Here is a 102,980-nt window from a genome sequence, read left to right as displayed (position 1 = left end):
TTAATTTCTAACTGAGGGTTTGCTCCTGAGAGACCAAGTCAATCTTATAACTGTAACTCAAATGTGTTTTCATTTAAAGGTGGCATGACTGAGTCTCTATCCTGCCTAATTCAGTACAACCAGCCTTTCATCGTCTTTTCAAACAATAAAATAGGAGTGTAGGAGGTTAATAGATTTTAATCCAAACAAGTTTCAATCCTCCCACAGACTGCTTTTTACTGGCTGCAGATCTCATGGTATAAGTAGGATTAAAGATGGATGCCGAGCTGTCGATAGGGGGCGAATCCCTGAAAAATGGTAAAAGTTCTGTAGTTCATCTTTAAAACTATCTTCAGATATTTAATGTTGCCTGCACTGGCTGAACGCTAGAGGGCAGAACAAGGAAGAAATCTTCTCCAGTTGGACAAGTTGTCCTTTTATTTGTTTGCTTCAGAGCGAGTGTTTTGTTTAAAAATGATAACTAACTTTTTTTTAAATAATTGCATAATAGATCAGTGACTTAGAATATTAATATATCTCATGTTAAGTACATACATTTGACACAAACATGACAATAATGTAATGGCTGTTCATTTGTTTTCTAAACTAACAATAGAATAATCACACTAGCAGTAAAAATGTGTTTTACTTTTTATTTTCTTAAGCATTACTTTTGCATTTACTTGACAGAATGGGTAATCTAAAACAGCAAAATAAAATTTAAAAATGGAGTAAATATTTATTTTTGAACTTTCAAGTTGTTCAGAGCCACACAACTGTAATACTGTACAGGTAAAACACCAGGGTACAAGGGTGCAGCACAGCAAAGACAGTGGCAAATATTAACAACACTGAATACAACAGTGCATCTAATTATACCTTTAGAAGTACAAAGGATTGGATATTGGTGTGACACCCTCAGTGGTACTGCAGATATACCAGTATTGTACCTGTGGGGGTTGTCTTGTACCATAATTCAGGGATCTCCAACTCCAGTCCTCAAGGCCCACTGTCCTGCAGACTTTCAATGTTTCCCTGCATCAGCACACCTGACTCACATTAATGGCTCAGTAACAGACTTGTGCAGAGGTTGTTAGAAATCCATTTAATTCGAATCAAGTGTGTTGCAGCAGGAAATAATCTATTACCTGCAGAATAGTGGGCTTTGAGGACCACGGCTGGAGATAACTGCACCTAATTTAACAAACCTGTTTTTATAAAGTACAAACTGCAAGGATTGAAATAATTGTCCACTGTTGAGGACACAACAGCAGTACCGTTGAGGGTACCAACCCAGAAACCATCCATTGTTCCTCTAAAGGTACAGTTAGGTACTTGAGTGTATACACACAATACACAAATATGAAATATAACTAAATAGAAACTGTTGACCACAAGCAGTATAACATATGAAAATCAAGTTAAATGTATTATTACAATCTGAAATTATATACAAAATCAAGTTCTACTTTTAGATAGATGTGCTAATGAATACTAAGTTTAAGAAATTATAGTTCCCATTGTAAAAAAAAGAAAAAAAAAAAGAAAAAAAAAAAACATATCAGACACACAAACATACAGTTAAAGATTATTTAAGCTTTGTTTACTCTCATACACACAGCAATGAATGTGATACTTTTACAAATAGTATGGTAAGTATTTCTCTGCATACTGTAGCTTAAATCATATAATTGTTTTCACATCATTACACTTGTATAAAACACCTTTATTTAAACAGAACTTTTACTGCACTGCTTGGGGAGCAGAAACAGTCTATTGGAGTGGATCAAAATAAGATTTCCTGAAACTACTCAGCTCATAATTAGACTTATTCCTGTCTGGCAAGACCTGTTTTCCAAAATAAAGTTTACCCCCAACTTTAGCCAAGATTTCCTGTGTATCTTTGTGTATCACAAGATTTCTTTTCTATCAGTGGATTGGATTCTCCGGCTTTGGTACAATCTCGTCCGGCTTTGGTACAATCTCGTCCGGCTTTGGTACAATCTCGTCCGGCTTTGGTACAATCTCGTCCGGCTTTGGTACAATCTCGTCCGGCTTTGGTACAATCTCGTCCGGCTTTGGTACAATCTCGTCCGGCTTTGGTACAATCTCGTCCGGCTTTGGTACAATCCCGTCCAGCTTTGGTGAAAACATTTCCAGCTCGTTAACATTGGTGGTCTCATTTGTATTCTTCTGATCTTTGCAGATGATGCACAGGTAGCCAAAATAGACAACAGCCAGTCCTAATGCTGCCATGATTCCTGCGTACTGGGCCAACAAATAAAGAAATAAATGTGAACCATTTCTGTTATAAGCTCTGCTCTACAACATCATTTCTGATCAACCAAATCATTGATTAGTGTAGAAATTCTGAAGTTTTAAATCATTGTTTACCTGAGAATAAGCGTAATATGCCTGGGTGTCGGTCAGTGAGCCTTCAGTTGAGTTTGATGGATTACACCATCTATTCAATGAAGCGTTGTCAATTTCATATTTTCCTGACCAGGATGTGTGTGCACAGGCAACATATCGACCATCAAGAAACAGCAAAATCAGCCACAATATGGTAGGAACTAAACTTTTCATGAAAGCTTCACAGGAGTATTGCTTAAACCCACAGCTTTGAATGTAACTTATAAGCACGAAGACTATCACTGCTGGAACAACAAAAAATGCTGAAACATGCCAAGGATTCCATGTAGGTTTGCAAGGACATACAAATTCAATCTCCACGATTTTCTCCAGAACAAAGAGGATTAATCCAAAACAAGAATTTGCTGCCAGAGGGCTTTGTTTCAGTAGTTCCTTCACTTTAGAAATCCATTCAATAATCGGGGCCATTTTTAATTCTGTATAGAGAGAAAGACATTAAAAAGAAAGTTAAGGTGACATAATGAATGTAAAATCTTGAGAGATATACTTAAAAAAATGGAAATGGTTTAATAAACCTGGTTCCTATGTTTCTTATAATGACTCTATAGATGCACATCATGGGAACATTTCAGTAAATTCAGCAACGTACATTAAATAATGGGTAGGAATTTAATAGGAATGAGTATCTAATTGGCACAGAGTTACAGAGCTCTCCTCTTTGTGGGTTCTTCCATTGTAACAATTAAATGCATATACCCTAAATTTATCATCAGAATCAGACTCCTATTGTTACACTTATGTTATCCTTTAAAGAACAAACTATCTCAAAGTAATATTTTTAAAAAGAAGACAAAGAAAAAATCTTACCTGAGGGGAAGACTCTTTGGGCTTTTGACAATAAGAGAAAATAAAGATCTGCTGCTTTTCAGTGACTCAAATAATCCTACTTGAGCTTTATTCAATAAGTAAAGATTAAAGAAAAACAGTCATATATGAAAAGGGGTAAAAACATCAATGCATCTATCTCAAACACTGTGAAGTTTCTTTTTCTTCTTCACTCGTTTTACAGTAAATACACAGGAAACTTCTGGGGGAGTTCTCTAACCAACCTATCCAAGGCTTCTTTTTGCCACACAATACCAAATTAAGAAACTACTCATATGCTGCCTATAGCATGTATTATGCATATTTAGCTTTGGAAACACACAGTTGCTTGTATGATGTTCATATAATGAATAATTAGATTTCAAACACTTAAAAGTTGGCAAGTATCAAACGCTCTATGTTTATGCAGCATGGGATGTTACTTGCAGTCACTTTGCAAGGTAGCCTTTAAAAGTGACTGCAAAACAACATAAATAGAATACAAACATTTCCTGTTTCTCAGGTGAGTGGTAAGCTGTAAGAGATGTTAGGCTGAAGCTTCTTGGTCCACCCAGCCAAGATTCAAGTCCTGACACATGTCTGCCCTCTTTTCTCCCATGCAATTTACAAATAAAGGACACAAGTAATCCCCCCAAAAAACTTTTTTTTTTAAAAAGTTGTGCACTTACCTATTACTATTAAAAAGTTATTGAACCTATGGTGTAGAAAAGATTTTTAAAAAGAAATGTGTAAACAGTTAAACTATTTTTGCTCAAACACTCAACAGGTTAAACTGAGGATTGTTGTTTGGATCTTAAAATATCAGGTGCTGAGTCCAGACACAAAAGCTTAGGTGTTTAATAAACATTTATACATTTTTCAAGTTAAAGTTAAGACAAATATGATGTGCTGTGCTAGTAATTTGAATATGCTTGATTTTAGAACTTGAAATCAAAACAAAGTGACTACAGTCTGAAATTTGCCATCACTGTTTTTGTAAGCAGCACAAAGGAAACACAATAATAATTTAGAGCCTTGATGACTCCATGACTGATGACAATCATATGCTAAGTGTATGCTGATGAAACCTTGTTGTTTTCTACACTGAAAGCTCTGAGTTTCTGCTCCTATCAGGTAATAAGAGTTGCTTTTGATCTGTGACAAACTTTAAACTTATCTATCTGATATCTTCCTCCTCTTTAGATGTCCAGATTTTATGGTTTCCCATCTGTCGGTTGTATTATTTTCCCTCTCTAATCCATGTCTTCTTACTTTAAGCCCTGTTTAATAAAAAGGCAACCAGTGTCTCATAAAATTTTTAATGTTTTTCACTATTTATCAGCGGATTCTAAAAATTACGTTGCTTGTGAATGTATTTGATATGTACACAGACTTAAACAAGGGTATCTTAAAATATATTTTATTTATGATAGGTTCTCTCCTTCCCTTGTGGTATGTCCTGCACATTGAATGTGAGCAGGAATGGACTTTGAACTTTACTATCTTCCAGTATTTTGTAGAAATTTTTATTATTCTAATATTTGGAAAAGAGAGCAAAGAGGAGAAGAGAGAAAGCTCCAGCAGAACAATGAACAGGGTGTGAAGTCAGTGTTGAAAGGATCATGTGTTTCAAGATGAAGACACATGGAAGCTTGGACTGAGCAGAATATCATCATGCTCACTGAGAAGAATCAGTGAGGAAAACAGCTACATGAACACATTTTAATCTGGAAATACTTTCATTTTTGTGGGACAAATAATTGTAATTCCCTAAACTATAGTCCACTGTCCCATGCATGAATTTGTGCTTTACTTAGCTAGTTAATGTAAACTAAGGTTTAGCTAGAAACCACCTCTGCCAGCTAATCCATGAAATCATAGAAAACACAGAGTTCTAATCACCAAAGTTCAGGTTATGTCCCGGCTACTTCACTGAGATTGGTCTTCAATTAAAAACCTGTTAGTACTGACCACTTACTAATATATAACTATTGTTATTTCAGAAATAAAGTATAAAAGATTTTTAATATCCTCCAATATTATAATAAATCTCTTTTCTGTGATTTAAAATTCAATTTCCAATTATTTCAATGAGTGCCCGATAAATGGTTAATTAGCATAATGTAGAAAACTATAATAGTTGTAGAATTCCTACACAATACAAGGTAATACTTTAACTCATTGTGATTTGTTACATGACTTAATGCAGGATGTTTGTGAATTTCTGCTTATCTGCTTTTCAAGATTTCAAATAGCGAGTTTTGCACATAGGCTGCATGTGGTTAGCGCTTCACAGTAAGAAGTTTCCTGTTTCAAACCTTAGCTGAGGCCTTTGGGTGGCTGCACCCACTCATAAGGAAAGCATAACATAACAAAGCTGTAAGGAAAGCATAAGATTTTAAATGTTGTTTTTACACACCACAGCCCAATAACATGTAGGCTATGTTTAGCTGATAAAGAGAAAAATATTACATTTGACCAAAGGAAAAAAAAGGAGCATTTTCTTTTATAACAGATTAGAGGGAACATCATTGTGAGAATGCATGTCTTTAACTTTAACAGGAATGTGTCATTACAGTTTATTAAAAAGATAAAACTGTTTAAAATGGGCTTATAACGCAGCAATACTGGACAGTTTCACAGGACAGATGGACAAAGCATGCTGTGAAAGCAACACAGATGTTTTTGAAGTTAAAGAAGAGAATTTTCACCCTGTTTGAGCCCACAACCTGTTCTTCACCCAGTTGACCTTCATTTCTCTTGTTGAAGATCAAACTAAAGACAATAAGATCTATAAATAATCAACAACTTTACACAGTTGCTCTGAAGACTTAAGTCAGCATCACAGAGGAGGACAGACATTTTTCTGAAGTCAAGGTTAAAATGGTAAAGATGGACATTTCATTTCTGTATTTATTTATTTTAGATTTTGTGGCTTGGGTGGCCTTTATGAGCAGTAGCTGGACAGGAAGGTCAGAGAGAGAAGGAGTGACATGCAGATCTGAACAGCACCAATTTCATCTGAGAATCTTACCTTTGATACCATACTCATACCATACTAATATTAATATCAGAAGTGTTATACTTTGGACTATCACTACCTTATGCACATACATACTTGCACATATTTATCTAGGCTGCACATGCTAACTGGGCTCTTTTGTGTTTACTGTTATTTTTATTTAAAAACTTTGCTGTTTATATTCTATTGTATTTAGCTTATATTCTATTTATATTTAGCCTATATTTCTATTTTTTTTTCATGTCCTATTTTATTTAACTTTTTGCCCTCCTTCTTATGGCTCAAACCGGGACCTCAGTTCTAATTTCGTACCATAAACATGTAAATGTGAGCTGGTATGACAATAAAGTTCCTTGAATCCTTGAATACTCATAACTGTAACTTCAAGGTATTTTTACATATCAGTAATATGATTAAATTCAGTCCATACATCCCTGACTTCATGGATGTATATTCTAAACTCAAAGACGAGTCTGGTAGGTGACAGACTCGGAAAGTGAGAAGGAATAAAATGTTTGTTTGCTTCAGCAGTTCTTTGTATGGAGAGAAGAGGACTTGGGGGCTTATACTCGGAGTAAATATAGGCTTTTATCAAGTCTAAATCATACAGAATTAATTAAATGAGACAAATGTAAATGTACCTCTCTGTTAAACTGTACTAATTGCAAAGATTGACTTGACACTAGATGGCAATACAAGTATTTATATTTAGTTCTCATGTAAACTCAGATCTCCACAAGCATGAAAGCGATTCATAGACAATAAAATGTTGATTGTGACTTGGAAAAAACAATATTCTGCTTTTGTCCAACTGGTATATTGTGGTGTGATGTTCCGTCATGAAGTAGTAAAATATTCAGCATTTGGATATTAGATGTGAACATTTCTCCTGCACTAACAGGAAATGCAGTTTAATCTTTAAGTTACACCCTGATGGTTGTAATCTATAAATGAATTATTACACAGCTAATAAGAACGTCCCAGTCTTATGATTAAAAAAAATACATGTGTTAATGTTAGATGACTGAATGACTGAATGAATGAATGAATGAATGAATGAATGAATGAATGAATGAACAGGTGTAAAGTAACATAAACCAAAGATTCCAGTTAATATTTCCTCTACTATATTCTGTGATTCTTTATCACAACAAATGTCATATCCATATGCATCACATCCCAGCTCGCTTTATGAGACAAACCTGGGATGTCTTTCAATTAACAGTTGGTCCCCATCAACTTAATTAAGTAAAATCTGTTTAGGTCATGGTTAAATTGGTATGCAGCTAATAGGACACTTAAAAAATTAGTTCTGCTTCTGGTCTGTAAAGCTCTGAATGGTTTAGGACCAAAGTACATCAATGACCTCTTGACCAAATATGAACCTACCAGAACCCTCAGGTCATCTGGATCCAGTTTCTTATCAGTTCCCAGAGTCAGAACCAGACATGGAGAAGCTGCATTCAGCTTCTATGCTCCACATGTCTGGAACAAACTCCCAGAAAGCCTCAGATCAGCTGAAACACTCAGTTCATTTAAATCCAGGTTAAAGACCCACCTGTTCTCTGCTGCATTTCAACAGTTTTTATTAAAAAAAAAAAAAAAGTCTAAATCTGCATCTGTTTCTTTTAAGCTTCAATGTTTTAAACTTGATGTTTAATACTGTTTTTATCCAATTTTCTTTTTTCCTTTCTCTTTTGTTTTTAATGTTAAATTATGCTTCTTATTTTCTGTAAGCACTTTGAATCACGCTATCGTTGAATTGTACTATACAAATAAACTTGCCTTGCCTATTACAAAACTAAAAGGAACCAGGAGATTTCAAATGTAATTAAGTGGGATATCCAGTCATGTCCATGTCATCTTACCTCACCTTGACTGAGCAGCATTTTACTTGCTGAAGATGAAATACCCACAAAGAGCCTGATAAATTTGATGTAGAAAGTACAGCATACATAAAAATTTTATCGATTATTCTGCACCGTCTCACCTTCAGTCGTCTGCTCTGATTACCCATAATACAACAGTAGCACTATAACAAACAACCAGACATGACAATTACCAATTACATTTCAGGATACAATTATTTCTTAACTATTCCAACAATTTGGATCTGAAAACACTTAATTTCTAACTGAGGGTTTGCTCCTGAAAGACCAAGTCAATCTTATAACTGTAACTCAAATGTGTTTTCATTTAAAGGTGGCATGACTGAGTCTCTATCCTGCCTAATTCAGTACAACCAGCCTTTTTATCGTCTTTTCAAACAATGAAAGAGGAGTCTAGGAGGTTAACAGATTTTAATCCAAACAAGTTTCAATCCTCCCACAGACTGCTTTTTACTGGCTGGAGATCTCATGGTATAAGTAAGAAGAATGGCAAGCTGTCGATAGGGGGCGAATCACTGAAAATTGTAAAAGTTCTGTAGTTTATCTTTAAAACTATCTTCAGATATTTAATGTTGCCTGCACTGGCTGAACGCTCCGGTTGGAGAAGTTGCCCTTTTATTTATTTGCTTCAGAGCGAGTGTTTTGTTTAAAAATGATAAACTTTTTTTAAATAATTGCATAATAGATCAGTGACTTAGAATATTAATATATCTCATGTTAAGTACATACATTTGACACAAACATGACAATAATGTAATGGCTGTTCATTTGTTTTCTAAACTAACAATAGAATAATCACACTAGCACTAAAAATGTGTTTTACTTTTTATTTTCTGAAGCATTACTTTTCCATTTACTTGACAGAATGGGTAATCTAAAACAGCAAAATAAAATTTAAAAATGGAGTAAATATTTATTTTTGAACTTTCAAGTTGTACAGAGCCACACAACTGTAATACTGTACAGGTAAAACACCAGGGTACAAGGGTGCAGCACAGCAAAGACAGTGGCAAATATTAACAACACTGAATACAACAGTGCATCTAATTATACCTTTAGAAGTACAAAGGATTGGATATTGGTGTGACACCCTCAGTGGTACAGCAGTTATACCAGTATTGTACCTATGGGGGTTGTCTTGTACCATAATTCAGGGATCCCCAACTCCGGTCCTCAAGGCCCACTGTCCTGCAGACTTTCAATGTTTCCCTGCATCAGCACACCTGACTCACATTAATGGCTCAGTAACAGACTTGTGCAGAGGTTGTTAGAAATCCATTTAATTTGAATCAGGTGTGTTGCAGCAGGAAATAATCTATTACCTGCAGAAGTGTGGGCTTTGAGGACCATGGCTGGAGATAACTGCACCTAATTTAACAAACCTGTTTTTATAAAGTACAAACTGCAAGGATTGAAATAATTGTCCACTGTTGAGGACACAACAGCAGTACCGTTGAGGGTACCAACCCAGAAACCATCCATTGTTCCTCTAAAGGTACAGTTAGGTACTTGAGTGTATACACACAATACACAAATATGAAATATAACTAAATAGAAACTGTTGACCACAAGCAGTATAACATATGAAAATCAAGTTAAATGTATTATTACAATCTGAAATTATATACAAAATCAAGTTCTACTTTTAGATAGGTGTGCTAATGAATACTAAGTTTAAGAAATTATAGTTCCCATTGTAAAAAAAAAAAAAAAAAAACATATCAGACACACAAACATACAGTTAAAGATTATTTAAGCTTTGTTTACACTTATACACACAGCAATGAATGTGATACTTTCACAGATAGTATGGTAAGTATTTCAGTGCATACTGTAGCTTAAATCATATCATTGTTTTCACATCATTACACTTGTATAAAACACATTTATTTAAACAGAACTTTTACTGCACTGCTTGGGGAGCAGAAACAGTCTATTGGAGTGGATCAAAATAAGATTTCCTGAAACTACTCAGCTCATAATTAGACTCATTCCTGTCTGGCAAGACCTGTATTCCAAAATAAAGTTTACCCCCAACTTCAACCAAGATTTCCTGTGTATCATTGTCTATCACGAGGTTTCTCTTCGATCAGCTCCTCAGATTCTCCAGCTTCGGCAGAATATTTTCCAGCTTTGGTAGAATCTTTGGTGGTGGTCTCTGTTGTATTGTTTTTACAGGAGTAGTAGATGACGAGCAGGATGAAAAAATAAAGACTAGCCAATACGAATGCCACCACCATTGCTATGCCCTAGACCAAGAAATAAAAAAAAATAAATGTGAAACATTTCTGCTATCAGTTCTCCTCTACAACATAATTACTTATCAACCAAATCATTGATTAGTGCAGAATTTTTGACACTTCAAATCATTGTTTACCTGAGAATTAGAGTACCAGTTCTGTGTTTTGATCACTGAGTCTTGAGTTGAGTTTGGATTACACCATCTCTGAAATGAAGGGTTGTCAAGAACTTCATACTTTCCTGATGAGGGTCCTTTCATACAGGCAAGGTATCGACCATCAATAAACATGAAAATGACCCAAAATATGCCAGGAATTAAACTGTACGAGCCAGCTTTGCATATGGGTTGATCATACAAGCTTATTTGAATGTAAAACATAAGCATGACTGCTATCAATGCCGGAGCAATAAAAAATGATAAAACAATCAACAAATTCCATGAATTGCAAGGACATAAAAATCCAAACTGCACGATCTTCTCCAAACCAAAGATGATTAATCCAAAACAAGAGTTTGATGTCAGAGGGCTCTTCAGTAGTTCCTTCCAATTAGATGTCCATTTATTAATTTCAGCCATTTTTAATTCTATATAAAGAGAAAAACATTAAAAAGAAAGTTAAGGTGACATAATGAATGTAAAATCTTGAGAGATATACTTAAAAAATGGAAATGGTTTAATAAACTTGGTTCCTCTGTTTCTTATAATAACTCTATAGATGCACATCATGGAAACATTTCAGTAAATTCAGCAGCGTACATTAAATTATGGTTGGAATTTTAATAGGAATGAGTATCAAATGAGTTACAAAGATTTTCTCTTTGTAGGTTCTTCCGTAGTAGCAGTTAAATGCATATACACTAAACTTTATCATCAGAATCAGACTTCTGCTGTTACACACATGTTATCTTTTGAAGAAAAAAACTATCCCAACGTAATAGTTTTAGAAAACAAAACAAAGAAAAAAATTTATCTGAGGAGAGGATTCTTTGGTCTTTTAACAGTAAGAGAAAATAAAGGTCTGCTGCTTTTCAGTGAGTCAAATAAGCCTACTTGAGCTTTATTCAATAAGTAAAGATTAAAGAAAATCAGTCATATATGAAAAGCGGTAAAAACATCAATGCATCTATCTCAAACACTGTGAAGTTTCTCTTTCTTCTTCACTCGTTTTACAGTAAATACACAGGAAACTGCTGGGGGAGTTCTCTAACCAACCTATCCAAGGCTTCTTATTGCCACACAATACCAAATTAAGAAACTACTCATACGCTGCTTATAGCATGCATTATGCATCTTATATGATGTTCATATAATGAATAATTAGATTTCAAACACTTAAAAGTTGGCAAATATCAAACGCTCTATGTTTATGCAGCATGGGATGCTACTTGCAGTCATTTTGCAAGGTAGCCTTGCAAAGTGTCTGCAAAACAACATAAAGAGAATACAAACATTTCCTTTTTCTTATAGATAATTGTGCAGGTGAGTGGTAAGCTGTAAGAGATGTTAGGCTGAAGCTTCTTGGTCCACCCAGCCAAGATTCAAGTCCTGACACATGTCTGCCCTCTTTTCTCCCATGCAATTTACAAATAAAGGACACAAGTAATCCCCCCAAAAATTTGTGTACTTACCTATTACTATTAAAAAGTTATTGAACCTATGGTGCAGAAAAGATTTTTAAAAAGAAAAAGTGTAAACAGTTAAACTATTTTTGCTCAAACACTCAACAGGTTAAACTGAGGATTGTTGTTTGGATCTTAAAATATCAGGTGCTGAGTCCAGACACAAAAGCTTAGGTGTTTAATAAACATTTATACAATTTTCAAGTTAAAGTTAAGACAAATATGATGTGCTGTGAAATCAAAACAAAGTGACTACAGTCTGAAATTTGCCATCACTGTTATTGTAAGCAGCACAAAGGAAACACAGTTACATGACTTAATGCAGGATGGTTATGAATTTCTGCTTATCTGTTTTCTAGATTTTAAATGGGGAGTTTTGCATATAGGCTGCATGTGGTTAGCGCTTCACAGTAAGAAGTTTCCTGTTTCAAACCTTAGCTGAGGACTTTGGGTGGCTGCACCCACCCATAAGGAAAGCATAACATAACAAAGCTGTAAGGAAAGCATAAGATTTTAAATGTTGTTTTTACACACCACAGCCCAATAACATGTAGGCTATGCTTAGCTGATAAAGAGAAAAATATTACATTTGACCAAAGGAAAAAGAAAAAAAATTGAGCATTTTCTTTTTTTTAACATATAAGAGGGAACGTCATTGTGAGAATGCATGTCTTTAACTTTAACAGGAATGTGTCATTACAGTTGAATAAAAAGATATAACTGCTTAAAATGGGCTTATAACGCAGCAATGCTGGACAGTTTCACAGGACAGATGGACAAAGCATGCTGTGAAAGCAACTCAGATGAAGAGAATTTTCCACCCTGTTTGAGCCCACAACCTGTTCTTCACCCAGTTGACCTTCATTTCTCTTGTTGAAGATCAAACTAAAGACAATAAGATCTATAAATAATCAACAACTTTACACAGTTGCACTGAAGACTTAAGTCAGCATCACAGAGGAGAACAGACATTCTTCTGAAGTTTAAACTTGTAAGATGGCAGTTCGGTTTATTGGCAATTCTAAATTAATTCTAGGAGTCAGTTTGTGCATATATGGTTGCTTGTCTGATTGTCTCTGAGGTGGCTCTGGTGACCTATCCACAAGCTGGGATAGTTGCCATCATCATTAGGCAAGTATAGAAAATGGATGCTCTTAAAAGATTATAAACAAACATTCAAATGAAAATGTTATATACAATGAATAATTAACTTAAGTCTTACATCTGATGATACACATAGCAAAGACTGTATTTAATGAACACCAGCATCACTTTGATTAATAGAGTAATTAAGAAAACTAAGTTACTGTTTGACTTATATGGTGGTTTTATTTTATTATAGTTGTACTAAAATCATTAAGTAATGCAATACTTTTATAGCAGTTTTTAAGGAGCAAAAATGTAGCTTTGATGTAGATTGTCCAGAGACACTATGATGAAGCACTAGACTGAGTGAATGATTGAAAGGAAGGAAACAACAATACAAGCTTGGCAATGGACAAACAAAAATTAAAGATATGTAGTAGACGTTGTGGTGATTAGGAAACTGGATACAGTCATTGATGCAAAACAGGGAACAGGTGGTCAGATAATGATCTGACAGCAAGGTATAGATAACCAATGACATCTGGGAATTGTGAAAGGAAACACCTGAGAGAACATAGCTTCAAGACAGATGAGAGTCAAGAAAACTACAAAGAATACACAAATGATAAAGTTCCAACTAAATAAAACAAGAAGAAAAGTAAATTACAATACAGAACACAGACACAGGGAAAACTCTACACACAGAAGAGGAGTGAACAAAAGCAGACAACTCAACTATGATAGCAAAACATTGGTTTAAGAAAGCAAACAACAAACAAGAAAACCCAGATTGTGATATTATTACTGTTTGTTTTATTATGTGATATTGCCAGTCAAAATTCTAACCTGAATTCTGAAGATATATTTTTCTTTTTTGTGTATTGGAAATAATTGTATTGCCACATATATTCTTCTCCTTGTCATATTTTCCCAATTTTTACCCATTTTTTTTCTTTTGTTTTTCTTTTGTTTTGTTTTGTTTTAAGTTAAACACAGGTAAAAGCAGAGGCTTGAGTCATGATTTCTTAAAGAAATGCATGAAATGGTAAACTGTATCTCCACTATCTTCTTAAATAAACAACCTTTAAAGATCACTCAGTACAACTTTGTATTGATTTGTATTTGTGTCCTTCCTCTCTAAATCGACAGGAGGGTTTGGACAGAAACAGCAGGATGCCCCCTACAGTACAAGTTAACCATTGGCTCCTTTCACCGTTGGAGTCAAGGTCTTTGTCAACAAGCTGAGTGAATGAACGCAGCAGTGAAAAGAAAAATTACGGTATAATAGATAACATTGTGAATTGTACAATTACTGTCAGTATGAGCCTGACACCACTCTTCATTTGTTGAAAGAGAAATAGGATTAAGTCTGTTTAGTGCCCCAGCTGTTCCTGGGTGCAGTTTAGGTTGGGACTTGAGTGAAAAGCCCCTAACCAAAACCAAATAGTGGTCAGCAGCAGGTCGATGAACATTCATTAAGTGTGTTGTGTCGAAATCTAAGAAATACTCGTATTCGATTGGTTGTAAGATGGCTATTTAAAGAGGTTTAAAAAGACAAACGTTCTTGGTAACCATGGTAACGATGCTCAGTCTGTCTAGGCAAAGTTAGCTTAAACGTAGGTTAAGTTGGCAGCAAACAGTTTTAAGTTGTAGCCTAATTCTGGTGTGCAAATCACTATCAACAAATGAAAATAACAGTATCCATCATGTCTTTTATTTTCACATTATTGCTTCTTCTCTACTTTGTGATTGGATGTCATGTTATGATGTACCAGACTGTCTCTGCGCTCCTCCAAGATCTCGCGGGATTTAGAATTTAACGATCGCTTGGAAAAAATAGGTGATTCCCTCGCCGCACCGGGCTGACAGCAGAGCTGCACAGGTAGCCAGCAGTAACGCTGCGGGCTCCCGCTAGTCTTATCTAGCGACACTTCCCCTCTCTGCTTGACGCGACAGAAGTGTGTGTGTGTGTGTGTGTGTGCGCGTGTGTGTGTGAGGAGCCTAGGCGAATCCATCCTGTATCATCATCACCATCATCATAGCCCGCTCAGGTCACCTTAGCGCTTCCCTACCGGCATTTTTCATCCACCGTCTCCGAAGATGATACCCGGCAAGCGAAGAGCTGCAGTCATGTCCTTCTCGATGGCGATATTTGGAACACTGATGCTGCAATCCGTTTCTTCCCAGAACGGTAGGAAACGGGCTCTCCTTACAGAAAATGTATGACGGAATCCGCACATTATTGCGAAAATAGGGTGTTAATGGTGGGATAGATGTCTGCACTGGCTCATTTAGAAGCATTTTAATGAAGACTCGTGTTATGAAGAGCGTTGTAGCGTATCTCTCCTGTAGAACTGCAAGATAATCTCCTAACGTTTCTCTAAAAGGAAAACACGGGGCCTAACAGGCGAATGAAGCGATATTTTGTTTTTTTGGCGTTTGTAATGAGTCAATAAATGATTAATAGGCTACAATCTGTTTTCCGTAGCCAGAAATGGTCCACACTGAGGCCCAAACGACGTCCCTAAAATGTCCTTTGAAGTGTGGAGCTGAATACTGAGTCGAAACATGAGCGGTGCAATCAGTAAGGACAAGTTCCGCTCATTAGTTTGGGGAATAGGTAAAGGTGCACAGGGGGAAAGGTTCTGCGGAAGTTTATAACCCTTTATGAGCTCACATACACTCATATTCATGCTCACATTTAACATACTGTTAAATTACGCGTAGGTCTGCCCAGATATGTTAGTGTATGGCCTAGGAATTCTCCATTTGATAGATCTCAAACTCCTCTCCTGCAGGCTGAGATTACTCTGCACCAGTGCAGGCTGTTGCAGAGCTCAACATGTAGGCCCATGTAATTAGATGTAGGACTTCAGGAGTGTGGCTCTGTAAATAGCATCAGTCCATTTTGCTGCATGCTTCTATTTTTAGAGCAAAGATGCTGCACTGGGAACCATGGCTTTAATGTCCTCTTGCAACAGTGAATGTTAACTCTTTGGTGAGATGTACTGCACTGCAGAATGGCATTGATCTCTCAGCACTGTTCTGCTTGTCTAAATGACCCTCTGCTCATAAATCTCATCCCCACCAAACAGATTAGGGCAGTGTAACCCTCTCTTAGCTCAGTATCTGCTGCTGTAAGTGTACAGTGCAGCTTGTATTTACAAGCGTTGTGTGAGAACGAGTGAGAAGCTTTGGCCTTCCCTGGAGTGGACCATGTGTGGGACTGCATTACACATCTCATACACTGCTCACCCACTTATAACATCTCCTCTCCAGTTAGAGGTATGGCTATAAAGCACATACTTTCTTAAAACATTGGCTTTTTAAGTGGCAGAGACAAATAACTTTTTTCCTTTTTTTTACCAGGGAACATTATGTACATTCTATATATATCATCAGTAAATGTTTTTATTTTCCTGTATTATTTACTTTGTTAAATCTAGTTTTGCAGGGAACCAGTGCAGAGATAATTTGCATAATGGTTGTTCATACATCAAGCTGTTCGACTGAAGGTTTCCTATGGACGTGTGCTGCATCGTCTTTTTTACAAATTAAGAAGTTTATTCATATCATGTTTTGTTACTGCCAATGCCTCATATAAAGATTGGGTAATTGAAAAAAAAAAGGGGGGGGGGGGGGGCTCTGAAGTTGTAAAAATTGGTCAGATTGTTATGCTTCAGTTAAATTAAATTGTTGCTGTCCTGACATGCACATTTTTCATCCGACTGTTGTGATTGGTGGTTTGGAGTTGAGAATATTTTGATTTTTACTGTAGATAATTTTTTTTCTCCTTTTCTATTTGTTAAGAGACAATATGGATACAAAAAACAACCGAAAAAAAAGAAAAACAAGGCTTTGATTCAGTGTTTAACTTATCTTTTCTTACACTTCTAATCAGACTAAACAACATTGTGTTGTTTCAATAAAGCAAATACAACCCACAGACTTGAAATAAGATCTTACAGTAGCTGGCCCATTAGTATTTATAATGGGCCGCGCTGATTATTTGCCATTTTAAAATAATGACCATCAGAGGATTATTAATAAGCATATCTTACCAATTATTACGTGAAAGTGATAAACAAAAAAAAAGTGCACACAACAGGGATGCTGCATAGTCCAGCTGGTTGAGATGCTCCACATACAGAATCTGAAGCCCATCATTCCTCCATGTCTGCCCACTTTCCTCTTGAACCACTTTCAAATAAAGGCCACTAGCTCCCAAAAACCTTTTTTAGGAACACAGAAGCATCTGCAATGCAGGCAGCCTTGCCACAGTGCAGCTGCTGTGGAAAATGTTGTTGATCACCTGTAAATGTCTTCTAAATGTATACATTTTAAAATCTAAGTGTACTACTGGTACATTGCAGAATAGATCTTAAAAATAGATATTTTGTTTAGCAGCATAAAAGTCAAAGTTTCAAATGAAATTATACCATTAAAAGGTTGGAAGCTTTCTGTGTGAAAAATATCTTAAACATTATTGACCATGAATTTATGAGTAATAGATAAACTGTTTCAGCTCTAATGAGCATTTCTGTTATATTTAACATCAAAGGCTGTTTCTTGCCTTTGATGACATCTTTGAAGCTTGGAGGTTTCTGAAGCTCTCTGGATTTAAAATATATAGCTTTTTTAAATGGGCCATTTGTGATATTCAGAAACACTGGGTGTTGCAGTTGTGGAGGAAATAATTAGTTATTACCAAGTAAAGCCTTAGTAAATGAGTCTCAACTCAAACAAGTGTCTGTTTGGGTTTTATTATGGAACTGGTTGATTAGGGAGTGTATAAAAGCAGTTCTGCATTTCTGGTATACAGGCTAAAAAAAACCTTCATGTGTGAATCTGCTTTGATTACTCAACTATTTTTATTTATCTGTTTTATTCTCCGTTTGGCAATTCACTGTATTGACCCTATTGGCCATCACACACTAACAGAATATGGTCCAAAGAAAGATTTGAATATTTAAGGAAAAACTTTAACGTGATTGCAGATATCTTATAAACTTGTAGAAACAATGAAATAGCGACACATTCATTTTTTGGTCTCAAAACGCTTTCCGTCATATTAGACTCAGATCATGTTTTAGAGTTAGTCATTTGAGCTTTCACCTACTTTGATCAGTTCATTTCGAAGATATGTAATAGCTCATACTCCTATTTTCCCCATTTTTCTCTTCCAGCTTGTGTAATTTCCACTCTGTCAGAGGACAGTTAGAAAGTAATGCACTTTTTGCTTATGAAAATAACAGTTTCAAGTTGTAGGACTAGAATCAGACTCATGAGATGCTCGTGGCCAAAGGCCAAAACTGAACTAATGCCAGCTTGATATGAGCAACGTTATTCGAATACTTACAATACAATGATCTGTGGGGATGGGGCTGCTGGCTCAGCACTGTTAACATATCTATTCTATTTGAGGTGGCAGTGTTTGTCTCTCAGCACTTTCAAACTGAGAGCTGAGGTTTCGGTTTTCATTCCAGTCATGTAATTTACCAGTACTCAATGCATGGATGCAAGAATGTTGTTGCACTATATGAGCTGGCCTTGAGGGAACCAGTTACAGTCTCCACAGCTGAGGTTGATGACGTCAGTGTGAAAAAACAAACAAACAAAAAAAAAAAACAGTGATTGTCTGTCTTATGATGGCTTGTCTGATCTGGTTGGCTGTTTCTTCATCTTCTTGCTTTGTTGCCGTAGAGCGCTTCTATGGAAACGGAGGGGGTCTATCACCATGCGCCCACACTCTCCCCAGAGACCAAGAGCTGCACAGCTTGTATAAATCTCCTCTTAGTCCTATGCTCTCCATGGTTCCTATAGAACTTACTATGACTACAGACCTGTGTCCTCCCCTTTCTCCTCCTCCTCTTCCTCTCAGAGCTGCTTTTACTTCTGAGATGGACACACTTCAGTCCAGTTAACAATCAGCTCTACACTTGCCTGGTATGTGTCCTCATCACTAAAGGATTCTGCAGACGAGCCTGTCATTGAACAGATAAGATATGCTGAAAATGACAAGGTCAAAAGGAGGACTTTTGTGAGCGCTGTGCGAACCAGGCGCAAATTTATATGTCATTAATTAGACAAATCAAGTGAGAGCAGCCTTGCAGGCATGTCCCAGCAGAATTAAATGAAAGCTTCCCAGGAATAGCAGTGATAATAGCTCACACAGATCGGAGGTTGTCTCTCCTTCTCTTAGTAAAAAACCTTACTTTTTCGTGTGCTATTGTGTGGCAAAATGTAATGTCATGTGGTTTTGTATATTCATTCTGATTTATTACTCAGTTGAAAGGAAATTCTGGCAAATCAAACATGGCTGAATTGCTTTGAGCTCTGGGAGATTGTGTCATTTGTCCAGGTTATTAAAACATTGGGTGAAGGAATTGATTGAGAAAAATCAGCCACAAGCAAAGGTTTATGTTTATTTATTAATTTTGATTTAAGTTGCCTGTTTTGTTACTTATTTTATTTCAAGTTCTTTTCCCCTTCTTGTCTGGCACCTTTTGGTTTAACCTTTTTATTTTCTTGTTCTCCATTCTACTCCTGTTTTCTTTTCTGTGACTGTTCTATGGACATGCTGCTCCTCTAAACCACTACCAACAGCCGGCTTTGTGAAGTCACCTCTGTCTGAGACTAAGCTCACAGGCGACACCTTTGAGCTGTACTGTGACGTAGTAGGTAACCCCACCCCAGAAATCCAGTGGTGGTACTCGGAGATCAACAGAGCTGACTCTTTTAGGCAGCTGTGGGACGGCGCCCGCAAGCGACGGGTGTCAATCAACACGGCGTATGGCGTCAACTCAGTGAGCGTGCTGGGGGTTTCGCATCTCACGCTGGATGATGCTGGGACGTATGAGTGCAGAGCCAGCAATGACCCGCGGCGTAACGACCTCCACCAAAATCCAGCCACCACCTGGATCCGTGCTCAGGCCACTGTAGCAGTTATGCAAAGTGAGTGGTCAGTGTAGAGAAACCCACCCCCAGATCCTGTGTGACTCAGCCTCCCTAAAACCTCTCCAGTGGACCACTAGTTTCCTCCATAGATTCCATCCTCCCCTACAGACCTGGAAAACGAAGAAAAACAGCATCAGCTCGTGCTCAATGATACATTTTTTTGCCTGGCAGAGTTAAGTATTTATTATTTTTGTACTTATCCCTTAGTTCAGTAGATCCTTCAAAACTAAAGCCCGTAGAGGCTTTTTTCCCCCTGAAATTCCTTTGTTAATTTTTTCCCTATTTTCATGTTTATCCAAGTTATTTACCAGAATGTCATTATTTCCATAGCTTATATGTCCTACCTTTTTATTATTCGTACAAAGTTAACCAATATTCAGTGTCATCTGATTATTATATTTCAGAGTATGCCACATGGTTGAATTATTCAAACTGAGACATCACACTTAAATTAATATTATTTGAAAAAAAGAGGATACTCAATATTTGAAATGAAGATGTTCATCAGTGTGCTCATGGACAAACAAGATGAAGTTTATGTGGATTAACACAGAACACAAACGCTCACGAAGATCGTGTTTTAAAGTTAATTTAACTGAATCGTTGCCACAGGTTGAGTTTGAGTCCCTTACTACTTAATGCAGTTTTTGGTGATTTCCTTCACTATAACACACAAATAGATTAACCTTTTTGTTTGTTTGTTTGTTTTATGTTTGCTTTTGTTCTATTGATGTAATTTAGATGATGAACTGGTAGACTCCTGGCCTCTGGTTCTGTCATTGAAGTTGACTAAAGCACATCCCTAAGTTTCAGAGTTCATTCAAAGTTGAACTATAATCCTAAAGTATATTAATTTAAGCTACAGATTTTTTCCCAAAACCTTGTTTTGATTTCCCTGTGTAGTTTTTTTTTTTTTCCACTAATAATTCAATCAAGACATTTTAAATCTATCTGAATCAGAAAATGACAGAACTTCTACTTTAAGGAGTAAGAATGACCAATATTATTGCTCCCATTGTGCAACTGTATTTCTGTATTATATTGTGTTTGGAGTCTCGGCTGCGATGCCTCACTCTTGTGTTGTTTACGTTTTCCAAAACAGTCTCACCCAGGAATCCTAGCAGGCATTCCTTGTTTTGTTGCTGAGCCGTTTCTCTGTTGCAGAGCCATCAATTTCTGCCTCTGATCAAACCACAATTAATGGGGACGTTGACAGTATCACACTGCAGTGCAACCTGACCAGCGCCTATGAAACCCATCAGGAGAGCTTCTGGATGAAGAATGGGGAAGAAATCCAGCTAACTCGTGGCCCAGACAAGAACACTGAGTACAAGTATGGAAGTAAAGCATGCAGCTTTTGCATGCGTGCAAGTGCTGATATAAAATATTGCAGCCTGGTGGAAGTTAGCGTGAGCTGTGTTTTCTGATCTGCAGGCTGAACAGACCAAGAGCAGAAGATGCCGGCGTGTACATGTGTGTCTACACCTTCAACATGGGTCCTTCTGCCAACGCCACCATTGAAGTGAAATGTAGGTGTTGATTTATGAGCTGCTGGCAGCTTTGCTGTTTCAAGGCCATATTAGATTTGTCACCAATAAAATTGGCCTTGAGCGTTTGCAGCCCTGTTGTGTGAGGACCTGTGATTTCAAACAGCTCTGCTGGCTGCTCAGGGGCAGCCCGCGCCCTTGACACCTCCATCCAGCCAATGCTCGGCTCAGTGGCAGCAGATGGTGTCTTGTTTGTCTGATGGCAGGGGATTATGTCTCTACGGTAAAATCCGGTCAGCCTTTTCTGCTGTCACACATGCATTGCTATGGAAGCAAATTGGATTTTGGGGAGGTTTGCTTATTATTTGATGGGACATTTCTATTCATCCAGGCATATAAAACACTTAAAGCCTAGCAGTTTCATAATATACATAATTTGCAGATTATTAAAAGCTTGATTTTTTTGTATTTAATTACTTGCTCCTGACAGACTGGGTAAACTTTGTAATGAAAAGTTGAGGTTTAATTTAGTTTAAGTCTTTCTATGCATGTTCTCTTTATTATAAAGGACCTAAGAATGATTAGTGGATACATGAAAAACAAACAAAGCAATGCATGTTTTTAGGGGTTTTTTTGTAAATATAAATGTCTTCTGCAACTATTTCTTGTATGTTCAGGGTAAATAGATTGTTACATTGGATTTTTTTCTGATCTGTCCAATTTCCACAGTTAACAGATATTAAGACAATACAGTCAATGATTAGATTATGACTGAGTTTTACAATGAAAATGACACAAAACAGCTAATTACAATAATTTTTCTAATTAATTGATTTTATTCTATTAATTTCACTTTTTCTTTCTTCTTGTTTTAGCTGCTCCTGTAATCACAGGCCACAAGCGCAGTGAGAATAAGAATGAGGGCCAGCTTGCTGTCCTCTACTGTAAGTCTGTGGGCTACCCTCACCCCATCTGGACCTGGTACAAGTTCGACAATGGTGCTTTTAGGGTATGTCAAGTATATAAATAGAACATACGTTTTTTTATTACATGTGTTTTTATGGCATATAAGCACTCAGTAACCTTACTGCAAAACTGGTAATTTAAATGTCCTGATTTGTGCTGATAGATACTGATAGATTATGTATAAATATTTATAATAACAGCAGTAAAATGCTAATAAAGAGAAGCTAAATAGTTGAGCAACTTAAGAATAATATTAAATTGAAAAGATTTGATGGATTTCATCATCAGTAGTACATCCACTCATCCATATGCTGTATCTGTTTGATCCTGTGGAGGGTCTCACAGGGTTGGAACATGGCCCATTTCAAATTAGTTAAGAGGCAGACTACATGCTGGACAGGTCACCAATGCTTGACAGAGCAAAAAGACAGCTATGCATGTTCTTACTTGAAGCTAATTTACAACAGCCAGTTAACCCAGCATGTATATCCTCAAGAGCTGCAATTCACACGCGGGTGAGTGTGCGGTCCACCGCACCACAGTCCCACCCTCTACAATCCATAATGTCATTAAAAGATTTGGAGAATCCAGGGAAATCTGTGTGCATGTGATCAACCATATTAAGTGGCTCTCAGACAGACACTGAAATAGAAATCAGTGCATGCGTTATGAGAACATCCAACCTTCATTTGCCACTGCAGCCACAAATGCAAATGTAAGACGACCTACCAAAGCAGGACAGAAAACCGAAGGTTATTAGGTCAAAATCCGCTTTGGCTTAAGCTGCCATTTGTTTAACGACTGTGGTGTAATACTGTGTGTTCTTAGGGATTCTTTTGGAATACTGCGCTGAGGCTGAGATACTCAACATGTCAAAGTTCAAGAAGAAACTTCCTTCACGATTACACTCGCAGTCAATTCTTTATGTAAAAACTGGACTGAAAACCAGTCATTACTATACAGTGAATAAAGAGTTATAAAAGCTACTGAAAAGCCAGAAGGAAAAAACACAAACAAAATCCTGCCCATGATGTGCTTTACTATTAATTTGTAATATATGCCTTTAAAACAACAGTAAGTATTCTACATTTCCATATATTGGATATTAAATATTGATATAAACAGGATATGAATATAAAAGAAACCTGTAACAACAGCAGTTTATCCTTCTACAGGATATCGATAACTCGTCTGGCCGCTTCATCATCACCAGCAGGGACAACTACACCGAGCTCCACATTATCAACCTGGACATTAACTTGGATCCAGGCGAGTACATGTGCAACGCCACCAATATCATCGGCAACAACACCGAGAAGTCTGTGTTGCGGGTTCGCAGCCTGTTGGCCCCCTTATGGCCTCTTCTAGGAGTTTTGGCTGAGATCATCATCCTGGTCGTCATCATTGTTGTGTATGAGAAGCGTAAGAAGCCAGAAGATTTACAAGATGGTGAGTCACCAGCTGTGATGTTAAGGGTTGTTCTGTTAGTCCATTGTCTTTGGAGTGTCTGGGGGAGAACTCTGTTTTAGTTCTTCACTTTGATCTAATATGTGACTCAATTATTTAACATGGCAGCCCTGTCAATATTATGCTGGGGAATGAGCCTGAAAGAGGCCACTTTTTTTTTTTTTTTTTTTTTTGTGGGTGTTTTTAAAGGCACATTAACACCAGGACAGTCTTCTAGACTCGGTCCAACTGGGGACTTGGTTTAGCTGGGGGGTGCAGTATTCTTCCGGACTGAGTTTGCATTCAACGAATCCACTGCTCAAACAAATTTGACCTTCTAAATAACGTGTTCCACACTCCACTAGAGGCGGCGCTGCACCAAGAATTACTGAAGAAGATAAGACACACATCAAAGAAGAAAACTTGTTCGTCTATTGGTTAATGCAGAGTTACTTTGGGTTTTAGTACATATCACTAAATATGGAGCTGCAGATCCTAGAGGTCTTGGGTTGATAATTTTCCCAAATTCTTCCAGATCTGACTGCGAGCCATTTCTCTCATCCAGAGCTGCCTATCACCCAACAAGTGTTTATTTTTTGGTAGTGTTTACCCACACACTGACCCCACAACGCACTATGTTTTGTAGTCCACTTTCTGTATTTAGTCCGCTTGAAGCAGGCCGACACCAGAGTTTGGAGGCGGACCGAGTCCACTTCTTTGTGTTTAATTAGAATTTGTTTGCACATTCAAAATACCCCAAACAAAGAGGACTTTCCAAACAAACAGACTCGGATTGTAAGTTTTTCTTTTGTTTTCGACACAACCAGAGTCACTCAATGCCGTGTTGTGCCTGCATTTAATAATTCAGTCTGGCAAGGCTTGACCCAACAGGCAGACACTGTTGCAAGGTCTCACCTTGTCAGAACAATTTCATTCATTTAATATTGATGAGAAATATGATACTGCAGTCTCGCAGAGGTGGACATTTTAAATTATTGATGGCTTTCCAGGGATTTTGTGGTGTTCCTAAGCTTCTGCTAGCTTTACCAGGAGACCCATCATTTAGCTATTCAGCTGGGGTACGCCATCCTTTGATTTTTTATTTTTTCATACTAAGGATTTTAGTTTTGAGAGCCTACTTATGTCATAAATTATGCATTAATGGTATTTGAGAGACCTTTTCCTCTCAAACAGAATTTTGATGTTGTCACATGCTGATAAGAAGCATCATGTTATGAATGAGTAAAAAGTTTAGAGCTTTCAGTAATCATTGTACAGGGCTGTATTGTCATTAGGGATTATCAGAAAAATCCTCACAGCTTTTGAGCTGGATGATGTAATAGTTGCAGACTACAAGATACAAAGAGGAAATTGTACTTTTATTTTAAACTTGCATTTTGTTTAAATGAATTAAACGAGCTGTAGGTGTTGCTTATTTTAGGATTGTTGTAATATCTTCCATCCTCATCTTTTTCCAAATTGCTTTACCTGAACCATGTTTGTGGTAAGTGTGAGACTCTGCATGCTGCCTGAATTTCAATAAGCATTAAGTCTCATCTTCCTCCAGTTCACAGCTCAGTTAACAGCCCTTGTTTAGCTTCATGTATGTTCAGCATAAGTGTCAAGTGCAGTTCTGATTTTTAGTTTTGCTCTCTGACATAGCAAAAGTCCATATCTTTGCATCATCGCAACAGTGAGACGGCATGCAAGTCACTGTGATGAAGTGAAAATATTTTCTTTCTCAATCATTACATCTGTTTGTCTTTTACACTGCTTTATTGAGTTGTTACCTACAGTTGAGGGCTGATACTGATGGAGCTGCTTCTCACTAATCTCTCTAAATTAACACGTTACTTGTGAGTGCTGCTTGTCTGTGCACGACAACAGTATTTTTTTTTTTTTTCAATTTCAATTCTGCCCATGTGTAATTGTTCTCACTCACTCATGCATTTAAATGTGACATTAAACCCTGTGTTTATGAGTGGTCTCATGAGGTGGCGTTTCTTCAGCATGATGGCCCCATGTTCAGTGTTTCTTTCTTTAACCTCATCTAGGCTGCATTTTCTTTCCATGATGCAGTCTGCAGATGACGCACAGAAAACCTCAAAGCCAACTTCACTCTATGTTATAAACTAACCATCGTGTGCAACTTCCTTGGGATTATTTATCTTATTTGATTTTTTTCTGGTCCTCATTTCTCCTATATATTTCATTGTTGCCACAGATGATGACTTAGCTGGACCAGTGTAAGTACAAACATTTCACTTTCCCTGGCTTATCTCTGTTTAGCTCTGTAAAGTAATGTGTGTTTTGTTGTAGATTGTCACAATAAGATTAACTGTGGTAGTGTGTAAAGCCTAGGTCACATACATTTTATAAAATTTATTTAATTTTTAATCTGAATAAAATGTTATCGATATAAAAATATATGTACTAAATCTATTAAAGCTGCAGGATGCAGTTAAAATGCAGCAGAGCAACAGATTTATAATAACCTTTTAACATATTGTTATTCGGCCTTTAACCTTCGTCTTAGTGGATGATCTGCTTTACCTGAGCGTTCACAGCTTTATCTCAGTCACCTGCTGTGCTGCCTAAGTCATGTGATATTCCACTCATCCCTATAAGAATTGAAGTGATCTCCAACTACCCCCTTATAGTTTTTCCAGTGTGAAAAAAAACATGACAAATTACAACAGGCAAACAGCATATCAGTTGTTTAAGTTTAACTAGTTATTTAGACTTTATTAATAGTTATAAGGAGAAATTTCAGTCATATTTAGCCAAAATTGATTGAATTAGAATGAGGGAAAGAGTGCATATGAAGTGCTTTATTTTTCTTTTGACAACAAAAATTATTACAAAAAGTAAAGACGTTTGTCTCTGGTGAATTATAACTTGTAAGAAACCTTAACTTGTAGGAATCATGCTTATGTGGAACAACATAGCTAAATATGGGGAGAGTGTCACCAAAAAAATGTGTCAGAATTCCCTGCCATATTGTCCTGTAGGCATTCATTCTTGTATTGAGTTACTTAGTGGAATGGGTGATTGCACAATAACACAGTTATAAGGAAAGAAGAACTCATATTGGCCTTTTTACACTTCATTGATTTTACACTGTCAGGGACCTCAGTAGTGTGTGGAAGATCCATGCACAGCCACAACAGCTTGTTACTTTTTCATCATGCTGGTCACCAACCTAGTCATGTGTTCCTGTGGGATGGCATCCCATTCCTCAACCAGGAGTTGTTAAAGGTCAACCAGTGTGGCTGCGTTGGTCGTTCTGGCATGTACATCCTGCCCAAGCTGATCCCACAAGTATTCAGTGGGGTTAAAGTCTGGACTCACAGCAGGCTATTCTGTCCTCTCCACTCCCAAATTTTGATGTACCAGTGATGATCCTGGCTCTGTAGGGGAGCGTGACATCCTGAAGGATGAAGTTAGGTGCCATTTTCTGCAGATATTGAATCACCACTGGCTCTAGAATCTCATTTAGATACGTCTGTTTATCAGTTAGCTACCAGTCAACTGCCAGTCATACATTTGTGGTTGATACACAGCTTGCAGAGCTTGAATTTGAAAACAAAAGTGAATGCTATCAGGAGAATGTTACAAGGGACATTTTTGGTGGGAAATTATCCACATTTTTAGCTTTGCTCATTCCACAGAAGCACAGTCCTTACAAGTTTTACCTCATGGTGAAGGTAACTAATCAGGCTTTCTAATTACATAGAATTTAACACTGGTTGGTATTATTAAAGGAAAGAAATAATCAACCAAACCACATCAACCAATCAACCACAAATATCCTTACTTTTACTGCTAAGTTTATTTAATTAAAGGGCTGCGCACCTGACAAGCCAACCTTCTTACTTACAGTATTTCAGTGTTATTTTTATGCACTGCACCATGCATGCATTCAATAAAACTGGAGGGGGAAAAAAAAGCTAAAGGCAACTCTGATTTAGGCAAAAAAAAGTGTAAGTTAAATGAATGTAATGTCATGTAACATGAACTTTAATTTCAAACAGCCTTTGAAAGAAGGACTAGAAAATAAAGTAGACTTTTCCCAGTTTCACATGAGATAAAACCTCAAATTTCCATCATATTATAATGTGATGAAACAGAGAGAAGCAAACTTAAATTTGAGAAATAACCACAGTGATTTAATAGTTATTTGGCTTTCATTTTATTTTGCTGTCAAGGTACTAATTAGCAATATGAATGTAGTATTTCAGCACTGATAAATTTAAGATGGGAACTAACTGTGTGATTTATTCTTCTGAAGGAAAACTAATTCGACCAACAATCACAAGGACAAGAATCTCCGTCAGAGGAACACAAACTGAGCAGCCTGTCTGCTGAGTAAGTATTCATCCTGATGGTAAATGTGTATTACAGACCTGTAGCCACCAACACAACATATGAGATTACCACATGAAAGCTCTTCTCAACCTAAATCAATATGCCGTCAGACTGGGTTAATGAGTGGAATTTTTTCTATATTTACAGGTCTCATTATACATGTATTGACCATATGAAGGTAAACAAGAGGGGACTCCATTACCAGTTGTTAAATTGGATGTATCTGCCATTAAAGTACGGTTGTGGGCGATTTAAATGAGGCATGCCTTATGATTTATTTGTGTGCGGATGTGAGTCAAGGAAGTACTCAAACCATTATAGAGTTGTTAACATTATATCCATTGTTGCTGCATGCAGTTGTTGACGTTTTGATTTTTTTTTTTTCTTCTTCTTCTTCTTATCCACTAATTTGACATTTTTACTGCTTCTAAAGTAATGCATGCAAGATGTTGACCTTCTGTTTGATACAGAAATGGCTTTTTTTCTATGGGAGTGACTTCATGTAGAAAATCTGTACTGTGAAAAACAAAACTCAGCAATTTAAAAGAGAAGATCATTACAATCTGGTATGACAGATGTGTACAGTTTTCATTCCGCTGCATACCATTCATTTTATCGGACAGTAAATATCACATTTTAAGGGCTTTGCAGTGTCCCTCTAAAATTGGTTAAGGTTTACTTTATTGTATGTATGTATTGTATGTATTAAATCACCATAGCTATGTATCAGATCACCATAGTTATAAATACTATTCATATTATATGATGCACTTAAATGTTGAGAATAATGAAAAACTGTATAAACCCACTTCAGAAAAATCTGTATTAATTAGTTTTAACATATTATTTTATAATTATGTGTATTGTACAGCATGGCTATTATCCTATGCAATTATTATCCATATCAATATATTGAAAATCATTGCAGCTTCTGATTTCTCTGTGACAAAGCTTTAAACTAGTAGGATCACCGTAGAGCGTCAATGGCATACTACACAGCTGCATGAGTTCTCAACAGCTTGCGTGGGAAGGAGTGACAGAAAGTCCACGTCAGAGCTGACACATGTGAAGAAATTCCAAGATCTCCAGTCATTTTTAAGAATAAATATATCAAGAAAAAAAAAAGTGTCTGTTCAGTTGGTTTCTTTGCACAAGCACATTCAGGGAATGCATCCCCCCTGCAGGAGGAATGAAAGCATGCGGAGAACAGCACCATCTAGTGAGATGATGAACGGGTCAAAGCAGAGAGGAGAAAAGGATGTGAGTTATAATGGAACAAATTACTCAAGCAAACCTTGAGTAACAATCTTCTTAGCATGAGTAGAACCCTCTCAAACAGACAACAAAAAAATAAATAAAATTAGATCACATTAAAACTTTCCACATGTTCTTTTTTTGTTTGACATTCAAGCCTCAGCTTACCTTTAAAAATTCAAATTTATATTAAAACCTATTTTTTCAATAAATTAAAAGAAAAATTTAAAATTCATGACTTAAGTAAATATCTAGCCTAGTTGATTTATTTCTATTTGCATTTTAGACACTGAGTTCCTTTGTTTCCCTTATGATTATGTGTGAGTCAGAAGAGCATATTTAGTTAAGACAGGAAACCTCTTGAGCTTTGGGAGATGGATTACTAAACATAGGAAGGAGGATTATCACTGCAATATGTTTTAGTTTTTAGAACAAATAAAACACTCAACATTCAGGATACACTGTATTTTCCTCTTGTCTCCAGCAGTGGGCTGCACATACCACACAAGCAAAAGCATGATGGCATCGGCATCCAGATCACAAAAGCTGATGGGTTTCTGCAGCATTTCCGCAAACTACCTGCAGAAAATGAGATATTTCACTGTGTGGTCTTCTTTCTGTTTACTTTTTAGAACAATTATCTGAACCAAATTGTGCCGCGTAAATCCTGGTCCTAGATGAATTTGTGATGTCAGTTTCCAAAGCAAAGAGACATCTGTGACTTTGTGAACCTTTAAACAGGTTGTACAGCTGGAGGAAGGGAACGCCACTTTGTACAGAAATGAGTTGTTGTTCTCTCTATGTGGATTAATCTCGGAGATGCAAGGTAAAGTTCAAATTAATCAGATGTACTAGTTTTTAACCAGGCCAGTGGTCGGTTTACAGAAAAAAATCTAGAGATTTCTCCAGACTGCATAAGAGCTTAATGTTATATTTTTAAGATTCACACTAGCCTAGTTTGAACTGATTCTACTTTTTACGTTCGTGGTAAGTAGAACAAAACACATTAACCAAGATTAATGCTGTAAACATGTGATCTGTGTTAAGATGTGCAAGACAGAATGACTATTTGAGTGTGTTAAAGACCTAAATGAAGCTGAATCTGTAAGACTTCTTTATACTGCAATAAAAGAAGAATGTCATGAAGACAAAATGTTCAGTAAATATAGTGATAGTAAGTTTATTTTATATTATGAGACCAGTTAAGATCATTCAGATTTATTTAGGTAACAAATAATGACACATAGAATACCCCATGATTTACTAAAACCACACATTCAACATAACCTAACATTATTCCTATTTAAGATATGAATTAAGAGAAAATCTTTTTTATGTGATTTGGTAAGATGTGGCTAAAAAAAACACTGAATAGTTTACTTTAGGAATTTACTCAGTGAGGTAGAGAGAAACAAATGTGTTCACATCGTTTTAGAAGCTATGAGATGACCTATAAGATGCACAAATAGAGTCCTATTTATCAAAGCCTGAAGCACTAACACCAAAACACAGATTGGCCTTAAAGACCACAGATCTATATTTTGTTAGATTTCACAAGCACTTTGATATGTCATTTCACTTTTAACATTTCTCTGTTTCTAATGATAAATTGATAGTTTTGTTTCTAATTATTTTTCTGTTTCTAATTATTTATTTTATCTTTATTTAATACTAGTGGATTGTATTGGTATCTCAAGTAATTTTAGTGAAGAGAATACAAACTATTCTCTAATATAATCCTAAACTCAGTGGTTAGGCAAATAAAAAGTGATCTCTGTTCAATAGATTAAGTAGCACACTATCAACACAGAACTTGGATAAATTTACATTTCACTTAGTTTTTTAAATCTCTTGAGGAAATATTTAATCCTAAACAAACTGTGTGGCAGCATGCCATATGAGACTGCCTTATACCGTCTTAATCATTTTAGTGACGTTTGCACTGAATCATGCAACCAGCTGTCAGCAACCTCTCATCAAGCTAATTAAACTGGTCTGTGTCAAGAGAGTATTCCATCATTTCTATACGTCCGACAATGAGTTCTTCATCTGAAACCTTCAAGTTTAAAGAAACCCACTTAAAGTAGTGAGCATTATTCACACAGAACTACTGGATTGAGATAATCTCAACTGTGATCATCAGCTGTAATTGTAATAGTACATAACGTTTGAATCTTAATTACTTAGTCTAGTGTATCTTTGCAATGTAGTAGCCTAAAGTTACTAAACTCATGCTTGTAATATCTGTAATGCAGTCTAGCGTCCTTCATAGAGTAAATGCTCTTTGAAGCGGTCATTTGAGTGCCAAGGGCGCTTGTGCATGACCGTTTTATCCATTTTGTGTAATCGAAAATATCACAGTGGATATCCTCTTTGCAAATTTGACAGAACTATGACAAGCCATTCTGAGACTTAACCGCATCTTTGTATCCATATCTGTAATGTAAAATGTTAGTGTTTAAAGTAACTGAAAACAAAACAAAAACTAGCCTTATAATCCCGTTCATTAGGCTTAGGTGTTAGTTCAGGATCCCACGCGCGTCATTATTTAGTTAACACGTATCAGTGTTGCATTGTCAGTATAATAAATAACAGACATTCCACCTCTTTCTCACAACTACAATGAACTATACAACTCCAAGGCAAGATCGCATCCTTGAATCATCCCCTCGCCCTGACAGGGAGGGGTGAGCGCGTGTTCCATCCTGCATGGCTCTCATGGCAACCCGATAGATTAGCTCCATCAATATTCACGTTATTAGAAAGCAGGCTTGTGGATCTGTGATGTCAGCTCTCTGTGGATGCCAGTGCCAGCTGCATGCATGTGTGTGTTCACCTTGCACTGAGAGAGAGCTCAGATATTTCGGGGAGGTGGAGATGATGCTTTGTCATTGAGGAGCTCAGCAGCTGCAACAGCAGCACCAGCATTCTCTCACTCCGGCACGTCCGACGCTCAGCATGCTGCATCCTGATGCGCTCCCGACTGCACTCTCTGAGCTTACCTGGATTTACAAGCATTTCTTGTTTCTCGCTGTTTTTCATCTGACTGTTTGATTGAAGCGGTTGTGTACTGTTGGCTCATCTCAATGTTTGAACAGCAGGAGAGCAGCACGTCCCAAGAGTCAGATAAGATACGACCCGTCCTGCAGATGCGCCGTCACTGTTTTGCCTCCAGCGGCGCCCCAGCTGAATGAGCTTCACGGTTCAACCCTCCGTTTTCACGGGCTGTTCTTAGAGCTTCACATCTTCTTAATTTCCCCCCCCAAAATGGAAAAATTCCAGACTTCCATGCGCAAACGGCTCTACAGCTTGCCGCAAAACATTGCGCAAAAACCTTTTGTAACTGACAGTGAAGGGGACACCTGGGACAAGGACACTAAGAAGAAAAGTATTCGACTAAAACATTTATCCTCTCCTTCTCCTGCAAGCAGTTGCAGGAGCATTGAGGAGGCCAGGAGCGAAGATTTGGAAAGGGACGTTACTGTGAAGACCAACTTGAATGGGGACTGTCGCTTTTTCAGAAGCAGCATCTCTTCCATCACCGGACGGCATCTTCCCGGGTCAGATTCAGCGGAGCAACGGCGCCTCATCCCCGAGGTTGATGCAGGTGTCAGTGAGAGTTTCCCCGTTGAGCACGGCCCAGGGGCCCAGCAACGAGCGGCTGAAGGGCTGATTGGCGTTGCCGGGCAGCCGTCAGTGTTTGACCAGTCAAGTTTTATCAAGTTGGAGGGTACCGAACAAATAATACCTGAAGATGAGCGGCTGTACCAAGCCGGCTTCATGCACCGGCAGTTTGGGGCGATGCTCCAGCCAGGAGTCAACAAGTTCTCCCTGCGGATGCTGGGGAGTGAGAGGGCCGTAGAGCACGAGAGGGAACGTGTGAAGTCTGCGGGCTTCTGGATAATCCACCCCTACAGTGATTTTAGGTAATTTATATGCAGAAAAGCTTTATTCCAAGCAGGGATGACTTATTAAGTAGCTTTGCAGCGTTTCAGTTACACTATTAAGCTCATTTGGCCTTCAGGTGTGAAGAGTGATCATTTTAAAATAGCTTAAACAGGAGACATACACTGTTTTCTATGATTGTTACTGCAGTCTATGTGCCATAGGCGACACATCTTGAGTTTAACTTCTGAATTTGATCATTTATTCTAAGACTAACCCACACTTTCCTTGCAAGCCATTCGTTCATGCAGAAATTTGATGTACCACCAAGCACTTCACTGGCATGCAAAATCCTCTTACATTTTCATTGTCATTGTGCTTTTAAAATACATATGCAGGATCTAAACCCCTCTTTTGTTCGGTCTTAGGATGTGTGCATGTGTGTGTCCTTTTATTTACACATGAAAAGTGCATAGCTATAAACCACTAATTTCCTGTGCACTTTTCAATGCGTTTATTTTAACCAGCACTCTAAACCCACCCATAATTCACTTATTTACTATCCATGTTGTACACTTTCTTTAAATGAGCACACGCAGGGTGTGTATCACAACCATCAAGGGATTTTCATGACATATAACCTTGAGGCTCACTGTCATCATATTGTACGCCGATGTGTGTCACTGCATGTTTTTCCACTCATCTGAATTACACTTTTTTATGGTTTTAGTGAGGACAGTGGATTACAGAGAGTGCAGCAGGGGCTTGAAAATGGGGTAATCAAAATAGGGTAACATGACCATTCAAGATATTAGAAGCACACATCAGTGGAGATTATTACAGCACAATTAGTCTAATGGAGCAGAGATGGTGTGGACGGGGAGGGGACTATGGGAAACACAGAGATAGTGAGAGACACAGAAAAAGAGATTGAAATGAAAATGATGTTGTGAGGAATCCAGGGCGTCCATCTGTTAACTCTGCACTGAGGTATGAGGTGTCATTACTTCATGCTCAGTTGGGGACACACTCTGAACAGGAACAGGGTTTTAGTGAAGAGTGCATGGCTCTTATGGTGAATGCTTTATCCTACAGATCTCATTTTAAGTTGGAGCACTAAAGATTATTCAGGGATTTTTTTTTTTTTTTTTTTTTTTTACTTTTTGGCAGAGCAAGCGTTGCTGGTTCTTATGGTGCAAATATGCCTATACCTTCTGCTGACTATTAAAATTGCAGGTGGACACATTGTGTGCTTCCATCAATATGCATCAGCTCAGCATGGTTTAACCTACGTATCTTTATGCCCATGCATCTCCTTGTATCTTACTGCTGTCTTGTATTAAGGCTGTCTCTGACTACAGGAGCAGACATACTGAACTGGCACGCTCTGTAAATATGGTTAATATGATTGCTGATGGGCCTGTGCCACAGTACAGGTGTGTGTTAAGCCACTGAGCTGCATACAGGCTGTTGTGCTTCAGCTGCGCTCTGGCAGCAAGAGATAAGTATCTCTAGTACAAATGTGATCCCTTTTTCAGCTGTCCTGATTGATCTAAGCTCCTTTCACCATTTTAAGCCTCGTTGTGTTCACTTTGCTTGTAACTCCCCTCTTTTTGTGCTTTTATGCTCTTTAGCATAGTCACACTCTGACCCAAATAGTGCACAGTTCCTCTCTGGAACAGACCTGGCCCACAGACCCTGCAGATGTTTGTTGCATTTTAATGGTAGTGCAAGATTACACCAGCACGTCACTCGATGTGAGTGGGTTGCATGGTGTGCATACAGTCAGCTGATGAGCCAACAGGATGGTCTGCAGGGGATGCCAGTAATGCACTGTCCCCTACAGACCTTACTTTTTAATTTATTTATTTTTATATCCAGCTGTTCCAGTGTTCTGCAGCATGGTGACCTGTGAGGGCAGTAATGCTAACTACTCAACATCTGTGCTGATGGGAGCTGACTTCTGGAGATGACGTGGATTCCCAGGAGATAACTGTGGATTTAGCCAGAGAGGGAATGTGCAATTAGGACCGGTGTGTCAGTGCAGATGTACAGAGAAATGCAAATGCTTTGTTTGGAGGAAAACAACAGAAAGCTGATTATAACAAATGGCTCACTCTGCTTCTCACTTTTTGTCCGTCTGTAAAGGTTGGGAGTAAGTTACTGGAATTGGTAGAAACGTATGATGGCCTTGTCACATCTGAACTCCTCACCATTCAGAAGTTTTAGCCCAGCGAGTTGCATCTGCATATTTTTATTAGTTCTTTGAAACTGCAAAGCCTTCTGATTATCAGTATGCTTTTCACTTTATGAGGAGCCTTTGCTGGTTTGTCCCATCCTCCTGTTGTTTGGGGGTTTAGGATTGTCAGGATCTTGGTGAATCAATCAGAAGTTAATTAGGTGTCTAAAATGGACCAGACATGCAATCTCACACATGCTTGTGTTAATGCAGCATGAGGATGGTAAACAAACACTTCCCACACTTTACATGTTGTGTGGATTAGTCATCCCACTGTAGGTCTCCTGCAATGAAATGATCATCTGTTATGTCAAACAGTTGACAGTATCAACCTGAATTAAATTTGTCTGTTTCTCAGTTTGCTCACATGGTTCGTCTTCATTGTTTATTTTAATCTGCTGGGGTTTGAGTTACAGTGTGAGACTGCACGTTGTAGAGAAATGCTTTTTTATTTCAAGTTACTCCACAGACTGAATTGTTTTGGAAAGGCGGCTGATACACAGCATGAAAACAGATGAAGCTCACACCATCTTGCAAGAGTTGTATGAACTGATCTGGTTCATTACCTGCTGCTGTGTGAATTATTTGCCCTCGTAGTCAATGTTATAAGAAGACAGCAGAAGAGGTTCAAACTGTTGACAAGCAGTGTTTTTTTTTTTCAAGGATGCTCGTATTTCCATTATTACTTAACCTGCACAGTTAAAACCATCCTAAGATTTTAAAACTGCTTATTAAATATATTTAAAAGTGTAAAGCCTAATAGGGAACATGTTCTTAATTCATGAGCTGATCAACAGTCCAAAATCCAGAAAAGTTTAGGAATGTTCATTTGTGTAAATGAATAAATAAATAAGCAAAACATTTGTTAATTTTGGAGGCTAGCATCATTAAATCTGTCATTTATACAAGCAGGAAGAAAGAAAGATTGTCATTATTAATCCATCAAAAGGGCTCAAATTTGAATTCGGTTTGGGATTTTCTATGTTGTAACTTGTCATTAATTTCTCTGCTCATCTTTTTCTGTGATCTTTGTACTGTCGAGCTCTGTTATTATGCTTCAAAACGTTGAACATTGATGCCACTTATTTTATACTGAAACACTAAACTGAATGGGTTTTTTAATTGCATATAAAATGTAATATCACTTTGTTCGCATCACAAATCTGAATATTAGCGTTTACTAAATTAAAGTGACTAATTAGGCAATAATTAGTTGATTAGTTATAAGAACCCATCCAAAAATCTGTAATAAAAAAACCCATCTAGAAAAATACTGTTAAAAAATTTTGAGTGAATTGTATGACCAGGTGTGGCTGACATGCCAGCAACATGTCTATTTAACAAATGTTGTCCAAGAAATTTGAAAAAATATTATCTTATGGAATTTTTGATGATATGAAGAGAAAATTTTTATGTTTTTGAAAATTAGATTGTACCTCATTTAAACTTTAAAGTTGAAGCTAATATTCTCGGCTCAGTTTGTGTACTGTGCATAAATAATCTCTTTTTAAGAGTCACTCAACACACACTATCAGTACATACATTGTGTAGAGTTGATGACTGTACACTGCACTCATGGATTTCTGCCATCTATATCATGGAGCACAGTGGCAACATTTTCATTTTTATTTTATTATGTAATTGATATTTTCTTGCCCAGTGACCTTGAGTCTTTTCTCTTTTGTCAAGTCATAAAAAAATAATTTAATTTCTTGCCATGTATCCATCATTGTGTGATTCAGGTTCTACTGGGATTTGACAATGCTGCTGCTGATGGTGGGAAACCTCATCATCATACCTGTGGGCATCACCTTCTTTAAGGACGAGCACACACCGCCCTGGATTGTCTTCAATGTAGTATCAGACACCTTCTTCCTTATGGACCTGGTCCTCAACTTCCGCACAGGCATCGTCAAGGAGGACAACACTGAGATCATCCTGGACCCGCAGCAGATTAAGATCAAGTACCTGAAGAGCTGGTTCGTGGTGGACTTTATCTCCTCCATACCTGTGGACTACATCTTTCTTATTGTGGAGACACGCATCGATTCAGACTTTTACAAGACAGCGCGGGCCCTGAGGATCGTCCGCTTCACAAAGATCCTCAGTCTACTGCGGCTACTGCGCCTCTCCCGGCTCATTCGCTATATCCACCAATGGGAAGAGGTAGATATGGACAGATTCTTTAGAGATCTAATGAAGTGTTTTAAGATGTTAATAATAAAAAAACTAAAAAAAATCAAGACTGGCTTAATCAGAAACTATCTTAATAATCTTTTAAGGCATTTATACAGACATTATTTTTTGCTGCTGGCTTTTTAAACAGCAAAGTAGTAAATTTTTAAAGTAGTGGCTCTGAGAATCTGCAAATCCTTATGAAATAATTGCTAATGAAGATTATTAGTTGTAGCCTGACTCTCAAATTCTTGCATGGGAAAGCACTCTACATAAAGAGATTTCTCTTAGCGTGTATGTGTACTAATACTTTTCAGCAGCAAGAAATTTCTCTAATGCTTCTGCACTGTTAATTTGTTGGATACATCTTTTATACACACTCACTCATGCATGGTCAGTGCACTAAATAACAGATATTTTCCTGCATGATCTTATTTTTTAATTCCAACAGTGGCTCCATCCCATTTGTAGATTATCAGTGCAGATGGTTAGTCAGCACTGAAACAGCCTTTGCTGCTCTATAGAAGATTAAGCGTGGTCTGGTATAGGTCACTTGTTCAAACACCACTTAATGTATATTTCAAATCCCCTGGCTGCTTCAAAGTGAGTTGAAAAATTATAGGTTTCTAAGATATGTGCCTTTCATTGTGCCTTTTCCGTTAATACTGAAATCCTCTGGCCTAGGTTTTCCACATGACGTATGATCTTGCCAGCGCAATGGTGCGTATCATGAATCTGATTGGCATGATGCTGCTGCTGTGTCACTGGGATGGCTGTCTGCAGTTCCTGGTTCCCATGCTGCAAGACTTCCCTGCAGACTGCTGGGTCACAAGAAACAAGATGGTGGTAAGTGGATTATTAATGAGAAAGGCAGCCAAATGTGTCCTCTATCAAATCCACACGATAATCATATAGAGGCTTAATTAGTTATCAGTTTGGCTGAGGAGATTGCATTAACACCAACAGAGTTATCAAGTAACACTTCAACCTTCCTGTCTTAGCATTTTCAAGCATGACACAAACTGATTTAGTCTCACACATTAAATAGGAGATAGCATTTATTGATGATGTTGGCAACTCATTTAACTTCTATTAACAGATAACAAATGTCAAGGGACATGTCTTCACAGGAGACATTTTATAAAGTCTGTACATCCACAAACACTTGATAATATCCTGGTATTTGTGTTACTTCATTCTAAACCATTCTTAGACATTTTCAGTTTATTTACTCCTGATATATAATAAACGTATACTGCTTTTGAATGAACAAAAACCAAAGTAGACTTAGCAAAACGTTCAACGTTCACAAGCATGAGAGCCACAAATAAACATATTTGTCGATTGTTCATGAACCCCCCCATCAGAATGAAGGCCTCACCATCTTTTTAGACTCTTAATAAGCTCCCAAAGATGTGATGCAGCACTACCACTTTGGATACTTGCTGAGAAACTTTCTCTTCCCTCCTCTGCATCCCTTCTAGAATGACACGTGGGGTCAACAGTACTCTTACGCCTTGTTCAAGGCCATGAGCCACATGCTGTGCATCGGGTACGGGCTGTACCCCCCTATCGGCATGGCTGATGTGTGGCTCACCATCCTCAGCATGATTGTTGGAGCTACCTGCTTTGCTATGTTTGTGGGGCATGCCACTGCTCTCATTCAGTCTCTGGACTCTTCGAGGAGGCAGTACCAAGAAAAGGTGGGAGTTTGTACCTTGTAATGGAAAATCCTGTTTTTTAAATGTAACTAAGCTTTAAAAAATGTGCACAAGTACTATGACATTGTACAATTTTGAGACATTTAATATGCAAAATGTTTCAGAGGGTGGTCTTATTTAACAGTTTAAGATCGTGATTGTAAACGAAAAAAAATAGTTTCTAACATTTGATTTAACTTTAACAAGCTACAATGATCATTTCATATTAATCTGATAATAGTAATTCAGTAATATGCTACATAATCTAGTATTGTTGTAATATGAAAATAATCATCATGTTGCATTTTCTGCACAAATGTTAATTTTTCTATTGACTTTCTGTCACTTATGCAAGTAATGGATCTGAATAAGCCCTCCATCTCTGGTTAAAAAGGGACAAAGGGTTTAATCCAGAACTGATCTGATGAGAAAATCTCTTCTTTATATGCAAAGACATCATTTACACAGCTGTTTAAAACTGACTTCGGTATTTACAATGCATAATAAACACTCTCCAGGGCTTTTAGGTGTGAAAGGACCACAGAAACAGATATTTTTTCCAAATGAGAGGACAGAGGAGCAGTATTAGGTGTCTAAACTACTGCTGTGGTTTTCCAACACATAAAAAGAGACAGACGTGGTGCAGAGACTTATAACAGGAAATATCATATATAAACTGGGTGCTTGAAGCATTCATTGTGCTTTGCTGGTAGAGTACACCGCTGAAGGACACAGTAGTTAATGTCATTAGCTGCAGCCTGCAGAGCGCAACTGTAATTGTCAGATGGGGCAGAGTCAAAACACTGCACTGTGGGCAGGTTTCACAGATGGCCTGACAGTTGACTGTTAACCTAATGAGATATATTATAGTCCACCTCTGAGCCAGCACATCAATCAGTTTAATATATTCATTCTGATGTGAGGTTGCATTTTTTAAAAATTTGGTCACTAATGCAGTTTCATTAAAGTTGCACTTATATAGTACAGGTTGTTCACTTAAATGATTTAACATTTTTAAAAGTTGGGCTCTTGTCTTGTTGCAGTATAAACAAGTGGAGCAGTACATGTCCTTCCACAAGCTCCCTGCAGACATGCGCCAGAGGATCCATGACTACTACGAGCACCGTTATCAGGGCAAGATGTTCGATGAGGAGAGCATTCTGGAGGAGCTGAATGAGCCACTGCGGGAGGTCAGCTGCCATCTTTGCTGCTTTTGTCATCATCATCATCATAAAACACTATCTTTATATCTTCTAACTACTCCATTAATTTTATTTCTTTTGAATGCACCTTAAAATGCTACATGCTGACAAAATGTGACCTAGAATGTTATTAAGTTTTTACTTTTCTGGGCTCTGAATGGTAAACGTGGAACTACATGAAGAGAGTCTGCTTGTTCTAAGTGGTTCACAGAAAATTATTAATATAATCCAATATGGCTGTCTTACTTTGCATGATAATGTTAATAGTCATGTAATCTGATTAGTAATGGCAGTATGAGGGCAGAGAACCTTATTAACAGGGCACTAAGCTGCTTTTATAATGATTGAAATGTACACATGTAGCAGCATGGGCATTGTGAAAGCCTTTCCAGAGCAAAAAGTTTACAGCACTTTTCTGTATCTTCTGCAGGAAATCATCAACTTCAACTGTCGCAAACTGGTAGCCTCCATGCCGCTGTTTGCCAACGCTGATCCCAACTTTGTCACCTCCATGCTGACCAAACTGCGCTTTGAGGTCTTCCAGCCAGGCGACTACATCATCAGGGAGGGAACCATCGGCAAGAAGATGTACTTCATCCAGCATGGCGTTGTCAGTGTCCTGACCAAAAGCAGCAAAGACACCAAGCTGACCGATGGCTCCTATTTTGGAGGTGAAGCCCTCACGGCAATATATTCTGTAGAGGGTAGTGGGTCAGTTTTCATGTGAGTGAAGGAGTGATGAATGCAAGATTTGTTTTGATTTGCTTTTTGCATGCACTCAGCAGATTAACTTGTCTGACCATTACAGCTGGCAAAAAAATCACCCTCATCATCTCCTTAAAAGGGCTTGAAACTAAGAAGAGTAAAGCTTTGTGATCTTTGATTCCATCTGTGTGTTTTCCCCTTTGTTTAAAGCTGAAATCCAGAACTTTCCATTTGTTGTCTTATTGGTTGCCTCATTTAAACCTGTTGGCTGTAAAAAGCTGTGCAGCAAAGTGCCACCAAAATTGTTACTGTAACCAATAAACCAAAAAAGTTAGAACACTTTCATACTCTAGCAAAAGATTTCAGGAAAGAAAAGTAGATTATGAAACATAAATGTGGGCTAAAAGTTATGAGGTACAGCTAAACACACATACAGAAATGATAGTTGAGGATAGAAAATATCCAAAAACCGATACTCATGAAAAATATCAGAAATGTCATGTTATGTGTCATAAAAAGATTAAATCAATCAAAAAGACAAAGAAAAGCAGGAGCGTGTGAGTGTGTTGAATATCCTCAACATGTCCTGAAAAAAAACCTCTTTTTTTTCCTTTGCTTTTTTGTAATGGCGTATTATTTTATTTTTCTGATCTGGCAGAACAGATGAGGTCAGGACAAACCGTAAGCTGCAGAAATTGCATTAAGTGCACCATCTGTGGAGTTGAGAGGCATCAGTCTTTTCGTGTTGTGTCGTCTCACACTAATAGTTCTGTTTCTCACCATTCTTTTGTAAATGGATCTAAAAAATACACAGATTCTCTGGTTACGTGTGCATCTCACATCTTGCATAAGGAGGGAGAAATTATTATAAAACATTTCAAATTAATGATCTTTTTTTTTTTTTTTTTTTTTTTATCCTTGCTGTTATTACTTGTCTGAGACTCTGCGGGAAATCTGTTAAAGACATAAAACCAGCCTTTGAACTTTGATTTTCCTCTTTCCTCACAGAGATCTGCCTGCTGACCCGAGGCCGGAGGACAGCCAGTGTGCGAGCAGACAACTACTGCCGGCTCTACTCTCTGTCTGTGGACAACTTCAATGAAGTGCTCGAGGAGTTTCCTATGATGAGGAGAGCGTTTGAGACTGTAGCTCTCGACCGCCTGGATCGTATTGGTGAGTATTTTTTGCAAAGTGGATGGACAAAGTCTGATAAAAATTAAACCAAAGTGATGTGCCACAACCCTCTGAACAATTCCAATCTGGAAAACATCTTCCATTTCAGTCTTTAACAGCTCCAAAGCTGTCTTCAGACTGAACAACATTTGGATTTATGCATAACTTAATGTAAGCAAGTGTTCTGAGTGTAGCAAAGTAAAGATTTTATTTGAATAACAAGCTATGTAACCTTGTTAAAGTCAACGTATCTTTATTAGTCTCCCTTGGGATAAATTTGTCTTGGACAGAGGCTTTTGCTGCACTGACAACATAAACGCACACACACCCATATCACTGAACAATAACCATTACAAATAAATAAATTAATTTAAAAAGATTTAAAGAGGACCACTACAGAGCTGACCTTAGTAGTTAGGCTTACAGTTATCTACCTAGCCTCAAGGATTTCCTGTTCACCTGTTCCTCCCAGTATGTCTGCTCATTAATGAGCTTCACTTACAGAGGGATGAATGAATGTTTGTACCGATTATATTTACAGAAAGGGACCCTGCACCTTCTACCCGAGTTCAGTAGGTAGTATTTTTTTTTTTTTTTTAACCTTTATTTAACCAGGTAAAAAAATGTTTGAGAACCAGTTCTCATTTGCAAACATGACCTGGCCATGAATATGAATTTAGAATATAGTGTCGGATAAGAGACTCTCTTATCTTGTCTGGGTGGTTTGTTGGAACAGATCCTGTGGAGTTAGCAGTACCTCAGTACCACTGATTTTACCGGCTGCTTTTACCGGGCTCAGTATCTGAGTTTTTGTTTTGACCATCAAGTCACCAAACCCGCTAATGATTGCATACTGTAAAACAGACTCAATAGCAGCTCTGTAAAAATTCAACATAATATTTTTCTGTACACCAAAGACTCTGAGTCTGCGGAGAAAAAAGAGCCGTTGATGGATTCGGATACAGACCTTCTCTACCTGTGTGTGCCAGCTTAAGTTGTTATCAATGTAAACCCCCAGGTATTTAAAGGAATTGACTCGCTCGATGTTACGTCCATGTATGTCCCCAGAGCTATGATCTCCCACTGACGTGGGGTCTACTAGCAACTCCACCGTCTTCTCTGTGTTTATTTGAAGCTGGTGGGCATCACACAAGTCCACAAACTCATCCACCCCAGATCTTTGGTTGATAACTTTGCCATTACTTTTTAGCAGACTGAGAAATTCTGGGTTGTCTGAAAACTTCACCACATTTTGGCCCGAGAGGGAGCTGACACCATCATTTGTGTACAAAATAAATAACAACGGTGAGGTAACTTAAGTCTGGACAAAGCAGTGCAAATTCAGGCTTGTTGCACAGCCAGCAGGAGGAGTAATAAATGCCCTAAAAAAGCCACTTTACCCGATTGAAACAATTAAGACTTTAAAGTCCCTGCAAGTCTAAACACTGCTGCTGCTGCATGGGCAGTGGGAACTCAAATGGATGCAACAGCAGGTCAGAGTAAAGGATGTAGATTTTCACATCCCCCTGATACAAATGTATTTTTTTCATGAGAAATGCAGTCATAGCTTTAAGAGTAAAGTGGTTAAGTCACAGTGGAAACATCCGCCTTTGAAATGCACTCTGCAGTTATTCATCAAGAGAAAAAAACTCTTTGTATATATGAGTTGTACTTATTTATGTCTCACAGCTCAGACAGTGAAGAAGATGCATTTGATTGACAGAAGATGTGATTTTGGCACAGATTTCAGGATCTAATAAAGCCATATCAATGAGTTGATATTAGCACAGAAAGACGAATATCAAACTATAGTTGCAGATAAATAGATGTCAATGTTTTTCAGATTTTTTTTTTTTTTTTTTACTTTTTGTTTAGTGAAGCAAAGCTTTGATGCTGCTGCGTTGCTTTAGTATTAGTCTCTCATTTGTTGCACGGCCTCTTTTCTCTTTCTTCACAGGGAAGAGGAACTCTGTTCTACAGCATAAAGTCCAGCATCACCAAAGTTCTGGCACACTAAACATTCACGAAACAGAGATGATCCAAAGAATTGTGCAGCATGACCGTGACATGGCCCAATGCACACAGCTGATCCAAACCAGCACTGCGCCAAGTTTAAACCCTCCCCCTTGTCCTCCATCACCCACCGCTGTCATTTGGACCCCGCTGGTTCAGGCCCCTCTTCAGGCTGCTGCTGCCACCACACCACTGGCTCTGGCCCTAGCCCATCACCCCCAGCTGCCTCCCATTCTCTTCCACAATCCTCTGGCTCCAGGTTCTGGTTCTGTGAAGGACCACACCACCCATTCAAAGAAGGTGCACATTGGAGCGAACAACTCCAGTAGCTGTGGTTCAGGGGCCGGTTCTCCTGCCAGCCCCGCCAAATTTAGGTCTCTGGTTGAGACTCCAACCTTGGGGTTTCACGGACCACATGTCTCCACTGGACCTGTGTCTCCCACTCTGACATCTAGGCCCATTTTTACCAGTAGCCTGCAGCCTGTCACCCCTTTTCCCACACACCAGCCTTTTACCTATCCATCTCACTCTGGCATGGCCCCAGTTTTTCCCGTCAGTCAGACCACCGTCCCCTACACCTGCTCCACTCAGCTCCACTCCCAGCCCTTCCACGGTGCAATGACCACTCCACCACAACCGTTAAGCTTATTCCAACAGGGGGCACCAGGGAGGCTGGCAGGGAGATTCCCAGCTCCCACCATTAGCCCTCTGATCTGCAGCTCAGTTAACCCCATACTGAGCCAGCTGCAGCAGACCTCTCATGGCTCCATTCAGCAGATGGGGTTTATTCACAACAGAGCCAGCAGGACATCTAGTGATGTGAGCCTCCCACACTTTCCCATCCTCACCAACACTCAGTCTTCCACTGGATTTAATCAGTCAGCATCTGTAGGTGGAGCTGGAGCTGCAGCCTCTTTAGCCCAGCACACTCTAGCTGGACTCCATTCTGTTTTCCTCCCCCAGGTTCTCCCCGAGCATTCGGCCCTTGCCTCCTTGGCTCAGTATGGCTCAGCCGAAGTCTCGCCTTGCTACACCCCTCCTGTACACAGTCCTAGTACACAGAGCCCTGTGAGAGGAAGGACAGTTTACCACAGTGAGCTCCCCTGCACCCTGAGCGCTCACAGCTCTCTTACCCTTCAAACCTCTTACCCTGCTAGGGTGGCATCCCCCCTGAAAGAGACGGCTGTGTCCTCTGCAGATATCTTTACCCAGGAAATAAAGACTATCTCAGGCTCTTACAGTTATATGCACCAGGAAAGGCCTTTGGTTATGAGTGGCTCCTCCGAGGAAGCAGCAGGGGCTTTCTCCTCTCCCATGGCTGTCAGTAAACCCTACACTGCAATCCCAGGTCAAGCCACTCCTGTCAGTCAGACACATTCAGGGCCTAAATCTCTGAATCCGTCGGCTGATGTTCGATCTCCTCTTGCTGAATCTCCTGCTAAAATGTTAGAGAACGAACACAAACAAAACAAACTTCCCTCGAACTTGTGAGTTTCACACACTGTTCTTTAATGCCTGAAGTATTGGGGGGGTTACCCCCTTGTTGGCTTTCTTTTAAACACCACTATGTTCAGTCTTAATGGGGGGGTTATTCCTATCAGACTGAAGGTCAGTGGTTGTATTTGTAATAAGAACAAATGAATCTTGATGGCTTGACAATTACAGATAGTTGTTTTCTACAGATTATTGAGTCTTTGAATATGATGATCCAAATTTATTGATGGGTATAAAGTATTACAAACACCTCATAAAGATATCACTTGTTCTATATATTATATTCTAACCTCACTCTGTGATTAGTTGTTTTTGTTTTAATCCTTGTTGTCCATGCTACTTTGTATAACTGTTTAGCTACATCTGTTTAGTTAGAAAATTGTCCCTAAGTGTACTGATTTATTATTGATACCAAAAATTGCTGTCTTCTGTTTATATCCTTTCTGGGGAGTGCTGGAATTGTTGTCTGAATGCAAGGCAAGCCCCTCAGAGATGGGACAAACTGCACTTAGCTTGTTTCAGAGATCAGCCCAGTGCTTTGGTTTGATGATGGCATGTCTTCCAAGATAGCTTTTCAGCAATATTGCACACCCAAATGGGTCACACACATCAGATCGCATTAAGAACTTTGTAATTAATGTAGCGTAACGTTTGTCTGTCTGAGTGGGAGTAGCGGGATTCATTTGAATGTGTCAAAAACAAAGGTGATTATGGTTATCTGTAGGAACACCAGGCGAGTTGCACAATGCATGCCAACTCATTTCAGTTTGGCAGTAACTTTGGTACAGAAAATCCACATAAACCGAGGGGTGTGTGCCATTAGCATAGTATGCAATAATGTTTTTTTTTTTTTTTTAATAGGCTTATAAAGGTACTGTGAACTGAAGCACTTGTGTATATAAGTGAGATTCTGAGTTTACTTAGAACTCATTAAATAAGGGAATTAAAGTAAGAACAAGCAATTGTGGATAATCAAACATCCTGAAACCAGCGATGCACTAAGATTGATGTGAATGTTTCTTGCACCAGTCAAAGGGCTAAAAGCAGTTACTTGGACACATGTTTAACATGAAACCCTGACGGGTCATATTGCTGCATATTTACCTCTTTTATTATACAATGTTTGATTGTAAAATTTGGCATCGGTTGTTGAACAATTGCTGCTTTGTCATGCTATGCTGAATCAAAAGACTGCTTTTTAAAACCACTCTTACACCCTTCTACATGTAAATGTGTTTAGATGATAAGTTTCTCTTTCTGAACCTGCAGCTGGTGACAAACTGTGAGCAAACAAGCCGGTCAGTGTGTCAGAGCTTCTGAGTGTCCTGTCCAGTGGTTTTAGCTGCCTGGTTATTGGACATTGGTTTGTTGTGACTCTGCACCCCATCTCACGAAGAAAGACACTCTCAGTCACCAGCCAGCCACTGCCAGTGAGCTCAATCAGTCCTTCATTATTATTCTCCTCCAACCAGCAGCATCAGCTGAGCTTAAGTTTAGGTTTATGTTGAGTAAGTTCATTTTAAAGTTGTGTTAAGAAGACAAGATGTAAATTTTTCAACCATTTATTAGTTAATTTCTCAATTTTGTTGCCTTTTAACCACCATATGTGATGATTTAATCTCCTGTATGTCAGGCACATTTTATTTTAGCTACTGAATTCAATGCAATAAAATAACATATGGTCAACGATGCTCGTCCTAGCTGTTGATTTCTTACTGAAGAGCGGAGTGCAGGATGAGGAAAAATCTGATAAAAATGATGGGAAAGTCTCAGACTTTAAGCTGGATTATAAATTGAGAACAGCGCTGTGATGTTCAGTGCCAAGATTTAAAATAGCCAGAATTATAATCTGCCAGATATTCAATACAAAGAAAATTATCTGCCATGTTCATAGTGATAACTGGTGGATTAGCAAATAAATAGATATTTAACTCAGTGCTGCTTCAAAGATTTTTTGGAGATAAAGCTGTTACAAAGCAGATAAAAATCACAGGCCATCCAGGACAATTAATCTGTGTGCTGTGACAACACTCTCGATAAGTTTGTTAATTTTTTTTTTTAAGCACTTCTGCTTAAGTTGTCTGAATATTTCTCTGCATACTGTATCAATAAGATAAAATATTTCGGAATGAAAGAGTGTTTGAATCACTGGAGTTTGTTGGATTTTTCTGCTGTCATTTATAACCTTGTTTCCAAAAGAAATAATCAAAATGCATTCAAAACAGCAAGAGCTATGATTATACTCTAAAAAGGTGCATTAGTATGTTTAACTTGCACAGTTGTGGATTCACCATTAGTGCAATTAATTAAAATGTCTTTGAAGGTCTTGTTTCTGTTAGCAAGACAATATCAGACCACATTCTACATATATTATATATAGTTGTTGCAACAGCATAGTTCTGCAGTGAAAGGGGCTAATCGGATCTGCATGCACTCAAAATAGCTTGCACATGATAAATTAATAAAATGTCACCAAGAGATCTTAAAGTAGTTAGTAGCTGAAATTCAATATCACGCTAAAGTTTGTTTCAGACACCATCTGGTCTCCTTTGATTCCAAATGCTATAGAAGATTGTTCAGAGATGATTCAGCACATAAATGAGCTGCTGGTTCAGCTTCACAAAATATGTTGTAGGCATCCAAATAAAAGCTGCACTACATAATGGAAAAAATCCCTTTGAACTATTCACTATTAAATATAGTGTTCAACTAAATTGAAGTAATTATTTGCAGTATAATATTAAATAATTAATATGTTTTAGGAACCAAATTACAAGAGTCCACAAAATATAGAACCATTACTTAATTTTTTTTCCAATTGCATTTTCTTGATCCTTTTCATTGTTATTTCATATTTATTGAAGTTTATATTTTATTTGATCTTTTTAAAATAATTTACAGGTTGTACAAAGTAAAGGCATTTAAACTGACTTTGTGCTTAGCAAAACAACCAATTAAAAACACGACTCTCCTGTTTTTCCCCCCTTTTGTCTATATATGTTGACAGATGATTTAGAATTAATTTTCTTTAAAATTTTTCTTTAAATTTTCAGACTATCAGTGTGTTTTATTTTTCTCATAGTGTATTTATTCATTAAATGTCCATAGCTACAAGCTTTAAGGTTCTTTGTCCACATCGCATTCTGAAAAAAAAAGGATTTTCTTGACAAATCAGATTCTCGACAGCCAACATGAATGTTTTGATAATTTCTCTTGTTCCAGTTTAATAACTAAATTTGAGCCTTTCCATTTTTATTTTTTCAAACAGTACAAAAATCAACGTGGTGGAAGCATGTAGAGTAAAACAAACACAACTGATCCAACAGTTGCTTTTAATGGATCAAGTCAGTGAACCTGTGAATAACACAATTTGCCAACGGGCAGATGTGCATGAAACATGGGAGAAAACGAGAAGAGCAGCAGGATTCAGACAATACTGGGGACACGTTGGAGAAAGGTATTGTGTCTGTGAAGTCCTTTGAAGGAGCAGCCTGGTTTGGACTCTGTTGTGAAAGATGTCAGGTAGTCCAAAACGGAGGGAAGGAGAGTTACATTAAAGAGAGAGGGAAAGTGTTTACAAATGTCCTTTAACGTAATTTAAGGCACCAGTACAATCCTCATGGTGTTGGTGTAACCGGAGCCTGGGCGCCAGCCGGTCACAACAATGGCCACGTCACCGGACTTGAAGAATTTGCGGTACTTGCCTAAAAATGGTTGAAAAAGAAGAAGAAAAAAGAAAAAAACAAGATTGAGATGATGCATCTATCAGTTTGACATAGCTATGAAATAAAATCCTCTTTACTAAGTATGATATTCATAAATCATTTCCACTCACCAACTTCCAGGGCAAAGTTGACACGCATGTCAACATCCTCAGCCCAGACATCATTGGCAGGCTTGTTGTAGAAGACGGGGTAGACACCGCGGTACAGGTGAGCCTGGCGGGCGGTCTGACCACAGCGGGTCACGGCGATGATGGGAGCACGTGGCCTGTACCTTGAGAGCATGTATGCAGACCTGTGGGCCGCAGGAAGAGGTTTATTACAAATAGGCAGAAATTTAGTGTAAAACTAAAACGCAAACATTGTTCACCTTTTTAGCTATGAGTTATCTGGGAAGGTGCATCTTTATGCGTAATTTATATCTCTTTGGCTTTTTTAAAAACGCTGGTGAAAACACAGGTACTTTCAGCACATTAGCTCCACTATATTCACCTGCTTGTTAGGCAGCTGGTATGCAGTGAGCTAGCTGCTAGCTATAGCTAAAGCCATCGTCAATATAAGTTGTGAGGATCAACTGAAAAAAAGTTTGGAGTGAGAAAATCGAATAAATGATTATGAAAAGGAAGGTAATGAATCCATTCCACACAAACAGCTGGAGCTTTAGAGCCATCACTGATATTGGATATAAACAGCAGCTAGTTTAGTGGGGCTACTGTAATTATGAAATAAGTTCAGCTGACAGTGGTACATGTTGTGTCCCACACGTTGTGAGGATGAACCTCCACATGGCGATGAATGAACAGGGAGTTAAAATTAACTCCTATAATGCCAGGGGTTCAAATCTCAAAAGGTCACAAACAGAGTACAGACTGTGAGAGCAGTGAAATTTGGCACACTTCATATCAGCTGAGGGCTTGTCTTAGGGAAGGAGTGAAGCCAGCAGGATAGAAACATACAGTATAATGCATCAATTTCATCGCCCACAGTGGGTGGTATGGATACTTTTACTCAGAGCTTTACAGAGAAGAGTTACAGCGTGGGTATACCTTCCAGTCTTGGTGAGCACAATGATGGCACTGGCACAGCACTTGAAGGAAGCTTCAACAGCTCCGATGGCAACGCTCTCTGTGGGGTCACGGGTCAAATGGGAGGTGCGACGCAGCTCCTCAAACATCTGCCTGTGGAACATGGCGGCCTCGGCTTCACGGGAAATCTGAAGATTTGAAAACAGATAATTGGTGAAAGACTGTGCTCACATAGCTTATTCAAACTGTGATTAGTTTGAACTCTAAAGGACAAAAGAAAGTGATAATTAACCTTAGTGCAGAGTTCTTCATCCCTGAAAGCACACTGAGACATGAAACTAAACAACAGCTGCAGCTATCGTGTCCAGGAGCTGCTGCTGTGCACAGCAGGCCCTCAAACACTAATTTAGCAATAGCATCATACTAGGCACAAAATATGCTGTTTGGTAGCAGATGGTTAGAAGGAGGAGAAACATACACAAAATAAAAAAGTTGTTAGATAGTGAGGACACTTCTTTTATTCTGTCAGTCTTGAGATATTCAACTTAAAATATGTACAGTGGTGTTTGAAATTTTGAGAATCATTTAGTATGATCTTTGGCTAAATTAAATAGACCAATATCTTTCTCATTTATCTACTAAGAAAAAGTATCAAAATTTACATATTTCTAAGTGCTTATTATTTGTAAACCTCTTATATGAAAGCAAAATTCAGTATCAGGTGTTTTCTGTGGGATGATGACCATTAGTGAGTGGGTGCTATGTTTTCTTTAAATTGCATGAATCTTTCAAAATTCAATCTTCATGATACATATTTGTGAAAGTAATATTTTAGAGGCCTTTGGAGAAAACGTGGCCAATGTTTATCTGTACAGAAAATGTAAAAAAAAAAAAAAAAAAAAAAAAAAAAGTAAGTTAGAAAAGGCCTCTCATATGTTATCTAATACAAATGTTTATGACTCCAACATCAGGAGAACCCTCCACAAGAACGCTGGGTATGGAAGGGCAGGAAGGAATCACATGGATAAGCTAGAACAGTGTTTCTCAATCCAGGTCCTCAGGACGCACGGCCCTACATTTTTAGGATGTGTTTCTACTCCAACACACCTGATTCGGATTAATGAACTTCCTCATCAAGTTATTTGTAAGTCTGATAACAAGCCATTCATTTAATCCAGGTGTGTTAAAGTAGGGTTACCTTTAAAACATGCAGGGCAGGGGGTCCTGAATACCTGGATTGAGAAACATTGAGCCAGAAGATTGCTGTAAAAATGTTCTGTGGACAGATGAGGCCAAACACAACTTGCCTGAAAACACTACACAACAGTACAAAGTGGGTACAAAGCCAGTCTTACCATGTGCTGTGTGCGTACAGACTCCAGAGGGTAGTCTCCCTTGGCGGTCTCACCACTCAGCATGACGCAGTCATTGCCGTCCAGCACAGCGTTGGCAACATCGCTGGCCTCAGCACGGGTAGGACGGGGCTTCTTGGTCATGCTCTCCAGCATCTTTTATATGAAAAACAAGACAACATTTCATGTCTGCAAACAAACTTACTTCCCTTCTAGATTGTACTCCTGCACATGATAACAAAGACCTGTGTGGCACAGATGATGGGCTTGCCGATCCTGTTGCACCTGCCAGTCATCATCTTCTGGGCAAGGAAGACCTTTTCTGTTGGGATTTCAATGCCCAGATCTCCACGAGCAACCATGATGCCATCGCTAGCTTCCAGGATTTCATCAAATCTAACAAAGAAAAAAAAAAAAAGAATTGCTTAACACTTGTTAAAACTTTCCTATAAGCTCTGCTTTGACAGCTGGTAATCCACTCACTTGCGCACGCCCTCGTGGTTCTCCAGCTTACTGATGATCTTGATATCCTTGCCCTTTTCACCAAGTGCTTTCCTGACAGCCTGAACATCAGCAGCCTTACGGATGAAAGAGGCGAAGACCATGTCGACACCCTGCTCCACGCCAAATTGCAGGTCCTGCAAGTCCTTCTCAGACAGGGCAGGCAGGTCTACTGCAGCTCCGGGGAGGTTGACACCTTTCTTGCTACCAAGCATACCGCCGTTCTCAATCTCACACATGATGTAGTCATTGCCTTAAAACAAAAACAATGCACAAACAATATTCCTACAGTCAGGTACAAAGAAACACTATAAGACAATTTTGGAAAAAACAAACAAACAAAATAACAAACAAAAACAGCTGATTGATGATGTGCTTACCAATTTCTTTGACTTTAAGGGAAATCAGACCGTCATCAACATAGATGTGGTTTCCAGTCTGCAAAACCTTGGTGATGTTTTTGTAGTCAAGCCAAAGAGTCTTCTCATCACATTTCTCCTTGTACTGGTCATCCAGTGTGATCTTGATGGTTTCCCCCTTCTTGAGCTCCACCTCAGCAGTGCCACTCTGATCAAAAGAAAACTCATACAGCTACTTGTTTTCCATGAATAAAAAAGAAATGGTCTAATGTGAGAGCCGATAGTTTGATATAAACTTACGCCCTTGATAAGACCGGTCCTGATTTCTGGTCCCTTGGTGTCCAGAGCGATGGCCACAGGCCTGTACTCAACAGATCCTGGTCCAAAGCTCTCAGTGGCCTCACGGGCATTCTTGATGGTCTCAGCATGGTACTGTAAAATAAACAAATCTCATCATACTGAAAACCTCTGTGTAAATCTATTTTCAAGGCATTATGCAATGATTTTTTCTGAGTCTATTTCAACAGACAAAAGGTTATCTCTAAATGTGTCGCACTAAAAAACTGAGGCTAGCAGAACAACAGGTGGCCACACGAGCACACAGGGAACTTGACACTGACTGCTAGACTAAATACAGTATATGCGTAACTGCAACACATTTTTAGCATATGAATTGCAGTTTCTTTGTGTTAAAAATAGTTGACACAGAATGTTAGTTACAGCTGTTTCCTTCTTAATATTACAAAAATGCAAAAGGCTGGCACCTGTTTACACGGATAAGCTGGATATCACATGCAAAAAGAATAACCTTAAAGATGAAAACTCCTGTCAACACCAACTGCAGTTCTCGGTCAGTATCGACACCACACTGTTTCTTCCCTACATGCCTTCATCTCCTACTGTTGCTGTGAGGGTGACTCCTATTTTTAGCTGTACTGACAACTGCCACACCAATGACAGAGGTCACACTTATTTTCTCCTCGCTGAACAAATCTTATGCTTAACAGTTGTGATTTTCTGGAGTTATATTTACTGACTGAGCTAACACATTTTTCATTTATCAGAGCAAAGCTTTGTTTGCACATATAACTCCAAAGATTAAACTAAATCTTTCAAGATCCAGGTAAAAGCCATGTGTGCCCACTCAGGTGTCACTGAAAAAGTCATGGCTTTTAAAGGCCAAGGGTTAGTGGTGTAAGGTCGAGCTACAACAGTGTACCTATACTGAATGGTCAAATATGAGCTTACAGATCACATTACAGAAAGTTACCAGGCCACAGGAAATGTCACACTGACTGTTGCTTCCAACTTTAAAGGGTAAATCATCATAGAACTGCTTGCAGAGGGCAGAAAAACTTGCTGCTGCTCAGTTTGAAACTAAATTTCTTCAGTATTCATGTTTATTTTTAATGCTCACAACTCTGATGTTACTGTCAGGCAAAATTATATCTCTTGTCATTTACCCACCTCATGTGTGCCATGAGAGAAGTTCATTCTTGCAATGTTCATCCCAGCTTTGATCATTTCCTTCAGCATATCCACAGATCGGGAGGCAGGCCCTGCATAAGGACAGTCAGGCTATTGCAGTCATATGAATGTTTCAAAACATAGTTGCATTAAGGTGATGATTAGAACTTTCATGTAATGAGAATAAAACAATGAACTTTGGTAATGTGTCTGACCGATTGTGCAGACGATGCCGGTGTTGCGAGACACTGCAGGTTCAGAGTCAATGTCTAGCAGACACATGTGCTCAATGTAAGTGTCTGCCATGGCAGCATGCAGCTGCTGGGTATTCATGATGGAAGAGCCTGAATCCTTTGACTTAGACATGACTGGATCCGTGTCTGTAGGAAAGGTCCTAAGAAAAAACAAGGTATAAGAATTTTGAAAATTTCTGTATGTTGGTAGGCGTATAAAATGTGTTGCCATTAAAGGATTAAAACAATGGATTCTGCACTTTATCCAAGGGGAATATATGCAAACAACAAAAAGCACAAAGCTATAAAGACAAAAAATAAAAACCAATCTGAATGGAGAAGTGCACGCTCATAATAGTGATGTGGCATCTATAGATTACTTTTAAGTCTCATGCAGGGCAATGTTCATAAGCTCAGAATAGAGCCTGTGCAAAAAAAAAAAAAAAAAAAAAAAAAAAGCACTGACTGCACAGGTCTGTCTGACTGATGTCTGTCATATTCCAGCTCTACACACACACACACACACACACACAAATTATGCTGCTCAAGTGCAACTTTGAGTAACAGTAATCAGCTGACACTTCGGTGCAGAGCAGGAATACAACATGCCTAACAAATGCATGTTGACAGTCAATGTAGGATGACCTGTTGTGTGCATGCGTGCTGCTCTGTTTAATCCAAAGTATGCATTTTGTGTTGAGTCATAGAAGCATTATGATTAAGCAAAAGTAGATCATATAAATCATTCATGTGTCCAAGTAACTAAAATACTTAATACCATAAGTGTGCATAAGCTTTGTGTGTTTTAAACAAATACAGCACAAAATACTTAACATAAAAGGGTGCAACCTTATGAATGACAAAGATTATGGAGGACCCTTTAAGAAGTTAAGGGATTATTTGATTTTGAAACGTCTCTTAAAATGCAGAAATACAAATGTAGAAATATGGACTTCTACTGCAGGAAGAGTTATGGTATTAATCATTAAAAATAACATTAAACTCTTAACACATAGGAGAAAGTTATGTTGTATCAGCACAAGATGAATAAAGTAAAAATAGTCATTTAAATATATAAATATACAAATATGAAGAAAGTAATTCATTGTCCTCGTGTATAAACACAACAAAACAGTTTTAATGCTGCTTTCCATTTAGTTACACATTATAGATGTGACTCACCTAGTGGGTGAACTTTGCAGGGACCGAAGCGCCACCGCCAACTGAGGGGGCACCGGTTTTTATTCTAGCCGGGACTACTTTTTTGTACGCGCAACAGCCGGTGGCACCAAAGGGCCTTATTTATGGACGCCTAAACTTAAAGTCAGCCACTGACGGTCCATTCAAACGTGTTTTTAATGTGGATGTTGGTTTTTGCGCTTTTTAAAATCAAAGTCAGATGTCAGATTTTCGGGGGAAAAAAGTGGCTAACTGACCAAATATTGACAACTGCAGAGCAGGCGTAAGTTTTATTCGCCGGTGTCGAAACTTGAGCGCCAACCTGTTTTCACTTCGGATTTGAGACGTCGTCAGCTATTAGCAAGCGATACTCGATGCTTATGGTTTCATATCTCATAAGACAAATAAACCACCATCCACAAAAAAAATCAGACTTGATTAGAGGTTGTGATATGAAATGTCCAACTTTTTTTCTGCTGCTGCTGACGATGTGATATTATCTAATTTGCGTTATTAATGTATATATGATTGGGTTGGCGTCTTTGTGCTGCCAAGAAAAAAAGTGCGATGGGATGCTTGCGCCCTCTGACACCTTTCACTCTTCAACACTGTCCGTACACAAGCCTATTACCTTACTTGTTAACTTGAAGTCTAAATTACAGGAGTGCACATGCAGTCATGTTTGATTCAACTTTTAGCAAGCGATATAGTTGAGTTTATGCACTGCACCTAGTGTCAGAACTCACTAGCCTCTCGTTTCTATTTATGAATACATTCCCTTCACTTTCCTGACTCTTTTATCAATACATTAACATCTTTTTCTGTTCTCTAATTCTTTTGCAAATCATCATTTATCACATCAACATTTTTATGGACGCATCAGGAGTTTCTGCACTTTTACGACCCTGTGCAATAAGTAGAGCTTAATGAAACCAATGAAGTTATTACTCTGTGGGGAAGGTGATACAAAGCTGCATGTTACATGCTGTGATAATTATGACAAGCTATCGCTCAAGTGCAACAGTAGACACTTGCAGCCATGCAGTTCTAATATCGACCTGCAAATTAAATGAACACAGTTGCATCCAGGCAGTAACACATGATGCAGCTTCACCAAAAATAGAGTAAACTATAGATATGCCACCCCATCACATATCTGGCTGTCAGTCTGTCAAGGTAAATCATGTTATGTAGATCTGAGCCATGTTTGGTTCCATGCAGCATTGGTAACATACCGTCCAAGTCCATAAAACAAGATCTTCCCAAACCATTTTCGACATATCCCCCAAAATTTTCACTGTTATTTAATACAGCACAAACGTGCTTTCTCTTCCCAATCCGGTAGTGCAATAATTTTTGTCTGCTAATAAAAGGGGTTCTTCATTTTATGTATTTATTCATTGTTTTATTTTATTTTTCCTTTTTTGGTTTTGCTTTTTGTGTCTGTTTGTAGTTTCTCTTTAGTTTTACGTATATCCCCTATTATTTCCATTTTTATCTGCCATGATTTTCTAACTACCTTAACAAGAAGACGACTATATTTAAAATATTTGTGACCATGTACAGCTGTAATAAAAAGGTTCAGGTTGCAATGTGGTAACCCCAATCCTACAGATATCTTTATGTGCTGAATGGGCACAGATAGTTAATCTAAACTGAATTCTGTTAAGTGACTGTATGAAGTTAGCCTAAACTAGCCAGAATGTTTATGGCTTTAAGAAGCCAAGATGTTATAGAGTAATTTTACAGTACTTGCAGCATGTTAGTGCTGTAATTCATTAAGGGGGAGAAAACTGACTCCAGCTGTCATTCACCGACCTCCCATTTAAGTAAGTATACATTTACAACCCCAAGAAGGAAAGGATGATGTGTTGCCATTCACTGTCAGGAAATAAACGTTGGACCACTTTTAGTTTGAGGGGGATGAAAGGCTGAAATAAAAAGAAAAATAAATGATTAAATCATTCAAAAGCCTCCAGTAATGTCATCATAGTCCTGCTTTATTTTAACTGAATGCACATGCAGTCAGCAATTCTCCCGTTCTTATGATCAGAAAGTGTGTCTGAGCATAGCTTTAATGTTGTTAAACATACTGCTGTAGATTTGTTTGTGTGCCTTCCTATTTCACATTATATAATCTCAGTCATTTGTTGGTTTTATTCTCTTTTATTTTCACTGCCATGGTTTCAAACCTGCTGTGTCACAAAACCATATAAAGCTATGAGTTGTATCTCACAGCCTGCATGTCACCACTGTCTGGTAACTTCACCCTGCAAATATACTTCAGAAAATCCATTTGAGCACTAGGAAAAAGAAGAATGATGTTGAGTTGACTGTTTTAAGAAAGATCACACAAAGGACAGAGAAGCTGTAACAAAGAGTTGATTGAGAATGGTAAAAGCATTTGTAACCAGTGCCAAAAAAAGAACAAAAAGTTATTAAATCCATAGAGCTTCAAGCTCTGATAATCAAACAGTAAAGTTACATGTGTGGTAAAATCAGGGTTTTGTGGCATGCAACATGCGTGTGAGTTTCTGTTTCAATAGTTTAACTGCAGCTCTCTCTGGTGGTCAACCAACTGAACTGTGTCAGGTTGCTGTGTCTTACTGGTCTGCAGCGTCACCCTGCTGGACTACAGGACTGAGCTGAGTTCATGAGAACTGCTTAGTGGACATCACTTGTACTGTTGACAGTCCTGCACATTTCATAAAAGCTTGAATAAATCTTTGTTTATTTCAAACATGTTGACAAATTACATGGAAAATCAAAATAAGAATAAGGGAAAAAACAAAAAGAAAAACGTTACTAACCATCACATTCGAAAAGGAGTAGGAAGAAGCATGAGTTTATTTAATCCTACTCCATATTCTAACAGCAAAATATCTCCTGTGACATCAGTTTACTTCCTGTTTTAACACGTTCACAGATACACCTACTTAATTTGACATAAAATACAAAAAACAAAACCTTTAACAAACAGCAGAAAGTGTAAACCCCAGTGACTGTCAGCAGTTTATCTTCCCTGTGAAAACCATGTGTTTGTGCTACTTTTTAAACTAACTCACGCTCACAAAAAGTTGTGTTTTGTGCTAGCACATTTAAAATGATACCCACCAAGTCTGGGAAAAGAAGCATTTTTGAATATTACTAGGGAGCCTGTTGTGGATTGACCTAAACTTGATTGTGCTGTTTGAAAGCTAACCAGATCACTGAATATTTTTTACTTTAAGAATAAGAAGCAAACCGATAATGTGAATTATTCTTAGTGCTAGTTTTTGCAGTATAAATGTGATTGTATTGTAGTTTTATGAATAAATAATGTAGCTTAAAACATTAATAATATGCTTTATTATCTGTTTAACTCCTGTATGATGTGTATTTAAAGAGGTTGTACTCTCTGTGGTGGTTCAGCTTGGATCCATATCACTAAAGTTTTCAAAATAGCTTGTGAACTTCTTCCTCTCTCCTTTATTTCCCCACTATTTACCTTTTTATAATTAACTCAGAATGTTAGTATCAGGGGAAAGAGAAAATATTTTACTCTGAAGATCCCACAAATGACCTGAATATTGTTGTATAACAGCATAAAAGAAGATGTGGGTGGACACAACAAAAAACTGCATATGAAGCACTAAAAATCAATATCCCTGCTGCATACTAAATCTTTGTTGAAGCTCATCTCAGCAGGAATAGCAGTTTCTTTGTCTTTGATCACTCTTTAATTTGAGTCACGTACACATCCTAATGATTCATGATATTGTTCCCATCCCCTACACAAACACCTACTAATGTCTAAGTGGATTATCCTGGAAAAAGCACTTGTGGAGAGAAGAGCTGCACAGATGTATGTAGTCCTAGAAGTGCCTAATCTGGCCAGACTCCAAAGCAGCAGGCGACCACTAACAAGGCTAACAGCTGATTAAGGTCAGGCCACGACGCGGCCGACAGCCACGGAGACTAATAGATGCCAAACATCGTCCAAATAATCATCCTTCAACTCTGCCATCAGGGATCTTTGTTCTCATTAAGGTCTTGAAACTGGTTCATGTACCTGATCATACGCCCCCCAACTTTAACCACATCTGATATATGAGCATTTTAAATTATGACCTATGGGGATCTCACAAGAGGAAAAGAGATCCTGAGTGGAAAACATGCAGCCAGACTCCTGGAGCGTCATGGGTCTTGGCCCCAGCCTCGTCTCTTTCTGGACTGCCAGCTGACCAGAACCTGCAGCAAGTCACGTGACCCAGAAGTCAGACTGTTCAAAACAAAAGAGAGAGATAGGACAAAGCCAGACAGCTAACAGAGCTGCTGGTATGAGACTCACTAATGGACTTTATTTTTTTTATTTTATTTTTTTTTCAAATTTGATCATTTTTAAAATTGTACTACTGGAAACGTGGAGACTACTTTTTTTCTTCCAAAGGAACGGTAAGCCCTTGATTTTTCTGGTATGTTGTTAAATTTTACTCAGCTAGTCTACATTTTGATTACTTACTTCATTCCATGATGTCCCTGCACATACAAAGATAAACAGAGGCAAATAACAATAACCCTGACAATCAGAAAGAAACTCTGTTCGTATGTACTACAGCGATAACAGAACCAATCAAGCTGCATGTGTTTCTTCGGCACAGGGTGCAATTGTTTCAGTCACAGTGGAGTGAACACATTGTTGATTATTACTGAAGAGGAGCCAAAGAACTCAACACATGGTGAGCCTATAAGCTCCACTTTATCCCTTTTATTTATGTTTTTGTTTAAATAGCTTGTCTAAAGATAAGATAAGGCGGTTCATTTTTGCACCTTCTGCTATATGTGTCATTTAGGTTTTAATATAAAGTGATAACTGACTTCTTTTGCAACTACCAGCATTTCCCTTGAGCAAATTTTTGTGAATTGCCTGCAAAGATGCAGCATGTTTAGTGAAGTCTTTTTGTATGTGTGTGTGTGGTTGAGCAAGATAAACTAATAAACCATTTGAAGCTTCTGATTATCAACTTTTCCCATTAACCCCACAGGAAACTGACTGCCAGCAGTGGACAGAGGGCTGCAGTGATGAAGACTGTGACTCAGATGAAGACCTGTTTGGATTCCAAGTAAACATGAATTACAACATCTTTTCATGAGACTTTTGTTGGAACAGAGAGGGCTTCCTTTGGCGTATTGTGTATGAGAGGAGTATAAGAAGTTCAAAGATATTTTAGAATATAACAATATAACAATACAGCAGATCTAAGAAGATTTTAAAACAAAAGATCATCAGTGTGTGTGCTAGCTATTGTAGTTTAGCATTTGTAGCATCAAGAAATGTTGTATAAACAAGTAAAGAGGACTGATTACACTCTCCAGCCTCCAGATGTGTGCACTCAGTGGTGCTAGCATGTGGGTTATTTTTCCTTTTTTCTTTATTAAGTAGCCTGTCCAGCTAGTAGAATAGTGACTACTAAGTAAGAACATGACAATTTTGCCGTATTTAGCTGAAGAGGGGACCAGTATTTCCACATTACCACAATGTTCCGTAGACATCAGAAAGAAACCATTAGTTCAAAATCAGTTTCTAAAATCTCTTGCTTGAACCCAATTTACTCATCAGATGAAGGGAACTTGTACTACCCTATGAAAGGTCATGCCTCTGCCTTTGTAGGAAGCATAATAAATAAACATGTTTAAAACAGGTTTTATACATGTGTTCAGATAAGTCAGTCATGCTTTAAGAAAGATTTAATCATTGTGTAAACTTGAAATTTCATTACAGTTGATGACATAATTAAGATGTTTATTAAATTTGTTAATAATCAGAGCATTAGCTTTAGCATTAGCTTTAAAGACATTTTTCCCATTATGGGAGTGACAGCTATTCACAGCTACTGCAGTAAAAAAAAAACAACAAATGTGTGAGTGGTTTAACCCTTCAGCCCCCCTTCTGGGCTGAGCTATTCAACCGTTGGTAAGCGTATTAGTGTTTGTCTCAGCAGGAGAGCAGTGCCACTGACCTGTATCGCCACCCCCAGCTGGATGCAGACATGGAGGCGGTCAGGACTTTGTATTCAGACTCTGCATTCACTGTCAGGTGAGCACCTGAATAATGTTTCCATCATTTCCCTGAAAATGAAGCATTAAATGGTGCTTTTACATGTTCTCAAATTTTCCTGTTCTTTTTTTTTTTTTTTTTTTATAAGGGAGTATGAGTCGATTGATGCTCTAGATGTTGACTTAAAGATTAACACCAGCTTTTTGGATGTAAGTCAATTCTGATTAACTCACAAATAATTCAAGTTGTGGCCATTTTACATTACATTCCTCAACCACAAGTTCTCACCTGTATTTATTTATTTATTGTTTGTCATCTCCGTGTCATGGTAAATAAGTAACTATTATGCAATATGCAATATGAGCACAAGGACCTGTGCAAGTCACTTTACATAACCTTAAGCCATCCAATGACAGTCCTACAATTTTCTAAAATGTTTCTTGTGAAACATGAATATTTGACAGAGAACTAAAAAAACATCAGAAAAATGGAAGAACTTTTCATCAAATTACATCCATTTCTAAATCAGAATCAGAATACTTTACTGTTATCGTCCTTTGATGCATTAGGAAGATGAGGACAGAATATGTTTATGATTAGTTCAACAGATTTCATCTAGATTTTTTTGAGAATAACACTTAAATTAAAGGTTGAAAAGCTTCCAAATAGCTCCTTTTTTAATGTGCACATATTAAACACTCCCTCCTCTAAAATTTTGTAAGATATGCAGGTAATATCTGGTGTCTCACTTTTTAAAAGACTTTTCTGTCGTGTCTTTTTCATTATGGATGATTCACAGAAACTAGTCTGTTAGTGCTCTAAATTGGAAATTTTACAACATGTATATTTAAAAAAAAAAAAAAAAGAAAAAAATTATCTGAGTTTTATAGCCTAATTTATTTAATTTGACTTTAACAGATGCACTTTATAATTTTTATGGTGAGAGTTGCCAGTTTATAATGGTCTGTTAAATATAAACACACTCTCTGGTGTCTGGCAGGATGAAGTGGCCAAAGCCTGGCATATTAAGCCATCGGAGGCCATCATTATCCGTCTGCACTTCTCCATATCTCAGTATCTGGATGGACCTGGTGAGCCCCATTAATGATTTTGCAAACAGAACTCACTATAGATGAAGCTCGACATCTGATTCAATGATGTTTCTTGTGACAGCCCCTTCAGTTGAAGTCTTCCAGGAATCTAATACTGATCATTCCAGTATAGCGAGGCAGCTGCAAAAGTGAGTCTTCGTACTTAAGCTTTAAAGAGTGTGACTTGTAAATAGTTCAATACAAACTGTGATAAGCTCCATTAACACGTATTTATGTTATTCGCCGTCTGCTTAATGATTGCACAGAGACTAACTGTTCACTTTTATTCTGAAGTATTCTCACAGTTTTCATATCTCGTGAGTGGAAACACCTGAGAAATGACAACATCGTAGTTCGAAGCAAAAGCAGACAAAGCTGGTTTAGGACAAGTGGGACCATCAAGAAGTTTCGTGCAAGACTCAACATCTGGCTACCACTTTCAAAGTATGATGAAGCTTAAAAACAAAGCTGGAGCTCTCTTGATGATTGTTTTTATTCTGTTCATCCACTTCATTTTTACTATGAGCAGACCACATGAGGAACCAGCTGTGAGAGGAAGGACCAGTGTACCATCAATGAAACAAAATCGTTTCATAAACCATACAGCTTCCTACACCATCAAGAATCCTGCTGGAGAGCTTTTCACATACACCCCCAGTGGGAAGGTCAGGACTGCTTCTGAATCACATCTGGAAAATTAAATATAAACCTTTAAACTTAAAATGACTCACACCAAACTAGAATTAAGGTTGGTTTTTTATTTGCCCGGTATGCTCTTTAAGGGTGGAAGTTATAAATAATTGTCTACCAACTACATATTATGTTCGAAATGTTAAAGATTAATTTTAGAACTTCTTCTTAACAAAAATCAAAAAATGACACCTAATCTTGCAGACGTAGGGAAAGACGTATGCTGGTAGTATGATGGCTTGAACATTTTTTTCTTTTACCTGTCGACAGACCAGGCAACCTTCTTATAATAAATAATATCATAAGACAAGAGTACCAAATTAACATAAGAGAGAAAATGTAGAAATATGGGTCTTCTTTTAGCTGCAGTGGTCAAGTTACAGTCCAAACCTGGATCCAACCCAGAAATTTTAGAGAAAGCAAAAAGTCAAAGGGTGTTTTGTAAAAGATTTTATAAGCACAGAAATATCTAAAATGTGGGTATCATTAACATCTCATGGTAGAAATGTTGTCAATCACCTGTTTGTCATTTAAAATCAGAAACTCACAGGTCAATTAAAATATAGTATACATTAAATGTTGACTTGGGTATCAGTGATTTTTGGAAAAAAGTGATCCAAAACATATTTCTGTGTAGAATTTATTTTTCTCTGAATATATTCTTCAGAATATCCTATTGTTTTTCAAAGAGACTTTTCCAGGTTTTTTCTACTTGTGCTTTTAAGTTAGGAGTAATGTGTTTAAAGCAGATTTTATGTCCTATCATCCACAGAGGGTGATGGTCTCAGCAGTCAAATCTTCAGCACAGCTGAGCACCAAACAGCTGGTGGAGCTGTTATTTGCCTCCCAGGCCATTGGACACTGTAAGGCCACACCAGCTCTGCACCATGGCTTCCTGGTACAGGTAAAGCTGCGATATGAAGGGGAGGCAAGCAAATTATTATGCCCTGTGAAAATACTTGAAGTAACTACAGCTGTAGACATCAACTGAATCATCCTCCAGGAAAGAAATAAGAATAGAGTAAAGAAGAATCCACTGCAGTGATAAACCTGCAAGTTGTTGGTTAAACAATATGTCAAAAGGTGTCTCTGTAAAGTGGAATTAAAAGGGCAATTCATGTATAAAAATGATCAGATGTTGTTAATATTATATGTTGGTTTCACGTAAAAAAGAATTGTTTTATTTACTAAATTATCCCAAATGAAGGAGACACATTTTTAAATAATTTGTGTCTTTTTTAGAAATTAAACTGACTGAAACTGATTGCACATCAACAATCATTTACCTAATGTTGTGAGTATATTTTGGTTGGAAAGACAATACAAGTAAACATTATAATGTCTTTTTCGTCACGTACACAGATAATGAGGTATGCCGAGCAGAGAATCCCAACCCTGAATGAATACTGTGTTGTTTGTGATGAGCGGCATGTCTTTCAAAATGGCCCCATGCTTAAGGTATGAGCTCCAGTGGTGTAGTGGCTGAACAACTTTAAATCCTGATATTCAGTCATTTTTCTGTTTTGTGTATTAACAGCCAGCAGTTTGCACCAGGGAGCTGTGTGTGTTTTCCTTTCATACGCTGGGAGTCATGTCTGGAGCCACTGAAGAGGTTGCAACCGGTGCAGAGGTCAGAAACACTTCCACATATTGTTTAAGTGATTACAGAAGTAGAACTCTGCATTTCGTAAATCTGTCTTCTTACAGGTGATTGACCTGCTGGTAGCCATGTGCAGAGTTGCCCTTCAGTCCACACGCAAGAGCATCATATTTGAACCCTACCCCTGCGTTGTTGATCCGTCCAACCCCAAAACTCTGGCCTTCAGTCCTAAGGTATCAACTGGTTCTTATTGCTGATGATTTTTTTTTTTTCACTATGACGCAATCATGTGTTTGATTTTTATTACAGAGGAAGAGCTATGAAAGGCTGCAGAGAGCTTTGGATGGTGTCTTGTTGATCAGGAGGATGGCGCAGGTGATTTTGAAATGAACCCCACAGAGTTGTTGCTATTTTCAAAATTCACATCTGATTCTGCTGGTGAACATTTCCCAGATAAGATGCGCTGGTCAGATTATGTCATTGTTATTTATCATATGCAGGGTCCATATTCTGAGATGAAGAAGCAGATGGACATGGTGGACCCTTTAGCTCATCCCTTACTACAATGGTGAGAGACAGAATCTAAATTTGCGTTTTTGTGCAACGTCAGAAATGGCAAATTTCATTAACATCCAAAGGTATTTGAAGCAGTGTCAAAATATGTGTTTATATGTTTCATTGTAGGATTTTAGCCAGCAACAGATCACACATTGTCAAGCTTCCACTAAAGAAGGTACTTTGGAGAGGAAAAAAAGTTTTCTAAAAGCTGGAGTTTGGGGTCATTTTTCATCATTTTAGTCTCTGAATTCATAGTATACATCTGTATTTCCAAATAATTTTAAGTCATACATTAACTGTTTTACTATATAAACTTTAATCTGCTATTGAATTGCCATTTATTTGTGTCCCTTGTTTATCATCAGCAACTGAAGTTTATGCACACACCCCATCAGTTTCTGTTGATCAGCAGCCCTCCATCCAAAGAGGCTCGCTTTCAAACTGCCAGGAAACTCTATGGCAGCACTTTTGCTTTCCAGTGAGTAAAATCAGAGCTTAATTTTAACCGAAACTGTCATATACAGCAAAACCCCTGTTTCATACCCTTATTTTCTTCTTAAAGTGGTTCCCACATTGAAAACTGGCACTCCATTTTGAGAAAAGGCCTGGTTAATGCTTCTTACACAAAATTACAGGTATAATATGATAGTATTATTAGTAGTAGTAGTATTATTATTATTAAAGTCTTTCTAATTTTTTTTACTTTGATCCTGTACATTTCATACAACACACAAAACACACAACAACAAAAATGAAACCATTCGTTTCTTTTGTTCCCTTTTTCAGCTTCATGGCGCTGCATACGGTAAAGGCATCTATTTGAGCCCAATGTCGAGCATATCTTTCGGATATTCTGGTGAGAAACAAACTTACGTTTTTTCTATAAAAACTAGATAATCACTTTAGTTATGACAAATGATTTTGAACATATCCCTCCTCCTTGTTCAGAGATGGGTAAAGGTCAACACCAGATGCCAAACAAAGAAGAACTCAAAGAGAAATACAACAGAATAAATAAAGCCAAGCAGGTCAGATTATTATTTATTTTTATCTGACTACTGTGTAGATCCATTTTGTGTATAAACAGCTCGTCTTGTTTGTTAAATCTTATCTCTTATGCTTTGTTTTAGGAACAGTTGGGACATACCAGGTTTCTGCAGAGCCATAACTTAAACTGCATTGCACTTTGTGAAGGTGAATTATTAGAGTTTTGTTACACAGTCTTCATTTCATAATACCAGGTTATACCTTACAGTGATGTCTGTGTGAATTACCAGTGATAACCTCAAAAAATCTTCAGAAACATGGGAACATCTGGGTGTGTCCAGTATCTGACCACGTATGCACACGATTCCTCTTTGTGTAAGTAAAATTTAAAAGTTTTTTTTGCCTCTTAATCAAACATGTCCAAACTGCTATTCAGTTTTCCTCCATGGTCTGCTTCTTTTTGTCTGGCACAGGTATGAAAATGGTCAGGTGGGAGACATGCACATCAACACTCAAGAAGAACAAATCCAGAAGGAAATATTACAAGTAATAGGTTCAAAGACCTGCTGAGAAAACCAATGTACTCACACACGTGCTATGAAGCCACACACCTCTGTTGTTATTAAATGTAAGACAACATAAGTCTGACCTGTAAGATTATATTTTGTAATTGTTTTACATTTTTAAATAAATTTTTACATTTCATAACTAGTTAAACAAATCTAAATGTTTTCTTTTCTACTTACTAATGCCATTTTCCTTCAGCTCAAATGAGTTCTCGTTTGTGTAATATATGTGCTCCACCACAAGATGGAGATGAAATTCATGCAAGAATACTCGGGATATATTAATGATAAATGCAGAACTGATAAAAATGTCTTTAATGTAACAACAACTGGAAAAATCAAATGTTTGTGAATTATAAACTAATATATTTTCACTTTAGATGATGCTGTGATTATCGACAGGAGTCTCCATCACTTGGTCTTGTTCCAGATGTGTCACTGGAGTCAGACACAAAAACATTTATTTAATCTTACACTAAAAAAAGAAAATGAAAAAACCCAAATAAACCTCACCAGGGAGTGTTAGCAGCACATGCAGATGCTCTGCTAAACTAGAACATTTATCCAAATGTCATAATATCAATAAATGACTGGCATTTGGGGTTAGTAGAAAAGCTGAGAGCCACATATGCGTGCTCATTGTTCACGTCTGTGAATAACATGGGGTACATACCATCCTGTGAGGCAGAAATGCACCATTATAACAGTGTGCTGGTTCCATATGAGCCCTGCAGCTGCCTCCTGACCTTCCCCTTTAAAGGTGCTTGCTAAAAAAACAAAAAACAAAAAAAAAGCCCCACTCTGATAATACCTCCTTCCATTTGGATACAGATTAATTATTTTCTTACTCTTTCCAATTTTTTCCAATTATTTTCTGGTTTTATGTAGAATTATCCCTCCCCCTTCAAAAAGAAAAAAGGTAGCAGCTTCAAGGTGTTATTGTTAAATGTCATCCACTCAAAGGAGGCTCAAGTGATGGGGCAAGGATTTTCTGGGTCAGCCCAGCAGGCGATGGACTGAAGGGAGGAGAACTGTGAAGTTGCTGTATTGCCCAAAGGAAGACATTTTTCCAGCACCATATGGCCCTCTGATGATAGTGCAGAGGGAAGATTATGTTGAAACCAGCATCTACTGTATTACAACAATATTTCTCAGTCTCTTTGTTCCAGGGAGATTTTGTAGTTTGGTGAAATATCTGCAAAATCACACATTAAGAATATCAAATGGTAGCAATTATTCCAGATCAGTTAAAACAAAGAATTGTTTCAGCTACATGGCTTGTTGAATTTCATTAACTCATGCTCATTCATCCAAATAACTTCAAGCACCCACACAAATTAAATAAATATCTGAGCCCTCAAGCATGTTGGAAAAAATAGAAATATTATAACAGACTTTATTAAATGAGTCAAAAAATGCTGCATGTGCCTTTAAGAGCACTATGTCCCACTACATGTCTTTCTCTGAGCCTCATATGTGTTTGTTGGCATCAGCTGTCCTCATGCTGAAAAAAGCAAGGACATCTTTTCCTTCACGTCAGTGGAATTAGAGGAAGAAAAGCTGTCTTCAGTCTGCTGGCTGTCATCTCAGTGCTCAGAAGAAAAATGCAACAATGGACAGAGGACGGAGAGAAGTTCGAGATAAGTGACAAGTTTGGATTACAAAGCTTTGGTTTTCATTTAGTTTCTCAGACTAAATGAAAGAAGTGTGAGATGCATCTCAGGGGACACGTGTAAATAAGCCGAGGCTGCAGGCTCAGAAACAGTGACCATTATTTTCTCCTTTTTCTCTCTCACTCTGCAATGGCTTAACAAAGGGGGCACATGAAGAGTTCAGATGCTGCACAGAGCTCTACAATGGAACATCAGGCCACTTCATTCACTTCCTCTGCTCCATTAATTTCAGCTCCACAACCTGGCCAGAGCAACTTCAGGAGACTCAGCTGCACAGATGACAACAGTCCCTACCCCATCCCTGGCCTTGCAGCAGATATCCTGCACATGCGAGTAAAAGAAGGAAGCAAGATCCGTAATTTACTGAGATTTGCAACAGCTCGCATGCAAGAGGAAGCAGGAGCCAGTGATGGGACATCCCTGAGACAGGTGGTCTTCACTGGCTCAGGCAGAGGAATCACTAAGACTATCACCTGTGTGGAAATCCTGAAACGTAAGATGACAGGGCTACATCAGGTGTCCAAACTTTACTACAAGACAGTGAATGAAGTTTGGAAGAGTCCACAGCAGGAAGCACCAGGTATAACAGTGGAGAGAACAATCCCTGCCATCTGCATCCTGCTCTCTAAAGACCCTCTGGATCCCAGGGAGCCTGGCTATCAACCCCCACAAACCCACAGTATTTCCACAGAGGACGCAGAGAGACAGAGAGATATGCTCAGGACAGCTGCCAGTCCCTCCTCACAGCATGCAGCCAAAAGACTCTGTCCAGATGACTGGACTGTTTGTCCTCCCTGAACCTCCAGAGCCTGACTAAATTATTTGTAGGTATCCAAAAAAATGCAAGTTTTTTCAGTTTGGCTAAAGAAAGTAATACGTTGTTATGTTTTTCTTACAAAGGTGAGTAGCAGTCTCTACCTCCAATAGCTAAAATAATTAGACTGTCTCAGTTTACAAGGAAAAACCAGTTATGTAAATATGAAGCAATACAAAGTAGCATGTTTGTAATACTTTCCAGCTTAGCTATTAAATTTAACACATGTATACAAACTATTGACAGCAATAGTATATAGTAGTTAGTCATTGGTAGGAATATATTAGTAATATATTTACTTCCAAAATTTTAATTTGTAGGCATGCACATAATTCAGTTAAATGTTATTATAGTGTAGGCCTCTTATTTTATATAATGTCACTGAAGCAAATAAAGCGTCTTTGAAAAGCATTTTATTTTAGATGTTTCAGCGTGCATTTAGATAAAAGGAGAAAATTTTATTTAGGTTTTCATGCACATCTGGGTATGGTAGTTGTGGATAACATGGAATCTACTGTATATTAGGTTATTTGATATAAACCTAAAATACTGTGTGTTACAGATGACTGAAAATCTAAAGGGTATTTTCTGGCACATCACTAATCTGGTTTGAATCAGAGACTATTTGGGGTCATCAAGTTATTACACAAGTGAAAACAACAGGGAGCTTGGACAAGACGGGATGACGCGGTTGAGAGGAAGGTGACCTGGACTGAGATCTGGAATGCTGATCCTCACTGCATCAAATTCCTTATCCTGACAGTTTGTGATGCGCTTCCAAGCCCATTTAACCTGTACGCATGAGGCATAGCAGAGTCACCAGCTTGCCTTCTGTGTTCCCAGCGAGGAACCATTGAGCACATCCTCAGCAGCTGCACTACGGCACTTGGATTCAAGGATTCAAGGATTCAAGGAACTTTATTGTCATACCAGCTCACATTTACATGTTTATGGTACGAAATTAGAACTGAGGTCCCGGTTTGAGCCATAAGAAGGAGGGCAATAAGTGAAATAAAATAAGACATGAAGAAAAATAGAAATATAGGCTAAATATAAATAGAATATAAGCTAAATACAATAGAATATAAACAGCAAAATTTTTTAAATAAAAATAACAGTAAACACTAAAGAGCCCAGTTGCATGTGCAGCCTAGATAAATATGTGCAAGTATGTATGTGCATGAGGTAGTGATAGTCCAAAGTATAACATTTCTGATATTAATATTAATGATATTGCACTTATATGGACAGCAGGTAAACATGTAAACATGTGGACAGGAACTCCCCTGGGGGGAGTAAAGTGTTTGCAGTGCAGGTCTGTTTGTCGGAGGGGGGGTGGATTCAGTTGGGGTGGGGATGGGGGGGTGGGGGCAGGGCAGCAGGGTTTGGGCTGGTGTTCAGAGGTGGGGAAGTAGGGTGGGGTCTACAGGGCATGGCAAGAGTTCAGCAGTCTGACAGCTTCAGGGAAGAAGCTGTTCCTGAACCTGGTGGTCTTGCTCCTTATGCATCTCAGCCGCCTGCCTGAGGGGAGGGGTTGGAAAAGTCCATGTGCTGGATGGGTGGAGTCCTTCATGATGCGGAGGGCCCTCCCCCTGCATCGTGCTGTGTAGAGGTCTGAGGTGGTGGGAAGGCTGCTCCCCATAGTCCTCTGTGCAGCCTTTACCACCCTCTGCAGAGCCCTCCTCTCAGCGGCGGTGCAGTTGCCGTGCCACACAGTGATGCAGGTGCAGAGGACGCTCTCCACCGCGCAGCGGTAGAAGCTCCTCAGGACAGCGCTCCCTAGTCCGGCTCGCCGCAGCTTCCTAAGGAAGTAGAGGCGCTGGTGTGCTTTCCTGACCAGCTGGGAAGTGTTGGTGTTCCAGGTGAGGTCCTCGGTTATGTGCACACCCAGGTACCTGTAGCTGGAGACCACCTCCACAGCTACTCCTCCGATGTGCAGGGGAGGAGTAGGGCGCTTATCCTTCCTGAAGTCCACCACCATCTCCTTGGTCTTCTTCACATTGATGCAGAGGTTGTTTTCTCTGCACCACTGCACCAGGTGTTCCACCTCCTCTCTGTATTCCGACTCATCGTTGTTGTTGATGCGTCCCACAACCGCTGTATCATCTGCAAACTTCACTATATGACAGCTGGGATGTCTCGCCGAGCAGTCATATGTCAGCAGAGTGAACAGGAGGGGGCTCAGCACACAGCCCTGAGGAGAGCCAGTGCTGAGGGTGATGGAGGAGGAGGTGGAGTTATGGATCCTGACAGTCTGAGGTCTGTTGGTCAGAAAGTCCAGGACCCAGTTCCCCAGTGTGTTACTCAGACCAAGGGTGGAGAGCTTCTGGACCAGTGTCTGTGGGATGATGGTGTTGAAGGCAGAGGAGAAGTCCAGGAAGAGCAGGCGGGCGTATGAGTTTCTGCTCTCCAGGTGGGTGAGGGTTGTGTGGACCACTGATGAGATGGCGTCATCAGTGGAGCGGTTCTTTCTGTATGCATACTGATGTGGGTCCACGGTGACGTTGATGGAGTCTTTGATGTGGGCCATAACCAGCCTCTCGAAGCACTTCATGACTACCGGGGTCAGGGCTATGGGTCGGTAGTCATTCAGGCATGTCACTGTGGGACACTTTGGGACGGGGACAATGGTTGCAGTCTTTAGACAGGTGGGAATGGATGCCAGCGACAGTGAGGTGTTGAAGATGTCCGTCAGCACCTCAGCCAGCTGGTGTGCGCAGTCTTTCAGTACACGCCCTGGGATGTTGTCTGGGCCAGCAGCTTTGCGGGGGTTGATTACTTTAAGAGTCTTCTTCACATCAGCAGTGGACACACAGAGGGGCGTGTCACCAGGTGGTGGTGTTAGTCTATTGCAGGGAGGGGGGGAGTCAGGGTCCTCAAAGCGAGCGTAAAACCTGTTTAGTTCGTCTGGCAGGGAGGGGTCCTTTGGACATTGTGCATCCTTGGTGTTGTAGTCTGTGATGCACTTTATGCCCATCCACATGCTCCGGGGGTCGTTGGAGGTGAGGTGACCCTGAATCTTCTGAGCGTATGCAGCTTTGGCCCTCTTGACACCCACCGTCAGATCTTTTCTCGCCGTTCTTAGTGCTGATGCCTCACCTGCCCTGAACGCAGCATCCCTGGCCAGTATCCCTGGACGGTATTGTTGGAGATACGACCAAGTCCTTAAGACCATCGCTGAAGCCATCAGCTCAGGACTTGAGTGGGCAAAGCAGTGCTTGATGGTCCATAAATTTTCCAGTTGACCTAAGAAAAAACAAAGATCACTGGTTTTAGAGGAAAGGAGAAATGGTTAGAAACCTGTGCTAAAAACTACAAATTTGGCCCTGTAACAAAACATAACAAAAAAAAAAATACTTTTTTTTGGGGGGGGGGGGGGGGGGGGGGTACCAAGTGATGTATTAAAAATGTTATAATATGGTTTTCTTCTGGGTATCTATTAGGGGACAGAAGACAAGTATCAGATTGTGTTCAACAGGATTTTGAGCAAAGTTTATACCATAAATTGGAGCAAAATGTCTCAGAAACTGTATGTGACAAATATGTCACCTTGGGTTCTTATTGGTTTAATTTAACATTTTATGAAGTCTGTTTCAAAGTCACGTAAAAAAAAAAAAAAAAAAAACATTTCAATAGGCTATCAAGGAACTAATGTCTCAAAGCAATTTAGAAAAACTGATCTGTGCATTTATCTTGAGCAAATCCACATTACTGCAACAGTATATTTAGTAGTTTACCAAAAGATTAATCAGACATGTGTAGCTGACTCAAGAAATGCTGCAACTCAGCCCTTGATAAGATAGTGAAGTGGGTCATACACACCCACATCAGTTTTTAAGTTTCAGCCGTGGACCACCTGTCAAAGTGTAAATTTAAGTTTTAAAGGGTGTTGGGCTAAAATATATTAGATCTCTTGGTATGCTATGAACCCTGGCTCCAGGCATCTTAGGTAATTTGGACAAAGTTTGCTTTCTGTTAAGCTGCTTTCAATTTTTATGCACTAGAGTGTGGATTATAGGCTATTCCAAGAGAATTGCAGGTCTACTGCAAATCTTGCTTCTTTTAAAGTAAATCTTGAGACTTTCCTGTTTGCCACTGCATCCTCACACACCAGAGTAAGTCATGGAATTCCTCATGGTTCTGTACTTGGATCAATACTTTACACACTGTACATGATTAATTTAGGTTATGTTATGAAACAGCATGGCATAAATTTTCATTACTACAAAAGGGATTTTCTTTACTTTCCACTCTCACCTACTGCCCTGTGCATGTTCAGGATGGGGGATTGAACCCAGGACAAGATTCAGTACAATCCCATGGTTTCCATTATGTAAACATTTATTTGTTATGAATTGGATTGTATGAATGCTGTTATTTTAAATTAAACTACTGTGGATTTGCTAAATTTAGATTTCAGTAAACTGGTTTTAATTGATTATGTCTGTAAAGTGCCTTAGGATGACTTTGTTGTGATGTGGTGCTGTACAAATAAAGTTGAATTGAATTAGATTAATGGAATTTTAGAAAAGGACCTTTAAAAAAAACGCTATCCCTGTTCAACTGTTCTGATCTTTCTTTAACTGTATCATTGTACATTTTATTTCAAATGTAAAAGCCCTTTACATAATCATGTCTGTTTATAATTATGCTATGTTAAAGAAAAGTTTACCTTGCCTTGTAAAACATATTGATCCAGTTTAAAAGGCGGTACAAACACATGGTTCTTACACGGTACAGGGAAGAAGAAGGGCTTTCACAAACAATGTTCCAGTAAATAAGTTATATATATATATATATATATATATATATATATATATATATATATATATATATATATATATAATTACATTTAATCCACAAATATGCATTTTTTTTTTTTTTGTTCAATCAGTTTAAAAATATCTTTATAGGATTTATTTCCTCTAAACGGCAAACTCCTTGTCCGACAGTTAAGGAGCGCACCACTGTTTTTCAGCGTTAACATATAAACATAAATCATTACAACCAAAAGCTTTTGTCAGACTAATGTTATTTATATGTCACTTAAAAAAAAAAAAAAACATGACTCAAAGGAAAAAAGGGAAAAGAAGGTCTCTCGATAGCGATGACCTGCATTCTGCGCATGCTTAGCGGGATATCACGTAGGCACTGGGCTCTTCCTCCAGACAAATCTCACCGGTTCTTGAGCTAGCTGTTTCCGCAACATGTTCAGAGCCGCCGTCCGTCTCTCGGTCTCCGGTGTCCGGAGCTTAGCCCGTACACAACCAGAGTGTCGAGGTATTTACAAATTTAGTCACAATTCTTAAAATGTAGTAGTTTCTTAAACTGTCAGGATAAAGTTCTTGCATAAGTCAAAACTCTGTCGGCATATTGCGGTCTTTTCTCGGCTGAACTAGCTAGCTAATAACAGATTAGCCAGCATAGCTTTCATTCATTAAAACACGACGGAGAGTTTAAATGTCAATGTTTCAATCAAGAAATACATTTTTCGTACAATACGCCCATTTCCCCGACAACCTAAAGACGTACTGTTGTGAAAATGTCCCTGTATTTGGCTTTGTGACGGTTGTGTCCTTGCCATGACCCAGCTGGAAGGTCTGAATTGGGGCCTTGTGATTGTGCATGTTGCTAGTCGCCAACATGCTAACTGGGTTAGTTGCTGTTTAGCCAACTGGTCTTTAGTGTTTTAATATTAAAGGGATTTGGAACACATTTAACATGTATTAATTGCACACCACGTAGTTTTGTGTGATGTTAATGCAAAAATCTCATTCTTACATTAGTATTATTTTTGACTAAAGGACAGTTGAGGATCGCATACCAATTCAAAGGAGCAGAAATATTTAAGAAATCCCAGTATGAAAATGTTGTATTATGTAAAATGAAAGGAGAGTTTAGTTATGGCTTACACGCACCAGTGTGTGTCAGCCTGCTACGTGAGGTGGTTAAATCATATAATGGCAGTAAGCCAGTTGACTTTCATTACATCTATCCTGTTTCCGCCTTACTCACAACAAATATATCCTTGGCTGTTTACTCTGGTTTCAACATTACACAGTGGTGTTTTATTTTATTAAAGACAGTTGAGTAAAACAAAATCTTTTTTGCTTTGCAGCCCTCTTGCCCTCAAGGTGTTATTCGCATGGGAAACATGAGACAGATGAGGAGTTTGATGCCCGCTGGGTCACTTATTTTAACAAGCCAGACATTGATGCATGGGAGCTGAGGAAAGGTAAGTCTGTGTATGAGGATAACAATGAATCACTAAAATCTACCAGCACAGCAAAAAAAAATAAAAATGAACACAATGCATTGTTGAACTGATGCAGGGCTTACCTGAAGGAAGCTGTTTCCAATAGTTCCGAAAATATTAAACAGAAGTTTGTCAGCTGTTGGGAGATTTGGCCTCACATGAGAGTTGCAACAGGTTGTTGAGGGTTAATACTAATAATATGAAAAGGTTTGGATTTGTGCAGTTATGTCATGAAAATGTATTTTATGAAATGAATGCATATAAATACAGTATACAGAGTTTAATTGAAATATGCATTACTTATAATATCCCTTTATTTAGGAGTAAACAACTCATGTTTTACATCACTTTAGAAACTACGGACCCAGTTTTGTGATTTTTTTTTTTTTTTTATTGATTGATTTTTTTTTTCTCCCATATAACATTCTTGTCCTTGTCAGCTGCCATTGTTATTGCTCATTATGCCACTCATTAGGGAAACTGTGGACAAGTAGGCAGCCATCAGATTTGCTTGGCCTAATTAGTTGCCAGTATATTAATGTCATTAAGGCAATATATTTATGCAAGGTCTTCCCTCTGTGTTTTAGGTGGAGGGTATTGGTGTGAGGGGATTATTGTAAGAGGGTCTGAAAACTCTAAACGTGCCTCAAAATAGCCTTACAGCTTAGGAGGGAAGCAATAAGAATTTTTTTTACACAGCTGGATTCACTGGTCTCCTTACCAATGTTTGGCGTATAAAGATAAGTTGTACAGCATTAATGTTTAATAAAAACAAGTCTTCAGATTAAACATTATTTGCTTGTTTATCTATGCAAATGCACTTTAATTCAGAAATTGCTACAGATGGGTGAAATTGTGAAATATTTAGCTTTTTATCACCAGCCTTTAAAAATGTCTTATGTTTCTCTGAAAATCCAAATATTGTAATGCACAAGATGGCTTTTAATGCTAATGCTAAATCCGTAATTTTACTTTACTTTTAATACAAACACTTAAACAGACCTTTTAAAAACTTGCTTCAAGAAAAGTGTATTGGAGAATAGAGACCTGCACAGGAGTGTATTTTCAGTCCCGTTCCCGTCTGCTCCCGAAGCCTCCCTGCGCACTCCTGCGGGACTCCCTTCACCTGACCGCCTGAGGGATTCCCACGGGTCCCGACAGGTCCCGAGTTTTCAATTCTCAAGATGATTTTCTCATTACAATTTATGAGGGATTTTTCCAGAGGATGGCGCACTTAGCGAGCGATTGACAATCCACATACAGGCCACCCTGGGTCATGTGACCTGCGCTATTAGTAACAACGGGCCGCTGCGCACGCAGCACGAAACATAAAAAAGAAGGCTTCCCACTTTTGTTAGTTTGCGCTTTGTATGTGCCATCTCTTATTTTACTTTAAGCCGACTTAACCTTGCCCTCCAACTCCTCACTACCCCTCATCATCAGCTTCTCTCTGTGTCACACGCTGTTGTCTGTAAGTCAGTTGGGACGTGTGCGGGAGGCGGGACCTGTAGTGTTTTGGTCTGACTGCCCACTCCCACCCGAGCCTGTGTGAATCCTGTCTGATCCTGCGAGATTTGAAGCGGGGTCCCTCTCCTGCAGAACGCACCAAGCAACAGCAATGTTGTTAGTCAGCTAATTCTGTAACGTCCACGTGCTGTTATGAAGCTCATGTTGATGTGGTGCCTTGCTTCCTCTGTTTGGTCTGTGTAAGTGGTCAAAGTGGAATAATGGCGACTTATGTACTTCATTGATCTTTTGTTGCATCAGTGAAGCACATTCTTGATGTTAAAATGGTTTGGGTGACCACTGAATACCAGCTTATGGTACCTGATGCTTTGGCAGCTTTGAAGTTGATGACAAAATGGTAAAGTTTTCATTCTCAGACGTATTTGGAGCAAACCTCTTAATGGTTAAAGTCTGATCCAGACATAAATTTCTGATACTCACAACAGGACACTACACGTTTTTTTGTATTTACAAAGGCAAAACCTGGGAAGGGTACCAGTAAGTCTGATCCAAGCTGTCTTATTCTGTTTGGGACCATTTATTAGAGTCCTAATATTAGTGATCCGACCCTAAAGGGTGGAGCTTGACATACTGAAATTCATTGATCCATTGACTGGTAACTAGCATCATCACTTAACGTGCAACCAAGAATAAGAACAAGGTGGGAAAAGCATCATGTTTGAATATACTGTGGATTTTTTGTTGTTTAAAGGCACTTTCCAAGAAAAAAAGAACACAAACTGCTGGATCTTTAATTTATGTTGGTTTCTGTTGCTGATATAAACAGGTTAAAACTATATCGTATAACAAAAAATTGAAGTGCAGTAGAATTAATATGCAGATTTCTGTGTTTCTGTTCTCCAACTAAAGTGTCAACTCCGTCTTTCAGGGATGAACACGTTGATTGGGTATGATCTGGTACCTGAGCCAAAGATTCTTGAGGCTGCATTGAGAGCCTGTCGGAGATTAGACGACTTGGCAAGCGCAGTCCGAATTTTGGAAGCTGTGAAGGTGAGGGGAAAGGCATCTTAGGGTATATTGCTGCCACAATCTTTTATATTGTATGGCCATAATTTAATGATTAATGTGTTTTTACAATTTATTTTTCCAGGACAAAGCTGGGCCCCACAAAGACATCTACCCATACCTGATCCAGGAGCTGCGGCCAACTTTAGATGAGCTTGGTATTTCTACACCTGAAGAGCTTGGCATTGACAAAGTGTAGCCGGGTAAGCTTTACTATTCTCTAATATATCAAGCTTTCTCTTCAGGTGGTCAGTAACATGGTTGCTCTAACAACATGTATTTTGCTTCTTTGTTTCAGATGACATGACAAAGGAAATACCCAGGACACAGAACCTTCATGTTCAAATGTTTATCCTCATTAAAATGGATGTGATATTTAATTTGGCCTTAAGTTATTTTGCTTGTAAAATGTGTATGAACATAATAAAGGCGAGGTATCTTTGAGTGTCACAAGTATATTGGAATAACTTCTTTATAGTTTAAAGACCTGTGCAAGCAATATCCAATTTTAAGTTCAGATCAGAGCATCGCTGTGTCATCCAAATGTTTGATAACCTTGTTGTAAGAGTCACATTTTTCCATCAGGGGGCAGTACTGTCACATGAATGTAAAAATCATTCTACTGTATTAAGTTTGCTTTACATTTGTCTTCATTTCAGGGAAAATTTACTTGATGGTAAAAATAAATTTGTTTAAATGACAGTCGGTCTAATGTTGTAATGAACAGACATTTGGGATATTGAATGGTGATAAAAGTAATACAGAATGCTGTTATAGATGCTGTATTGGGAAGATTTTGGAACCCATGGTCATACCCAGTAAAGTCTTAGTTTTTTGTCAGTATTAAACGTTCATTTTCAAATAGGTATGTACATACACTCACATGCCACTCTGTGCTTTTTAATTGCTTGTTAACAAATAGCTAATTATCAATCACAGGGATCTACTTAGTGTTTGGGCTCTAGACATGGTCTAGACAACATTCAAACTGACCACCAGAATGAGTTAGAAAGGGGACTAAGTGACTGAACATGGCATGGCTGGTACTAGATGTGCTGGTCTGAGTATTTCAGAAACTGCATATTTACTGGGATTTTTGCAAATGGTCTGAAAATGAACAAAATATCCAGTGTGGACAAAAAAGCCTTGTTAATGTCAGAAGAGAATGTTTGGACTGGCTGGAGATTATAGAAAAGCAAGGATAACTCAACCACTCATTGCAACTAAAATATACAGAATCTCTGAATGCACAACAGATCCAACCTTGAAGCAGATGGGCTACAGCAGCAGAAGACCACACCTGGTTTCACCCCTGTCAGCTAAGAACGGCAAACAATTCACACAGGCTCACCAAAACTGGACAACTGAAGATTGGAAAGCTGTTTAAACTGGTTTCTTGAACATCACAGTGGGTTCACTACTCCAGTAGCCTCCACAGTCCCCAGATCTTGATCCAATAGAGCTTCTTCGGGATGTGGCTGAATGGGATATTATCATGGATGTGCAGCTGCGTGATGCTGTCATGTCAATATGAATCAAAATCTCTGAGGAATGTTTTTCCTTGTATTTGTGCCATGAAGCCCTAAAACAGTTCTGAAGGCAAAAGGGGTGAAACCTGGTGCTGAGAGATTATATGAACAGCACAACATGATACGTTTTCATATAATCTAGTCAGAAGTTTTAAGAAGTTTTTCATTCATGCTCTGTAACCTAAACATTTTTTTTATTTCCTTATTTTTATTTTTATTTTTTCCAAGAGTTAATTTGTTACATAATTCCTTAAGCTTTTCATATGAAATCACTGTAATGAAGTGATTCAGTGCATGCTGATGATGCAGTGATTTCCAAACCCTAACAAGTCCATCCTGTTCCAGTTTTTTGTTTCTTATTGTTTTATCTCCGGATTTAAGTTTCTAGTTTGCGTGTTTACATTTTCCTTCAAATTCACGACTGCTCCCCTCGACTGGACTGTGAGAGTTTATGCTGGTATCCTGTAATCACTCATCTCATGTTAACGGCATTTTCCTCTGGCTTTGTATAGGTTTGTGGGAGGAGCTTTTACCACTTATTCCCAAGCAAGTAGAGTTATCACATCGACCCTGAATAGTAACACTTCAAAATGTGCCGAGGGTGAAGTTATAGGTAAAGTTATTGTGGCTTGCTTTTGGCAGTTAGGTAGTTCTTTATTTTACAAATAACTGGTAAACTGGTTATAGGAAATTATACTGTTGCAAAAAAAAAAAAAGTCAGATTAAATAGACTACAACACACATTCACATGTTGGTGCCAACTTGATTGCAGCAATAAATCTGGGACCCTGTGGAGAGTTTAGCATAACACTTACGTGTACAATAAAAGCAGATTTTATGTCCACAGATGTCCTTAAAATATAACTAGTTTAATGAAATTATAAAATTGATATATTAAACTTAAAAGTCATATATATATATATATATATATATATGGATATATCTATATATCCACAGCGCATGCTTTAAGTAGAGGGTTGTGCTTAGCTTCGGGGTGGGATTTCTTTGTGAAGTGGGTGGGAAGTTTGTCATTGCTGAAAAAAAAAAAACACTTTACGATTTTTACGCACGGGGCGGGCCTTTCATTCATCCAAGTTGTGGGCGAGGGGGGTCAACCAGTCAAAGACAATCAAAGATGTTTGAGTTTCCATGCGCAGTGACCAGGGAGGTAACACGGAGCATTATTACCCCTCCTCCAGCTCCGATCACCCAGGCCTACACTCTGCAGGGGTTTAAAATCACATCCGATCAAAGGAAGAATCACTAAAAAGAGAATCTGGTCATGCGATGCGATTTGTTTCTGCTGGAGGAAAGAAGGAAAAACTAGACAGGACCTGTTGGCGATGATGAATTACTCAAAGGCGCAAATGGTGAGTGTCGACGACTCTTCAGCTGCGCTCCCACTCGTGTTCGTTACAGTAACAAAGCAAGGGACGATTATGTAGATATTACTGAGAGCAGACACGTTTACCATCCGCGTTTCCTAACGAAGGTGATTTGTTTTTTTTCATACCGACACAGGCTTTATATCTACATGCATTTGTTCGGTGGAGCTAAGTGAATTTAAATGGATAAAATCGAAGAAACTGTTAGTGAAATAAACTGATCTCATGTTATCTATGTTTAAGTTACTGTTAAAGGGACAAGACCACACAGACTTTATATCCTGTAAATATTTACTTCAAGCGAAAATATCTTTTATGAGATTTTAGTTAAACTTTGTATCTCTTTAATCCACCTTAAATGGCTTTGAGTTAGGTCGACACTGGCTTTAATAAAGTTAATTTACCTTGGTTAAGTAAATAGCCTATAAATGCTTTTATAGTTTTGTAAAAGATAACTCTTTTAGATTTATTGATTATAAGTAGTGGTGAAATAAGTTAAGACTTCCTGATTAAGGTAATTTGTTGCTTTTGTCTATAGTCGGGCTTATCAGAGGAGGGGAGTTCAGCTGGGTGTCCACAGTCCATTCCTGCAGGAGTGAAGCTGGAAGCCTTGATGGAGCAGCTACAGAGACAACAAGAAGCCAAACTGGAGATGAACCTGCAAGAGAAACATCTTCAAACTCAGCTCCTGTTTGCTCAACAAGCTGCTGCAGCAGCCAGAGCCTCCGGCTCCAGACCAGACCCCACATTTTTTAGGAAAACAGATGGACACATTTATCAAGCTGCCCAACAAGCTTTGAACAGCAGTCTGAGCAGAGTGGATCCAAAAGAGGATGAATACTTTGATGATGAGGAACAGGAGATGTTGGAGCCTGACGAGAACAATGAAGAGGCAGAGGATGAGGAGGAGGAAGAGGATGAAAAGGGGCCTCATCAGCAGGCAAAGAAGATGCATCTCCAGCAGGTTTCACGTTTCCAGCCTTATTCTGCAACTCTATCAGCTGCTGTGGACCAAATGTCCAAGTCTCCACCTTCAGCAATAAAACAGGAGCAGGAAGAGAAGAACCTGATGTCGTCTCCTGCTGGTCAACACGCCTTCACGTCACCCAATGGCTTTGCTGACTGGGGCTACGATGAACCGTTTAAGCAGGTAGGTCGGTATACATTTCAGTGTAGATGAATGTGTGAACTATAGAATATGCGCTGTTGGCTGTAATATCAGTGGTTCTTATTTTTTATTGTCCGAGGAGAAAGAAAAGGAGCATCTGTTACTGAACTCAATGGTTTGCATATGTTCCGACTCTTATTATTAACTGACTTCCTCTCCTGCTGAGAAAGTCATGACTGCAGCTTGGTATCCTCACACAGAGAGGAAGGAGTGTGTCCGTTTGGCAAGAAGCCCAAAACTCAGATAGTGTTTAATTGCTGGCCAGACTAGAGCTCCTTTTGGCCTTTTGTCTCTTCCTTTTAAAGATAATCTTTTTTTTTTTTGCCACCGAATGGTCTAATTGCTACTGGCTGTGATCCAGTCCAACTGTGCAAAGAAGCCAGTTCAGGTCAAAGGAGATGGGAGCTGAAATAAGAGCAGGGGATTAATGAAATAGCCTCAGGTGTGTATTTATGGACAAGGCTGTCCACGAGGACCAATTGCTGTAAGCCCTGTACCCACCAGATTTGCTTGGAGTAAGAATTAAATAAGAAAAACAAAGCTATAGTTTATTTTATTTACCAGAAAATGTCTGATATTCTTTAAGAAACAAGGCTTCTTATATGGATTTTTTTTTCCTTATTCATGAGGGCCCGCCTGTTTGCTTCCTGTGTGTATGCTCCCCTTAAAAGGCCCCATGTCAATATAATACATTATGATTAATGAGGCCTGTGGGTGGAGGGACAGCTGGGTTAGAGCCTCACAGCATGCAAACTGCTACTCGTAAAGTTTACTTGCAATAGTTTCACTGGAGCAGAATGAGCTTCTGCTATGGTCATCGGGGGTTTTATGCACCTTTTGATAATTATTCAGTTGTCTTGTGTTTTTCCCTAGCTTGTCTTCCACCATTTTTGTCTGACCTCACCCTGACTGGTGCTGTTGTGATCATCTTTAATCCTTGTTAAAATAATCCTTTACAAAGTTAAACTGTTAACACGGGAATCTTGGCAGGGCTACAGCATCTCAGTGCTGACGTGACTGTAGCTCGGTGCATAGTTTTGCATAATTTAGCCATTGGTAGGTAGGCAACACTAAATGGCAGCTTAATTCCACTGCATACAATCAATACATTATACAACTGGTGCAGTGGGATTGTTTACTTTTCACAGACTAGCTCACAAACCAAAAACATCTGATCAGCAGAATATATATACTTTTTTTTTTAAAATAAATTGGCAAATTCTGCTCTGAATACAAATTGTAATGGTTAGTGCTTGAAACAGCTGTTATTAAGACATTTACTGTGACCCATTCATGTCAACCTCTTTGTGTTCTTGGGATGTTCAGTTTAATCATGTAAATCTTGATGTGTAGTTGAGCTAAACACCATAAAACTTATCTTACAAATGAGAATGAGAATACTGCCTGCAAAGCCAAAAGGTTAAATTTCTTTATCATCTTAATCAGAACGTGCAGCTCTTTGTTTTTTTAGACAGACACTGAAGCTATAGCCTCTTTGTAAAAGCCTTCAGGGACATTAAGCTCAAATTGTGAATGTCCATTGGAATAAGTTCACTTTTTTCAAGTTAATTGGTGGTCGGTTGAAATGTTTGCTCTTAATTATGCCCTTTACTGCAGCGTCTTTAGCTTTTTCTTTTGATCGGTTCATTAATGAATCCTCCTTAAAGATTTTGACATGCTTTTCAAGCCTCGTCATGCTGTGCGGCCATTGTTCGAAGCTTGTGTGCGGTCTCATTGCCAGCTCTTAAATGCAACAGGGCCCCCGGTTTGTCCAAGCTTCTTGCACTGCATGATGCCAGATGAAATATCTTGACTTGCGGGGGTGATTAAAGGCTCAATAATTTGATTTGGATTAAAAAATGTGATCCCCCTATGATTCCATTGAAGAGGGTGAAGGTTATACTTTTGCTCCACAGGAGCAGCTGAATAAATTTAATGAAGCTCATTATAAAGGCAATTGGTCAGTGATAGCTTTTGATTATTTTTTTAATAGGGACAGACCTCTACTGAACAGCTTTGCAGTAATATGCGGTAACCTGATAGCATGCCATTTAAATACATAAAATCACAATGTAATAAGTAACCTTTTTAACAAAACAAAGGAAACCTTTTCTTGACCTACATACTGAATACTATCAGGATTCCCAGGCCAGGATGTGTGAAAGCTCTTTGAGCAATTAACTGAAAGCTCTTTGTTAATAGATCCACAGTAGGTCTCACTTGCTCATCAATAAAGGGGGAAGGGTTTTATTTTGATTTGATGGTGAAAAGACTGGGTTGTTTTTTCTACCTTCAGTGGGGCTCTGCAGAAAACAGTCTGTTATTACACAATCAGAGCTGAAGCTATTAGCTGAGTCCACAGCTTTCCTACCATAAGGGCAAGTGTTTTGTGTAGGTGATACAGTTGACTGTTTTTCCAGTTTGACCAGTAAAGACTGAGAAAATTGTAGGTGTTTATGAACGTCTGTTACAACATTTGCTTGCCAAAGGGATGTCAGCACAAATTCAGATGGAAAGTGTGAGAATGTGCAGGTAAAAAGTAGGCAGGCACATATAAACATATAAACATCCTCAGCAACACTCACACCTTTGTGGTCATATTCAGAAATGTCGTCATTTTATTGTGTGTCTTATTTATTATGTCATTCTGTTTTTGTAAAAAGAAAAACACAAGGAATGTAAGGATGAGCAGAACGTTAAGAGTTAATTTGCCAAACTGATAGAAAAATGGAAAAAATTTGATCAGCTCAAAAAACTGTTGGAAATAGTTGAAAGACTTGATGTATGTGCAGCTGAAACACTAAATAAGTGTGATGATTAAGTGGGGAATATATTCAACCTCTGCTCATGCAAGTGCTCACACCTGAGATTCAATCCTGTCTGAGATTTAAAATGTACAAAAGATCACCAAAACAAGTAAATCACATTGGATTTTTAAATGAAAACTTAATGTATTTCAAATTATCTCTCTTTCTATTGTTCAAAGTCACACAAAAATAATATCAAAGTACTTTATATCAGCTTATTTTAATAAAACACTTGGTAATAGAGAGGAAAGAAACTCCCAATAACAGAAAAAAGACCTTCAGATCTTTGCTCGATCTGTTGGAGTTAATAAAATCAGCGCTGTGGGTGTACATCTGACGACAAATGGAACTATTTTATTTCACTTTTATGCAGCTGCCTTTGCAGTTAAAATAATATTTTTACTGTAAACACAAGGAGAGTTACAGTTGGTCCAAAAGCCAACTGATTATCAGTTCACAAAGAGAGTAATGTTGTGGTTATTAGCCCCAAGTTGCATCATGTTGCTGTGCCAAAGGGGAATATTTGTTAAAAGCATAAAGTGATACAAAAAACATGCACATATGAGAAAATTCCATTATTTTGATGCATCACAAGCATGGTCACTGAAGCGTTTAATCCTCTCATACAAAAACACCTTTTGTTGTTTGAAACACACATGCTTGTTTGAATTTACAACAATTTAATATGAAACACAAGCTTGAACTGGAAGACACTGACTCTAATAATAGAGACAGCAGATAAAACTACCACAGTTCTAAAATAAAAAATATTTGTAATGAGTAAACAGGGATAATGGGTGGACAAAGCCGCATAAAAACTAACATATTTGTGTAGAAGTTATTGTGCTTTACCTACCAATCAACTTTAATTTTCACTATAGCATCATCATGCAGCTTTCAGCAGGACAATGACCTCCCAGCAGGCTTTTCTGCACAGTTGCATGCACACTGCCCTTAGATTTTTAACCTCTAATGTCCTGCTGGTTGGCAGCTGGGGGGATGTGATTGAAAAATAACGTCACATTAAACTACGGTTCATTTAATTAATCTCCCTTGTGCTGTGTGTTATCAGAGAAGCTTTAGACCCCTTTGATATTGTTTCTACATCTAATTTTTCATTAAAAATATTTTTACTACAATTTTATACATACAGTACCTCTTGGTGCATATAGTTTTACCCTGATGAACATAGAAAGAGATGTATTTCTGTGTCAGACCTATATGATGCATTGGATCAAGTGGTTTCTTTTAAATCCAAACACAATATGTTACCTAAACCTAAACCAGGAAATTGTCACATAAATGCCACTAAGTTGTTGTGATGCTGAAACTGAACCAAACAGCAAGTGAAGCTGACAGCAAAAGAGAATAAATTAAATCATGGAAGTGGAGAAATGGATTTTCTTTTTATAGCTCTGGGATTTTCCAGACCGATTTGTGCATTCATTTGGCAATGCATGGCTAATTTAGTGCAGCGGAATTTTATATAGCCTTAATGCAAATCCTCGGTCTGCAAGTTCCTGCAACCTGATAGCTTTGTTTTTGTCCCGGACCTCAGTCAGTGTGTAGAAACATCTTAAAGGGGATTGTGATAAACAGGTGCCACCTGATTCAAAATGTTTAGTGATGAGAAATTTAAACGTGTGAACCAATAAAATGAAGTCTGATCAAACTGAGTCTAAATACAATGACTTTTAAACAGTTTTGGTTTTCCTGTCGTCACACTGAATTATTGTAACTATCCAGGTTGGAAGAAATGTGTGAACTTCTGCTCTAACAAGGTCACTTAAAGCTACTAGAAATCAGGTTTTCCAGTTAAGGAAATTAGATTGTGTCCAACTTTCAGAGGACCATAGATGAATTATTATAGACCAGCACAATGCTGGGAGAGGCTATAAAAAGATCTTTAACCACCTGGGCATTTGTCAGTCCAGAGTGACACAAACTGTCTACAAATACAAAAACTTTAGGACTGTTGCGACTCTTCCTGGGAGTGGACGACCCCCAAAGAGCAACCCAAATATGCTGTGTGCAGTTCTGAAAGCGGTGCAAAACAACCGAGAAATAAAAGCAAAACACATGCAGATTTATCTTTAAAATATTTTTTCAAATAAACAAATGCACATTTCTGTTTCCATCTTTTCTTAACAGGGTGTAGAGAGACTGAGTGGGACAATAAATTTAAGCAGTGTTTGTGAAAAGGTTCAGGGTAGCAACAGTCTCTATGGAAGGGGTCTGACCACAGTAACACACACTGAAATGTCTATAATAGTTTCCTGCTGTCTACTTTTTGAAAACGTCATGTCCGATAGTGTGCAGGGGGAAAAGCAGATTTAGAAACTGAAATATAATAATGGTATCCCACTGTGGAGCACAATACACCAGTGTCTAATTTTATAACATGTCTCTATTATAAATATTTCCCCTCAATGAATACATGTAGAACAGAATGAGGGAAAAAGAACTTCTGCCAAAAAAATTAATTATAAAAGAAGTCTTGTTGACAAGCTGTGTGTATGTGTGTGTGTATATGTGTGTGTGTGTGCACAGAGAGGAAGTGGCATCTGGATTGAGGACAGTGATGGAGGAAAGGTTAGAGGAGAACCATCAAGAGACTTTGCCAAGGTTAGTAGGTCTGGAGGGTGTTAATGTGGAAAAATGCCCAAGTAATAAAACAGTCTGCTGTGTTTGTACTGATGTTTCTTTTTTTCCTGCTGGTAGCTTTATGAGCTGGATAATGACCCACAACGGAAGGAGTTTCTTGATGAACTCTTTGTCTTTATGCAGAAAAGAGGTACTTTTTCCCCCCTTTTGATTTAATTATATCAATTCTTGCCAGCATCAAACTGGTTTTTGTTGCTCTGTGTTCTTTTCAATATCAAAATTGTAATTACAAATTAAATAGTAAAGGTAATAATTAAGATAAACTGTAAATTATGCTAAATAATCAGCGAATGAAATGAAAATAAATGTAAATCATATTAAAAAGCGTTCAGTCTGACGTTTTGGGAAACATATAGAGTTTCCAGTAATATTACTTATCCTAAAGTAACTTTGCTGGAATCTAGCAAAATTACATAACATTTGCTGGACAAATGTTAACTCTACAACTTTGGGTGTCTGTGACAAAATGCAGGATTGTGATGTTTTATTTATCCATTTAAATGCAACAACATACATTTCTAAAATCAAGAAATCTTCTTATAATATCTCAGTTATTAGTAGAAATATGGTTTAAAAAAACTTTTTAACTTTCACATATGCTCTTGTTCACAGTGTAAATCCTCTAGAGACCTGTTAGCAAATAGTGTCACAGGTTAAAGAGGCACATGTAGTTTAGTCCAGTAATTCCAGGTCAAGTCAAAGATATGCAACCAGACATCTTTACTCAAGTCAACAAAGTTCATGGCCTCAGAATATGTGCTGTGTCCCAGGCATGAGTTCATCTCAAGCACAAAGTAATCTTATTTATACGGCTGCTTTTTAGTCCCCTTCATTAATTGGCTTTTTTCCAAATCGGGATTGGAAGGGTTAGCTGTCAACCCTGTAACTGGCAGACATGCATAGCTCTGGTATCACCCCTCCCCCTCCACTCAAATCAATGCAGCAACAAAAGCTGCTGTTGTGGAATTATACCCTCCCCCATCCATCTGAAATAAGCTTCATTGGACAACTCTATTCACACAGATTAAACATGCTAAACCTCATTACCTAACATTGACCTTAGACTTTCAGGTGTGCTAATCAGAATATTTTCTCATCCTTCAGTCTTGAGCTTCTCCTAATAGACCCCTAATGATTACTATCAGTCCGTCAGAATGACTAATCCAATTGCAGTGTGTCACTACATTTCATTGCATTTCTTCTTTTATCCATTCAGGAACTCCTGTCAACCGCATCCCCATTATGGCAAAACAGGTGTTGGACTTGTACAAGCTTTATAAGCTTGTAACAGAGAAGGGGGGACTAGTGGAGGTTATTAACAAGAAGATCTGGAGGGAGATCACCAAAGGTCTCAATCTCCCCACATCCATCACCAGTGCAGCCTTCACCCTGCGCACTCAGTAGGTGTTCCTGAGATTCCTAACTTTAACGAAAGTACAAAGTGGCTTCAGAATAATCTAATGTGATTTATTCTGAAGCTCATAAAATAAAACAACAACCGAGTAAATTACCAAGTTATAAAAAGGTTTGTCTGGCTCTGTTAAATCGTAAATGTCCTGGATAAGTTTAATCTCATTTTGTGGATGTATGCACTGAAGCCATTGTTTTTGGGCTGTGCAAAGTACCCTGAAGGAAGCTATGTGATTCTCAAAATGTTTAAATGTTATCATTCTCCCTTATGAAGGGGGAATACAGGTAGATCTCACCTAACAGGACTATGTGGCAACATTTGCCAAAACTGGCTGGCACCGATGGCGTCTACAGGGATGCTTGAAATTGCTCAAGATTTTTGGACACAGCAGTGTGTTTAAAAAAAAACATAAAGCAGACATGCACCAATCAAAAGTTTGCATGTGTAAATAAATGGGTAGATGTGTCCAAACTTTGACTGGGACTCAACGTTGTTCGCCACTACGTGTCATGCAGTTGCCAGTTTGCACTAATCACTAATAAGCAGCATTCAGTTCTTCCACAGGCAGACAAATTAGAAATTGTCAGGAAATCACCAGTGTTTGCTTGATTCATCCACTCAGTATTGTGGATATCTGCAGAATCTAATGGCAAATAATCTCAAATTCATTGAGTTATTGAAACCTGGATTGTGTTGTGTTTTTTAAGTTCCAAACAGCTAAACATTGCCATAATTTAGCCTAAACATGGGATTAAAACCTATTACACATGAATGGCTTAAAACAATTAGAATGCTTCTCTTAATGTTAGTTAAAATAAGACCTTTTCTTATTGATCTATTTTTCCCCTACATTTTTGTATTAATTTGCACGTGGATCTTTACATTGCAGGTATATGAAATACCTGTACCCATTTGAGTGTGAGAAGAAAAGTCTGAGCTCTCCAGGTGAGCTGCAAGCAGCAATCGACAGCAACCGCAGAGAGGGCCGACGTCCCAGCTACAGCAACAGTCTTTACCGCTACTCTCCCTCCCCAAGTTCTGTTTCACATGCACTCCTGTCCTCACCCACGATGCACACCACCCCGCCCTCACACAACGACCTGAACACAAGCATGAAAAGAAATCCAGGTATGCTGGAAGTTTGTTTGAATTTAGTTTTTCATTCAGAGAAATCCTGGAGCTTGCCATGATGTTATAAAGTCTGTTATGATTCATACCAGTCCATTTGTTTAACTGGAACAGCATAGCTGTTTAACACATCTGTATCTATTTTCTGATAAATCATAAAATGGTTATTTTTAGTTCAGCATTTATGCAAGCGGAACTGACAGGATTATTTTTCATGCGTCTTTTAGACACAACATTCTCTCACCTCTTTGATTTTTAGAATAGGTAAATGATTTTCACTTTTTTTTCTTTTAAATCAGATGAGCCCTCCACCCCTGTTATACCCAGGCTGCCTGTGGCTCTTGCACTAGGGCAGCAGCAGCAACAGCTGGCACAAGCTGCCACATTAGAGCATCTCAGAGAGAGGTTGGATCGAGCAGCAGGTGGAACTGCAGCAAACGGTCCAGAGAAGAAAATAATGCGGCTTGCAGAAGAGCAGCAGCGCATCATGCAGCAGGCCCTCCAGCAGAACCTCCTGGCTATGGCCTCTCACTTTAATCCCATGAACCTCAAACTTAACAATGGGCATGGTGAGTTGCTTCTGCTCCTGCTGCTGCTGTGGTTCCTTTCATCGCTGTTCATCGTTGATTACTGTGTTGTCATTAATTGAAATCTTTGTGTTGCAGAAAGAAAACAGGATTTGTCATTGAGTATCTCTACTAGTGGACCAGCCAGTATCAGTGTATCTGTGGAGGTCAATGGTACAGTTTACTCCGGTGAGTTACACAATTTCTAAAGAAAATTATCATTTAATTTCTCCTTTATTTAACCAAAAGAAAACCTCACTGAGATTAGAAATTTCTTTTTCAAGAGTGACCTGGCTAAGATAGGCAGCATAACCATAAGTCCACATTGACCACATAACAAACAGAGATCAACTTTCAAAACACAAGTAAAACATAAACATTAGATGTACCGTTATCAGCATCAAGTCTAAAAGTCAGGGCTGCACAGTGGTGTGGTGGTTAGCAGAAGGTCACTGGTTCGAATCTCGTTGGGGGGGAGGTTCGAACGCTGAGGGCAGTGGCCTTTCTGTGTGGAGTTTGCATGTTCTCCCCGTGTATGCATGGGTTCTCTCCGGGTACATTCTAAATTCTAAATTCTCCCTAGGAGTGAGTGTGTGTGTGTGTGTGTGTGAATGGTTGTTGTCCCCTATGTGTTGGCCTTGCGATGGACTGGTGACCTGTCCAGGGTGTACACTGCCTCTCACCTGTTAATGCTGGGATAGGCTCCAGCGTAATGGACCAAGCTGTACAGAGAATGAAGTCTAAAAGTCAGGTTCTGTAATGGTTTGGGCATAAATCAGAGCTCTTGGCAGAGCTCATTTCCACTTTTGTAATGGCAGCATTAATGCAAAAAAAAAAAAAAAAAAAAAAAAATACACTGAGGTTGTAGAGCAGCATGTGCTCCCTTCACAGGCCACATCATGTCCAGGGACTTCCATGCCAAGTAGAAAATGTTGAAGATTTTTTTTTTTCTGTTATGTACCAGATGTTTTATATGATGAATAACAAAAAAAATTCTACCTCAGCATTTACTGTTTATCTTCTTCTGTGATATCCGTGCTTTAGGTATGCTGTATGCCCAAAAACCAGCTGCTCCAGTGTCATCACAGACCGTAACTCCAGCAGGAACAAGTGGTTTCAGCGCCCTTTCCTCCTCACACAGCCCATCCTCTTCATCTTCCACCTCATCAAAGGGACCAAACTGAGGCTTTTCAATATGTTCAGTGCAAAATGATAACATGCTTCACTTCATACACCTCTCTTGTCAGACAAGAACTGTATGAACTTCAGGGAAAATCAGCTGCAACACAGGAGGCCGTCCTTTTTTTTAATTATTATTCTTCAATTATTCTAAATCTTTGAAATGATTCATGTCAAGTTTAACCTCACAGCTGACACACCGACTGTATGTAGGTTGAGATCAGTTTACATTAGTGCCTGTTAGCGTTTTAATGTAGGAGCATTCTTGTGTAAAGGGACTTTACAAGGATTGTTCAGAAGTGTCTTTAGAGCAGAAAATTAATTGGTAAGAATCAATGCTGGGCCTCTTCAGGTGTCTGCTACATTTATGGCTATTTTCCAGCAGCTCATCAACAGAGGAATGTGGTTGCATGGTCCAGCTAATGAAGACCGAAGCGCCTTAGCTCAATGTAAAAAACTCCTGTCTGTAACAGTTCCACTGAAGACATTTTGAATCCCACAAGGTGATCATTGAGTGAAAGCTAATCATTTTTGCTTCTAACAGCAGATATCAGGGAATATGCACACACACATCTTTCACTGAATAGCTTAATCTCCTGAAGAAGATGGATGCAAGTCGGTTGGTTTATTTTACCTTTTTATTTTTCCATTTAATCATATGGCTTCTGTTTGCCGGACATTTATAAATGTCATCAGCTGTGAATCAAAAACACAGCGAGAGACAGTTTATGCAGGGAACTACAGTATGAAAAGAAATGAACTGATACAACATTTACCTCAATTAACTTCCCTTGTTGGTAAGTCTCTCAGACTCAGATTTATACTATATCTCATAATATATAGCTGTGTTATATTTGTATAAATGCAGAGAATGTATCATTAACCTCAAACTTTGGGTAAATGAACACTGATGTAGTGCTACCTCACTCCACAAGAAATATGCAATGCCGAATGTAGCATGTTCATCGTTTGGCTGTGTGATTAATAATTTGTATGTGGACAATCAAGTAGACATGTCACAAATGCCACTGTGAACTTGACAACTGGGGGGAAAAAAAAGGAAAATTAATGTTTAATTCTGTGTTGATCTTGGGTTAACGTGTCTCTTGGAAATGTAGCCATTATAAATAAAACAATTGTGTGGTGTAGACTGTGAACTCTCAGGGTTTGTATTAAAGCCGCAGTTATGCTGCAATTAACAAGGCATGCAGTATTTAAAGCGTCAAATCACCCCCCACACTAAGAAAGAGGTCAGCTCCGGTGTTGGAATGGTGTCCCTTGATTGTAAATTTCAACCCGCAGTTTCTCATTCTCATTGCTCCTATTTGATCATATTAAGCTACAGAGACCAGCATTTGTTCCAAGCATAAATAATTGTGAACACTCTTGCATTACAGAGCATTTCTTGTTCAGATCACAAACAATAATAATAATACATTTTTATTTAAGAGCACCTTTCAAAACACACAAGAGAATTGGAAGCACGAGAAAAAAGAAAATTAAATAAAAAATAAATATCAGAAATATCCAGAAGTGCTGAAAAGTGAATGAAACTAAGGAGTAGTCAATTCTGAACGGGTAAGTTTTGCGTCTGGATGCAACCGTTACAGTTTATAACCATCAAGTTAACTCGGCTCATGAGTCGGAGATCTCTTCGTCAAAGGCTGAAAACAAGAAACGCTAAATACAGGATTATTAAACTTGACCTGTAAACTTGTACACAGGTTCAACACACTTGCATACAGTAGGTTACAACAACAATAAACATACAACATATTTACTACCTGTTTTCACTGCCTCAAAGTACACATAGTACTTACGTTTTTTCCTCTTCATAGCTGTATTTCACCATACTCTAATAAATTATACATTTTATTTGGCAAATTTTCTTTAGTCTATTCCCTATTTTTTGGTTGAAAAAAGCCAGTATTAGTGGTGTAACTGAATTATAGTTTACACTTGATGTATAAAGGCTGTACACACTTTAACCAACTACATGTAAACTTAGTTCAATTAGTTGTTTTTTATTTTATATTTCATCATCATACATATCTATACAAACCCTTCTAATGGCCAACCAGGATCATTCCTCTAAAACACTAAAGGGAATCTTGCGAAAATTTAATTCAGATTCCTTTCTCATCAGATTCTTTGTGGGTAAAATAAGGATGTTTACACATATTTTTACATATGTCAAATGCTTCCATGTCTCAAAAGACGTTTGAGGGATTTTGACTTATTTTTTATGACAAAATGGAGTCAGGTTTGTAGATATTCTCATGAGCATACTGAAGTCTTTTAACTATAAATAATCTGATCAACTGAGGTCACAGTTTTTCAACCACAACACCAATACTGTGACTTTGGTGTGCTTCATCAGGACAACAATCATCCTCATTGCAACACAAACCATGACACTACCACCACCATACCTGAAATAACTAAACTGTTGAGTATTAGCTTCATAAGACTGGAAGACATAAGCCTCCATCTCTTTGTCATCTCCTAAGTCTTCATGTACAACTACAACTCCAATCTGACTTTTTAAGACAGGTTTAGAAGCGAAAGCTCTTTATAAATCAAGGGTTTCATTGATTATGATGATAGAAATGTTTAAATTCGTTTGGATTTTTTGTTTCTAAGGTCATTTCTAGGAGCTCACTTGATCTTTTTGTGTATGACAGCTGTGTGGTTTTATGGTTGTTAAGATTTTGGACTGCTGTTTGTTCTTTATTAGCTGATTTCTTCTAACACAAGAAGTCAAGCAAAGAAGCACTACGTTTAAAGGGTAGTCCTTATAATCCACCCACAGAACTCCTTGATAACTCAAATGACCTTAGTTATCCAGCCAGAAGCAACCAAAGACACAGTCAACTTTTCTAAACTTCAGATCTGGTTCATTTGTTTTGGTTAAGAGTGTGATAATCTGTCTTTAAAAATTATTTAAGAAACTCACAAATTAAAAGCCATAACGGATTTGACTAAACTAAAGGTTGGGAACAAGAAAACTTTGGTTGGTCAAATACTGACTTCACAGCATGTAGGGATGAACTATGACTAAAACAAAATTTGCTGTAAAATAATATATATTAGCTCAGTCTTAACTAGCTATAATATGAAGGTACTACTTACTGTGCACTCATAGAGGCCAGTTTCAGCTTCATGAATACTTCTGATATTTGAAGTAAATATTTGGATTTTTAAGCATTTAATCACTATATTGGGAAAATTTGTCAGAAATGTGGTGAAATTAAGAAACAATTTTATACATAATCTGATGGTTTTGTTTTCAGCTAAATTTTGTTCCTAACTGAAACTTTTAAAGAAACAATTTGCACGTGTTCTTATCACGCTACATTGATTCTTGCGTGATAAAATCTTCACATTATGCAAATAGGGTAAGGACATAAAAACAGCCCGAGGTCACAGTAATCCTGTCATGTTGCAGCTTTCTGGAGGCAATGTTAATGGAAGTAAGGGCTTATGGGTGAGGGGATGAGGGTGGGGGATGGGCTGCAGGATTTACTGCTATGATAGTCATGCTATAGTGACAATACAAGATTGGCATCTGGGACACTGCAGAATAGAGATGCTACAGGGGTATTATGAGCTGGATATTTCCACTCACAATCTCCACCCACCAGGGAGGAGTAATACTCATCAAGTCCCTCTGCATATCAGGGTATCATTGTCCTGTGATGGAGACTGGGGACATAATGTAGGAGGAGAGTTTGAACCGAGGAACTTCCAACTTTCACCTGGAAAATGGATCTGAAGCACATGAAAAGTGCTGGAAGTGGTGAAAGGTCCATCTTCCTATAAACCACATAATTTCATAGAAACCTGTGGCGATTGTGTAACGAGAACGTTTTTTTCTTTCTTTCTTTTGTGGTTTACACAAAATATTTTATTCATTTTTTTTGCCTTTCTTGCTGCACGTACTTCTATCTAGGACGAAAACCATAATGCATCTTCATAATCTAAAATGATGAACTTTCAGTGAACATCTGGACTTCTTCTTTTGGATTTCTTAAAAGATAGGGTCCAGGAAACCCTCACCACATCATGCCATACAATGATGAGGAGTACCCTGGCCAGCCTCTCTGGCAGTCTGTGCTGCTTTTTTGCTGCAAGGGTATGATCGAAGGCATCGTGGTCATTCTCTTCTTCTGGCTCCTGGTGCAAGTGCTCTTCACCAGACAATTAGAAGGTAAGGTCTTAAAGGTTAGGCTTATATCAGGGATGCACATTGATATTAGTCTGTCACGATACTGGTTATTTAAGGTTTTAAATTATAATAATAAAAATGAAACAATGGCTTATTGGATGTTTTCTAAATCTAATATTGTACATCATGAGTTGAGAACTTGAAAATTACCTAAAAAATTATGTCGATGAGTAAATATGGCATCTTTTAGAAGGTAATTTAAATATTTTCTCACTTTTGTCAGTAAGTATTTTTAGAAATTTTGTATACTCTCTTTTCTTTTTTTCTTTTTTTCTTTTTTCAGAATCACTCATGCTTTTAGTTCTTATTGAAACACACACATATCATGTCATTATATAGGCCATCTGTTCAGCATAGGGTGAAATTCAAAGCCTAGTTTTCTGTGTTCGAATGCTTGAATGGACTATTTATAGTCATACCTGCTTTGGGTCAAATGCTTTGGTTAATGTACCACCAGATTTTAGTTATTCAGAAATCCAGAATGACATTCTGGGGAGACTATGCTCTCTCATTCTTTAAATGCTGGATTCATGATCTATGTGAACTGTCAAAAAGATTTTTTTTTTTTATTTAATTGGTTAAATGCCTTGAGTTGTTTTGAGTACACCAACGATTTATATTGTTTAATTACGCAGAAGCAGGAAAGTGACAACAATGTGCTTTCAGAAAGCATTGTATTATCTGTCTGCAACATACAGTATACTCTATATATCTCATGTTCAGTGGCTTGTCTTGGCGTTTTTCCTTTTTTTCTGTCTTTGTGGACTTTGCACATCTAACCACTGGGATTTTTTGTCAGTGCACAATTGCTCCAGACCTACCTGTCTCAGTCTCAAATCTTTGGAAAACAATGGGTTTTTCTCATAATCTTTTATGTATTTTACACCATTTATCATCCCTTCAGTCTGTCCAGTTTCAAAGCCCCAGCCAATATAAAAATTCCCACAGCATGATGGTGTATTCACCAAGATTCACTGAAGTGCTGGGTTTGTGCCAGATAAAGTGCTTTCCTTAATAGCTAAAAATTCAATCTCATTCTGCCTGACCAGAGGACTTCCTTCTGCAAGCTATTATTGATTTATTTATTTATTTTAACCACTCTTCTTCTAAGTCCAGGTCTGCTCTTAATAAGCCAACCCTAACTTAAATTCTCCACAACTTTGTCCCAGACTTTGTAGAAATTACTGGCCCTTATGGTGTCACTTTCTTGGTGGTACCTCTTGATCAGTGCTGTTGCAGAATCTGAGATCTTTTTACAACAGGTGTATCCAAACTGAGGTCATGTGTCATCATATTAATAAACCTTATTTAAGTAATTACGTGATTTCTTAAGGGAACTGGTAGCACCAGAGCTTATTTAGAGGATTCATGGCAAAGGGGGTAAATGTGCATTTTCACTGAAAGGATTCTTTTTTATTATTATCATTTCACTAAACCAGTTTGGACTATTTTTTTGGATATTTCTACATAAAATTCCCCAAGAAATCTATTTGATTTACAGATTTTAACAAAGAAAATGTCAGTGGGAGTGAATATTTTTGCAAGCTGCTGTATGTTCAACTTCAGGATGAGCCCTGTGTGTTTGCAGTTAGGTGGGAAAAAATATAGATTTAATGGTATCTGCAGTCAGTCAAAAAGAGTATTAAAACATCAGCTTATCTTGACTTAAATTTTAATTACACATGACCAAATGTATTTGTAAAGTCACTGAGTTCTTTAAAACAGGGAAAAGCGATTCTCCTGACATGATTTTCATGTTTTAGTAGGGAGACTTTATTCTGCAAAAACCCAAAGTAATTACAGTTTTCTACCACTGTGATATTATTGGGTAAGTTCAGTACTGTTACAATTTTTACTTTTTTTTTCTCCCAATTTTCTATTGTAGTGTTCCCACTCCTTGCTAAGACACTTTGGAAAAACAAAACAGGAAATCATGTTTGAGGATAATCACTTGTTCTGCACAGCTTTAAACACAGAAGCCTAAGTTTAAAATCAATTTTTAATATAGACCCGGATTTCGTATCTTAACTCTTTTTAAATCACACTAGGATGAGATCTCTTTCTAACGGCACAGACAACCGGGATTATTGTAGCTCTTCTATTTTTATCACAGATTTATGTCAAAATAGTGCATGATTTTTGTAATTTAAGCCAAGAGAACAAACCTATTTAATGTGATTGAATTTATTTCTTGTGTCTGCAGTTCATCTCCAGATTCTGCTTCTTGTTGGGCTCATCGTCTTTTGTCTGTCTTTGGTCCTGGGATGTATTGTGTGCTGGAAGAAAAGCCAGATTTGTTCAGTGACAGACAAAGTTCCTGCCACATCAGCGGCAGCTCCTGGGGAACCTGTGGCATTTCCTCAGAGCCCACATCCCTTAGAAGCAGCTGGACCATCCCTGCAGCTGAACGAGGAGCTGGATGGAGACACACTAGAGTACCCCTCCACATTCACCAGCCCTGCCCCTTCTGAGCATGAATTCACCTCAGTACCATTTCCTAATCAGGTTCAACCTAACTCTGAAGAAAATGAACAAGCAACATCGTACTTTTCTCTGCGACGCCTCAGCACACCACTGCTAACAGCTCCCCTTTACAAACCCATACACCCCAATCGTGCTTCCCTACCTACACTGCCCAAATTGGGGGTTTTGACCAAAACATGTAAAGCTTTACAGAGGCGCTGTACAGTGACTGGGGATAGTAGATCTTACAATGAGCACAGTAAACTTAATTGCCCCAGTTTTGTCCCTTATTCAATACCTGAAAAACCAATACCGTTAGCTCCATTGAGTTATGGCTCCAGTGCAAACTGCAAGCATCCATTATCACCAAAACCCTGCATTCATTTCACTATGGCCTTCTCTCAAGAGCAGGAAATCCTGACAGTCACTGTCTTAAACCTCACTGGCATGCCTCAGAGACTGGATGGCGTGATTCTCCTGGGCAGTCTGCCACCTCTGCACCCCTGTCCCATACAAGCCTCAGCTCCGAGCAGCCTCAGCCCTGAAACCAACAGCCGGGTGCTACTTTTGAAAGTGAGCTCGGTGAAAGAGCTCCAGAAGTGTACACTGAGACTGAAACTAAATGCATGGGAAGTACAGAACCTGGAAGGCACAACTCTGGGTGAGGTGGAGGTTGAATGTGGAGGAAGAGACTGGAGACCAGAGCATCCAATTCATTTAATGAAAGAGCTTCTCCTGAATGAATGTAATAATGAAAAGATATCAATGAGCAGATTTTAACATTTAAATTTAATTTGCTTTCCTACCACTTCATTGGTTTTGTCAGTGAGAAAATAAGCTCACAGTACATTTAGAAATATCTCCTTTGGTCTGTGTATATAGCAGCTTTACAACACTTTCTGGGCTACAAAATGGTTAAAAAATGTCTGTATCTGCTTTCAAAATTGTAGCATACCGACATTTAGCATCACACAAAGCAGGCATAAAAATGATTAAATCACTACCATTAAATTTTGGACATGCAGACAAAGATGACACTATTCTTTCCACTCTGGCCAGTTGGTATATCGTCTGCATACAAGCAGACTGATTTTTCTTTTCTTTTTTAAAATCTTTTTGTGAAACTGTAAAGTGTCATTTTTATTCATAAAGCTTAATTCCCAACAAAGCTGATTTATTTCAAATACTTTATTAAGCTTCTTTTGTCAAATGTCTAAACTTTAGAAATGTTGACTGAAAAGAAGTTAATGCAGACCTTGTGTCAACTTGCAGTTGTTCGAAGCATTTCTACACCTTCACTTTGCTCTAATAATCAGAATCAGTTTTATTGCCATTGTCAGTGAAGGTTTCACAGACTAGGAATTTTTCTTGGTGCAATGGTGCAACATGGTACATGGAACATAGACTAGTAAGGGAAATAAATAAATACAGGCATACAATAAAGACAGTATAACTAAACTAACAACATAGTGCAACTATGGGAGTGCAAATGGCAGATTTTGATTGGTGTCTATTAGTCCGGTACTGAGTAGCTGATTGTTCATGGGCCTAATACAAAGTTATTTAGTGTTTATGAGTCTGATAGTAGAGGGGAAGAAGCTGTCCATATGGTGGGAGGTTCTGGTCCGGATGGACCGTAGCCTCCTGCCTGAGGGGAAAGGGACAAACAGATCATGTCCAGGATGAGAAGGGTCAGCTGCGATCCGACCTGCACGTCCCCGGATCCTGGAGACATACTGGTCCTGGAGAAATGGGAGCCTGCAGCCAATCACCTTTCTCAGCGGGACGCACATATGGTGATTTTATAATCACAGCGTTTATAATCACCATTAAAGTAACTTAAAGACAACATCTGTGCAGTGAATCCAGCTATATTTACATCTATGATAATTGTACAGAGACAGTTAGAAATGGATATGAAATGGAGAAATTGAGCATTTCTAATGTTTGTTTAGTTCACAATGTTGGAGTCTTGGTGATAGCTCATATATGTGTGACCAGAACTTTTCCTGGTTAAAGCTATACAATGATATGATAACAACAAAATCATCTAAAAATACATAGAAGTATACCCGCTTACATGGCTTCTAGAGTCAAATGTGGTGCGAGGAATTCCAACACACTGTGCTGTTGGGGCACCTCCTGTTTGGACTTATCAGATTTAATTTTCTGACTAAACAATAAAAAGGAATAAATTGATCCATTCTGTCTCTCTTTGTGTGTGTGTGTGTGTGTGTGTGTGTGTGTGTGTGTGTGTGTGTGTGTGTGTGTGTGTGTGTGTGTGTGTGTGTGTGTGTGTGTGTGTGTGTGTTGCCACAAAACTTTGTATTGCAATTCTTATTGGAATTGCCCTTTCTGCTCTTTGAACTTTAACCCAATAACTCCAGACTCAGCTCTCCCAGGATGCACTCATGTGTAAGGGGCTTAGTTGACATCCACAAATCTTTCTTGTGCTCCAGTATCAGGCTCTGACCCATTGAGTCAAAGCCATGATCCTCAGCGCTAAAAAACCTCAGCAACCTCATTCCCACATCAACAGGAGCAGGTAAATCCAGTGTCCAGTCTCTTAGATTTCTCAAAATATTTACACAAGTTTCCATTAGGACATTAGTTAAGCATGCATGAACAGAACTAGCTTTTCCTTTTTAGGGGCAGAGGTAAAATAATTCCCTATGTTTGCTTTTAATGTTGAGGGGATTAAATGATGTCTTACAGAAGCCTGGCACAGCCGGAGATCATCCCTTTTCTTTAATCCTTCACTCTTCACAATCCTCATGTAAATGTTCCAGTCTCCACTGGAACTCTAATCTTTGTTTGCATTAGCCTGTCTAAGCACAGTTTTTCATTGCTGACAAATGCAAACTGTAAGCTGAATCAAAAGATTTCATGTGCAAATTTACTGAAACATGACATGCATAATCTCTTTTTGCTTTGTTTCAGATTTTGTATTTATTCATAAACACTGAGATAATATATGTAATGTAAATGCAATGAGGGAACAAAATCATGGTGTTTTTCTTTGATATGGGGTGGTGTGATGACTCCAGAAGTTCTTTGAATTCGTTCTTTAAAATCAAATTTTCTTTCACACTAAACTGTGTTTTGTCCCATGTTCCAGTTTGTCAAATTTTCTCATGTCTGTGCACCTGTTCGAAGATTACCAGGTAGTGATCAGTCTGCACCACGAAGGAGTTTCAATCAGCAGCAGAGAAGCTACAGGAGGCTCCTGCACTGTGTGGAGTACAACCTTCCTGTTTGAGCTGCCTCCAGGAGCATCAGTCAGTTGCCACTCATGTAATGTAACTTTAAATTAACTAACCATTTAAATGTTTCCCCCTGATTTGACAGCATCAAATGCTTTCAGCTGCTAAAGTTGTTGGACAATTGCTGATTGGAGCAGATGCTGCCGATGCAGGACGTGCTCACGGGGGACATGTGCAGCCTGCAGGTGGAGCAGGCACAACGGCACACTGTTCAACCAGAGCCACTCCAGGGCTCTAACACTTCTATAGTGTAATAAAAAAACATTGTCATGACCAGCTGTGCAGATGTTACCCTCTGGAGACAAGATTTTCAAGCAGATGTTCAAGAATACAAAGGACTGCATTTACTCATGCAGCTGTTCCAGTAGATGGATATTTGCACAAAAAGCATGTCCCTATTTATTTCAGT

General features: G+C 38.4%; 8 protein-coding genes across 9 annotated transcripts; 6 read left to right on the top strand and 2 right to left on the bottom strand.

The window, feature by feature from the left end:
• Window positions 1-618: 618 nt before the first annotated feature.
• LOC121647092 lies at window positions 619-3,421 on the bottom strand. Its single transcript, XM_041996250.1, has 3 exons — window positions 3,220-3,421; window positions 2,374-2,828; window positions 619-2,247 (listed from the first exon to the last, which is right to left on the bottom strand). The coding sequence occupies exons 2-3, from the start codon at window positions 2,818-2,820 to the stop codon at window positions 1,909-1,911; spliced, it is 786 nt and encodes a 261-aa protein (XP_041852184.1). The 5' UTR covers window positions 2,821-2,828; window positions 3,220-3,421; the 3' UTR covers window positions 619-1,908.
• Window positions 3,422-14,914: 11,493 nt separating this feature from the next.
• Window positions 14,915-29,412, top strand: LOC121647927 (neuroplastin-like). 2 transcript variants are annotated; one of them, XM_041997750.1, is made up of 8 exons: window positions 14,916-15,265; window positions 21,196-21,364; window positions 21,466-21,560; window positions 22,394-22,527; window positions 23,660-23,933; window positions 26,167-26,176; window positions 28,222-28,298; window positions 28,446-29,412. In XM_041997750.1, the coding sequence occupies exons 1-7, from the start codon at window positions 15,175-15,177 to the stop codon at window positions 28,280-28,282; spliced, it is 834 nt and encodes a 277-aa protein (XP_041853684.1). In that variant the 5' UTR covers window positions 14,916-15,174; the 3' UTR covers window positions 28,283-28,298; window positions 28,446-29,412. The 2 variants fall into 2 exon arrangements, with proteins under 2 accessions (XP_041853683.1, XP_041853684.1); XM_041997749.1 differs by lacking the exon at window positions 26,167-26,176 and having other exon boundaries at window positions 14,915-15,265.
• Window positions 29,413-32,819: 3,407 nt separating this feature from the next.
• Window positions 32,820-47,816, top strand: LOC121646903 (potassium/sodium hyperpolarization-activated cyclic nucleotide-gated channel 3-like). The gene is made up of 8 exons (XM_041996000.1): window positions 32,820-33,478; window positions 37,419-37,842; window positions 38,536-38,697; window positions 39,336-39,554; window positions 40,595-40,741; window positions 41,184-41,424; window positions 42,467-42,631; window positions 44,589-47,816. Exons 1-8 carry the CDS (start codon window positions 32,820-32,822, stop codon window positions 46,133-46,135), a joined length of 3,564 nt encoding a protein of 1,187 aa, XP_041851934.1. The 3' UTR covers window positions 46,136-47,816.
• A 1,640-nt stretch (window positions 47,817-49,456) lies between these two features.
• Window positions 49,457-56,118, bottom strand: LOC121648208 (pyruvate kinase PKM-like). The gene is made up of 11 exons (XM_041998210.1): window positions 55,980-56,118; window positions 54,780-54,958; window positions 54,565-54,656; window positions 53,398-53,529; window positions 53,119-53,305; window positions 52,721-52,991; window positions 52,483-52,633; window positions 52,241-52,393; window positions 50,907-51,073; window positions 49,974-50,155; window positions 49,457-49,842 (listed from the first exon to the last, which is right to left on the bottom strand). The coding sequence occupies exons 2-11, from the start codon at window positions 54,928-54,930 to the stop codon at window positions 49,736-49,738; spliced, it is 1,593 nt and encodes a 530-aa protein (XP_041854144.1). The 5' UTR covers window positions 54,931-54,958; window positions 55,980-56,118; the 3' UTR covers window positions 49,457-49,735.
• Window positions 56,119-60,081: 3,963 nt separating this feature from the next.
• On the top strand, window positions 60,082-67,509 carry LOC121648111 (protein mono-ADP-ribosyltransferase PARP6-like). Its single transcript, XM_041998059.1, has 22 exons — window positions 60,082-60,231; window positions 61,001-61,078; window positions 61,958-62,052; window positions 62,162-62,222; window positions 63,014-63,104; window positions 63,187-63,253; window positions 63,399-63,548; window positions 63,631-63,769; window positions 64,567-64,698; window positions 65,157-65,252; window positions 65,332-65,424; window positions 65,502-65,627; window positions 65,704-65,769; window positions 65,895-65,962; window positions 66,079-66,127; window positions 66,318-66,430; window positions 66,515-66,587; window positions 66,739-66,808; window positions 66,901-66,980; window positions 67,083-67,146; window positions 67,230-67,314; window positions 67,413-67,509. Exons 1-22 carry the CDS (start codon window positions 60,082-60,084, stop codon window positions 67,507-67,509), a joined length of 2,043 nt encoding a protein of 680 aa, XP_041853993.1.
• Window positions 67,510-69,118: 1,609 nt separating this feature from the next.
• Window positions 69,119-70,793, top strand: LOC121647951 (ribonuclease P protein subunit p25-like protein). The gene is made up of 2 exons (XM_041997790.1): window positions 69,119-70,002; window positions 70,555-70,793. The coding sequence occupies exon 1, from the start codon at window positions 69,329-69,331 to the stop codon at window positions 69,974-69,976; it is 648 nt and encodes a 215-aa protein (XP_041853724.1). The 5' UTR covers window positions 69,119-69,328; the 3' UTR covers window positions 69,977-70,002; window positions 70,555-70,793.
• Window positions 70,794-75,125: 4,332 nt separating this feature from the next.
• Window positions 75,126-79,482, top strand: LOC121647952 (cytochrome c oxidase subunit 5A, mitochondrial). Its single transcript, XM_041997791.1, has 5 exons — window positions 75,126-75,272; window positions 76,111-76,227; window positions 78,644-78,765; window positions 78,866-78,983; window positions 79,079-79,482. The coding sequence occupies exons 1-4, from the start codon at window positions 75,200-75,202 to the stop codon at window positions 78,977-78,979; spliced, it is 426 nt and encodes a 141-aa protein (XP_041853725.1). The 5' UTR covers window positions 75,126-75,199; the 3' UTR covers window positions 78,980-78,983; window positions 79,079-79,482.
• A 1,898-nt stretch (window positions 79,483-81,380) lies between these two features.
• On the top strand, window positions 81,381-93,765 carry LOC121646859 (AT-rich interactive domain-containing protein 3B-like). The gene is made up of 9 exons (XM_041995930.1): window positions 81,381-81,679; window positions 82,233-82,844; window positions 88,220-88,294; window positions 88,391-88,463; window positions 89,550-89,733; window positions 90,634-90,872; window positions 91,172-91,441; window positions 91,538-91,627; window positions 92,483-93,765. Exons 1-9 carry the CDS (start codon window positions 81,653-81,655, stop codon window positions 92,620-92,622), a joined length of 1,710 nt encoding a protein of 569 aa, XP_041851864.1. The 5' UTR covers window positions 81,381-81,652; the 3' UTR covers window positions 92,623-93,765.
• Window positions 93,766-102,980: the final 9,215 nt, after the last annotated feature.

This window comes from Melanotaenia boesemani, chromosome 10 (assembly GCF_017639745.1).
Source record: "Melanotaenia boesemani isolate fMelBoe1 chromosome 10, fMelBoe1.pri, whole genome shotgun sequence".
In the NCBI taxonomy this organism is placed as follows: domain Eukaryota; kingdom Metazoa; phylum Chordata; class Actinopteri; order Atheriniformes; family Melanotaeniidae; genus Melanotaenia; species Melanotaenia boesemani.
This window is presented reverse-complemented; position numbering and strand designations above follow the sequence as displayed.

What these genes read in the sequence shown, in the direction of transcription:
- LOC121647952 (XM_041997791.1), top strand. Translation starts at nt 75,200, where the DNA reads ATGTTCAGAGCCGCCGTCCGTCTCTCGGTCTCCGGTGTCCGGAGCTTA. An exon ending in TACACAACCAGAGTGTCGAG is followed by an intron (nt 75,273 to 76,110) that starts GTATTTACAAAT and finishes TTTGCTTTGCAG; the next exon opens with CCCTCTTGCCCTCAAGGTGT. An exon ending in TGCATGGGAGCTGAGGAAAG is followed by an intron (nt 76,228 to 78,643) that starts GTAAGTCTGTGT and finishes TCCGTCTTTCAG; the next exon opens with GGATGAACACGTTGATTGGG.
- LOC121647092 (XM_041996250.1), bottom strand. Translation starts at nt 2,820, where the DNA reads ATGGCCCCGATTATTGAATGGATTTCTAAAGTGAAGGAACTACTGAAA. An exon ending in CATATTACGCTTATTCTCAG is followed by an intron (nt 2,248 to 2,373) that starts GTAAACAATGAT and finishes TTGTTGGCCCAG; the next exon opens with TACGCAGGAATCATGGCAGC.
- LOC121648208 (XM_041998210.1), bottom strand. Translation starts at nt 54,930, where the DNA reads ATGTCTAAGTCAAAGGATTCAGGCTCTTCCATCATGAATACCCAGCAG. An exon ending in CGGCATCGTCTGCACAATCG is followed by an intron (nt 54,657 to 54,779) that starts GTCAGACACATT and finishes GTCCTTATGCAG; the next exon opens with GGCCTGCCTCCCGATCTGTG. An exon ending in CAACTTTGCCCTGGAAGTTG is followed by an intron (nt 49,843 to 49,973) that starts GTGAGTGGAAAT and finishes AACCATTTTTAG; the next exon opens with GCAAGTACCGCAAATTCTTC.
- LOC121647927 (XM_041997749.1), top strand. Translation starts at nt 15,175, where the DNA reads ATGATACCCGGCAAGCGAAGAGCTGCAGTCATGTCCTTCTCGATGGCG. An exon ending in GACAAGAACACTGAGTACAA is followed by an intron (nt 21,365 to 21,465) that starts GTATGGAAGTAA and finishes TCTGATCTGCAG; the next exon opens with GCTGAACAGACCAAGAGCAG. An exon ending in GCCAGAAGATTTACAAGATG is followed by an intron (nt 23,934 to 28,221) that starts GTGAGTCACCAG and finishes ATTCTTCTGAAG; the next exon opens with GAAAACTAATTCGACCAACA.
- LOC121646903 (XM_041996000.1), top strand. Translation starts at nt 32,820, where the DNA reads ATGGAAAAATTCCAGACTTCCATGCGCAAACGGCTCTACAGCTTGCCG. An exon ending in GGAGGCAGTACCAAGAAAAG is followed by an intron (nt 39,555 to 40,594) that starts GTGGGAGTTTGT and finishes GTCTTGTTGCAG; the next exon opens with TATAAACAAGTGGAGCAGTA. An exon ending in TGAATGAGCCACTGCGGGAG is followed by an intron (nt 40,742 to 41,183) that starts GTCAGCTGCCAT and finishes TATCTTCTGCAG; the next exon opens with GAAATCATCAACTTCAACTG.
- LOC121646859 (XM_041995930.1), top strand. Translation starts at nt 81,653, where the DNA reads ATGATGAATTACTCAAAGGCGCAAATG. An exon ending in ATTACTCAAAGGCGCAAATG is followed by an intron (nt 81,680 to 82,232) that starts GTGAGTGTCGAC and finishes TTTTGTCTATAG; the next exon opens with TCGGGCTTATCAGAGGAGGG. An exon ending in CAAACTTAACAATGGGCATG is followed by an intron (nt 91,442 to 91,537) that starts GTGAGTTGCTTC and finishes TTTGTGTTGCAG; the next exon opens with AAAGAAAACAGGATTTGTCA.
- LOC121647951 (XM_041997790.1), top strand. Translation starts at nt 69,329, where the DNA reads ATGAAGAGTTCAGATGCTGCACAGAGCTCTACAATGGAACATCAGGCC.
- LOC121648111 (XM_041998059.1), top strand. Translation starts at nt 60,082, where the DNA reads ATGACCTATGGGGATCTCACAAGAGGAAAAGAGATCCTGAGTGGAAAA. An exon ending in TGATCAGGAGGATGGCGCAG is followed by an intron (nt 65,770 to 65,894) that starts GTGATTTTGAAA and finishes TATCATATGCAG; the next exon opens with GGTCCATATTCTGAGATGAA. An exon ending in CATATCTTTCGGATATTCTG is followed by an intron (nt 66,809 to 66,900) that starts GTGAGAAACAAA and finishes CTCCTTGTTCAG; the next exon opens with AGATGGGTAAAGGTCAACAC.